This window comes from Bos mutus, chromosome 8 (genome assembly GCF_027580195.1).
Source record: "Bos mutus isolate GX-2022 chromosome 8, NWIPB_WYAK_1.1, whole genome shotgun sequence".
Lineage (NCBI taxonomy): Eukaryota > Metazoa > Chordata > Mammalia > Artiodactyla > Bovidae > Bos > Bos mutus.
The window spans coordinates 17,545,626-17,689,804 of record NC_091624.1 but is presented as its reverse complement, the minus strand read 5'-3'; the positions used below and the strand labels follow the sequence as shown (position 1 = coordinate 17,689,804).

The window sequence follows — 144,179 nt, the reverse complement described above, 5'->3', positions numbered from 1 at the left end:
TAGAACATGATTTAGATGAAACCCTGGAACTTGGTCTCTCTTGCTGCTATAAATCTTTATTTTTCTATAATATATGTATCTTCCCTCTCTCCAGCCCTTTTTATTTTATGAGGGAAGGTTTTTGCTTTCTAAAATAGAGTGTGAATAGGAAAGTGTAACTGGGGTTTTATACACCCCAGCCAAGCACAATGGCAGTCATGCCCATGGACTGAATCAAAGCAATCTGGGATGTGCAGCATATGAGATGCCCTCTTCAAAGAACTCTTCTGACATACTCATAATCAGTGTTTAAACACAGGTATCTTCATTTTTCTATTGAACTTGACAGTTTTAAAAATTAGAATTACAGTTAAACTTAAAAAATTTTTAAAGACAATGGTTCATTGCAGTGCCTGGCTGAAAGTAAGCAGAATTATTAATGCAACAAACATATATTGAATTCCATGTAGTAGATATTCCACTCCAACCTAGGGTAGACAGTATTTTGAGGTTAGTGGATTTTTTCCTCCAGCTTTCTTTTGTATGTTTTATATCCTCAGTTGACACTTCTTCCCAGTCACAAGGCTCTGATAGAATCTGATCTCAGTTATTGATATTCATTGATGATAGGTAATCATATTTTGAACTAATTTATAATAATATTAACAGAGCCAGCCTGTGCACTTCTGTTATATTATAAATATAACTAATACAGGTTTATTAGGGAATTAGGAAGTATAGATAAATGAAAATAAAAATCACCCATTATCCTGCTACCCAGAGATGACTTCTTTTAACATTTATCTGTGTGTTATATTCCAGGGTATTTTTATACATATTGTTGTTGTCAGTCGCTCAGTCGTGTCCAACTCTTTGCAACCCAATGGACTGCAGCACACCAGGCTTTCCGGGTCCTTTACTATCTCCCGGAGTTTGCTCAAACTCATGTCCGTTGACTTGGTGATGCCATCCAGCCATCTCGTCTTCTGTTGCCCCTTTCTTCTCCTGCCCTCAGTCTTTCCCAGCATCAGGATCTTTTCCAGTGAGTTGGCTATTCACATCAGGTGGCCAAAGTATTGGAGCTTCAGCTTCAGTCCTTCTAGTGAATGAATATTCAGGGTTGTTTTCCTTTAGGATTGATTGGCTTGATCTGTTTGCAGTCCAAAGGACTCTCAAGAGTATTCTCCAACACCACAGTTCCAAAGCATCATTCTTGGTACTAAGCCTTCTTTATGGTCTAACTCTCACACCCCTACCTACGTGACTAGTGGCAAAACCATAGCTTTGACTATATGGACCTTTGTCGGCAAAGTGATGTCTGCTTTTAATGCACTGTCTAGGTTTGCCATAGCTAGAAGGATTTTAAGCATTACCTTGCTAGCATGTGAGATGAGCACAATTTGAACATTGTTTGGCATTGCCTTTCTTTAGGATTGGAATGAAAACTGACCTATCCCAGTCCTGTGGCCACTGCTGAGTTTTCCAAATTTGCTGGCATATTGAGTGCAGCACTTTAACAGCATCATCTTTTAGGACTTTAAATAGCTTAGCTGGAATTCCATCACCTCCACTAGCTTTGTAGTGATGCTTCCCAAGGCCCTCTTGACTTCACATTCCAGGATGTCTGGCTCTAGGTGAGTGACCATACCATCATGGCTATCAGATCATTAAGACCTTTTTGTATAGGTCTTCTGTGTATTCTTGCCACCTCTTCTTAATAGCTTCTGCTTCTGTTAGGTTCTTGCCATTTCTGTCCTTTATTGTGCCCATCTTTGCATGAAATGTTACTTGTTCTTTTGGTATCTCCAATTTTCTTGAAGAGGTCTCTAGACTTTCCCATTCAATGTTTTCCCCTCTATTTCTTTGCATTGTTCACTTAAGAAGGCTTTTGTATCACTCCTTGCTATTCTCGGAAGTCTGCAGTCAGTTGGATATATCTTTCCCTTTCTCCTTTGCCTTTAGCTTCTCTTCTTTTCTCAGCTGTTAGTAAGGCCTCCAAGAGAGATTAAATAACTTGTTAAAATTAATAAATTAAGCAACACACATTGTAAGTGGCAGTCTGGATTCAAACCAGCTCTTCCTCACAGCCCAAGTTTTTCATTGAGACCTCTTGCCTAGCTCCTTTGCCTTTATATAGTCATATGATTAATGTCATTAAAACTTAAAATATTAACAGAAATAAACCCTATAAAGTAGGTTTTTTGGTTAAGAAACTAGTTAAGTCTAGTAAAAATAGTTGATGGAAAGTATAAAAGCGTGATTTTGGAGAAGGAAATGGCAACCCACTCCAGTGTTCTTGCCTAGAGAATCCCATGGACAGAGGAGCCTGGTGGGCTGTTGTTCATAGAATTCGCCTGATAGGATATGACTGGGCGGCTTTGCATGCATGCATGCATTGAGAAGGAAGTGGCAACTCACACCAGTATTCTTGCCTGGAGAATCCCAGGACGGAGGAGCCTGGTGGCTGCCGTCTATGGGATCACACAGAGTTGGACCGCGACTGAAATGACATAGCAGCAGCAGCATAGAACATGATTTAGATGAAACCCTGGAACTTGGTCTCTCTTGCTGCTATAAATCTTTATTTTTCTATAATATATGTATCTTCCTCTCTCCAGCCCTTTTATTTTATGAGGAAGGTTTTGCTTTCTAAAATAGAGTGTGAATAGGAAAGTGTAACTGGGGTTTTATACACCCCAGCCAAGCACAATGGCAGTCATGCCCATGGACTGAATCAAAGCAATCTGGGATGTGCAGCATATGAGATGCCCTCTTCAAAGAACTCTTCTGACATACTCATAATCAGTGTTTAAACACAGGTATCTTCATTTTTCTATTGAACTTGACAGTTTTAAAAATTAGAATTACAGTTAAACTTAAAAAATTTTTTTAAAGACAATGGTTCATTGCAGTGCCTGGCTGAAAGTAAGCAGAATTATTAATGCAACAAACATATATTGAATTCCATGTAGTAGATATTCCACTCCAACCTAGGGTAGACAGTATTTTGAGGTTAGTGGATTTTTTCCTCCAGCTTCTTTTGTATGTTTTATATCCTCAGTTGACACTTCTTCCAGTCACAAGGCTCTGATAGAATCTGATCTCAGTTATTGATATTCATTGATGATAGGTAATCATATTTTGAACTAATTTATAATAATATTAACAGAGCCAGCCTGTGCGCTTCTGTTATATTATAAATATAACTAATACAGGTTTATTAGGGAATTAGGAAGTATAGATAAATGAAAATAAAATCACCCATTATCCTGCTACCCAGAGATGACTTCTTTTAACATTTATCTGTGTGTTATATTCCAGGGTATTTTTATACATATTGTTGTTGTCCAGTAAGCTCAGTCGTGTAGCGCTCTTTGCCAATGGACTGCAGCACACCAGGCTTTCCGGGTCCTTTACTATCTCCCGGAGTTTGCTCAAACTCATGTCCGTTGACTTGGTGATGCCATCCAGCCATCTCGTCTTCTGTTGCCCCTTTCACATTCAGGATGTCTGGCTCTAGGTCAGTGATCACATCATTGTGATTATCTTGGTCGTGAAGATCTTTTTGCACAGTTCTTCTGTGTATTCTTGCCAACTCTTCTTCATATCTTCTGCTTCTGTTAGGTCCATACCATTTCTGTCCTTTATCGAACCCATCTTTGCATGAAATGTTCCCTTGGTGTATCTAATTTTCTTGAAGAGATCTCTAGTCTTTCCCATTCTGTTGTTTTCCTCTATTTCTTTGCATTGATCTCTGAGGAAGGCTTTCTTATCTCTTCTTGGTATTCTTTGGAACTCTGCATTCAGATGCTTATATCTTTCCTTTTCTCCTTTGCTTTTCGCTTCTCTTCTTTTCACAGCTATTTGTAAGGCCTCCCCAGACAGCCATTTTGCTTTTTTGCATTTCTTTTCCATGGGGATGGTCTTGATCCCTGTCTCCTGTACAATGTCACAAACCTCCGTCCATAGTTCATCAGGCACTCTTATCTATCAGATCTAGGCCCTTAAATCTATTTCTCACTTCCACTGTATAATCATAAGGGATTTGATTTAGGTCATACCTGAATGGTCTAGTGGTTTTCCCTACTTTCTTCAATTTAAGTCTGAATTTGGTAATAAGGAGTTCATGATCTGAGCCACAGTCAGCTCCCGGTCTTGTTTTTGTTGACTCTATAGAGCTTCTCCATCTTTGGCTGCAAAGACTGCTTTAAATTCTCATAACAGCTCTTATTCGTATTGCCCAGATATAGAAAATGGAACTCAAGAGAGATTAAATAACTTGTTAAAATTAATAAGAGATTAAATAACACAGTTAGCAAGTGGCAGTCTGGATTCAAACCAGCTCTTTCCTCACAGCCCAAGTTTTTTTCATTAGGACACTCTTGCCTGGCTCCTTTGCCTTTATATAGTCATATGATTAATGTCATTAAAACTTAAAATATTAACAGAAATAAACCCCTATAAAGTAGGGTTTTTTGGTTAAGAAACTAGTTAAGTCTAGTAAAAATAGTTGATGGAAAGTATAAAACGTGATTTTGGAGAAGGAAATGGCAACCCACTCCAGTGTTCTTGCCTAGAGAATCCCATGGACAGAGGAGCCTGGTGGGCTGTTGTTCATGGGGTCGCACAGAGTCGGATATGACTGAAGCGGCTTTGCATGCATGCATGCATTGGAGAAGGAAGTGGCAACTCACACCAGTATTCTTGCCTGGAGAATCCCAGGACGGAGGAGCCTGGTGGGCTGCCGCTATGGGATCACACAGAGTTGGACACGACTGAAATGACATAGCAGCAGCAGCAGCATAGAACATGATTTAGATGAAACCCTGGAACTTGGTCTCTCTTGCTGCTATAAATCTTTATTTTTCTATAATATATGTATCTTCCCTCTCTCCAGCCCTTTTTATTTTATGAGGGAAGGTTTTTGCTTTCTAAAATAGAGTGTGAATAGGAAAGTGTAACTGGGGTTTTATACACCCCAGCCAAGCACAATGGCAGTCATGCCCATGGACTGAATCAAAGCAATCTGGGATGTGCAGCATATGAGATGCCCTCTTCAAAGAACTCTTCTGACATACTCATAATCAGTGTTTAAACACAGGTATCTTCATTTTTCTATTGAACTTGACAGTTTTAAAAAATTAGAATTACAGTTAAACTTAAAAAAATTTTTAAAGACAATGGTTCATTGCAGTGCCTGGCTGAAAGTAAGCAGAATTATTAATGCAACAAACATATATTGAATTCCATGTAGTAGATATTCCACTCCAACCTAGGGTAGACAGTATTTTGAGGTTAGTGGATTTTTTCCTCCAGCTTTCTTTTTGTATGTTTTATATCCTCAGTTGACACTTCTTCCCAGTCACAAGGCTCTGATAGAATCTGATCTCAGTTATTGATATTCATTGATGATAGGTAATCATATTTTGAACTAATTTATAATAATATTAACAGAGCCAGCCTGTGCACTTCTGTTATATTATAAATATAACTAATACAGGTTTATTAGGAATTAGGAAGTATAGATAAATGAAAATAAAATCACCCATTATCCTGCTACCCAGAGATGACTTCTTTTAACTCATTTATCTGTGTGTTATATTCCAGGGTATTTTTATACATATTGTTGTTGTCAGTCGCTCAGTCGTGTCCAACTCTTTGCAACCCAATGGACTGCAGCACACCAGGCTTTCCGGGTCCTTTACTATCTCCCGGAGTTTGCTCAAACTCATGTCCGTTGACTTGGTGATGCCATCCAGCCATCTCGTCTTCTGTTGCCCCTTTCTTCTCCTGCCCTCAGTCTTTCCCAGCATCAGGATCTTTTCCAGTGAGTTGGCTATTCACATCAGGTGGCCAAAGTATTGGAGCTTCAGCTTCAGTCCTTCTAGTGAATGAATATTCAGGGTTGTTTTCCTTTAGGATTGATTGGCTTGATCTGTTTGCAGTCCAAAGGACTCTCAAGAGTATTCTCCAACACCACAGTTCCAAAGCATCATTCTTCGGTACTAAGCCTTCTTTATGGTCTAACTCTCACACCCCTACCTACGTGACTAGTGGCAAAACCATAGCTTTGACTATATGGACCTTTGTCGGCAAAGTGATGTCTGCTTTTTAATGCACTGTCTAGGTTTGCCATAGCTAGAAGGATTTTAAGCATTACCTTGCTAGCATGTGAGATGAGCACAATTTGAACATTGTTTGGCATTGCCTTTCTTTAGGATTGGAATGAAAACTGACCTATCCCAGTCCTGTGGCCACTGCTGAGTTTTCCAAATTTGCTGGCATATTGAGTGCAGCACTTTAACAGCATCATCTTTTAGGACTTTAAATAGCTTAGCTGGAATTCCATCACCTCCACTAGCTTTGTAGTGATGCTTCCCAAGGCCCTCTTGACTTCACATTCCAGGATGTCTGGCTCTAGGTGAGTGACCATACCATCATGGCTATCCAGATCATTAAGACCTTTTTTGTATAGGTCTTCTGTGTATTCTTGCCACCTCTTCTTAATAGCTTCTGCTTCTGTTAGGTTCTTGCCATTTCTGTCCTTTATTGTGCCCATCTTTGCATGAAATGTTACTTGTTCTTTTGGTATCTCCAATTTTCTTGAAGAGGTCTCTAGACTTTCCCATTCAATGTTTTCCCCTCTATTTCTTTGCATTGTTCACTTAAGAAGGCTTTTGTATCACTCCTTGCTATTCTCGGGAAGTCTGCAGTCAGTTGGATATATCTTTCCCTTTCTCCTTTGCCTTTAGCTTCTCTTCTTTTCTCAGCTGTTAGTAAGGCCTCCTCAGACAGCCATTTTGCCTTTTTGCATTTTTTCTTTGGGGATTGTTTTGATCACCTCCTCCTGTACAGTGTTGTGAACCTCGTCCATAGTTCTTCAGGCACACCTGATTAGATCTACCAGATCTAATCCCTTGAATCTATTTCTCACTTCCACTGTATAATCATAAGGGATTTGATTAAGGTCATACCTGAATGGCTTAGTTGTTTTCCCTTCTTTCTTCAACTTAAGCCTGAATTTTGTAATAAGCTGTCAAGATCTGAGTCACAGTGAGCTCCAGATCTTGTTTTTGCTGACTGTATAGAGCTTTTCCATCTTTGGCTGCAAAGAATATAATCAATCTGATTTTGGTATTGACCCTCTGGTGATGTCCATTGTAGAGTAGTCTCTTATGTTGTTGGAAGAGGGTGTTTGCTGTGACCAATGCATTCTCTTGGCAAAACTCTATTAGCCTTTGTCCTGCTTCATTTTGTACTCCAAGGCCAAACTTGCCTGTTACTCCAGGTATCTCTTGACTTGCTACTTTCGCATTCCAATCCCCTATGAGAAAAGGTTATCTTGTTTTGGTGTTAGTTCTAGAAGGTTTTGTGGGTCTTCATAGAACTGTTCAACTTCAGCCTCTTCGGGATTAGTGATTGGGGCATAGACTTGGATTATTGAATGATTTGCCTTGAAAGCAAACTGAGATCATTCTGTTGTTTTTGAGATTGCACTCAAGTACTGCATTTCGGACTCTCTTGTTGACTGTGAATATAGAAACTTAGAAAAGCTATAGTTTTATGCTGTTTATAGTAATTTATAATTTGCCTCTCACTTAATATGTGAAGTATCTTTTACCATGTTAATATTGTTCTACAGCACTTTTAATGATTCAGCAATTTTTTTTAGTATGGATGTATTAATATTACTTGATTTTTAATGAGTACCCTTTGTCATACATTTATGTTGGTCTTTTTAATATTATAAATAACACTAAGATGAACATCTTTGTTGTCAGGTCTCTACTTGTATCTTTTATTTTTCTTTTTAAATTTTATTTTATTTTTAAACTTTACAAAATACTTGTATCTTTAATTAATTAGTTCCCCTTTAACTTAGAATAAATTAATAGAAGTGGAATGTGAGTCATTGTGTATATATGCTTATATCTTTTGATGTGTATTGCCAAATCACCCTTTAGAAGGATTTTGTCAGTTTATACTGCTCCGAGCAGTACCTGAGAGTACCCCCATTCTACTTCTATCCCACCTCCCTTAATTAGATGCTGGGATTCCTGGTTTCCTTGGCTGAATGTGCACTTCCTGGATTTCACAGGATAGAACAGTCAGTTCAGAGGTCACTGAAAATGGGAGGCTTCTTCAGCCTCTGACACATTGTATTTCCTCAAATCCTTGTTGGGAGAGAATCTCTTCTTCTGCCCTGATATCTTATAATTGGGCTCAGGGTGAAAAGACAGCATTCCTCACCAGGCCTTTTATTAGATATTTTTTCTGCGGATCACCTCAGTTATATCCATATACAGAAGTGGTAATCCCAGCTGTTTCACTATAACGATACAGGGCATGGCTTCCCAGTTAGCTATTTCTGACAATCAGATTCCTCCCTGGTGGCTCAGACAGTAAAGAATCCACCTGCAATGCAGGAGGAGACCTGAGTTCGATCCTGGGGTTGGGAAGATTCTCTGGAGGAGGGCATGGCAACCCACTCTAGTATCCTTGCCTGGAGAATCCCATGTACGGAGAGGAGTCTGGCGGGCTGCAGTCCATTGGGTCACAAAGAGTTGGACATGACTGAGAGACTAAGCGTGCATGATGATCAGATTCCTGAATCCTCAACAATATATAATTCCCTTTTTTTAGCTCTTTGCACCGTGCTCACCTTTGAGCACAGTACTCTTGTCATGTGTTGCCATAGCTGTGGTCAGCTGGTAAGATTCTGTTTGTCTGACTTACCAACTGGATAGAGCATTCTGGATTTCTGCTCATTACCTAAGTCAAAGGAGGGCTCTGTGGTGTGGAGTGAAACAAGTGGCATAATCCCTGGTGGCATTAGGATATTTTCATTGATCCCTTTGCTCTGGTTCCAGGAACCCTCTGATTGTTTTTGTACAATCATCTGCAGTGTATACAGCTTAAGTGAGTGAAATCGCTCAGTCATGTCCAACTTTTTGCAACCCCATGGACAGTAGCCAACCAGGCTCCTCCGTCCATGGAATTTTCCAGGCAAGAATACTGGAGTGGGTTGCCATTTCCTTCTCCAGGGGATCTTCCCGACCCAGGGATCAAACCCAGGTCTCCTATGTTGTAGGCAGACGCTTTACCATCTGAGTCACCAGGGAAGTCTGCCAGGAAGTATACAGCTTAGAGTGGTGTAAAAGTGCAGACTCTCGAGGTAGCTTTCTGGATTTGAATTGTGACTGCCATTTGACAGCTGTGTGATCAAAGAAGCCTTTAACCTTCTCTTCAACCAGAAGATGCAAAGACTACTTTCTGTCATGGTGATTAAAAAGTAGTCCACGTTGGAAGCTTTCCTCAGTGCCTGGCATGTTGTTGCTATTTAGTTGCTGACTTGTGTCTGACTCTTTTGAGACCCCATGGACCCACCAGGCTCCTCTGTCCATGGGATTTTCCAGACAAGAATACTGAAGTGGATAGCCATTTCGTTCTCCAGGGGATCTTCCTGACCCAGGGATCAAACCCATATCTCCTGCATTGGCAAGCAGATTCTTTGCTGCTGAGCCACCAGGAAGCCCGCCTGGCACACAGTGCTTACTGAATACTAACTGAAATGCTGTAGTAATTGTTGGCCCCCTTAAATTGTAGATTGATTAGTGATATTTGCAGTGGTTCTAGGTTTGTGTGTCTCAACTGTCTGGAATATTAATGTAGAATTTGAATCAGAAATTTTCTCCTGGTCCACGCAGACCCTGGTGGGAAACCCATAGATCACAGTGTCCAGTTATCACAGTGTCCAGTCATGACCACTTGGTATTGATGCTTTTGGATTCGGAATAGCCTGAAAGCCTGGATATACTGGTGTTTTGCCACTAGTTCTAAGAATAAGAAGTTTCTGCATCAAAACTTCAGGGGCTTGTTGCCCGGGATAGTTTGCAGTTAAGTAGCCCACGTTGGCCAAGCTTTTTGTTGAATGCAGAATTAAGACATTTGAGTTTATCACATTCACATATATTAAGGTAAAGCCAGTAGAATCATGCCATTTCAAATAGTGAAGTCATCATGTTCTCAGACTTAAAAGATGATACGCCTATAGTAAGAATAGCTGTTACTGTTGCCCTTCTATTTGGCAAGATGGTGTTAGGGGAAGTACACTGACTGAAACTGCCCACACTGGCCAGGCACCATAGTAACCATCTGCATGAGTCGTTTTTTGACAGGAGGTCCTGGTAAGGAACACGGAACTAATAAGCCACCATCAACCGGAAGAGTTCAGGAAAGATCAAAAGGAGACACCACATGTTCCACCACCTCCCAGAATCCTTCTGTCTGGCATCCTTCTTGGCTGAACAAGGCGTGGGCCACAGGAAGGACTCTGAGTCAGAATGATTGGCTAAAGACAACCTGGAAGCTAATCCCATCACCATAAAACCCAAGACTTTGAGCCATGTGGCAGAGCTGTTCTCCTGGGTTCCCTTACCCTACTGGTCTCCACTCAGGTGCCCTTTCCCAATAAAATCTCTTGCTTTGTCAGCACATGTGTCTCTTCGGACAATTCATTTCTGAGTGTTAGACAAGAGCCCAGTTTCGAGCCCTGGAAGGGGTCCCCCTTCCTGTAACAAAGGTTACAACCTCTTGATCATTCTTAATTTTTTGCAGTTTTAAAGACCATCTTAAGTCCTTTCAGTGTCCTTAGATGTTCTGACCTTCTTTACATGAACCTCTGACCTTTGTTTTTAGGTAGTATAGTGTTAATTGTTAAGAGCACAGACTCACAAGGCAGACTGTTGTGATTTGAATTCTGGTTCTGCCACATACTAACTCTTGAGGTCCCGGGCAAGTTAGCTACCCACTTTATACCTCAGCTTCTGAATTGGAAAATGGGAATAACCAAGTATCCTGCCTCATAGGATTCTTGACAGGATTAAACAAATTTTTGTAAAGAGCCTAAGATAGTGCTTGGCCTTTAAGAGTATAAAGTGGTGAAGTTGCTCAGTTGTGTCCGACTCTTTGTGACCCCATGGACTGTAGCCTACCAGGCTCCTACATCCATGGAGTTTTCCAGACAAGAGTACTGGAGTGGGTTGCCATTTCCTTCTCCAGGGGATCTTCCCAACCCAGGGATCAAACCTGGGTCTCCCGCATTGCAGGCAGATGCTTTACCGTCTGAGCCACCAGGGCAGCCTGTGTTAGTTATTATTTTGCTCGTAGTCAATTGATTGTGCTTTTACTTCACATGATTTCTAGGGACTATAAGCATAACTTTAAGCTGTTCTTTGATGATGGGTGCCTCATGCCTTGTACATCCCAGGCTAGTTTGAGCCATTCCATAGCAGTAGTGCTTGGCTGGGGTGTGTACCCCCCACCCTTTTTTTGTTAGCATGGCAGTTACCTTAGCCTAATTCCATAGTCAAGTAGTTGAGAGGCTTAATTCTGAGAGTAGGTTTTTTTTTTTTTCCCCAAAATCCTGGTGCTTTTGGTGTGTGATCAAAGGATAATGGCTGAGATTACCTGTGCATACTGCCTCTGGAGACATGATGTTCTATATATTTTACTGTGACCCAGCAGAATTTGTATTTGTCAAAGCATATATTCAGACCTGTATCACCCAAAACTTTTAGTCATGGCCACTAAGATCAATTATATTCAGTATTATTTAGATAAACTTCAGATAATTTATATTGCCTTTATCCATCTTTATCACTTTATCAGTGTTTGGAGGGTAATGGGAGGCTTGAAACCTAAAATGAAGTCTGAGAGATCCTTGTCAGCATCCTGTTAGATTGAGAGAGTCCCAGCTAAAAGCTGTCTTTGCCCTTCTTCACCGTCGGGCTTTGGAAATAAATGAAGCAAGCATGTATGTATAGATACATAGAATGGGCACATTCTATGCTTTTGGAACTTGTATTAACAATAAATCATGTATATGTTTTAGAACAGTGGTTATAAGTGAAGAAGCTGATAAATGTGAGGGTTCCCAGGTGGGAAGCAAGGCCTATTAGAGACAGTCACGGCAGGCTCCTGAAGCTGGAATACAGCAATAGAGAGAAAGTGTGATGTGAATTGAAATAGGTGAAGTAGGCAATAGGGAGATCATACAGGGTCTCACGGATTATGTAAGGTCATGTTTAAGGTCATGTTAACAGCTCATGTTAAAAGATTTTAATTTTATCAAAGGACTTAGGCAAGATGATTGATCAGGAAGAGTGATGCTTAACTTACTATTCTAGCTGCAATATAGGGAACTGTTTATGGGGGAGAAAAAATGGATCAGAGGCCAGTTAAGAAATTTTGCAAAGGTATAAATCGAGGTATGATACTGACTTGTAGTAGTGATTACAGAGTTTTAGGGCCTGGAGCCCTGGGTTCGAGCCCTGGGTTGGAAAGCTCCTGTGGAGAAGGAAATAGCTACCCAGAGTTAGTTCAGAGGTAAAATCTACTGTAGTTGATGACTGCACGCAGAGCACAAATGAAAGACTGTAATGATGGCCTTGAGATACTCCTTTCCCTGTTTGGAACCAGTCTTGTTCCATGTCCAGTTCTAACTGTTGCTTCCTGACCTGCATACAGATTTCTTAAGAGGCAGGTCAGATGGTCTGGTATTCCCATCTCTTTCAGAATTTTCCACAGTTTATTGTAATCCACACAGTCAAAGCCTTTGGCATAGTCAGGAAAGCAGAAATAGATGTTTATCTGGAACTCTCTTGCTTTTTCCATGATCCAGCGGATGTTGGCAATTTGATTTCTGGTTCCTCTGCCCTTTCTAAAACCAGCTTGAACATCTGAAAGTTCACTGTTCACATATTGTTGAAGCTTGGCTTGGAGAGTTTTTAGCATTACTTTACTAGCGTGTGAGACGAGTGCAATTGTGTTGGTAGTTTCCAAATAGGGAAAGGAGTACGTCAAGGCTGTATATTGTCACCCTGCTTATTTAACTTATATGCAGAGTACATCATGAGAAACGCTGGGCTGGATGAAGCACAAGCTGGAATCAGGATTGCTGGGAGAAATATCAATAACCTCAGATACGCAGATGACACCACCCTTATGGCAGAAAGTGAAGAAGAACTAAAGAGCCTCTTGATGAAAGTGAAAGCGGAGAGTGAAAAAATGGCTTAAAACTCAACATTCAGAAAACGAAGATTATGGCATCTGGTCCCATCACTTCATGGGACATAGATGGGGAAACAGTGGGTGACTTTATTTTTCTGGGCTCCAAAATCACTGCAGATGGTGTGCAGCCATGAAATTAAAAGATGCTTGCTCCTTAGAAGAAAAGCTATGATCAACCTAGACACCATATTAAAAAGCAGAGACATCACTTTACCAACAGAGGTCCGTCTAGTCAAAGCTATGGTTTTTCTAGTAGTCATGTATGGATGTGAAATTTGGACTATAAAGAAAGCTGAGCACCGGAGAATTGATGCTGTTGAACTGTGGTGTTGGAGAAGACTCTTGAGAGTCCCTTGGACGGCAAGGAGATCCAACCGGTCCATCTTAAAGGAAATTAGTTCTGAATATTCATTGGAAGGACTGATGCTGAAGCTGAAATTCCAATACTTTGGCCACCTGATGTGAAGAACTGACTCAGTTGAAAAGACCCTGAAGCTGGGAAAGATTGAAGGCAGAAGGAGAACAGGATGACAGAGGATTAGATGGTTGGATGGCATCACCGAGTCAATGGACATGAGTTTGAGTAAACTCCGGGAGTTGGTAATGGACAAGGAGGCCTGGTGTGCTGCATCCATGGGGTCGCAAAGAGTTGGACACGACTGATTGACTAAACTAACTGACTAACTAATGATGGCCTAGGTTTCTGTGTTTTTTTCCCTTTCACTTTTATTGACACATATGGAGTATTTCCATCATAGCAGGAAATTTTATTGGACAACACTGAACTACAGAGATGAGAAAATTAAATAGAGTGTTCTATTATAATAGGAAGCATTATCAAAGTCTGAGGTATTTGCTACTGAAATTATCTGCCTTATTTATTATGGTTCTATATCATCTGTAAATATTTCCATGAATGTTGTAATTTTAAAAATGTTTTTAATTGGAGGATAGTTGCAATATTGTATTGGTAAATGTAATTTTAAATGCAAATTTATTATCTACTTTTATATTTGTAAGATTTAATTTTTATAAATGTCAAATTTCAGTGTCTCAACGTTTACTCCTATATCCTGATGTTGATTAGAAGTTTCATATATTTTTGCGTCGTTTAAGAATTTGATTTTACTCATTTGCCATGGTCTTATGACTTACAGTCTTTATATTAAATAATGCTGGTCATCTATAATATGAAAGGTATGGTGGTGACTAAATAATATTGTTCATGTGTAGTGTGAAAGGTACGGTGGTGAAAGGTATGGTTGTGCTGTAGGGATAAGAGGTTTTAAAACAACCAGTATGTATGCCATCTTTTGTAATTATAGCCTTTGAACAATGCGCAGTTTTACATTGCTCCTGTTTGTTACATAATATGCTCTGATATTCAGAGATTTTTTTAAAAGACAATTGTTGTAGTGAAGTTTATAATTCTCTTTTAATAAAATATCATAATGTTAAAAATTTTTTATCCTAGGAAGCTCTGCAAAGGATCATTTCAACTCTGGCAAATAAAAATGATGAAATTCAGAACTTTATTGATACACTAAACCAAACACTAAAAGGAGTTCAGGTATGAATCTGTTTAGAAAAATTTGTGTGAATATATCACAGTGAATGATTGTTGGGTGGAATCATAAATATAAATATATACCATTAACTCTAGATTATAAACTAATGAAGATGAGAGCAGTTTTTTTTAATGGCAGATGGAAAAAAATGCTTCATTTGCTAGTCCCAGATTCTCTATAGAAAGATCAAATATTAGGGAAGAAGAAAACTCTGGAATAGTAATTGGTAGGAATATTATAATGCTCACTTTTGTTCCTTTCCATTTCATGTTTGTATTTTCTAATCCCAAGTAAGAGCAAATCATACCTTTCCAAAAGTACTGGGAAGCTAAACATTTCTTTTACGGTAAATAATAGAAGGAAGATGTAAATAGTAAGAGGTCCACTTGCAGAACTAGATGAAAGCAAAACACAAAAGATAAAGTGCCCAATGAGAAGAGAGGGGAGTACTTACGGAAATGATCCCAGGTTTAGGTGGGTAATCCGTACTGTAAATAATCACATGTTGATTGTGGAAGGGACCTTAAGATAAGCTGGTGGTGCTTTTCTGTGAATGCACCTTAATTAATTTAAGGGTCATTTCTTTGTAAGATAAACGTATTAATAGAAGATTTCCAAGACCCTTGTAGACAGTGTATCCTTTCCTATGGTTTTTGTTTGGTTCAACCTAGTTAATTGCCAAGCTCTTTGCTTGTTAAACCTATGGTCTTATGTTTTCTTTTCTTCTGAATTTGCTGTGATTGAAGTTAGTTGATTATAATCTTTACCACTCTAACTATCTTTGTCTCAAAGTATTTTATTAGAATCCACTAATCCAGTTTCTTTAAATAAGCAAAACTAGTGGTTCTAAAACTCTTGGCCTGTGGACAAGAGAATCATATTTGAAATCTGGAAAAAGATGCCTTAAGATAGAGCTAGCTCTTACTATTTTTTCTGATTGACAAATTATTCGGACTTTACTTTAGCATCCAGAAAAAGAAATAGAGGTGAATTAAACTACACCCTTGTCATTGAAGATGGGAATGTAAGTTGTAGTGGGCAGGAGACTCTAAGGATATGCCAGTTGGTCACTGAGAGGGAAAAGAGTAGGCCAGTTCCTTTTTATAGATGGAAGAACTAAGGTCCAGGAGTTTAAGTGGCTTGTCCAATGTCACACTTTTACTGAGTCATTAGTGTGGAATTTGACTTAGTTCTTCTGCCTTCCAAACTGCACATTTCTTCCTCCAAATCATGTTCTTACTACTGTATAAAAGAGAGTAAAATGATTAACACCACTTTTGTAAGCCTCTAGTGAGATCATGTCTGGTTTTATAAACATTATAAGCAAAAATTTGGATTGTAATATTATAGTAGATTTTCTGTATTAGTTCTGTAAACCAGTGCCGGTTTCACTTCTCTTAGTTGAATGATTTGTCTATGTCGAACAGTACTTTAAGATAATTTCTTCTGCCTCATACTTGTTGCAAGTATGGATATTGCTTATCTAGAGGTTTCACAGATATTTTCTTATTTCTTCTTGAAATAGAAGCATCTTGCTTAATGAGGCAGTGAGGAACTCTGGGAGGGTGACAGTTTGAAATGCTGTATTGGTTCTGCCACTAATAAATAGGTGTGGGGCTTTGGGCAAGTCTGTATTTTCGTTTGTAAAATTTAGAAGTTTGACTATAAATTCTAGTCAGTAGATGATTTCTGAGGTTCCTTCTGGCACCAGAATTCAGTGTTTGATCTTTTTCTTCGAACCCAATAAAGATTACTTAGTCTTTTAATTCTGCTTATCTTGTGTAAATGCAGTGTTTTAGACAATCTGAGAGATTTAAAACTTTGTGCAAAACCAGCCGCAACCCTATATGCCCAAACTATTCCTCAGAGTTACAGAATCAAAGTCTTTGGAATATTTTATTAAAATCTGCTTCACTGATGATTCTCATGCACACCAAAGGTTGTAAACCACTGGCTTAGGGCCTGCCTTAGAGCCCAAAGGTCAGGACAAAGTTGACAGCCTTAAAACAACCTTTCACCTTGTCCTGTGGAAACAGTCTTATAAAAGTGAGGAGATGGTGTGGGCTAGTTCATGAAAGGCTGCATTGCTGAAGTAGAACTATCAGGATTGGTGCAGCCAGCTTCTTGGATTGATATGTTTTTAAAACCTTATGTCAAATATTAGAATTTTAATTATTTTATGATGTTAGGCTATGGTAGTTCATAGTATGAATTTATTCTCTGCTTTAATAAGCACTGTATCTTTTAGTTTTTTAGTGTTTAATAGCTCTTAAGTAAAATAATTTGTTTTATTCGTTTATTAAACAGGAAAATTCTTCTAACATACTTTCAGAATTAGATGAAGAATTTGACAGTTTATACTCCATATTGGATGAGGTAAAGGAAAGCATGATTAACAGTATTAAGCAGGAACAAGCGCGTAAATCACAAGAGTTACAGGTGAGATCATACAACGATTTAAATATGAATAAGTTTAGTCTGTATAATGCTTGGTTGATTAAAAGCAAAAATTAGTGAGTTTTTGTGTATAACTGTACTTTTATAGAAGAGTGATTAATTTCATATTGGTCATAGATACCATTTTGTTAAAATTGTGATAAAAAAACTTAAGATTTACCCTCTTAACTGTTTTAAAATATACAGTAGTATTAAGTATATTCACTTTGTTGTGTAATGTGTCTCTAGGACTTTTTCGACTTGCAGAACTGCAACTCTATACCCATTGAACAACTCTCCACGTGCCCCTTCACCCACTGCCTGGCATCCACCCTTGTGTTGTGTTTTCAGGATCCTGACTACTGTAGACGTCTCATATAAGTGGACTCGTACAGTATTTGTCCCTTTGGTGTCTGGCTTATTTCACTCAGCATAATGTCCTCAACGTTCACCCATTTTGTAGCATGTGCCAGGATTTCCTTCTCTTTTTTGACTGAATAATATTCCCTTGTATATATTTACCACATTTTCTTTATCTATATATCTGTCTGTGGACATTTGGGCTGCCTCCATCTCTTGGCTTTTGTGAGTAATGGTGCAGTAGACATGGGTATACATTGAAATTTTGATAGTGTTTGCATTGAATTTGTAGATTGCTTTGGATAATAGAATTGATCATATTAAGTCTTCCAACCCATAATCATAAGCTGTGTTTTCCCATTTATTTGTGTCTTTAATTTCTTTTAGCAACGTTTTGTAGGATTCAGTGAATAGGTCTTTTACTCCTTGATTAAGTTTATTCCAAAGAATTTCATTCTTTTTGATGCTACTATAAATGGTATTTTTTTTTAATTTCCTTCTTGGATTGTTCATCTATAGAAGTGCAACTGATTTTTGTGTATTGATTTTGGTTATGATGTCTTTGAGAATCTGAAAGCTGTGGAGAAATACAGATGTTCTCTTTGTTTTACAAACAGGCTATATACACACAACTTCCAAGGGTTAATTAAATTCCCTTTCAAGTTTGCCTGGTCTTCTTGGTTGAGATTTCTTATTTATATTTAGGAGGTAGGGGTTATATTACAGTTAACAACATGGGTTTGAACTGTGAGGATCCACTTATACGCTGATATTTTTCAGTAGGAAATCCTGCAGTATCACACAGTCTGTGGTTGGTTGACTCTGCAGATGCAGAAGAACTCCAGATGTGAAGGGTTGACTCTTCCCCACCAGGGAAGCCCATTTGTGGATTAACCTCCTTGTTATTCAAGAGCCAGCTGTACTTAAATCATTTAAGGGTAATTAGTTTAGTCATAAAGTATTCATAAATTTCAATAAGTAAGAAATTCATTCATTTAAAAAACAAGATTGGAGAAAAAAGGAAAACTCAGCATCTCCTCAAGTTTCACCCATGATTCATCTTGTGCAGGTATCTGTTTTGCCTTGAACCCAGATCCTTCTTTACAGCACCAGTTTGGAATACCTTTTAAGCATTCAATTGCTTAATCTCCGGCCTTCCTTCCTCCCTCCCATGCTTTTTCTCTGCTATTTTAATCATATGTAGTTTATCTTTAGTGTGTATTGTAAGGGAAAACGAAGTAGATTTGAATATGGAATAGATGTTAATAAATACATATAAATAAATAATCTGAAGAAGAATCTTGGATACATTTAAAAGCTTCAGTTCAGTTCAGTCGCTCAGTTGTGTCCGACTCTTTGCGACCCCATGAATCGCAGCACACCAGGCCTCCCTGTCCATCACCAACTCCTGGAGTTCACTCAGACGCACGTCCATCGAGTCAGTGATGCCATCCAGCCATCTCATCCTCTGTCGTCCCCTTCTTCTCCTGCCCCTAATCCCTCCCAGCATCAGAGTCTTTTCCAGTGAGTCAACTCTTCACATGAGGTGGCCAAAGTACTGGAGTTTCAGCTTTAGCATCATTCCTTCCAAAGAAATCCCAGGGCTGATCTCCTTCAGAATGGACTGGTTGGATCTCCTTGCAGTCCAAGGGACTCTCAAGAGTCTTCTCCAACACCACAGTTCAAAAGCATCAATTCTTTGGCACTCAGCATTCTTCACAGTCCAACTCTCACATCCATACATGACCACAGGAAAAACCATAGCCTTGACTAGACAGACCTTTGTTGACAGAGTAATGTCTCTGCTTTTGAATATGCTATCTAGGTTGGTCATAACTTTCCTTCCAAGGAGCAAGCGTCTTTTAATTTCATGGCTGCAGTCACCATCTGTAGTGATTTTGGAGCCCAAAAAGCTTAGAGATGTGTTTGTTTCTTTGTTTAAAGGTATCACTAACAATATTTTCACATAGCTTAGTTTCAAACTACAAACGGTAAAGTGAGGGAGAGAGGCTGAGAGAGAAGAGAACTGAATAAGAAAGATCGTGTTAGGTGAAATTAACACATCATTATATATACAGCACGTCACTGTAACAGTTACTACTTTTTGTTTATGTTTGACTTTTTTTTTGAAATCTAGACACTTGAATTTGTGACTTCTGTGTTATACAGTTTTGGAAGCTGTAAATTAGCCTTTACAGGAGTATGTTTTACCTGAGTAATGTGATAAATGGAGTACTGAGATTGTGTTCAACTGAATGTACCTGTAACTTGATTCATACATTTTAGCTTAGTTAAATATCTAGAAATTTAGTCTCCGTTATAGAGGATGTTGTCTACAGATAGATTATTTTGATAATTTAAATCATTGATAGTTTTCTGGCTCCCTGATTGGAAGAATCTTTAAATAAATTTGACCCCAGCTATTTATAATTGCTTTGTTTTCTTTTGTATTTTTAAATGATGAGTATACCTTTATCTGTATGCAATTAAGCTGTTCTGGATGGTTTAAGATAATTAAAATTTATTATATATATGGCTAGTGATTACCTTCAGTACCTCTCTAAAATATGTTTATTTGATTATTGCTATTAAGAGTATAACGTTCATTTAAGATTCTGATCATAGGAAATTCTGTTTTAGTGATTTATGATTATTATTATTTTTATTTTTAGAGTCAACTTAGTCAATGTAATAATGCCCTGGAGAACTCAGAAGAACTACTAGAATTTGCAACAAGATCATTAGATATAAAGGAACCTGAAGAATTTTCAAAGGTACCCAAAAAATAAGACTAATCCACTTAAAAAGGATAGTTCTGTTTAAAAGAAAATGATATTTCCCCATTTAATTTTGAATTCATTCAGTCATTTCTAATACTAGAAAAGGTTTGGAATTTGTTAAGTAAAATGCTAGCTGTTCATGTATTCCAAAGCGTATGCTTAGAAGTATGTGTCATTGGGGCCGTGAACAAATTAATTAGTTATTTAAATTTTAATGCTCAATTCAGATGAATGAAGTTACTCTTTTTTTAAGTTACATCCCCCCTTTATTTTAAAGGTATGCTTTAGCTGAATCATACCTTTGTTATAAACATTTTATGGCTAATGAAAAAAGATTGGTATTGGTAATAACATTCTTAAAAATCTATATTGTGTTCCTTTCACTGAGCTGATTGGGAAAACATCATCACTTAATGCATATGAGAGCACTGTGAAATTTCTTACTAAGTTTGTATTAAATGTCCTACTGTTTAAGAATGCTTTATTGAAATATGAAAATGTATGTCCTTATAGGGTATATTTGGAGAAGGCAATGGCACCCCACTCCAGTACTCTTTCCTGGAAAATCCCATGGACAGAGGAGCCTGGTGGGCTGCAGTCCATGGGGTCGCTAAGAGTTGGACATGACTAGGCGACTTCACTTTCACTTTTCACTTTCATGCATTGGAGAAGGAAATGGCAACCCACTCCAGTGTTCTTGCCTGGAGAATCCCAGGGACGGAGAAGCCTGGTGGGCTGCTGTCTATGGGGTCTCACAGAGTCGGACACGACTGCAGCGACTTAGCAGCACCAGCAGCATAGGGTATATTTGATACAGAGATATAAATAGTAGAGCAAGAAGACTGCTGATGTTGTAATCTGGTGTTTGATAAGAGATTCTTAATTCTAGATTCTAAGTCTTAAGTATAGTCATTTTTAAACGAGTATCAATTTATCAAATCACATCTACTCTTTTATGTAGAATAAGTATGTAGACTACACAGAAAATGATGCGAAAGAGTATGAAATTAAGTGACGTAATTAGTAAAATATGTACTGTGAAGTAGTGTTATCAAGATAAGATATTTAAGTTTAATATTTTCTTGGTCTTTGTGGACTATATAGTGAACTGTTTTATTGTTAGAAAGGTGGCTTTATAATCCACTTGTGCCCACCAGTGATTTAATTTTATGATTTTTCTATGAACTTTAAGAAAAGACTTCCTTGAGAAGATAACATTTGCTGACTTATATCTCTACATCTTGAAAATGAAATTTAAAAATTAATTCCTTTTGATAGAATGAATTAGAGTTCTTTTGCCATAAACCAGTTAACTAATTCATTCTTAAATTTGGATGTGGGTTATAAGAAAGTTCATCATAGTACTTTGTAAGACTTATGTACAGGATTTATGAGGGAATTGTATCATACTTTAAATTATTTTAAAAGTATATTTACATCACCTAGTCAGAGTGCATTTACGTGATAACTTCGAATATCTGGAACATAGCCAAAAACATGCAGAAAGCAAAAGATGTTTGAGTCAGCAGAAGCAATGTCATACAGTTCATGAGCAAGACTTAGTATCTTCTCATTGTGATGGTTTCTCAGAATCTGTTATTAATATGTACATGGTGCTACTGAGTTTTTAGGGTTTTTTTCCCCTTTTTGTTTCTTAGTTGTCAACAGATTCTCCTTCTAGTGGACTAGGGCAGCTGTTAATGATAGGCATAATCGTAGCAGCAAGAATTCACAGCTGAGTGCCGGAGAGAGAGGAAAAAGACAAGAGAACTATAAAATGTGGACATGGTACTCAAAAATAGCTTGAATCCAGTTGAGTTTAAGTAGGACCTAATGCTTAGAAACACTAATCACAGTTTGTTTCTCTCAAGTTTCTCTTTCCATTGACATTTTCAGAGTCCTTCTTTCCTCTTCCTCTCAAAAGATGCTGTTCTCTCTTGCCCTCTCCTTTGTTCTTTCCAGCTTTGTTAAAACTTGTTTCCAGTTTACTGTAAATTGGAAAGGTTTTGATAAAATAAATCACCTTGTGGTCTAAATATATTTTCTTCATGTGCTACTTTTCTTACTATTTTGGTCTTGTCTTCCAGCATTTTGCAGTACTGCCTAGTAGCTTGAACCCTTTGAAGATGTGGTGAAATGAATTATTTGTCAGTGTTTCCTTGACAGAAATCGGAGTTTATTGTTCAAGAAAAATGCTTAACTGAAAGTTGCTTGCAATTATTTTCTTAGTATATCCAAATAGTATCCAGATAATTGTTTGTTCCAAGTCAAAAACTAAATTCACTTTCCTGCCAACTGCATGGACTCATACTTGCCTCAGATTCCTAATTGCTGACAGGATAGGGAAAGATGACTTGGAAGATTAATTAATGGACTAGCAGTATGTTGTTAGATATTTGGAAACAATTCTTTTAAGGTATCTTGTTTATGAATATCTCATATTAAAGTGATGGCTGTGCTGAGTTGCTCAGTCATGTCCAACTCTTTGTGACCACATGGACTTTAGCCCACCAGACTCCTCTGTCCATGGGGATTCTCCAGGCAAGAATACTGGAGTACGTTGCCATGCCCTCCTCCAGGGTATCTTCCCAACCCAGAGATCGAACCCAGGTCTCCTTCATTGCAGGCAGATTCTTTACTATCAGAGCCACCAGGGAAGCCCAAGAGTACTGGAGTGGGTAGCCTATCCCTTCTCCAGGGGATCTTCCTGACCCAGAAATTGAACCAGGATCTCCTGCATTGCAGGCGAATTCTTTATCAGCTGAGCTCTACCAGATAAGATTAATATGAATAACTTCTGGAGACAAAAAATATTATAGGCTGAAATCCAGGCCATGATTCTTTTTAGATTTCATTATCTTCAAAAAGAGTACTTTATATGCTAATATTTAAGTGATCATGTTGCAATACACCAGTATGAGAATTGAATACAAAACTGCTATTTGCCAGCATTTGCCAGCATTAGATAGTCTGAAAGAGAACAAGTAAAACTAGCACAAATGAAAAAGGATTTTAGAACAAATTTTCACTAATTTTTTTAGTTGTTGGAAGTTTGGCTGATAATAAATGTATGCAGAAAGCTCATCAGCAATTGAGTTCTGGATGAACAAGTAGCCAAAGCCTCATCAGACTCAGTTTTTCTGCTAATAACTGGCCTGCAGAACACTGCATGGATCCCTTAGCAAAACTAGTATTCCTACCAACTCCTGCTCTCCCCTGAATTTAGAACTTGAATCCTACCTATGAAAAGAGCTGAGTTTGTGGGACAATTTCCAAGTCAGTATAACTCACCAACCACTTCATCACAATCTTGCCACACATAACTCAGTTGTCAGACGAGGAGGGAGGGAATGGTTACCTGCCCACAAATGCCTACAATGGAGAAAAAAGTACAGAATAAGGTGAAAGGGAAATAGTCTTCTGGATTTGATCGCAGGTGAAAAGGGAGAAAGGATTTTGTGTATTTCCCAGTTTTGACTTAGAGTAACTCACCTTTTGAATATTGTTCAGCAAGTGTCAGTCTCTGACCACTGGGAGGAACAAATAACGAGAGTGGTGGAAGCTCACTCAGTATTTTCAATGGAGCACAAGTAGTATTGGCAGGAGCGCCTTCTGTGAGCTGCAGTCAGGAATTCCAGGAAAGAGGACCATCAACGAAAGCATGAAGGGCACACGGGTTCAATCCCTGGTTAGTGAGTTAAGACCCTGCAAGCTGCTCAGTGTGCCCCCTCCCCCCAAAAAAGGCATGAAAGTTTCAGTTATGAAGGCAGCTTAAAAACAATTCTGAGTGTTTAAGAATAGGGACTTCCCTGGCATTCCAGGGATGCCATGTTAAGATGCCATGTTCTCAGTACAGGGGGCACAGTTTCATCCCCTGGTTGGGGAACTAAGATTTTTGCATGCCACATGGCATGGCCAAAAAAAAAACAAAACACCCTAAAATCTAAAAAAAATCCACAGAAATGTTTTTTAAGAACTGTACTTGTTAAGAACTATGCTTTTTCACCTTTACTTCTTATGTGTGTTTATAGAAATGTAATCTCCTGTTATATATATGTGTCTAATAATCATAGAGTATAGGTGCATGCAGTATGAGATGCAAAATTTATTTCAAGTTATTTACTAGGGTTTTGTGAAGGCTTTTAAATTATTATGTTTTTTTAAAATAGTGCTCTTTATAAATAGATAAATACATGTATAGAAAACATAAAACTTCTGATGTTTGGAATCCAGGAGATCTTCCCAACCCAGGGATTGAACCCAAGTCTCCCACATTGCAGGTGGATTGTTTACCAGCTGAGCCACCAGGGAAGCCCAAAAATTTGAATAGAAAATATAAAACTTCTTATGTTTGGAATCAACCATTATGCAGTTTTTTTTTTAATCTGATTTTTTTGTCTAAGGGAAAATAGTACCTTGAAACTATCTCTTATTTACTCTCTGACTGAGCTCCCGTCATTTGCCATATTATTATTTCTTAATATGGTATTTTTGGGGTGAAGGTAGAAGTCTCAATCATATAATGTAAAAAATATTAAATATTTGCCCCCTAGTCATTTTCAGATTCTCTCAATAAAACTTTATAACATTATCTGCCCCAAATCTAATAGGAAAATATGAAGTATGAAAGTGTGAATGTATAGACAAAACTTGAAAAGTTTCCTCAGTGTTGTATGGCATTAACGTTTTTACTGGGAATTCTATTGGTCTTTACTGCAAATCAAAAAAAAAGATAAATCTCTGGAAAGTGTGAAATTGACATCTAGCCTTTGCTACATTCAATGTTAGTATATTTTTCTCACAGCAGTTATGGTTCATAAACAGGTATATTTTTATTTTCTGTTGCTGTTTATCAATGCTCTGATTTTAACTAACTTTTCCCTTGCTGTCCCTTTGCATTTCAGCCTCTATTTCAGAGAATTAGATTGTTAAAATGTTTGTGTGCTTAGTTGCTAAGTTGTGTCTGACTCGTTGCGACCCCATGGATTATAGCTGGCCAGTCTCCTCTGTCTGTGGGATTCTCCAGGCAAGGATACTGGAGTGAGTTGCCATTTACTCCTTCATGGGATCTTCTTGACCCAGGGATTGAATCCATGTCTCTTGCCTTGGCAGGTGGATTCTTTACCACTGAGCCACCAGGGAAGCCTGATTAGGATACAGTGTCATGGAATTGATTACGGTAGTGCTGAAACTGTGTGATGTGCTCATCTTCTAAATTTCAGTTCTTTTTGTTTCTGACATTGTGAAATTATCTAAAATATTCCCAGGTGGCTCAGTGGTAAAGTGGTAGACAGGTATGCAGACCAGAATATTTTAGATTAGGTATAAAAATGACCAGTACCAAGTAAGAATATTAGAACTGAAGAAAAGAAGAAGCATTGCTGTATACGTCTAATTAATGTTTAATTAAATTGAGTAATTGTTAACTATTACCATGTGCCAAGCTTTATGCTAGACACTGGGGATAGAGTTTCAGGCATAACAGCCATCTTCTACATCAGATGTGTTTTTAATTATGCTGCTCAGTGTAGGGAAAAACTTTTGTTGGATCTATTATATGGTGTGTAGATTTAAAGGGGATAGCATTGCCTATATTTTTCATCATTTTTCTTAGATGTACAGTACCAAAAAATAGCTGTGCACTCTTCCTAAATTTGTGCTAGGATTCTCAAAAAAAGAAAAAAAGATATCTTAAGTAGTGTAGGTTTAAGTTGGCAGCTTTTATGAAGTCATCTGAGGGAAAGACCCATTGCTGCAAGTGTTTCTTTGGTTTCTCCTTATCTGAATTTTTGCCATTACAGCTTCATTCTTTGGGGTAAAGGGTTGTAGAACTGCAGCCTAGTTTTATATGTTAGCAGGCAAGCTCTAGGAATACAAAGTCCTTGCCCATGTGGAGGCAAATAGAGAAAGCTTGGAACAACCATTATGAAGTGGTGAAAGAGATCTCTGAAGAAAATTTGGAGAGCAGATTTGAAATATATAAGAAACCATCAGAATGCATAGAAATGTGTGCCCCATGAAGGAGATTGAGTGTTCTAGTTGAAGAGTATCAGACTGAATGAAGGTGTGAATGAAACACACTGGTGTGTGTTGATAATCTTAAGGTAAGAAAAAAAATTTACAGTCATCTGAAATTAGTTTGAAGTGTTAAATTTTCCTCCTTATTTTAAGGTGATATATCTTTATATGGGGACCAGATTTTCTATAGTTCTAACATCACATTGTGCAAGCTGACATGAACTGTACAAATTATAGGAAATTTGTTTTGGTGAAAAAGAACTAATCTGTTCCAGGGATTTTATCCTAACTTTTCTTGCATGTCACTGCCATTGAAACTTGCATGAAAAGCACTAACTGCCTTCTTTCTCTTCTCCCTGATTTGCTCCAAGGCTGCCAGACAGATCAAGGATAGGTATGATATAAAACCTACATTTTTTAAAAGTATCAACATTGAAATCAGAAATGAAATTCAAACAGTTTCTTATTAGAATCTCATTAGTTAAAATAAAAATATCTAATGGCCAAGTACAGAAAAAAAAAAACAGCATCTTCTGCCTATATTCTAGAATAAAGAACATATCAGCAAGATTTTTTAAAAATACAGTTTTGGACAATTATGTGCTTCCAGAAGAATTTCATTTCTGATATAATGTAGTTTTAGTATAGTCCTTAATTAGCTATGCTAGTAGATGGGAAACCATTTTGAATAATGTAAAAAATATTCCTGGAATGCATATTTTGTTGTTAAATTTTATAAGCATGTCTTATTTTATGAAAAGTTACAGCATTATATTGTTCCTCAAGAGCTAAAGCACTCCTCCTTCACTGCCCTCCTATCTAATATATTTGTATTCTCATTTCATCCTGTTCCTGGTGCCATCTCTTTCTGTTTCTAATGCCACTGCTGTCTAGTTGGTGGGAAGAGGAAAAAAAAAAATGGTGACAGACTTTGGCTTAAAGGTCTTTACCATTCGCAGGGCCAGGATGAGGAAGGGTAATTCAGTCCTTGTTGTAAGAATATAGCAGAGGGCTGTTGGCAGCTTTGGATTGGGTTATCACAGAAGGGATGGTTTTGATCGGCCTGGCTAGTCACTGAGCATTGACTATAGTGAGATTGTCACTTTTCAAGTTTCTTCTTTTGAGGATTATGAAATTCTCTGAAAGGCATAGCTCTTCAAAGCACCACTCTGAGTCCTAGATGAAATTATTCATCAGATAATTCGCAAAATTATTATTTATATATTGTGTGAAAACCAGTGTTGCTGTTGTTAACCTTGGCTGAAGACTTGTGTTTTTCTCGTGGCCTTTTATTTGACTAGAGGGAAGATTCACATTGACTTTCATAGCATTCTTAGCACAAATAATTTTTCTATTTTTTGTATGTTTTATTTCATTTTAAAATAAATTTTTATCATAGTTGACTTAACAGTGTTTTGTTCTGCTCTACAGCAGAGTGGATCAGTTATACTTGTACATATGTCTACTCTTTTTTTAGATTCTTTTCCCAAATAAGTCATTACACAATATTGAGTAGAGTTTCATGTGCTGCTGCTAAGTCACTTCAGTCGTGTCCAACTCTGTGCGACCCCATAGACAGCAGCCCACCAGGCTTCCCCGACCCTGGGATTCTCCAGGCAAGAACAATGGAGTGGGTTGCCATTTCCTTCTCCAGTGCGTGAAAGTGAAAAGTGAAAGTGAAGTCGCTCAGTCGTGTCTGACTCTGTGCGACCCCGTGGACTGCAGCCCACCAGGTTCCTCCGTCCATGGAATTTTCCAGGCAAGAGTACTGGAGTGGGGTGGCATTGCCTTCTCCCGTAAAGACATGGGTTATTCTTATAAATCCTGATTATGAGAGTTTAAGGTGAAAAGTATTGGCTGTATGAGGAATGGATGCTAGGTAGGTCAGTGTTTTGGATTAGCTTTGGGTTGTGTCTCCTAGACTTTGCTATAAGTAATTCATCTACTGTGGCTAGATTATTATTTTATTTTGCCACCTCCTCCATTAAATCCTCCTCTGGTCCCTGATTTTCTGGATTAGAAGTCACTTCCTAATCAGGTTTTAGGCTGCCCAAAGACTTTTGAGAAAAGCCTTGCAAAATCTTCTCTCGTTCTTGTCCTTGGAATCTAAATGGTTCTCTGCCTCCCAGATTCCTGCCCTTACCCCTGACTTATTTCTCTTTGTCCTGATTTGTCAGAATTTAATTTTATGATCAGTGTTCATGGCTGAATATTCTTCAGTGAGTCTAGATGTCTTTGCCCAAAACCAGCCTCTTGAATATATTTCATAATACCCAGAGTATCCAGGTGATCTCAAAGGAGTCAAAGTTCCTTTTTTTCTGCCAGAGCAGCTCCATTTTTTGTTGCTGTTGTTTTTCAAAGTATATGTTTTTTTTTTTGCTACCTTCAAAGTTTGTACTTCCAATGTAAGGAACATTTCTGAGTCTTGGCTTAATTTTTTTTAATTTGGCTTTTTATCTTCATAATGTTCAGGTTTCTCTGATACAGTTTTTACGTGCTCTTTCAGGAAGCAAGCTTCTAGAATTCAATATTGATATTTTTAGTACAAAAATAAACATATAGTCATAAGAAAATAATTATCTTCATTAAGGGAAGGAAGGATTACTTCCTTATAAGAGAGCAGAAGTGGTATTTAAGGAATGGATAACATAGCTGAGCAGGCAATCAAAAAATAAAGTATCTATGAGAACTCAGTACTTATTTTCTGTGATAGATATTATACAGAAGAAATGGCAGGAGTGACAGGAAAACCTAAAGAAATGATGAGAAGATAATACATAGATTTTTAGAACTTTAAAAATCACTAGTATAGGCTTCCAACTGCTTAGTCAGATTGGAAGATGATTAATTGAGGTATACTATGAAGAGTTACTAGTTCTTGAAAGAAAGGGATCATGAAAGAGAGTCAAGTTAATGTAGTAGGTAGTTTGAAGAAATTGTGTTCATTCTTACTATTTTGCAGTTTTCTCTTTGCAAAAATAAAACTAGGAAGAAGAGATCTTTGTATTTAGCTTGTACTATTAAAAATGAACCAAGAAAGGCAAGATGAATTAAAACATCGCTAACCACATGGATCTTGTAATGTAGAGACATATATGGATTTTAGATAGTTGGGCTGGGCTTTGAAGCATCATTCAGTTCAGTTCAGTTCAGTCGCCCAGTCGTGTCCGACTCTTTGCGACCCCATGAATCGCAGCACGCCAGGCCTCCCTGTCCATTACCAACTCCCGGAGTTCACCGAGACTCATGTCCATCGAGTCAGTGATGCCATCCAGCCATCTCATCCTCTGTCGTCCCCTTCTCCTCCTGCCCCCAATCCCTCCCAGCATCAGAGACTTTTCCAATGAGTCAACTCTTCTCATGAGGTGGCCAAAGTACTGGAGTTTCAGCTTTAGTATCATTCCTTTCAAAGAAATCCCAGTGCTGATCTCCTTCAGAATGGACTGGTTGGATCTCCTTGCAGTCCAAGAGACTCTCAAGAGTCTTCTCCAAGACCACAGTTCAAAAGCATGAATTCTTCAGTGCTCAGCTTTCTTCACAGTCCAACTCTCACATCCATACATGACCACAGGAAAAACCATAGCCTTGACTAGACGGACCTTTGTTGACAAAGTAATGTCTCTGCTTTTGAATATGCTATCTAGGTTGGACATAACGTTCCTTCCAAGGAGTAAACGTCTTTTAGTTTCATGGCTGCAGTCACCGTCTGCAGTGATTTTGGAGCCCCCAAAAATAAAGTCTGACACTGTTTCCACTGTTTCTCCCATCTATTTCCCATGAAATGATGGGACCGGATGCCATGATCTTCGTTTTCTGAGTGTTGAGCTTTAAGCCAACTTTTTGACTCTCCACTTTGACTTTTATCAAGAGGCTTTTTAATTCCTCTTTATTTTCTGCCATAAGGGTGGTGTCATCTGCATATCTGCATCATTATTTGTAGATATATTCAGTCTAAAAATAAGTTCAGTCTTTTAGAAAATTATTGCATAGTTGTACCTCTAACTTTATTTTTGGAGATTGAAATTTTCATTGTCTAGAAAATAACTTGTTTTTAGGCTTTGATAAGCCTTTTTAATGTGTTTTTAGAGAATGTTTTTTTCCTTTGAGGCCATAGTGATTTTATGGCCCAGATTTATCTTGAAAGGTGTATGTGCTATGCTTTTATTTATTGTTTTGTTTTTGATAGGTTTTAATTGAAGTATAGTTGATTTACAGTGTTGTGCTAATTTCTGTTGTACAGCACAGTAATTCAGTTATACATGGATATATGCATTTTTAAATATTATTTTCCATTATGATTTATTACAGGAGAGACCATTATGATTAAATCAAGTTTATAGATAAAGATTCAGGTTTCAGTTCTTTAAAATACTCTCAGATATTTTTCTCAACAGTTTTCAACGAACTTTTAAATCCCCATGTTTAGAAGCAGCCAAATTCACACCTGTTCATTGATTCAGTGGGCATTTACTAAGTACCTGTCTGAATATAGCTCTTTAAGAAATCTTTAAATCTGTGGTGGGAGGTGGAAGGGAGGTTCAAGAGGAAGGGGGACATATATATACCTATGGCTGATTCATGTTGATCTATGGCAAAACCCAACACAATATTGTAATAAAGCAATTATCCTTCAACTAAAACTAAACTTAAAAAAAGAAAAGAAGTCTTTAATTCAGAAGATACTAGAGCTGGAGAGAACACATGTAAGACTTAGCCTTTGTTCCTAACTTCCTATTGATGTAATCTGAAATTGTACATTGAGAACCAAGAGCTTAAAGTAGTAGTGTGTGAAATTCTTAGCATTACACTTGGCATTCAGTTAAGTGTGAGTTCCTTTCTCCATAAATTGTTTTTCAGTATAGCACAACCTTCTTAAGAAAAAAATTGAAGTATAGTTGATTTATAATGTGTTAATTTCTCCTGAACAGCAAAGTGACTCAGTTACACATATGTACATTCTTTTTTATATTCTATTCCATTATGGCTTAACACAGGATGTTGAATATAGTTCCTGTGCTTCACGGTGGGACCTTGTTGTTTATCCATTCTGTATATATAGTTTGCATCTTGTTCTTGCTAAATCATACCCAACTCTTTGCGATCCCATGGACGGCAGCATGCCAGACTCCTCTGTCTTCCACTGTCTCCCAAAGTTTACTCAAATTCATGTGCAAGTTAGCATCTGCTGACCCCAAATTCCTGCTCTGTCCCTCCCCAGCTTCCCCTTGCCAACCCCAAGTCTGTTCTCTATGCCTGTGTGTCATTTTTTGTTTTGTAGATAAGTTCATTTGTGTCTTTTTTTAAGTTCTACATATAGGTGATATATGGTGTTTGTCTTTTTCTTTCTGACTTCACTAAGCATCATCTCTGGTTGCATTCATGTTGCTGCAAATGGCATTATTTCATCCTTTTTCATGGCTGCATAGTATTCCATGGTGTACATGAACCACATCTTCTTTCTCCACTCACCTGTCTGTGGACTTTCAGGTTGTTTCTGTGACTTGGTTATTGTGAATGGTGCTGTTAAGAACATGGGGTATGTGTATCTTTCTGAATTACAGTTTGTCCAGATATATGCCCAGGAGTGAGATTGCTGAATCATATGGCAACTCTGTTTTTAGTTTAAAATCTGAGGAATTTCTGTACTGTTTTCCATAGTGGCTGCAACAGTTTACATTCTCACCAACAATGTAGGATGGTTCTCTTTTTCTGCACACCCTCTGCAGCATTTATTATTTGTAGACTTTTTTAATGATGGCTCTTCCATTGTGAGGTGTGTTGCCTCATTGTAGTTTTGATTTACATTTTTTTAATAATTAGTGATCTTTTCATAGCACTTTCTTCTTGATAAATAGATCAACTATTGTTCACTCTTTGTTACTACTAAAGTGATTACTTTTCTAGTTACCTAATAAAGTAACTGAATACAGCAACATGTTTAATCCCTTTCATACCATTGATCTTAAGGGTAGTTTGATAGATCTGAATGGCTAGTCCTGGTATTCCTTTTGTTCCTGCAACTCTGTTTTCTTCCTCTCCCAGATTCTGTTCTAGGAGGACAATGGTCATGAATAGTATTTTGGTGTCATTCTTTGACCAAAGATAATAAGGGTAATTACTTTGTGATATATGTAGATATCTACTATAATATGAAAAGTTGAAGTTTGAGATAAAGTAACAATAGAGTATGGGAACTTCTTTTAATCTCTAGTTTAAATTGACAGAACGATTTCTGTCTACTTTAGGTAAAATGAGCTCTGGTATGGTTTCTTTCTTTTTTGTTATGTATACTATATTCATCTAAAATATATTGAATGAGTTCCTACTATTTCCATGGCATATGGTTTCACAGGGCTGTTTCTTCTTGTCTGCTTCCATTCAGCTGATGTTAATACATCAGAGTGATAGCTTCTAGCATAGTGTTCAGAATTGTGATTTCACTTCTCTCCTTCCTCATCCATAGCCTTTCTTTAGCACCTACCAAACAATACAGTGTTTGGTCAGTGTACTTTACTTTTATTTAAGGACACGTGGGATGGCTGTGGTGACTAGGCAGAATGTTTGATTCAGGTGTATTTACCATTCATTATTTGGCATATGAAAAGGAGTGAGGCTGGCATCAGGAAGTCAGATTGAGTTTACAGAGATTCAGATGACTGTTGAGTCCGTTAAAGATGATTTGTCTCTTGAGTCTTTTGTGTTTTTATGAAGTTTTATAAAACTGACTGGAGGAAAGTTCTTTAAAGGTTATTTAAATGTCTTTAAAAACATTTTACATTTTTTAAAGTTAATTTTCAAAAGATCTAAAAGCAAATTTCTACTAGTTTTGTTATCTTTTTTAATAGCTTCAGAAACCACTAGAGTGGAGAAATAAGTTCTATCTGTTCACTTTATAAATTAAATATGATGTGATACTTCCCATTCTTTTATTTTTAAAAGAATGTTTATGTCTGTCTTTGCTATAGAGTAACAATGGCTTCAGCCTTTCGCCTTTCTTTGAAACCAAAGGTCAGTGACAACATGACTCATTTAATGGTGGATTTTTCTCAGGAAAGACAGATATTGCAAACTTTGAAGTTTTTGCCAGGTAAGTTAGTACATATATTACATATAAAGTTATGTGTAAAACCTCTTTCTTCCTTTCAAGATTTTTTTGTAATGAACATTAGAATTTGAATATTAAGGAAATATAGTGTGTTTTTCTTTTTTGTCTTCAGCTAAGGAATAACTGAATTTGCTAGTCTTTCTTTTTAGAGAATTATGTTACTGACAGTAAAAATTGCAGTTTTAGAATCCTAGTACAGGATACCTCTTACTGCTGGTTTAGCAGAGAGAAGCAATGTACTGTTATGGTTAACGCTAAGTCTTGGGGCCAGACTTGTTAGATTTGAATTCTGGCTGTGACTTACTTATTATATAGCCTCAACAAATTATTTAACTTCACCTCATTTTCTTCATCTTTAAAGTGTGATGTTATCCTTCCAGGATTTTTATGAAGATTACGTGAATTGAGACCTCTGAAGCACTTAGAGGTGTTAGCACATAGTTAACACCTAATGAATCTTGATTGTTATTATTACCATTGTTGTGGTGGCTTCTGGTTCAGGTGGAGTTAATAATGTGTCAACACCGGTTTATTAGAATATTAGTATGATGATATTCCAGCAGTTGAAACCATTTAAAATCAAGTCCCACTTTATTGTTAACTGTTCACGTGTGTGAAAGAGCCAACTAAGGGCCTTTTGATTATTCTCTTTTTACTAGCATCAAGTAGTATTAATTAAGTGGATAGCTAAAACAGTTTGAACATGGTGCTCAGGAAATCTCTGGAAAGTGAAGTGTTTTACTTACAGGCTTACAGTTTTTGGAGGTTAGCTGTTTTTGATAGAGAATGTTAATCATATGAAACCATTCTTTCCTTCTATGAGAATTTGGTCCAGGACTTTAGAATATAATTGGAAAGACAAAGTTAGTAGTCAAGAAACTATAGTAGAACTAATTATGGTAACATAAGTGAAGTATTAACTTGTATGGTATAGATCAGAAATTCTAGAGGAGTTCAGAGAAGGAAAAGATGAGAGAAAAAATCATAGTTGTAGAAGAAGAAAGTATACATACTTATCAGTGGGTGCCTGCCTGTAAATGGGCCTCTCAGAATTGCTAACCATTATATTTTCATTTCACTATTTTTCTAAATTCAGGAGAGTCAGAAGTGGTGGACTGTCAATATATGCATGAGTAGTAGTATTTTGATTAAAAAAAATACGAAAAAAGCGATCTTCTCACCATTACTTCCTTCTCGTGGATTTTCAGTGATGGCTTAATAAACCCAGGCTATATCTGCTGTACAGTCAAGTAGATTGCATGCACAGTTAGGATTTCCTCTTTTGCAAACTCTTAAGACAGTCTGAAGGAATGAGGTGTAATAAAAAGCAAGAAATCTTTTTGTGGAGGAGTTTCATCCTGAAGGAAGGTATAATAGGTTGTTAAAATTCATGAAAGGTGAACTCATACCATTAATTTTTTTATATTCTGCTGTAGCATAAAAATTTCCTATAAGATGCAGTCAGATAAACTTAAAAATGAATACCTGCATCCCTTAATAGTTCATTCTGTAAACACCACACAGATCAACTCTACACTGCATTATGTGTAGTAAGGGGTTGTGGACTTACCTGAGTCTGAAAATTGGAAGTAATACTGATGGATGATAATAATTATGAGCATTTTCTTCTACACTAAGCCATTATTCGTACATTGAAGCTTAGAGTTTGTGTCCTCCTTTCTGAGCTTCGGCAGTCAAGAAGAGAGATGTGCTTGTGGCAGTGTTCTTTTACACTGTTCAGTTCTTTTACATTCACGTGCAGAGAAGAACCTTAGTAAAATTCTTACAATGTCCACACAATTTGTTGCTTTATGGAAGTTGCTGTGAATTGCTTTCCATTCTTATTTTTTTTAAGAGAGTTCTTTGTTCCCTAATATTTTTATATTACAAATTTACTACCTTTCTTCATTTCCTGAACTTTATTCCTACATTTGTTGAAATTCTTCTCTTCTATATAGGATATTGGGTGAGCTTCCCACGCATTAGATTCAAGTCACTCTTAATTTGACATGTGACTCTTTTTTCAATTTAATTTTTATTTTATATTGAAGTATAGTTTATTTACACTGTTGTGTGGCTTCAGGCATACAGCACAGTGACTCAGTTATACATATACATATATCCATTTTTTCAGGCTCTTTTCCCATGTAGGTTATAGAATAGTTGACATACCACTCTTCAGTTAATTCAGTCGCTCAGTCCTGTCTGACCCTTTGTGACCCCATAGACAGCAGCACACCAGGCCTCCCTGTCCATCACCAACTCCCGGAGCTTGCTCAAACTCAAGTCCATTGAGTCGGTGATGCTATCCAACCATCTCATCCTTGTCATTCCCTTTTCCTCCCGCCTTCAATCTTTCCCAGGATTAGTATCTTTTCAAATGAGTCAGTTCTTCACATCAGGTGGCCAAAGTATTGCAGTTTCAGCTTCAGCATCAGTCCTTCCAATGAATATTCAGTACTGATTTCCTTTAGGACGGACTGGTTGGATCTCCTTGCTTTCCAAGGGACTCTCAAGAGTCTTTTCGAACACCACAGTTCAAAAGCATCAATTCTTTGGTGCTCAGCTTTCTGTATAGTTCAACTCTCACATCCATACATGACTACTGGAAAAGCCATAGCTTTGACTAGATGGACCTTTGTTGGCAAAGTAATGTCTCTGCTTTTAATAATACCACTCTTAAATTTAAATAAATAAATCAATAATTTATTAATAATGTTAATTAAATATTTCATTAGATAAATATAAATAAAATACAAATGTGTTTATATATAAATATAAAATATAAATGTATTAATATTTATGAAAATAATAAATAAATAAAATGTAAAATAAAATATCTAGATTTTCTTTTTACCTGCCAAGTTTGCTTTCTTTGGGGGCCATTATTCATAAGAAGGAAGAATCTTCTTGCCAGTACATTCTTACTGCAGTGATATTAATAGCTGAATTTGAGACATGGATTTGTGGAGAGTTAGCTGGACCAACTTACAGATTAAGTGGTATTTTATTTATACAAGCCTTTTAGGACTTCAATACAGGTTTTAACTCAGCAAAATTACAAAATTACTACATGCCACAGGCCTTTACACTTCCTCATATGTAGGCAGGGCACAGCATATTAAATTTATGAATGCCCGTGATGTCTTCCCATAGAAATGAATAGTAGTCTGTATTGCTTATGTTCCAGTAATAGACTAACATCTATAATGTATTATTAATAAATGAAGTTCACTCTGTTATTAGAGTTCACTCTGTTATACAGTTCCGTGGGTTTGGTAAATGTGTAATGTCATGTCTCCACCACTACATTACTTACAGAGTAATTTTACTGCCCTAAAATTCCCCTACACTCTGCCTGTTCATCCATTCAATCCTGCAGCCTTGCTATGAGCTTGTTATTTCCAGGAATTTTTCTTTTGATTCTTTGGGATTTTCTACATAGACAGACATGTCATCAGCAGACAAAGACAGTCTTATTTCATCTTTCCTAATTTGCATATCTTTTACTACTTTTCCTTGTGTTAAAGCATTAGCTGGAACTTCCAGTACAGTGTTGAATAGGAGTGGAGAGAGGGGACGTCATTGCCTTAGGGGAAAGGTGTCTAGTTTCTCAACCCTGATGTTACCTGTAGGGGTTTTTTTTTGTAGATATTCTTTATCAGGTAAAGTTCCCTAGTTTACTGAGAGCTTTTGTCATGAATAAATGTTGGATTTTGTAAAGTATTTTTTCCTCTGTTGATTCACATCATATAATTTTTCTTCTGATCATTTGAATTTTCTTCTACTGATATAATAAATTAGTTAATTTAGAATGTTGAACCAGCCTTACATGCTTGGAGTAAATCTTTCAAAGTTTTTTTTAGCAACAAGTGTTTAAATACAATATGGCACAGTTTGACACATTTCAGACACATCTGTATCACTGGAGGACCATGTTCCCCAGTTAGCCTACTGTTTAAATGGAACATCTGTTAATGTTGAGGAGCTATGTAAAACCTCTTTTATGGAAAAGAAATTGATTAATTTTCATACATGTTAACTGTGACTCATTCGCTGCATTTTGTTCTAATGAATCATGGAACTCTGGAGAAACATGTAAAAATTCTTAAATATTTAACAGGGTTGCAGATTTCATTTTTGTTCAATGTTGAGGAATCACGGTTAGTCTATAAACAAGATTTTTAAAATACATTGCAAATATTTTGAATTATTTTAATCATTGGATTCAAAGCAAGTTATTTTATTTTGTCAGCAGTAATTTAATTTATGGTCTCCAGCTGTTTGAAATAGCAGATTAGACGTAAGTGTTGAGAAGTAGCAAATAATTCCCGATTCTTTATTCTTAGCCTGTTTGAATTGCTTTTTGCCAACTGTGTTTTTAATGTACTTTGAATGCGTCTGTGAAAAACTTTGAAATATGAATTTTAAAACAGCTTTGAAAAATGATTATTTTGCATTTATAAGATATCCCTTCTCTTAGCCTGATTCAGTTTAACAGTTCAAAAGCAACATGAAAAAGCATAATTTGAATGACAGACACAAATATTGGATTAGTACTATAGTGAAAAATGAGCTTTTTTTTTTTTTTGCTTCAGTTCCCAAAGCTCCAGAGATAGATCCAGTAGAATGTTTGGTGGCTGACAACTCTGTGACAGTAGCTTGGAGAATGCCGGAAGAAGATAACAAGATTGATCATTTTATACTGGAATATAGGAAAACGAATTTTGATGGACTTCCACGTGTAAAGGATGAACGATGCTGGGAGATAGTTGATAATATTAAGGGTACTGAATATACACTATCAGGTAAGATGACTGCATTTCGTGAATCTCATTCTCGGAAAACAGATATAATTGATGAATTTTTGATTTATATTAAAAGATCAAGTTATTCAGTTTCTTTAGCCAAGATGACATTTTTGTATATTTGTTATAGAAATGAATTTTTCTTAAAATATCAAGAAAACCTTCATTTTAGTTAGTTCTGGATATTTGCACTCTGGTAAAACAATATGTGAAGGGATATTGTAAACACTGTCTCAATAAAATTTAATTTTTTCTTTAGTTTTCTAACAATAAAAAAGCTGTCAATTTTCTAGATGTATGCACTGTGCCTCATTTCAATGATACTGTAAATATTTGCCTTTACCTTTTTATTATTACCTTTATGGTAATACTTAAAGTTGAGCTGTGACTTGATAGTAGAAATTTGTGTGTTGGCTTTTGATAGTCTTTAAAAACATACCTCTGTATATAGGGGAGTTTGGGTATTTGAATGGGCTGACTGTTGCCTGAGATTTTTAATGTTTGTTTTACGTGAGCAGTAACATTGGTATTGTTATCATTACTGAGAACCTAACATTTGTCAGAATCTGGGCTGAAGTTCACAGGACATCTGGTTTTATAAGTACAGTGCATTTCAGTTAGTCCTTACAGTTGTGAGGTTGATTTTTCCTTTTCCATGTTACAGATATCCAACTGTGGCTCTATGAAGTTGTTGAATGCCCCATAGCTAGTAATTTTTGGATTGAGATGTTAATCTGGTCCTGACTAACTTTAGAATTTTGCTATTAATCCTTACGCTTTACTTTGTCTTTAAATTCATTTTTTACTTGAGAAACAAATATAAAAATTCTTTGGCTACTTTCCAGAAATTGAGTATGTTGTTTTAAATCATAGCATCTCTCCATGAATGAAACCTTACTTATAATGAGGCTTGAGAATATTTTTTTATTGCTAAATTTAAAAAGCCCAGTGATAAACTGCATAATTCATTTGTTTTGAAGAAAATAATAGGTAAATCATGATTCCTTTATTTCAGGCATTATCACTCTGTTAACATAAATTTGTACTCTTTCTGAGTAAAAAGATAGTTCCAAGGAGGGAAAAAAGTCTGTTTGAAGGTTCATACTCATACTTTTGGAGTAGAGTCCTTTACTTTTCATATCTCAAGGCTGTTTTTCATTTTTTTCAGGTTTAAAGTTTGATTCAAAGTACATGAATTTCAGAGTGCGAGCTTGTAACAAGGCTGTGGCTGGAGAGTATTCTGATCCAGTGACTCTAGAGACCAAAGGTAAGATCAATAGCTGTTGTTCACCATGAAATAGGACTTAACATGTGAAGTTGTTCAACACTTTGTAATAGGAAACATTTCATGTATAGTTGCCTTCCTTCCCCACCTTCATACCCATGCCATCCTGCACGCCCCCCCCCACAGAATTCTCATCAGGAGGTATTTTAAGATGGGAAAATTAGGACTACAGTAGTGGATTTCATTGGTTTCTCTTTTACCCTAGTATTCAGATGAGTCAGGGGCTTCCCTGGTAGCTCAGACAGTAAAGCTTTTGCCTGCAGTGCAGGAGACCCAGGTTTGATTTCTGGGTCAGGAAGATCCCTTGGAGAAGGAAATGGCAACCCTCTCCAGTATTCTTGCCTTGGAAATCCCGTGGACAGGGGAGCCTAGTAGGCTACAGTCCATGGGGCTGCAAATAGTTGGACACGACTGAGTGACTTTCACTTTTAGATACGTGATATAGACCAGTGATGGTATTATGTTCTCCCATGGATACTTAGTTTACAAATTTCAGTCTAGTATAATTACATTCCCATTGCTGAGGTTTTCCCAGAGAATGGATTGTGTCTCAATAATAGGAAAGTATGTATTCAGTTTAGTTCAAGTTCTTTTTGTTTTCATAAATCTTATTGTAGAAATTATTATTTATACAGTTAGTGTTTACAAAGCCCTCTCACAAGTCTTTTATTTGATCATTGAAACCATCTTGAGGGATCAGTAGAACAGATGGTATTGATACCCATTTTGTAGGTGAAGAAAGGGATGTTCAAATATGTTAAATAACTTACCCATGATCCCGAAAACTAGCTTGGAAAGGTGTGAACAAGAATCTTATTTACAAATTCTCTGCCTGCCTTTATTGTGGGCCAGGAATGTAAGTAAGTGCTTGTAGTCTCTGAGAACAATTTGAATTTATTAGAACTCAATGTACATGAATTTGAACAAACTCCAGGAGATAGTGAACGGTAGGGGAGCCTGGTGTGCTGCAGTCTGTGGGTTGCAAAGAGTCAGACATGACTTAGTAACTGAACAGCAACAACAAAGAGTAACATATTTAAACACAGAAGATTTTTCAGGTGTTTACCAATTTGAAGGCCATAATGTTATAGATCTTTCCAGTCATGAAATGATAATTCACTCAGTTTACTTCCAGAATCAGTATCTACCTGTTGTTAGATAGTTGGGCCTTTGAGTGTTTCACTGACCTCCAGTTCACATAGCATTTGAATAGGTTTGAATGCTAGAAGTTTGATATGACTTAGAGGCTGGTATAAAAATATCGTTTTAGAATAAAACAAGAAATTCATAAGTTATTGACAGGTCAAACTCCTAAGAATATGATTGTATTAGATTTAAAAAGCAAAACAAAACTAAGTCAAAGTAATTTGGATTAGCAAATGTTTTTATTTGAGAACTACAGATAACTTAGCCAAGAAATGCAGTTACCTAGAATTACTTGTTAACAAATTGAAATTGTGGTTTCTTTTTTTTACCATTTCAAAATAAAGTCATATTTACAGGTAGATAATCTTTTCTATATAACATGAACTGTTTTCAGCCCTTGTGAGGTAAAATTGCATTATTGTTAATATCCTCCTCCAAGAATATTTTATCTTTTTTTATTTCTTTTGTTCCTTTTCCTTTAATATTGAGTGACCAAACTTGGGCCTAAATGTGGTGAGTTGTACATTTCCATGCAAATTCTGTAGATTCAGGAAAATAGAATATCTGGCTTGTAATTTCTTTGGAGCTGGACTGTCTGCTCCCATTAGCAATGTCTAGATCTTAACTAGTCAAATTCTTGGTCTTAGGGTTTGCAGGGAAAGACTAAGTTGATTCTAGTCCTTTTGAGCTGTTCTCACTATGGGGTAAACCCCTTGGGGTTGGGGTAGACTGATACTCAACCCTGAGGCCCACTGAACCTTCTAGGACCTTCTGGGAGACTCAGTAAAATTATCTCTTAAGAAGCTGTGGGTCACAGGTTTTCTAAGGTTATTCCATACCACTGGAGTGGCTACTAACGACAGCAGGAGCTCCAGAGAAAAGTCAGGTTTTTTAAAGTACCATGGTAAACAGTTGTTTACTAATTTTTTGACTTGCTGTAGCCCTTTTTGACCAACCATTAGAAGTAAATATATGAGCAGAGAATTGCAGGGAAGGGGAGAGAGAGACAGAGATTAAATAGTTGAGTCCTACCAAAACTTCATATCCTGCCACTTGTGGTGCCTGGTGTAGAAGGTAGTGAACCCTGTTAATATCTGTCTCTCCAGTGTATGTAATTTCTTCTTTTATTGAAATTACCAAAAGTGATGAATAATATGATTTCTTATGACCAGAATTTTTAAAGTATCTCTTCCTTGTAAAGGTAAATGATGTGATACTAATCACCAGTTGCTTTCTAGCCTCAAATGTTAGTATCTATGATATAATTTTACAGTACGGAAAAGTAGCCACCAACCCAAAGTAAACACATAAAACATATCTGTGCCTTATTTTTTTTTGGTACTTTGTTTACACAGACTTTTAAAGATAAGGAAACTATTATCTGGCTTCATTACAGGCTTAGTAACAGTTGAGGCTTCCCTTTTGAGGCCAATCTTTTTTTTAAACTTCATGGTGAAATATTATCCTTGTTACTTAGAGAGCCTCAGTGATTTAGTTGAGGCTTCATGAAGGGACAGTGTCCAAAAAGGAAGAGAGAAAAGATTGCACCCCTGAGTTTGAAACCTATACCTGTCTGTTTGGGTGTTATGGTATTTGATAAGTCTGGTCTCAAGTAGCTTGAGGGATAATACCTGTTTTTGCCACCCTTGACTCTACTCTTATCTTCATCATCAAACATAGGGAATAGCTTTCTGATTTTTTTTCTTTCCTTAGGATTTTAACAAGCAGCTGAGTGTTGATGGCACCTTGAGTTATATCCACTGTTTCTCTCAAAAATTCAGAAGCCCTCACATGTATTAACTAATAACTAATGTAGAGGTTAACTCTGTTCTCTTAAAACAGTTCATTCTTAGTAATACAGGGTCTCAGTTTTGGATAATCCTAACTTTCCAGTCACCTCCCTCTTGATGAATTCTATTTCCACTTTTACTGGAACTGTGTTATTCTTCTTTCAGTAAGTTCATTTCTGTTTACATGCGTGTTTTGAAAGCTATTAACTCTTTTGCATATTGTATGACATTTTCTGGAAGTGGTTATGGTGAGTCAATTTGTATTTAGAATGTTTTAAAATACAGTGAACAATAGGTCAGCTGAATAGGTGAAATTAAAGTGGTCTTTACAAAACAGTAGAGTATAAAAGGATTCTTCATGCACTAGATAAGCATTAGGTTTTCTATATGAATATTTTGTTGTTTGATGATGAATATTTCACAGACACACTGAACCTTTAGCTAAATCACGTATTATCCTTAAGTGAAATGGGGTATTGTAAAGCAATATTTCTTCAGTGAATACTTATAAGAAATTTAAACTTTTGGAGGGAAATATAACTAATAAGCAGATTTATTGGTAACTGTGTAGTAGATGATACTTTGCTTAAAACGCAAATTCCAGAAATTGCATATTAAATTGATACATTTCAATGATTAACCCTCAGTATCCAAAAGGAACAAGTGATACTATGTTAAACTGATTTCCTAAATTAGCAGTTCTAAGTAAGTTTTATGAATAGTACAGATAGTTCCCTGATACCAAATAATTTGAAAAGCGTAGTTTTGTGTTGTATTTTCTTAATTTGTTAAGTAACCCTTTTCCCCCATCTATTCTTTGCCTTGTAAATGCTCTTAGCTCTATCAGCTGAGTTATTTCCCTTGCTTCTGCCATCATGGCCTATTTCTCCCTGATTGCCTTATTTTTGAAACTACTGAGAGTTTAAATATGAAATTATTAAATGTTAGAGCAAAAGAGAAAATATGTGTGTGCCAGCGTCTATAACTTTTTACACCACATCACTTTCTCCTCATCCTTGATTCTACTAGCTCCTCTTTCTGTTTAGTCGTAACAATCAGCTGATTCTCTTATAATAGGAAATTGAAGCTATTGTGCTAATGGAGAGTCCAGCAGAAGGAAAAACAGAAAGACCAGTGACCATGCAAGTACATTGTATTTGGTTGGAGTATAGGATAGCTATATAGAGGAGAATAATGGGAAATAGAGTAGAAATTAGTAGATTATGGCTTTATCATTACAGACTTTAAATCTCAAGGTTAAGAATTGAACCTTTATATACAGTATTGAAATCTGTTGAGTTTGAAAATAATATGATGGCTGTGCTTCAGAAACTAGAAATATGCTACATTAAAAATGAAATATTGTTTTGGTTAGCACTTAATTTCAATTTGGATAACTCATCCTCCCATTTGAACCTGAGAGTTGAAGATACCTGTGTAGAGTGGGATCCTACTGGAGGAAAAGGTCAAGATAGTAAAAGTAAAGGAAAAGAGAACAAGGGCAGGTAAGCTCACTTATTAAGTTTGTGATTTGGATTAAATGCTTGTACATTGATTCTTATTTGACAACAACTAGAAATGAAATGCTTATTATTAACACCAAAGTGAAAAATACAATATTGTTTGCCAGTACTTGAATTTGTCATTAACATTTTTCATTATTTTTTCTTAGTTTTTTCCCTAATCCTCTTCTTACTTATGTCTTTTATTTCAGTATTCCATTTCTTTTCAGGTTATATCTACAGCAATGTGAACTGCTTAGAGAGAAGTTCCTAGCATAGTTCCTGAATGTTAGACTTACAGATGACCTCTTTTAGCTGAAGGTCTGCGTTGAATGACAACTTTTAGCATGTACAACCCCAGTGTCGGGCCCCTGGTCAGCAACCTTGTGAACCAAAGAGACAGGCTTGGGACCTTGTGTTATTGTCAGACTGACTTAGGTAGTCTTAAAGTATGGAGGCCTCTTTTAACAGAGATGAATTGTACTCAAACTGAAATAAAGTGTAATCACTGTTAAACAGTGAATCAAAAGAAATCCCTCAGCTGATGTTTCATCTGATTTTATTATATAAACTGTTAAATTTAAGTTGTAAAGCAGTCTCTTAACAGTTGCCTATTTTTATCTGACAGTGTCCATGTTACTTCACTGAAGAAACATTCAAGGTGATGATCTATGTCTGTCTAGTTCTAGGATCTAGTATATCTAGCTTGGCTGAATAACTTAAATTTTTCTTTAACCAATAAGCAGAACCCATTGCAGCAGCCTTCATAAGCTAAAATATTGCTTTGTGTAGACTGTCTGTGTTGGTAGCTTATGTTTTGGATTTACAGCATTATATAGCATTATGCTTCATATTATTTAGAGTATACTGTCTATGATAACAAAACAATAAGCTCTGCTTTAAGTCTTTCTTGAATTGATTTCGTTTATATGATTTTTTTCTGCATTTACTTATACCTGGCATCTTTCTTGTTGTGCTGTATTCAATATATCTAACATTACAGCTTTGCTTTTACAAATATTTGACATGAAGCAAGTTTAAAGTGTTCTATGTTTTATAATAATCATACAATTTTAAAAGTATCAAAGATTTAAAAAAAAAAGGTCATTACTGAAATTATTAGAACAGTGCCAGAAAGATGAATCATTTCAAATTGCACAAGTAATAATGTACTGATTTGAAGATACCCCATATCTTTCCCGGAAACCAGAATGTGTTCTCTTTTCAAAATTATTGTCTTCTCTTTTTTCCAGTTTATTTGCTTCTTATTGGTGAAAGTGATTCATAGTTGGTGTATTAGAAATTGTAAAATGCTGCTGGATTTGATAGGATCATTGAAGTTTGGTCATTTGGATATTTTTAGACTACTTATAATTTCATCATGCTGTTTCTCTTTCTCTCGTCTCTTTAAGTGTATTTTGTATGTGGGCTACTTCTGGAATGTTACATACATTTATTCTTTCCATAAATATTTATTTACTGTAGGATGTCAGCTGGATATTGTGGGGTTCCTGCCTTCAAGGAATTTGCCCTAACTTATGTAGACAAGCTATCTCTCTCTCTATAAATAATAATAATATGAGATAGAGATTGTGTTTAGTAGTATGTGTGAATCAGGGAGTTTCGAGGGAGAAAGATTTCCTGAGCTGCCAGATGCTGAAGTGGTCAATTAGGACAGTGAGCCAAACCGAAAGTAACAGTGCACACTTTGTTCACTTACTGTGATAGTGTAAGAGGCCCAGAGGAAGGGGTGCCGGGTCGCCCAGTGTTCCGTTTTCACAGCAGAATGGCACAGGGTGAGGGTTAGGTAAACCAGAGCAGAGGGCAGATGGTAAGTATCTGAGGACCATCTCGCTGCCCAGGGAGACCCAAACAAAAGCCTTCTCCTGTTTTGTGGACCTGAGGCCAAGGAAATTGGAAGGGTTAGGAGTAGGAAAGTGTTGAGACAAGAGTGGAGAAAAGTGTCTTCAGACTGCTCCTCAACCCCTTCCCCCTATAAGGAGGTCTCTGAAGAGGCAGCTGGAAAGGGTCTCAGCTGAGGGCCCTCTCCCATAATGGTACCTCTGAATATAGGTATCTAATCTAGGAATGCAGACATGCATAGGAGCATGGAGTTGCAAGGGGGATTGCAACTCCCTCCAAAACCTGCAGTGAACTTGCAGTGCACCAAGTCTGGTGAGGAGAAGGCAAGCATTTATAATTACTTCTTGTTAGGCCTCAAGGGTCATACACAGAATTTTGGCCTAGAGGTGGACTCCTCAGAAAGGTTACTTAGCCTGGTAGGATCTGGGAGACCTTCATTAGTGGATTAGTATTTAAGTTGGTTCTCAAGTAAGTGGAAGAATGTGTAGCATTTGGACTTGGCAGTGAGAGAACGAGTGCCGGAAGGGAAAGGCACTGAAGCAGATTGCCTGCGTTTAAGGAACGCTTGAGCTGCTCCTTTCAGCTGGATAGTGCTGTCCAGAGATGAGAAGGCTGGAAAAGCAATGCTGTGTGCTTAGTCGCCGGGCTCTTTTGTCCATGGGGATTCTGCAGGCAAGAATACTGGAGTGGGTTGCCATGCCCTCTTCCAGGGGATTTTCCCAACCCAGGGATCAAACCCAGGTCTTCCACATTGCAGGCAGATTCTTTACCGTCTGAGCCATCAGGGAAGTCCATGAATACTGGAGTGGGTAGCCTGTCCCTTCTCCAGGGGATCTTCTGACCCAGGGCTCTCCTGCATTGCAGGCAGATTCTTTACCAGCTGAGCTACCCGAAAAAGCAGAGTGGAACCAAATCAAGAAGAACCTGAAATGCCATGCTAAGTTCTTTGTGGGTAGTAAGGAAGTACTTAAAGATTTTAGAGTAGGAGAATCAGAGTTAGGTTTATCTTGTAACAGTGAACAAATGACTTAGGTAACAAAGAGATCATCTGGGAAGCTGATAAAACAGTCCAGATTAGAGATAACAAAGAGCCTTAGTTGAGACAGTTGAGTGACTGAGGTATCTTTAAAGGGTGGAATCATGTTTGCTTTAAGACAATAATAACTGTTGTACTTCTTGCAAAAATGTATTCAGGGTTGGAATTCTAGAGTGCTTCAATGGAAGACTTTTCCTTATTTAACTTTTCTTTGAAATTTAAATTGCCATTCTCAATATTTACATCTGTTTTTCTTTTTGCCATGCTTTCCCTTTATTTCTTTACTGCTGGTAAGTTATAAATTTTTTGTTTTATGAATGCAGCAGTTTGATATAATTGAAATGTTAATTTTTAAACATCTTTTGAGGTTTGGTCTGTTTTGAGTTTTGGGGAGTTAGTGAAAGGCCTTAATGCTGTCCAGTTTACTATGTCATATAATTTGAAAAAGAGAAGTCAAGTTGTATCTTGTCTATTTTAGTAGGAGAAATGCTTTATAATACCTGATATTACTCTGTGCGTGGATTTGGGTAATTGCTATTTTTTTTTAAGAAGAAAAGATACAAAACAAAAATACCTACTGCTTATGAAAATAAAAAAAGTTATTTGGTTTGATTATGAAAACTCTTAAAAAGAAAAATAGCAATTAACCAAATCCATGCATAGAATAATATCAAGTATTATAAATCATTTCTCTTCCTAAAATAAGACTTGCTTTTAATTTAAATTTAACTGCAAGAAATGTAAGTTATGTAATCCATTATCTTTCTGCAGGTCTTTTTCTCCCCCTTGGGTTCTTTTTCCCCTTTTGTCATGTCCCATTTTGGCATTGTCTCTTATTCCAGCTGTGTATTATTTGTACAAGCCTTGCTCTGTCTGCATGGTATTAGTGTTTTTAGCTTGCTTTATGTTGATGATTTCTTACACGTAAGTGTTATAATTGACAACTCTGTTTAATAGTAAATAATTCAAATAAAATTAAATTTTGCTTTTTGTGCAGCATGATTAGAAAGCTCTTCAAAGTTTCCTTTTATCTGTAATTTTAGTTTGTGAAACATGTACAACATAGAATATTTGTTTTTCTTTTTGTTCCTGTTTATATAGAAGTGGTACCCCATCCCCTAAACGGACATCTGTAGGCTCCAGGCCACCAGCAGTAAGAGGCAGCAGAGATCGTTTTACGGGGGAATCGTACACAGTGTTGGGTAGGATATTATTAAACATAATAATTCTTCATTATCTCAGATTAAAAGCATCACAGTCACATGGGTGGACTTTCTACTCAGGGGTGGCGTGGCTGCCTGTGTATTGAATGAATATTTGCCAAATTTCTCCCCCTTGAAGCCTAGTTGCTTTGGTAGGTTTTCAAATTATCTTGTTATTGATATGTTTTAAATTCTATTTCAGTTTGTGTAGTGCTCCACATTTATAACTCTTAAGGGGATAATAAGGAAGAAAAGTTCTGAAGCCTTTTATATTCAGAGAAGTTAGTAAACATACAAGTCATTATAGCAGACACTCTGCATTTAGTGTCTGTGTTAACATGATTATTCTCCTGAATCAGACTTTTTGGTGCCATTTTGTGCGACCAAATATAGGTAAAACTCTGTAAGTCATAAGAAACAGGTAAGAGTTAAATTTACCTTCTAATCTTTTGTAGGAGACACAGCTATTGAAAGTGGACAACATTATTGGGAGGTCAAGGCCCAGAAGGACTGTAAATCCTACAGTGTGGGAGTGGCGTACAAGACTTTGGGGAAATTTGACCAATTGGGAAAGACAAACACTAGTTGGTGTATCCATGTGAACAACTGGCTACAGAACACATTTGCAGCAAAGCATAATAATAAGGTCAAAGCCTTGGATGTTGCTGTTCCTGAAAGAATAGGTGTATTTTGTGATTTTGATGGGGGTAAGTTTGCTGATTTTCTCCTAAGTCATTTCACCATCATTGTTTGTATTTCATTACTCTGCATTGTGCTTAGTTGCTCAGTCATGTCTGACTCTTTACAACCCCATGGACTGTAGCTTGACAGACACCTCTGTCCATGGGATTCTCCAGGCAAGAATACTGGAATGGGTTGCCATGCCCTCCTCCAGGGGATCTTCGCAACCCAGGGATCGAGCCCAGGTCTCCTATCGTAGGCGGATTCTTTACCATCTGAGCCACCAGAGAAGCCCATGCTTTCCTCTAGTAATAATCTGTATGGAATTTCCACTAGTATTGTGGCAAGGATGTTTTGACCTACTAGGATGTGATCACAAACATAACATAACTTCAGGTCTATGGTTGACAGAAAGGGCATGTGATGTCTGCTTGCAGGCCTATAAAAGCTCTCGTCTATAATATACTAAGTAAGTCTGAAAAAAAAAGATGTTGCTAATTTTAGTTATGAGCATTAAAATTTCTTATACCCATTTTAATTCCTCCCTTACCTTGTTTTGATAACTGATAAGAGTGGTAGGGTCAGATTTTTTTGAGTCAAAATAGACCTTAGAAATTACCCAGTCCTTTTGCCACGTAGTATGATTTCCTTATTACATTGTCTCTGTGAGTAGTTGCCACTCCTGTGCTCGAACTTTTCTGTGTGAAGCTAATGGTCTTAGAAGGCAGCCTGTTTCACTGTAGGATAAGATTTGATTAGAAGGTTTTTCTTAAGTCAACTCATTTTGTCTCTCAGTAACTTCTGAGACTCTTGCTATTAAGTCTTGTCATTTGAAGAAACACAGAATTATGTTCCCTAATTCATATTTACATTATAATCCTTATTTGTTTAAAAACTAACGTTGCTTCTCTTTCCCTATTACTAACATTGCTTCTCTTTCCCTATTTTTCCAGACCGTACATTCTCTGTAACATTAGCTGTTCCTTTTAATTTCATTTTTTCCAAACCTTTATTATCACCTGTGGTTGTATACTATGTCTATGTACATTTTAAAGATTGATTCTCAAAGTAGAACACACAACTTTTGACCACCGTAGATGAGTGATTTGGCAGCACGATTTCTAGTAATACGACTTAACAGCATTGTAGATCAATATTGAGCTGGTAGCCACCTAATCCACTAATCTGGCAGATTATCTTTTTCCTCTGATATTAGGCAGTGTAGAGGGGTTTCTTTGCTATTTGTAACTCAAATGAAGAACACTGTATTTGTCCTTAAGTTTCATCTTAATAGATTTTGCCAATCTTCCCTCCTCTTAAGATCATCTAAAAATTAACTTGGTGTTTATCTTTAAGCTTTTTGAGTTAGGTATTTGATAAGTGTCTTGTCTGCTGTCATCTAAATATAAAACTTTTGTAGATGAAGTAGGGAACAAAATTAATTTCCTAAATGCCTCACTCCAAGTTGATACTTAAAGCTAATAAAACCAAGTTTTATGATTTTAAGTAATGTTATATCCAAAGAGTTCCATGAAGTATCAACCTAGTTATTCAAAAAGGAAAAAAAATTGACTTTAGATTGATTTATTTTTTGTGATGACATGTCAGTTTTGCTGCATTTTAAAAAATTTACTTAGACTCATAAATAATTTTCCTCAGGATAAATAGTAAATTTATTGGCATATCAATACATTCTTTCTTTTTAAACTACCAAGATAGCATTTGCTTATCTTCTTTTGTCTCTTTTCCCATACTTTGATTCCTTAAAGATAAGTATAATTAAAGATACTTAAATATTAAGTATAATTAAAGATTCCTTAAGGATAGTGAGAAGTATAATTGTTAACCTAAAGCATAGGGTATAGAAATAAATTGTAATGTAGGATAGGATCAAATTCTGAGGGCCTTGAAAAATAATAACAAGCTAGTCTTTTTTTACTAGTTGAAGGGGGACTTCTGTTTATTTTAGAAAACTGTAGCTATATGATGGTAATATAGTTTTAGACATATTAGAGAATAAATGGTTAAATGTGGAACAGGTTGCAAAATACTGAGAGAGGAAGACTTTTCAAGGTGGTCTTTAAGTAATATAGACAGGACCATGTCTGTTTTGTTAAGTATTATGTCCTTATTGCTTGGCAAGTGCTTTATATCAGTTCAGTTCAGTTCAGTTGCTCAGTCGTGTCCGATTCTTTGCGACCCCATAGACTGCAGCACACCAGGCATCCCTGTCCATCACCAATTCCTGAAGCTTACTCAAATTCATGTCCATGAAGTCGGTGATGCCATCCAACCATCTCATCCTCTGTCATCCCCTTCTCCTCCCACCTTCAATCTTCCCTAGCATCAGGGTCTTTTCAAATGAGTTGATTCTTCGCATCAGGTGGCCAAATTATTGGAGTTTCAGCTTCAGTGTCAGTCCTTCCAATGAATATTCAGGACTGATTTCCTTTAGGATTGACTGGTTGGATCTCTGTGCAGTCCAAGGGACTCTCTTTTGAACACCACAGTTCAAAAGCATCAATTCTTTGGCACTCAGCTTTCTTTATAGTCCAACTCTCACATCCATACATGACTACTGGAAAAACCATCTCTTTGACTAGATGGACCTTTGTTGGCAAAGTAATGTCTCTGCTTTTTAATATGCTGTCTAGGTTGGTCATAACTTTTTTTCAAGGAGTAAGTGTCTTTTAATTTTATGGCTGCAGTCACCATCTGCAGTGATTTTGGAATGCCCAAAAATAAAGTCTGCCACTGTTTCCCATCTATTTGCCATGAAATTATGGGACCAGATGCCATGATCTTAGTTTTCTGGATGTTGAGTTTTAAGCCAACTTTTTCACTCTCCTCTTTCACTCTCATTAAGAGGCTCTTTAGTTCTTCTTCGCTTTCTTCCATAAAGATGGTGTCATCTGCATATCTGAGGTTATTGATATTTCTCCCAGCAATCTTGATTCCAGCTTGTGCTTCTTCCAGCGCAGCGTTTTTCATGATGTACTCTGCATATAAGTTAAATAAGCAGGGTTACAATATACAGACCTGACGTACTCCTTTTCCTATTTGGAACCAGTCTGTTGTTCCATGTCCAGTTCTAACTGTTGCTTCCTGATCTGCATACAGATTTCTCAAGAGGCAGGTCAGGTGGTCTGATATTCCCATCTCTTTCAGAATTTTCCATAGTTTGTTGCGATCCACACAGTCAAAGGCTTTAGATAGTCAATAAAGCAGAAATAGATGTTTTTCTGGAACTCTCTTGCTTTTTCGATGATCCAGTGTATGTTGGCAATTTGATCTCTGGTTCCTCTGCCTTTTCTTTACCAGCTGAGCCACAAGGAGGGTATTCTCTGCCTTTTCTAAATCCAGCTTGAACATCTGGAAGTTCACAGTTCACATACTGTTGAAGCCTGGTTGGAGAATTTTGAGCATTACTAGCATGTAAGATGAGTGTAATTGTGTGGTAGTTTTAACATTCTTTCGCCTTGCCTTTCTTTACATAGTAAACCCTTAATAAGTACTGGTTGAGTAATTAGTGGTGAGAGAGGCCTGAGCAGTGGGGAATCAAGAAAAATGGATTTGATGGTGTGAAAGTAGAATTCATAGGACTTGACTACTAAAAATATGGATTGGAAGAAGAGACAGAGAAGAACTGAAGATGACTGAGGTTCCATCCAGTGTGATCAGAAGTATGATCATACCATCAACACGGTAGAGAGCATAGAGCATCCCGGGGAAAGATGAGATACCAGCAGGACAGCCACGTGGCATTACTTAGCTGAAGCTAAATATTAGTTATGGCATCACAGAACGGCCACTGAATATTGCACAGAGCCGTTAAGTGTTATTGCTCTTCTGTACACTAACTTTGTGACCACATATAGGTTGCTTGGTATTTTGAAGTAGTTTATATAAACAGTAGACATAATGTTAGTTTCTTTTCTAGTAGACATAATGTTAGTTCTTTTCTTCTTTGTTTAGTGGCTGCTGATTTATTATGGGAATCTTGTAGAGAGAAAAGATCCTGGACAAGCATCTACATTTAGAATAGAAGGAAAAGAAACAGAAGATATCCTCAGGATTAAGAAACAAACCAAGAAAATAGTCATGAGAGAAAAGTTTGAAGAAATGATAACAGTTGCAAGTGTGTCATCAGGTTGGACAGTTAGGTGGTCAGAAGGACAATGATTTAGTTACATGATCATTGTTGAAAGAGAGACTGTCAGGAGACCTTAAAAAAGAACTAAAACTGAAGCAGTGATAATTATACCATGATTTTAGAGACTAGGGTATGAGTATGGCTTTAAGTAATTAGAGGACAAAGTCTAATAGAGTAAACCTTAAATGGTGATAGGATTGAGTGGAAAGGCTGGTTATAGTTAAAAAAAAAAAGGTGGGGGGCGGGGAGGAAGAAATAACCGTGGTTTTTACTGGGCTAAGGGAACCATTTGTTAAATAATGGTAAAAAAGAGAAGTCTATAGTTGAATAATTGGATAGTACCAGATTATGAAAGCACTATGGAGATCTTAAAAACCAGGGAAAGAAAAGTGGTTTTGGGCTTTTTCTTAAACATATTTACTACCGATTTTCAAGTGAGAATTCCTAAGTCCAGTCCTCAAAGTGACAAATATTCATTTGGTTATTACTTTTATGCATGATTATATGTTAGACTTAATTAGATGTTAAATTTTTTTTTTCCAGTAATAAATGTGACTTTTTTTTCTCCTTCCCTCTAGGTCAGCTTTCTTTCTATGATGCAAACTCAAAACAGTTGTTGTATTCCTTTAAGGCAAAATTTACTCAGCCAGTACTACCTGGTTTCATGGTTAGTACCTAATTTATATTTGGTTTGGCAACTTTAAGGAGAATATCTATGCTATCTATTTGGGGAAACACAATATCTTATTTTTTTCTTATATTCCTCTTCCTTTCCCTAGTCTACCTCTCCTACGTCTGTGATTGTATGTTTTGTGATTGTATGTATATTTTACTGAAGTAAGTGTTAAGACCTAAAAGTCTGCAAATCACAAGCATGTAGTTTGATCAGTGTTTTCATAGGACTGCACTCATTTTTGTAATCAGCATCTTGGTCAGGAAGTGGAACATTGTACCCATTTCCAGCCTCTAATGGCCCTCCTCCAAAGTGATTACTGTCTTGAGTTTTAATACCATAAATTCATTTGCCTCCTTTTCAACTTTGTATAAATGGAATCGTACAATATCTTTTGGGCTCAACATACATATGTGAGATTTATGCATGTTTTTCCACGGTGTGCTAGTTCACATAGTTCTATATGTATATGTATAGTTTTTCATTGTATGACTATATCAGGATTTATTTACACATTCTAATTTAGTTGACCACTTGAGTGCTTTCCCACTGGAGACATTTACAAATAGAACTTCTATAAATATTCTTGTTAATGTCATGCTTTGCCCAGCTCAAGGTCACAGAGATATTTTCTTTTGTTTTTTTCTTGTAACTTTATAATTAAAAAGTTTTACATTTAGGTCTTGGATCCATTTTGAGTTAATTTTTGTATGTGATGCAGAGTATAGTCTAAGATCTGTTTTTTGCACATGGATACCCACGTGTTCCAGTGCCACTTTCTGAAAAAGACTAACCTTTCTCCACGGATGTGCTCTTCCACTTTGGTGCCAGATACTTTGAGTAAATATTTCTGTAAATCACTTAATTTTCAGTTAAATAATATGATAGTTTCATAATCAGAGTAGCTTTTGTATTTCTAAAATTTATTTTTTATTGAAATACAGTTGATTTACAATGTTGTATTAATTTCTTCTGTACAACACAGTGACTCAGGTGTACACACATAAACTTTTTTTTTTCCTTGACTAAGCTGTTTGCAGGCTCTTAGTTCCCTGACCAGGGGTTGCATCTGGGCTCTGGCAGTGAAAGCGCTGAGTCCTAACCACTGGATCACCAGGGAATTCCTCTTTACACTCTTTTTTATATTCTTCTCCATTATGGTTATCCCAGGATATTGGATATAGTTCCTGTCTATACTGTAGGATCTTGTTGTTTATGTATTCTCTATGTAATAGTTTGCATCTGTTAACCCCAGACTCCCAGTCTACCCTTCCCTAACCACATCCCCCTTGGCAGCCATGAGTCTGTTCTCTGTATCGGTGACTCTGCTTCTGTCTCATAAATAGGTTCATTTGTACCATATTTTCTTGTATTTTAAGAACAATGTACTGAACCTTAAAGTTTAAAAATTTTGGAATGTTAATTATATAGCCATGCATTTCACAGTCTGCAAATTCTTTGTAACTATACTATGGTTACTGAGTAAATATTGAATACTTAGATATAGTTGAAGGTGGGAATACATAAAAAATTTCTAGAATCTCCCTTGCTTTAAGCTTGTCTGCTATATACATGGCAGTTGATGATAGTTTAAATGATTCATATTTTCACATTTTAATTCTCTTGACTCTATTCCATATCAGTTATCATTTACTTTACTGAATGATAGCTGCTTTGTTCAACACAAGTGAAGCAGTTTTATCTTTCATAAACTCATTCACATTTATGATAATAGAATATGGCAAGTGTATTTGGATATTGCCATTTGTGTTTTTCTCAGATTATCTTAGAGAATTATAAAAGGGTTCTTATTGTTAACAAGTTAGGGAAGAAGCCAATGGGATTACTCTGTTAACAGAGGGGTGTTAGATTCCTATAGTTTCAGGCCACAACCCATTATCAAAATCCAAGGCTGCAATTGGGATGAGAAAGATGAATCTTTGTGTACTTCTCTTGGTTGTGAACTTTAGTATCAGTAATGATAGTATCTTTTTGGCTAAATTAATCCAATTTAGTCTCTAAATTTCTACAGCCCTTATTTCCCTCTCATGTGTAGCTCCAGTGAGTTCTGCTGTCATAAGATTTCCTTTGGCCAGTATGGTTCTAAAAGACCCTTGAGTTAGCTTTTCTACTCCCCCTCAGTTCACATACGAAGGTTTTCAGTTTGAAATTGAATGATGTTCACTTGTGGTCACTTATTTTTGCCTTTCAGATGGAAAAGTGTCAGGATCCTTTAAGTTTTCACTTGGTTTGGAGTCTGACTGCAGCTTTGTTTCTGTCCTTTCTTAGGTTTGGTGTGGTGGACTTTCTTTGAGTACTGGGATGCAGGTTCCAAGTGCTGTGAGGACTCTTCAGAAAAATGAAAATGGAATGACTGGCTCCACTAGCAGCTTAAACAATATTACTCAGTGATGCCTACTCAGAATTTGTTTATCTTCCCCCACTCCTTTTTGATTGGGTGGCCTTTTCCGTGCAGTTACTAATCGCAGCAGTTTACAAGTGGTGGAAGTCAGGTTTGCTACCTTCTGCTCTAAGGTCTGGAGTCTGTTCTCATCAGGCATCTAGTAGGAAGCATTCACAGGAGCCTGCTGTGGGGCATCAGAGAAGCAAGCAGACGTCTAGCAAGAAACTGATGTTCTGAAGAGTAAATGAGAAAAAAAGGCAGTGTTAAGTAGTTACATAGAAACTCATTTTTGTGTTTCTTGGATTACTTTGACTATTCTAAAATGTTTAGTTACGTATGGTAGCCCTAGGACCTGAGGGAAAAGCATTTAAATCGTCTTTCCCCTATACGTTCCCTTTTTTTTAATGTCATCACTACCTATTATTTAATTCTTACACTGAAGCTTTAAAACTGTACAGTCTTCCATGGTTTTCTAAAAACTGAAAAAAATTGATTGGGCGTGCTAGAAAGGTTTTCTTACAGTAGTTTATTTTTCCCCTTTTATAAATAAGTTGAGGTTTGCTAAATTGTTATCTCTTGTTTTTCAACTAGATTGTATATTATTTTCTTCTTTCCAAATATTGTGATATTTCTCTCACGGTTTATAACTCAAAATAGAGAGTGGACAGGAAGTGTTTCTAGATACAATAGCTTTAAATTGCCCAAATTTCAGTTTTTTACCTGCTGCAAAGAGATATTCTTTATACGTTACCTTGTTTAATTAGACCTCTTTCCATTATTTTGAATGATGGGTAAGATTTTTTTAAAGCGCTATATTTTCGGATTTTTTTGTCTAGTTTAATAGAAACTTTAATAGTTTTGGTAAAATTCCCACTTGAATTTGGTGTAATTGGTAGTAATTATGCTTATTTTTAATATTTTTAGTAAGGTGAAAGATCATTAAAGCTATATAGAAAGTAGAAAAAGCTACCTATTCAAGTTTTATCTATAAAGAAAAGGTTATAAAGGGAGGTGCCTAAAACTATTCTTTACTGAAGTCATCTATATCTGCTTTTTAGTAAGATGGAATGCTTAAAAACAAAGAGTTTTGAAAAAACTATGTATCTCTGACTTATTTGGCACATGAATTTTTCAGACATACCTATTCAGAGGTTATTTTTCTCTCAGTCTTTTTACTACTTCATTTGCTTTCTAAAGGATCATAATTCTTCAAAAAAAAATCAACATAGAGTGATCTTTACCATACATAGGGAAGATGTGTTAAACCATGAGTAACACCCATGATTATTGAGCAAAGCATTTATATTTTTAAAGTTGATTAAAATTTGTAACAAGTTCTTTGAGCCAAATTGAAAGTTGTCATTACAGTATTTAAGAATTCCTTGAGCATTTTCAAGAGGTCTGGGTTTGTATTTTCCTTAATTTTCGAAGCTGTTACTTTCTCCTGTTGACCTTTCTTCCATTCATATTTTAAGTATATTGTCTTATGATACCTTTCTCCCTAGAAGTGACCATTGCTGTGTACATTTGAGTTACTATCTATAGAAAGACTTGTGGGATAGGAACAGCTCAGTCTCTCTTAAAGTTTATTGCTTACTGATGAGATGTTTTGTTCTTTGTAAAACAAATCTAATGAGGAATTTTATTCAAACTGGGTATTCATTTTTCCAGAGGACAGTCATATCTATACTGTTGTCTGATAACGTATTTTAAAAACCATAAGGCAGTTTAGAGTATGATATTGTCAGTAGATATTGTTTTGATTCTCCAAATAAATATAATTTTGATTTTTGTTTTTCCTAGAGATTTTAAAAGAAATTTTTGGATGTCCTGTTCTCTGCAGCAGGGTTATTGCAGGACCTAAGGAAACAGGAAGTTATAATTCTCTTTCATAGAGTTAAACCTGAAAGCAGTAAGTTAGTGGCGGAGCTGCTTTATGTGAAGTCATGTATATTTTAACAAAAATGACACTGAAAAAGCCAGAAGTTCTTATATAAAAACTTTTACTATTATGTCTGTATAATTATATCCTGTTTTTAATTTTAAGTGCCTTCTTCCTCTTAAGCATGCTCTCACTCCATGCCCCATGCATTGTCAACTGATATTTAAACCAGAGACCATTACGTAATACTGGTGAGGAGTTCTATTGCAGGGGCATGAGGAAAGGAAAATACTAGTCAGGGGCTGGAGGAGTGCATATGATTCTTGTGTGTGCTCATCCCATCATTTGAAACCCTTCATATAAAATATTCTAGTATCATTTGGAAAAATTCATTTGAAGTAATACTTTTATACTTCAAAATAAGAATCTGGGGTTTCCCTCTTACTATGCTTCTTCTTAAAGGTCCGCCCCCCTCCTTCCCAGAAATACAAAAAAAAAAATGTGTGGGCTTTTAGCTTAATTCATTTAAGTTTATTTGTGTTAAGTTAAACTGAGGAAGTTTGTCATTCTCATTTTCAAACTAGAAAATAATCAACTGTAGTGCCTATTTACATAGTCTTAAATTAAGGTAACTGTTAACTTGACACAATATATAACATTCTCATTAACATTGGAATTAAAAAATATTGAGATTTTTTCCTCAATTGAAGACATGGAAAGTTGGTATACTCTTTAAAATTTTTTTTTTTTTAATCTTTGTTTTGACAGGTCAAACATGATTGCTTTCTACAAAAGAAATGCATGAGAGGTTGATGGTAGTGGATATACCACAAGTGTAAAAAATTATGTTTTATAAAAATATACACTTAGTATTGCCTTTCTCTTTTAGCAGTTGAATCTCAAACCAGTTGTAGTAAACTGGATAAAAAATGAAGGAGTTGCCTTAAGCACTTTAGAAAAAAGAATTTTTTTACATTTCATTTTGACTCTTTGGACTGACTGTCACATACATCTTTAACTTTTCGTAAATATGTACATACCAAATATTTACTAAGTGCACATAGAAATTTAATATACAGTAATTCTTTGAATGTTCCAGGTGTAGGTAGACAATTTGAAAGTATTAAAGGTGTGCCTGTCTGTACAGGGGTTTAACTGGTGGAATCTGTACTATTTTGACAAACCATGAACTGCTGCTGTACAGCTGGACTTCACCTAATTTGTTCTGCAATCATTTTCCCCCGTATTGTCATCTGAAGAGACATACTGGCTTGGTTTTATTTGCTCACTTACGAAATTAAAGTATGTGCAGTATTATGTATAATTTGAATTTTTGTGCTGATCTTCAGTGATATAAAGAAGAAAATGATTTAGTTAGGCTAAGATACTCTTATTTCATGACTTACCCAAAATGATTAATTTTCCTACATATACTTTAAATCACATAAAATTATTGAGTTACTTAGTGTCTTTTGGAAACATATGGGGAAAATTAGAAAAGGATATATATGAAAATCTGCACCCCACTCCAGGACTCTTGCCTGGAAAATCCCATGGATGGAGGAGCCTGGAAGGCTGCAGTCCATGGGGTCGCTAAGGGACAGACACGACTGAGCAACTTCACTTTCACTTTTCACTTTCATGCATTGGAGAAGGAAATGGCAACCCACTCCAGTGTTATTGCCTGGAGAATCCCAGGGACGGGGGAGCCTGATGGGCTGCCGTCTATAGGGTCGCACAGAGTCAGACACGACTGAAGTGACTTAGCAGATACATGAAAAATGATTATTTCAAAGTATTCATTTTAGAAGGGACAGTGTAGACTTCCATAAAATATGTGAATCTAAGCTAAACAGACTAAGGACTGTATTTAAAAATCATCATGATAATTCTTTTGGAGAAAACTCCATATTTGTAAGATCATTATTCATTTAATGGTTAATTCGTGTAACAAATATTTAAGTCTGGGATGGCAGTCATACTTGCTATTCAGATTTCCTAACTTTGTGAAGTTTGATTTTCTGTGTGTACAGTACTTTTGCTGCTTTTGAAAGGTATGACAAAGTTTGCATCTTAAAAACAATGTTTTTGCTAATCAAGTCAGAAATTTTAAAAAGTAAATGTTAAGAGTTTATAAAAAATTATAATTAACTGCATGTAAAATGGTTCACCTATATGTAGTCATGTAAGATGTTTCTGAAAAAGTTTCTTCCCTTGATTTTATTTTTACACTGAATATATTATTTTAGGGAAGTAAATGGTCAGCATAAATTTACTCGGCATCCAAATAACCATAAAGTTATTTGTTATTTTAAATTTATATTTCTTAACACCAGTGCTGGAGCATTTATAAGTGATCATGAATTTTCCTTAATCATTGCAGAAAGATTACCTCGTAGTCAGTATAGTTTTAGTTTTGTGTGTATCTTACAGTATTCATATTATGCAAATACTTGTGATCCTAATGTCACATATGATAGCTTTGTTACCTGGAATATTTGATTAATGTAAATAAGCTTTTTGAGTAATTTGGAGGTTAACTGGATCACACATGGTATATGTTTTTGTTGAAAATATATTGTTGGGTATGCCATATAAAGGTTAGTATTGACTTATAAAATTAATATCAGAGATCACCATAGTACTTTTCTCCTACTCACATTCAAGTTAAAACAGTATTTGTTATTTCCGAGTCAGTATAAGGTACTGACTTTTGATTTGTAATCATTTGAGCTGTGTTAGTTTAAATTGGTATATTTTCTTAACGGTACCCAATCAATATAAGTTGGTTCCTGGGGATGAACATGCAGAGGATTTCACAGTCTGTAGCACAGCCCGTAGGTGAATGTGTTTGCTTTGCCTTGGAGCTACTTAAGTTTATTGTAAGTGATTGGTAAAAGATATTTTTGTTAGTGTTAGAACTTTTTGGAGAGCTTAAGGGTTATGAGAATGCTTTTTTTTTTTTTTTTAACATTTCCAAAATCTCTAAGATACCAAAGCATTGCATCTAATTTACCTTTTAGGGGAGACTCTTTAAAATCAAATTTATAACTAATTCATACAATAAGATACATAATAGCTAAAGTTTTGAAATGATTTGTATTAAAAACCACTTGTCTTTAAATTTTATAGATATAATAAAAATATTTTGGCTTAATCTCTTTTAAAGTATTTAAAATTAATCACCTTAGCTCTACCATATACTATATCTGTGATCTCTACATCATCACTTATCATCTTTGGGCTTCCACTGCCTTACATAAAGGCAATGTAACTTGCCTTTACAACAGTGTAACTTGTTCAGCCTACCTCACAGGGCTGTTGTGAGGAATAAAATCAAATGGAGTATATGAAATAGATTCAACCACAGTAAAATGCTATGTAAATGTGAAGTATTACTTTTAGTTAATAATGGACTTAAGTGTTTGGATACCTCTAGATGCCATTTACTTTGATAAAGCATGTGCTTAAAGTGGTATCACCAGGACATGAAACCTGAATTTTTTTTAAAAGCCTGATTAAAATATCCTTTAACATTTTTAGTTTATGCATGACTTGTGGCCTTTTTGTATTTTATCATCAAGGTGTACTCTATATCAAGACTTCTAGAATTGTAAAATTTCTCCCATAGCATTAACGTGTGTCAGAGTAGAATAGTAGCATAAATAAATGATTTAAGCTGTGTTTCCATCCAGGCATTTGCACTTTCATGACTGCCCAATGCCACATGGAAAGACTGAATTTGGCCTAAATAATTCTTTGCAAAATACCAGCTTTGGAATGGTTCAACAGTTTGTTCTCATTGGATAGATGATATAAGGTGTACGTGACCATTTAAAACATTTGATAACTTTTGTTGCGTTATCGTTTTTAAAAACACAATGACACATTTCAAAACTCTGTTAACCTGGATATCATTTATTATCTCTCCTAACACAACTTGTTTTGCTTTAAACTGAATTAAGTGGCTTACAAATTATCTTGATCCACAGATTATTTGGTTTTTCTATCATCTGGACATGATTTTGCTATGCAGTTCTGATAATAAAAACTCTAATTCCTCAGGTTTAACATTTAAGTTAAAGATGAACATTAATGAACTACTTACAATGTACGCAGTGCTGAAAACTAGTGTTTTATAATAAGCATTTTGCCTCATTTTTTTGGAAACAAGACAAAGCTTTTAAAATGGTTTCTGAAATTTCAAAATAGAGTATTCAAGATAGAGTACCTTGTATGTTGAAATAATTGTATGTTCTGTATAGAATAACCAAATTCTTAAAAAAGCACCTGGAATATCTCATCTAAAAATTAAACTTTTTTTTCTTGCTTTCTTTTGCTTCAGTTCTTGCATTTTATCCACTCTTATTAAGTATCTACAGTGTGCTGTTGAGCATGAGAGATAAAATAGCCATTAGGAATTTTGCTTCCAAAGGTTTTTTTTATTTTAGAGCAGTGCTATTCAACGCAGTTGTTTGCGATGATGGAACGTTCTGTAACCTGGGCTGTCCAACACAGTAAGCCACTAGCCACAGCCAGCTGTTGAGCACTTTCAATGTGTATAGCTAGTTCAACTAGGGAACTAAAATTTTCATTGTAACTTAAATGTAAAGAGCCACATCTTGCTAGTATTAATAGCTGCTGCCTGTACAGTGCAGCTATAGATGCTGTGAGTAACTATATAAACCAGGAACTTGGTTTCTGTCTTTGGAAGTTGTCACATCTTGGATTACATTTTGGTAGCTAAGACAGAATCAGAAGCTAAGATTTTTTAAATTTATATTCTAACTTGAAACCAGTTTGGGAGATAAAAGAAAACCAGTCAACGACCAAACAAGGCTGGAGTTCTTGTAACTAAGATCATTTGTACCGAGAGAAGAATGAAGACATGATAGTTTTGAGTCACAGAGGGAAGAGTGTGACAAAGACACTGAGAAACAAATACCTTCATACAGAAGGTGGAGTGTGAATGGGTTCAGCATTTCTGGTGAACAGGTAATACCAAGGTATTCAGTTCAGTCACTCAGTCGTGTCCAACTCTTTGTGACCCCATGAATCGCAGCACACCAGGCCTCCCTGTCCATCACCAACTCCCGGAGTTCATCCAGACTCAGTGCATCGAGTTGCTGATGCCATCCAGCCATCTCATCCTCTGTCGTCCCCTTCTCCTGCCCCCAATCCATCCCAGCATCAGGGTCTTTTTCAATGAGTCAACTCTTCCATGAGGTGGCCACAGTATTGGAGTTTCAGCTTCAGCATCAGTCCTTCCAATGAACAACCAGGACTGGTCTCCTTTAGGATGGACTGGTTGGATCTCCTTGCAGTCCAAGGGACCCACAAGAGTCTTTTCCAACACCACAGTTCAAAAGCATCAATTCTTTGGCGCTCAGCTTTCTTCACAGTCCAACTCTCACATCCCTACATGACCACTGGAAAAACCATAGCCTTGATTAGACGGACCTTTGTTGGCAAAGTAGTACCGCTTTTGAATATGCTATCTAGGTTGGTCATAACTTTCCTTCCAAGGGGTAAACGTCTTTTAATTTCATGGCTGCAGTCACCATCCACAGTGATTTTGGAGCCCAAAGAAATAAAGTCTGACACTGTTTCCCATCTATTTGCCATGAAGTGATAGGACCAGATGCCATGATCTTAGTTTTCTGAATGCTGAGCTTTAAGCCAAGTTTTCACTCTCCTCTTTCACTTTCATCAAGAGGCTTTTTAGTTCCTTTCTGCCATAAGGGTGGTGTCATCTGCATATCTGAGGTTATTGATATTTCTCCCGGCAATCTTGATAGCAGCTTGTGCTTCCTTCAGCCCAGCGTTTCTCATGATGTACTCTGCATGTAAGTTAAATAAGCAGGGTGACAATATACAACTTTGACGTATTCCTTCTCCTATTTGGAACCAGTCTGTTGTTCATGTCCAGTTCTAACTGTTGCTTCCTGACCTGCATACAGGTGTCTCAAGAGGCAGGTCAGGTGATCTGGTATTCCCATCTCTTTCAGGATTTTCCACAGTTTATTGTGATCCACACAGTCAAAGGCTTTGGCATAGTCAATAAAGCAGAAATAGATGTTTTTCTGGAACTCTCTTGCTTTTTTGATGATCCAGCGGATGTTGGCAATTTGATCTCTGGTTCCTCTGCCTTTTCTAAAACCAGCTTGAACATCTGGAAGTTCACGCTTCACGTATTGCTGAAGCATAGGAACCTGGGATGTTAGGTCCGTGAATCAAGGCAAATTGGAAGTGGTCAAACCGGAGATGGCAAGAGTGAACGTCGACATTCTAGCAATCAGCGAACTAAAATGGACTGGAATGGGTGAATTTAACTCAGATGACCATTCTATCTACTACTGCAGGCAGGAATCCCTTAGAAGAAATGGAGTAGCCATCATGGTCAACAAAAGAGACCCCAAATGCAGTACTTGGATGCAATCTCAACAGAATGATCTCTGTTCATTTCCAAGGCAAACCAGTCAATATCGCAGTGATCCAAGCCTATGCCCCAACCAATAACGCTGAAGAAGCTGAAGTTGAACGGTTCTATGAAGACCTACAAGACCTTTAGAACTAACACCCCCCCAACCCCCCCCCCCAAAAAAAAAGATCAAGGTATTAAATACATATATAAGGAGTCTTCCTGCAATGGTAAGGAAACTGCCTTCAATGCAAGAGACCTGGGTTTGATCCCTGGGTTGGGAAGATCCCTTGGAGAAGGAAATGGCAACCCACTGCAGGATTCTTGCCTGGAAAATCCCATGGATAGAAGAGCTTGGCAGGCTACAGTCCATGGGGTTGCAAAGAGTTGGACAAGACTGAGCTACTTCGCTTTCACTTGAAACATTTATTTCTAGGTTTTTCTGTTACATATACGGTCACAAATAATAATGCTAGTGGTAAAGAACCTGCCTGCCATGCAGGAGACTTAAGAGATGTGGGTTCAATCCCTGGGTCAGGAAGATCCCCTGGAGGAAGGCATGGCAACCCACTCCAGAATCCCAAGAATCCATAGGATTCTTGCTTGGAGAATCCTATGAACAGAGGAGCCTGGAAGGCTAAGGTTCATGCGGTGACAAAGAGTTGGACATGACTGAAGTCAGCATGCATGCACGCACACACATTGCAGCATTATGATAGCAAAACACAACCTAATTGTTAACAGTGCACTACCATGGTTCTGAAGGCTTCCCTTTTCTATGTTGCTGCACAAGTTGTATACTGTGCAGCAATATATAGATATATTCTGCATGCCCCCCTCTCAAAATGTTATATAAACCATTTTTGGAATTGGCTTCCTTAATTAGAGAACCATTTCGTTGATATACCAGTCCTAATGTGCCTGACTGGATCGCTGGGACAAGAACTCAGGAAATTGTGTACATTCCACTTTTTTATCCAACTGTCCTTATTACACCTCATTTTACTTTTACACTGCATGGTACCAGTAGTATGTTTACGCCCATTTTCCACAAGGTCGTGGGATTAGATAGTACCTCCAGGTAACCCTACACAGCTGATACTGTTGTAAATGGGAGGGTTTTCATGATAACCATGAAATAGAGCAAGCGCAACAGTATATATAGCATGATACCATAGGGATTGGCATGTATACTGACACTTGGGCAAGAAAGGGGTTCCTGCCCTGATCCTCAATCTCAGGCTGTACCTTACCACAGAATGAACAAGTGAAGCTGGTGAGGAATTGTGTCTACTCCTAGTCTATGTTCCATTACCCACTATAAACTCGACAGCCAGGATCCCATAATTCCCTGTCCCACCAGCCCAAAGCTGGCTTCCATAACACATGCAGGCCTCTTGCCCAATCCATCCTGAAGACATTCTGCACTACAGACATATACCGCTAGAAACATTTATTTCTAGGTATTTCTGTTAGATATACGGTCACAAATAATACTGCTAGTGGTAAAGAACCTGCCTGCCATGCAGGAGACTTAAGAGATGTGCAGACTTAAGACTCCCTTCAAGGGGAGGCAGTTCAGGAGTTTGGATGTGCAGAATGGGGTGTATACTTTCACGCTACCAGGACCCTTGGGCAAGCTGCAGCTAGAGGCTTAAGAGAAACAGTCCCAGGGGACTTCAGGGAGAACAGGCTGACCTGGTTCTCCTGTTGTCGCTTTCCAGCACATGTCTGAGAATTCAATCTTGAACCTAGATTTCTGTTCCTTGAGAAGAAATGTTTATCAAGATAGAAGTCTATATGTTATGTGTATATGATCGACTCTGAGGTATTTAGACACTTAAATCGAGGTTGGCCTCCATTTCTACCCTTTTGCCCCAGACCCCACCGTCTTAATAGTGGGCCAGGATGTGTATGTGCTACTGCGTCTGGATGATTTTTAAAAGATGGATATCTGCTAATAATAGGGACTGTTTTTACCAATCCTTGTACCCCTCCCCTACTGGACTGGCTAACCAGGTTATAGTACACTGACTGTGATTCACAGTGAGTTGAAGGCTCACAGCTGGGCTCCCCTCTGGTATACTAGAGAAGTGCTGCTCCTGCCAGTTGAATGGTCTGTATACCTCTAATTAGCTGTTTGTTCCCCAACTTACTTGTGCCAATGGCATTGTTTTAATTGTGTAATTTAAATATTACATAAACCAATGGAATTCAAGTATGAAAAGTTACTTATAAGGAAGGTGGGGGGAACTTCAGTGATGAAGATTAAGTTGCTGACGAGTTAGCTGTATCCAAGAAAATTGTAAATTATAGAGGATTACAAAAAAGAAAAATACAAATCTAGGACTCTGAATTGAGATTCCTTCACTTATATCTTTAAGTTCCTGGTCCACTTTAAAGAAACATACCAGAAACTATAGATGATCCATTAAATTGTCTCTGGTTTATGTAAGAAAAGCTAATCAGTTGGTCCACATTTATAAAGACCGTAGTTTAAATCAAAAGAGTGGCCAGTGTTGGGAATTCCCTGCAAGTCCAGTGGTTAGGACTTCGTGCTTCCACTGCAGTGGACATAGTTTAGATCCCTGGTCAGAGAACCAGGTCTCCTGAATGCCTGAGGTGTGGCTACAAAAAAAAAAATATTGACTAATGTAATCCTCTATTATAACTGTCTTTTTAAAGCTTTACATGGATCAAGTCTTTTTATGCACTTTACATTTATGAACCTCGTAACTTTCCCCTTTTGTTTATTACGACAGTTTTCAAACATGCATGCATGCATCTGACTCTACAGCCCAGTGGATTAACCCGCCAGGCTCCTCTGTCCATGGAATTTTCTAGGCAAGAATACTGGAATCGGTTGCCATTTCCTTCTTCAGGGGAACTTCAAGACCCAAAGATTGAATCCGCATCTCCTGCATTGGCAGGCAGATTATTTACCACTGAGCCACCTGGCAGAAGAGTAGAGAGGCTATTTATAATGAACACGTTTATGTTCATCATCTAGATTTATCAATTGTTAACATTTTGCCATGTTTGTCATTTTTAGAGTTCTAAAAAATTTCACCCATAAGTACTGCAGTATACATCAATGATGACACAGCCACATTCTATTAACATTCTTAGCAAAATTAACTGCAATCCGTTAGTATCATCTAATGGCTCAGTCCGTATTAAAATTTCAGTTGTCTCAAAAATGTGTTTTTATGGTTGCTTTTTTAAAGTCAGGGTCCAGACAAGGTCCAAACATTGCATTTGGGCATGTCTCTTAAGTCTGATTTTGCATTAGTTCTCTCCACCACCTTTTAAATACCATTGATCACATTCTGAGCGATTCTCTATAGCCTCTGTTAAGTCGAGAGTTACGGTTAAATGTGGGTTCAATTTTTAGGCAAGAATCTTTCACAGGTAGTGCTGTGTACTTTCTGTTGCATCACATCTGAAAGTGCATGGTGTGATGTTGTCCCAGGGTTAATGATAAGATTGATCAGTGGGTTCAGGGGGTTCCAGCCTAATCCACCTATTAGGAAATTCCCCATCAACATTTCAACTTAATTTTAGCCTCTGCTGATGAGGGTTGTTGTTCTTATTTCACTAGGAGTAGCAATAATTGTTCTATCATTCATTCTTTATTAGTTGGAATTCTTATTAGCATTTTGATTACACTGAAATCCTGTTCTAATAAGAAAGGCTGGATAAATGCTCAATGATTTTATCAAGTTTCAGGGTAGTGAGTTCATGCCCTGGCAGTCTTCAGTCTTAACTAATGAGTTTCACTTGTAAGGAACCATGAAGTCAAGAATTTTTATGTATGTTCTGTATTTCAATTAATAGCAGTTGCTGGGAGGGATTGGGGGCAGGAGGAGAAGGGGATGACAGAGGATGAGATGGCTGGATGGCATCACTGACTCGATGGACGTGAGTCTGAGTGAACTCCGGGAGCTGGTGATGGACAGGGAGGCCTGGCGTGCTGCGATTCATGGGGTCGCAAAGAGTCGGACACGACTGAGCAGCTGAACTGAACTGAAGTTATTTTAACAGGAAGCTGGCCCCCACCTGATGAAAACTGCTGACCTTAAGCACATAGACCACACACTGGTTGAAAACAGATTGGTGATGCTGGAAACTTCCAAGAACGACATACAAGCTGGTCACGCACCCTGCTCCCTCCCTCACACTGCCTTTACAATATTTTTCTCCTAACTAGCAACTTGGAGATAGCCTTAGGACAGCAGTCCACCGTCTTCCCAGGTTGCAGGGCTCCTGAATAAAGCAAATTTTCCTTTTCCACTAACACTGGTCTTGAGTACTGGCCTTTTGAGCAGCAAGCAATGGAACTGGGGTTCAGTACTGGTGTTGTCTGGTTACATACAAAATAAATCAGTATGTACACAAAACTTCTGCAAGGAAAAGTAAGAAACTGATAAGGAACATAACCCTGGGAGGTGAGAAAGAAAAACACTTTTAATTTTATCCTTTTCAAAAAACAGTTCAGATTCCATGTGCATTATTGAGCATTTCATAATAGTAGTATTCTAGAATGCACAAAAATGTATATATCATGCATCAAGTTGGAAACCAAGTTAACCGACTAAAAATAACTCAGGGTGTAAGAAAATGTATATACAGTATTAGGTATTAATACAAAAATTGTTATACATACCAGCAGTACTACTATTATAAAATGCTGATTTCAAAATGAAAAAAAAAAAAGTTTAGCAAACTACTCAGATATATGAGGAGAGTATTTTCAGTTTTCATCCTGGGCTGATCATAGAAATTTTTGTAGAAAGAACTTAAAATTACAGTGATTAGTGCTTTTAGTTTTCAAAATTATGTCAAAACTGATTCATCTGTGTTCCTTTACAGTAATTCTTTGGATTACAGTTAAAAGTTCGTCCAGTCCGGCACTGAATGTGTATTTGCAGAATTTAACAGGAGTGTAACAGTTCGCTGGAGCTCGGATGTTCCCCAGGCACCTTAATAGCAATATTAACTCAGTTGTTTTCCACGTGGATCAGTGGTAAAGAATCCGCCAGAAGACTCAGGAGAGACGGGTTTGACCCTTGGGTGGCAAAGATACCCTGGAGGAGGAAATGGCAACCTACTCTAATATTCTCGCGGGAAATCCCACGGACAGAGGCGCCTGGCGGGCTACAATCCATGGGGTCGCAAAACAGTCGTACCAGAATTAGCGACTACACAGCTTAGCGACTGAGCACGACGATCGTTTCCCACTCCATCCCCCGTCTCACCCGACGGTACCGAAACCAGAATCTGGAGTTATTCTGAATCCCTCTGCAGAGCATACACACTAAAAAATTATTCGTTGCTTATCTGAAATTCATATTTAACTGGCGTCCTATATTTTATCTGGCAAACCCACACACTTTGGGGAACACAGCTCAGCGGGTGCCTCTCCAATTCTTGGACCACTTCCTAAAATCTCAGATCGCCTCTGTGCGCTGCTGTAGTAGTTACCTAGGCAAAAGATATTATAAAAAGAAAAAAAAAGCCTGGCTACGTAGCTTAATCCCCCAAACCAGAAAACTTCCGGGTTCAGTAACCTTCGGCCAGTGAGGAAGCGCCGGGAGTCTAGACCTGCCGGTGGCCAGTCTCCAGAACGTGCTTTACGCCTCAGGCACCAACCAGACCAGTGCGCACGACTCCGCGCTTGAAGGCCCCTTTTGCAGCAGTTGCTGTGAGTGCCGTAAAGCGGAGTTGCCGCCGCTGTTGGCTGAGGTAAGGTGTGAGAGGCGCTGCTTGGTCTCCAGGGATGGGCGGGCATCTCAGGAGGGTGTCGCCAGTGGCTCGGCTGCCGTCACTGGGCATTCGCCCAGCTCTCTGGGCACCTGCCCTGGCCAGGCAGGCCACAGGTTGAGCGCCCTCCGGGCTGGGAATACTCTGCGAGGCAGTCCACGAGCACCTCAGGGAGGTGTGCTCGGGCTCCTCCCCTCGCTGCCACGCTTCTAGTCGTGTTAGCCACTAAAATCCTCCTCCCGGGATAGGATCGGATTTGGACTCCATCGAGACCCTTGTAGGACCCAGTTGAGGTCGTGACGTTTGAGTAGGGTCGTGAGAGCCGTCTCCGGGTTTGGAAAAGGATCTAGGGGGAGGAGGAGAGCGTTGCACGTTATGGGGCCAATGTGTGTAAAAGTGTAGAAGCATGAAAGGAGCTCCCAAGTTTGGGCAGCTCTGCGTATTAGGGGAATGGCTGGAGGGATGGGTGCGGAGACGGGAAGCCAGGAACGTGGCGGGAGCTAACGCCGGGGCTCAACTGGCAAGGGCCTTGATGCCCATGAGGGAGTGTGGGGTGCTTCCGTGGGCAATGGGGGAGCTACGATAGCTTTCTAGAGAGGGGTATTTGAATTAGTCATCCCTTTCTCTCTTGCTTTCCCTCTGGGTTCAGCTTTCAGTTCAGTTGGAGCAGTGTTTACTGACGTGTCCATTTTGTGTGCTTGATAATGGGATGGACACTGCTGGCCGTGTAAATAAAGTTTCATATGGCACTGACATATGCCTTTTGTTTGCATTATCAACCGGGGGTGTCGGGAAAGATTGACCCGTAGAGAGCTGACGCAAGCTTTGGATAGGAATCTGGGGGATTGTGTTCAGATTTTGTCACCATCACCAGTTCTCAAGTAACACAAGAGAAGTCACTTCTCTCTGGGCCTCAGATTTCTCAGATTAAAAAGAGAACCTCGATGATATCAGGTTCTTTTTACTTTTGAAGATAGTAGGTTTCCAAAGAATAAGCTTCAGCCAAAATCACTGCAGATGGTGATTGCAGCCATGAAATTAAAAGACGCTTACTCCTTGGAAGGAAAGTTATGACCAACCTAGATAGCATATTGAAAAGCAGAGACATTACTTTGCCAACAAAGGTCCGTCTAGTCAAGGCGATGGTTTTTCCAGTGGTCATGTATGGATGTGAGAGTTGGACTATAAAGAAAGCTGAACACTGAAGAATTGATGCTTTTGAACTGTGGTATTGGAGAAGACTCTTGAGAGTCCCTTGGACTGCAGGGAGATCCAACTAGTCCATCCTAAAGGAAATCAGTTCTCAATATTCATGGAAGGACTGATGTTGAATCTGAAACTCCAATACTTTGGCCACCTGATGCAAAGAGCTGACTCATTTGAAAAGACCCTGATACTGGGAAAGATTGGGGGCAGGAGGAGAAGGGGACTACAGAGGATGAGATGGTTGGATGGCATCACCAACACAATGGACATGAGTTTGGGTGAACTCCAGGAGTTGGTGATGGACAGGGAGGCCTGGCGTGCTGCAATTCATGGGGTCACAAAGAGTCGGAGCGATTGTACTGAACTGAACTGTGAACAAATACAAAAGTGAGTGATGGAGCAGTGCATTAGAAATTGGGGAAAAAGAAGTCTGGGATTGGGCTGTACTTTGAGGATGGGTAGAGTTTGAGTCATCCAGAACTGTCTCTATCAAGCACCATAGATAAAGGTAGAGGCAGCAGGAATAAGCCTCTGGGAGGATAGAGGATTTGGGGAGGATGGCACTACATGTTGAAGGAACCTCAACTGAAAAGGAAGTGCAATGTGTTCTAAAAAGGAAGAAAAAGGGAGTGAGAGAAATGTCAACAATACATAGAACTTGATTTCTTGGGTCTAGGTGATTGATATTTTGAACCTGTGTTTCTAAAAAGTGAATTTAAGTGCTGTTGATAAAAATGAGAATTCTATCAAAATTCTAGGATGTGATAATGTATTGGGAGTACAGTGGTGCAGACTGTAGTTTTGTGTTGCTAATAACTAGCCTCTTGGGCTGTCATTTAATTCTAGATCCTATTCTCTTCTGTAAAATAATGTTGTTAGACTTAGTGGTCTCTCTTCTCTAAAACTTGTAAAATGTGAGTCTGTGACAATGGAGAACTGTTCTCCAGAATGGGGCAGAGAGATAGTTGATGGAGAATAAAAGGGTTAAATTTGAGGTGTAGGACATACAGTTAAATATTTAGATAGCTGGAGTTTAAGAAAGTTAAGTAGTAAGGTTTCCCTCTAGATTGAAAATGAGTTTGCTTTGAGGGAGAGACTGTAAAGAGTCACTATAGGATGTATGTGTAGATAGGAGACTAGAGAAATGATTGAAAGAGATGTATAGATCTCTATAAGCAAGGACTCCTTTTCAAAAAGGATTACATTTTGGGGGTCAACATTTTACTAAAATAATTTAACAGTATTTATAGTAAATATTAAGCAACCATTTCTGGGAACTCTGGTAGAAAATAAATAATTCAGATAGATACAGTCTCCACTGTCATTCTGATGTCTATTCAGAAGTAACATCATTTACATACTTATTTATTCAACAAATACTTATGTTTCATGCCTGCAATGTATAATGAAGGCAGATGTTGTTCCTGTTGTCCCTGCATGTAAAGGCTATCGTGTTCTAAATCAGTGCTTTTCAAATTTGAATGCACATATGAACCACCCGAGGATCTTAAAGTGTGGATTAAATATAGATTCTGAATCACTGGGTCTGCAGTAGGGCCTAAGAATTTTTGACACGCTCCAACGTGATGTTGATTTGTTGGTCTGAGGACCATACTTTTAAGTAGCAAAGATTTATTAATAATTTTGTTGTCTTTATGAAAATAATATGTGTTCATTATAAAAATATCAGGACAGTGTAGAAAAGCATAAAGAACAATGTAAAAATCACACTAATGTCCATACTTAGAAATGAGAATTATTGATATATTGGTGAACATACATCCAGATTTTATGTATGTACATGTATTCACACTTATATATTGTACTAAGTACTTGATGCATGCTGAGTCATGTGTTTGATCCTGTTAGCTTTATAGTTTTACTGAGATCAGTACCCAAACATCCTCAACCAAGCAGCTAAGTACTTGCATTTTTGGGGGAAAGACTTTACCCAGTTACAAATAACTTGGTTTAATGCTATTCTGTTACTCCAAAAATTGGGAGATATTAAAATAATGAAAGCTTGTGGTGTTGTAGGGGCTGTAATATTTGTTAACTGAGCCATAGAATGAGAGAACTTTTTTAAGTTTTTTTGAAAACTTAGTCATTTTTTTCTTCCCATTACAAAACCAATTGATATTCACATAGGATAAATAAAAAGGAAAAAGAAAAACACCTACAGTCCTCCCATCCCAAAGACAACCACTGTTCTTACTCTGGTGTGTATGCTACTAAGATAGCTCTTAAATGACCCATGAAAATGATGTATGTAAACTATGTTTGGGTCAAAAGAAATCCTTGGTTCCTCAACTTTCTGCTGCCTTTGCATAATCTTTCGTTTATACTATAGAGTCTTATAACAGGGAACAGCTTACAGGTTGCCTGGTGTCTGTAGGATGTACATAGGACCCAGTAATATTTGTGAACTTAATGGAAAAAAAGAATGAGGGAACAAACCAAACTGATCTGTGTGACATAAACTCTGGCTGTCACTCTTCACCTGCTGGTACTTGCATTCACCACTTATCTCAAATACTTTTGTACTGTTCTGGGGACACAGCTTTTCTAGGGTAATGGAAATCCATCATAAATCTTTTACAATCTATGTGTTTGAATTCTATTGTGGAAGAATATAGAATATGAAATACTGAGGAATATGGAAACATGACAGCCTCCTGTCTCAAGGAACTGTAACTGATTAAGACTGACTGCAGAAATAGTACAACTACAAGTGCTGTGTGGATGTAAATGAGGGGACCTTTAGTTATCGGACAGCAAAGGGAATTACTAGTAGACTAAAGGTCTCTAGTTTTTTGTCTACTAATTTTATTGCTAGCATTTATCATGTTAGAATTTGTCATGTTCTAGGTACTCTTCTGGAGAAGGCAATGGCACCCCACTCCAGTACTCTTGCCTGGAAAATCCCGTGGATGGAGGAGCCTGGAAGGCTGCAGTCCATGGGGTTGCTGAGGGACGGACATGACTGAGCAACTTCACTTTCACTTTTCACTTTCATGCATTGGAGAAGGAAATGGCAACCCACTCCAGTACTCCTGCCTGGAGAATCCCAGGGACGGCGGAGCCTGGTGGGCTGCCGTCTATGGGTTGCACAGGGTCGGACACAACTGAAGTGACTTAGCAGTAGCAGCAGCAGGTACTCTTCAGTGCTTTACATATCTTAATCTGACAGAACAGCCCTGTGAATTAAGTAAATTTATAGATCCATACTTTTTAAGATGGAGGCACAGAGAGATTAAATAACCTGCCTGCTGCTGCTGCTAAGTTGCTTCAGTCCATGGGGTCGCTAAGAGTCGGACACGACTGAGCGACTTCACTTTCACTTTTCACTTTGATGCATTGGAGAAGGAAATGGCAACCCACTCCAGTGTTCTTGCCTAGAGAATCCCAGGGACGGGGGAGCCTGGTGCGCTGCCGTCTATGGGGTCGCACAGAGTCAGACATGACTGAAGCAACTTAGCAGCAGCAGCAGCAGCAGTCTGTCTTCAGAGCCTATGGTCTTAACTACTCAAAAGACAGTGAGAGAGGCAGGGTGTGGGGGAGAAACTGTTACGCACAGAAGGAATAGCATAGACAAATGCACCAAGGTAAGAAGGCACTGTATCAGTGGGTTCACTTAGGGGATTAGTACTCAGTTAGCCGTGGAAGTCCTTAAAGCAGGGGAAAGTGACACAAAGTGTCACTGTAGAAATGACTGCACTTTGGTCCCTGAGATAAGTATATCAAGGAAAACCTAGTAGTAGAGTACAGATCTTCCTCAGTTTGATAAACTCATCATAAATTGAAAATGCATTTAATGTACCTAGCCTGCTGAACATCATAGCCTAGCCTAGCTTACTTTAAATGTCTTGGGGACACATATGTTAGCCTACACAGATGGGCATAATCATCTAATATGAAGCCTATTTTATAATAAAGTATTAAATATTTCAGATAATTTATTGAATACTACAAATGAAAAGCAGAATGGTCTGAAGTGTCAGTTGTTTACCTTGTGATCACATGGTTAGTTGGGAATTGTGCCTCACACTGCCACTGTCCAGCATCATGAGAGATTATGTGGGACCTATTGCTAGCTGCAGGAAAAAAATCAAAATTCAAACACCGTTTCTACTGAATGCTTGTCACTTTTGCCCCACTGTAAAGTCAAAAACTATAAGTCAAACTGTAAGTCAGGGACTATCTGTATTCATGTAGGAGGCTTTCTATTTAGGCAGAGTTAATAAGGCCTTGACAGTTGGCTAACTATACTGGAAATGGGAAAGAAATGACAGCTTTTAGAGGCACTGAGAAGAATGTATAGTTTGTTGACTCATTAAATAAGGAGTTAGAACTGTAAAAACTGTTTTGAACATAAATAATTGAGAAAATAGGGATACCATTAACAGAATAGAGGGGCAAGTCATGAAAAAAATCTGGCTTGAAGGTGGACAGTGCTGTTTAAGAGGACATCACCAGCAGTCTGGTAAAATATTTGTAGGCAATAGTCAGTAGACACGGGAAGTAAATCTAATTAAATGATTAGGAACAAGCAAATGTAAAGAGAACGTCCGTCCAGATTTCATATCAAACACAGAACAGCACACTTTGTAGGCAGTGCCACTTCCTTCACCCTTTTACTTTGCCCCCATAAATCAGTCCCCTCCTGTCTTCATTTTCTTTCTTATCTAGGTCTTTCATTTCAGACATTCTCTAAAAGCTCACTACTCCATAGTCATTCAGAAGGAGTTGCTGTGTATTTTGGATTTTTCTGGAGCATCAAATGGAGAAACTAATTTTTTAATCTTCCAGTGTCAGCATTTTGAGAGAGGTTATATTGCAAAGGGTTAAGAAGTGAATGAGTGGTAAGCAGATGAAGAGACTTCGTAAACCCTTACAGTCTAACCTTTGCTTCCGGGTTACTGACCATCTTGCAAAGTTAGCAATGAAAGAAAAAGAAGAGTATATTAGGACCAGCCGGTATTTAAGTAAGATGGATAGCATCTGTTGATACTGGTGTGTTTTTGGCTTAGAACAGCTGAAAATGTTGACTTTTTTCCCCATCTTCTCTCTAAATACATCTTAGAAGCATTTTCTCTTTATGTCTTCCAGTTTGCTACCTTATTTCAAAACAATGGCTTTGACTGTTTACACTACCCTCTTTCTTCTCTAATTTAGCCTCCTGTTTTATTTTGCAGTGCCGGATGTATTTGAATCTCAATTCTGTCACCACTATGCCTTCCTTGCATTTCTTAGTGTTTCTGAGTAAATTGGGTCTAGCAGCACTGAGGGCACCAGGCTAACATACGTCATCTACGAACCTAACTTCACTGCTAGGGCTGGTCATTTCTTGTTCAAGGGCCTCTGATATCAAGAGAGGTGATCCAGAAGGCACAAGTGGGGAGAAGTGGAATAAGAAAGTCAGACAGTATGACATTCTTTCAAACAGATCCCTATCAAAATAATCCTCAAAAGAGTAGTGGGGGACGGGTGTCAGGTTAAGGCAGATTCCAAAATTTTTCGTGCTATTACCATCAAAGAACAAGTGATAATGTGAAATGGCAATGGGAAGCTGAAAGAATATGAAATGCTGCTCTTGGTTGTAGTAAGAGCCTGAGAACTATCTTGAGCTTCCTATCCTATACATTTTTCCTTCAAATTTGTGTGCGACTGTCATCTACCACTAGTTTTTTCCAGCCTTTCTTGTGCCTTGATACAAATTGATAATAAAGAACAAAAGAAAGGGTAAAAGAATATGTTTGTTCTTGGCTGGAGGTGACAGTCTTGGTCTCTAGTTACCCAGGCTCAAAGACTGATAGGATTGATAACTCTGACACCTATAACCCATTAAAGGTTCAGTTGGGAAGCTGATCTGCCCATTCCTTTCTTCTTAATTGCCAAATCCTAGTTCATGCACTAGTTAGAGCCTGTTTCCAAGTCATCTAAGACTAATTCTGTGCTGTAGTATGAAAGTTGCTTAGTCATGTTTGACTCTTTGCGACCTCATGGACTATATAGTCTCCAGGCCAGAATACTGGAGTGGGTCACCTTTCCCTTCTCTGGGGGAACCTTTCCAATCCAGGGATCAAACCCAGGTCTCCCTCATTGCAGGTGGATTCTTTACCAGCTGAGCCACAGGGGAAGCCCAAGAATACTGGAGTGGGTAGCCTATCCCTTCTCCAGCGGATCTTCCAGAACTAGGAGTCGAACCGGGGTATCCTGCATTGCAGGTGGTTACTTACATATTAGCCTTCTCATATTTGCATTAGAACTGGAAGATACTTAGGTACTTAAACCTCATAACTTCCCTTAAAGTCCCCATTACATCTTCTTTTTTTTTTTTTTAAACATTTTCTGTCTCCTCCACCATCCCATCATTTAAATTTACTATCTGTGTAGTGTTCTTCTTTTCCATTAGACATGATATACTGCTTTCTTTATGAAGCTTTACCTAAGTATAAGTGAAAATACATTACTTGTCCTCCTCAGCATTTTTAATAGCTAAAATGTCACATGTAAAGAGAAATGTATACACAAATAATATTTTTCTTTTGGTTCTATGCTGTATTTCTCCATATGTTATTTTTAAATGTTTACTGTTCGGGAGTTAGAACTAAGTATGGGCATTAAACTCTAAAAATTCACTTTTTCATATTTCATATTCTGTTTTATTATAGAAGTTCCTGTAGGACAGAGAACTTTTTAAAATAAAACTTAAAAAAAATAGTTTTGTGTTCTCTTGAACATTGTGCAGTTGAGTATATTTAGATAGATATAAATAAAAAAAAGTATGCTAAAAGCATAAAGTATGCTAATACTTTTTTTATTTATAAGTATACTGCTACTGCTGCTGCTGCTGCTAAGTCGCTTCAGTCGTGTCCGACTCTGTGTGACCCCATAGATGGCAGCCCACCAGGCTCTGCCGTCCCTGGGATTCTCCAGGCAAGAACACTGGAGTGGGTTTCCATTTCCTTCTCCAATGCATGAAAGTGAAAAGTGAAAGTGAAATCTCTCAGTCATGTCCAACTCTTCGCAACCCCATGGACTACAGTCTACCAGGCTCCTCCACCCATAGGATTTTCCAGGCAAGAGTATTGGAGTGGGGTGCCATTGCCTTCTCAATAAGTATGCTAAATATACTCAAATAACTGCACAATGTTCAAAAGAACACAAAACTATTTTTTTTAAGTTTTATTATTTCTGGATATTAATTCAGTCATTTTTAGTGTGATAAGGGAGATGATTCATGTATTCTAATAACTGTAATGGAACAACAGACTGGTTCTAAATAGGAAAAGGAATACGTCAAGGCTGTATATTGTCACCCTGCTTATTTAACTTATATGCAGAGTACATCATGAGAAATGCTGGGCTGGAAGAAGCACAAGCTGGAATCAAGATTGCCGGGAGAAATATCAATAACCTCAGATATGCAGATGACACCACCCTTATGGCTGAAAGAGAATAGGAACTAAAAAGCCTCTTGATGAAAGTGAAAGAGGAGAGTGGAAAAAGTTGGCTTAAAGCTCAACATTCCGAAAACGAAGATCATGGCATCTGGTCCCATCACTTCATGGGAAATAGATGGGGAAACAGTGGAAACAGTGTCAGACTTTATTTTTTGGGGCTCCAAAATCACTGCAGGTGGTGACTGTAGCCATGAAATTAAAAGACGTTTCCTCCTTGGAAGAAAAGTTATGACCAACCTGGATAGCATATTGAAAAGCAGAGGCATTACTTTGCCAACAAAGGTCCGTCTAGTCAAGGCTATGGTTTTTCCTGTGGTCATGTATGGATGTGAGAGTTGGACTGTGAAGAAAGCTGAGCACCGAAGAATTGGTCATGTATGGATATGAGAGTTGGACTGTGAAGAAAGCTGAGCACCGAAGAATTGATGCTTTTGAACTGTGGTGTTGGAGAAGGCTCTTGAGAGTCCCTCGGACTGCAAGGAGATCCAACCAGTCCATTCTGAAGGAGATCAGCCCTGGGTGTTCTTTGGAGGGAATGACGCTAAAGCTGAAGCTCCAGTACCTTGGACACCTCATGCGAAGTGTTGACTCATTGGAAAAGACTCTGATGCTGGGAGGGATTGGGGGCAGGAGGAAAAGGGGATGACAGAGGATGAGATGGCTGGATGGCATCACCGACTTGATGGACATGAGTTTGAGTGAACTCCAGGAGTTGGTGATGGACAGGCAGGCCTGGCATGCTGTGATTCATGGGGTTGCAAAGAGTCGGACACGACTTAGCGACTGAACTGAACTGAACTGAATAACTGTATTTCAAAACAGAAAATAGTAAAAGCCTTAAGGTTAGTTTCCTCTCTTTGTGCTCCATAGTAGCCTGTACTTACTCCTTCATAACCATTACACCGTGATAGTGTCTCTATATTTATCTCTAATACAGTCTAGCACAAACCAGAATAGTGTTTCTTAATAGATGTGAAGGTGGTAAGGATGGTGGTTGTGTGTTTTGGAAAATACTTCCCATGCTGTTCTTTAGGACTTCTTACCCTTCACCACCATCAATTACCATTCTTTTAAAAACTCTTATATACTCATCTCTAAAATCTTTGAAGATAGAGAACGCTATTTTACTTATTTTATCTTCAGGGCTTAGCATTTTGTTGGCATCTCTCCCTTTTAAGGTAGACAGTAAATATTTATTCCTTGAAAGAAGGTAAGACTAGGAATTTATAGCTGGAAGAGATTGCTTCTGACTTGGAAGAGCATGAAAGACTTCATAAAGGAAGGTCATTGAGAGGAGTTGTGTAAAGAGGTATAGAACTGGTTCTCTGGAAATAGGTGAGAATACTTCAGACAAGAGGAAATGAACAAAAGCAAAGAGATAGTAAAGTGTCGTGTGTATTCCAGGAATACTTGGGCAGAGACCATAGACTGTGTGAAGTGGGAGAAAGTCTAAAAAATTTGTCTTATGTTCAGTTAGATTGTGAATGGCCTTGAATGCTTCTGTATTTGATCCTTGAACAGTACAGTCAGGGGTGCCAAACGTCTGTCAACTGAAATAAAAACACACATCGTGAGAGCTGTGAGTTTCAGTTTTATGTGGGAGATGGTCTCAGATAGTTGTGAGTCATTTCTTAGAAGAGGAAGTAGATAGGGGAGGTCAATAGATACATAATTTTGCAAAGAGGTATGTGCACTCGTGCACACATCTCTGTAGAAGTTTACTCCTAGTCACAAGGAACATGTATCTCAGTTAATGATTTTAGTGCTTTTCTAAATATGGGAAGATGTAAGAGTCCAGGTTCATAAACTGTTCTCCTGAAATATTTCCAACTATCTAAAGGCCTGTTTTCCCAGAGGACAGAGTGCTTCATCCTGCCCTTCAGCCTGAATTCCTTTCACATATATTATAGGTTAGCAACTGCATTGGCTAAAGACTTGATTCTTGTAGAACTGGATGGTAGGCACCATCCTTTACACTGTCAAAAATCTACATGTAATAGAGTCAGCCCTCCATGTCTGCAGTTCCATATCTACAAATTAAGTCAACAGCAGATCGTGTAATACTGTAGTGTTTATTATTGAAAAAAAAATCTATGTGTAAGTGGGCTTGTGTAGTTCAAATCTGTGTTGTTCATGGGTCAAATTTATGTGAAACTTGAGCTTTACTTGTAGATGTTAAGGAACCATTGAAAAATTTTGATGATGTAATTTGATTCATTTATCAGCAGCTTTGTATGTCTGTCAGTGTAAGATTATGAGTAGGCAGAAAGTGGAACCTGGGACATCAATTAGAATTAAGACATTTGTACAATTAGAGTTTAAATTAGAATGGCAGTGAAGAAAGAAGAGGAAGTTGGTGCAAGAGATATTTTAGAGGTAAACTCAATAAGCCTTGGCCTCTTAAGTATAACATTACTCATTTTAAAGTGGTAATTCCATTCCTAATGATGAGATGGTTCTAGCAAAAAGGAATGTTTTGATGGGCTAATATTCTTATCTTGGCAGTTAGTTAAATTGGTTTGGCATTTACAGAAAATAAATAATGAAATAAAGTTAATTGGGTATCATCTTGATAATAAAAATGTAGTTGTGATTGATGATATATTTTGGAGATTTAGTTCATGTAAGAATTAATAGTAGGTTAGAGTTATGTCCAAAAAGAGAACAAGATATTAATTCTGACTTTATTTTTCTGTAGTGGTTTATATAGGTCTTTTATATTTTCTTCCCATTTTTTAATTCAAGCACAGGAAAGACTGGACTATAGCACACTCCAAGTGTTACTTTAGATTTTAGGAATCAGAGTACAATACATTGATGTACTTTTTAACACAGTTACAAAAAGCTGAGCTGAAATACTGAAAATAAAGACTGTTCCTTTTATTATCTTGTGAGCTATCCTTATCACAGTACATATTTGACTGTCTTATTTTAGGAGGTTTTAGCTGACAGCAGGACTGATACCATTATTAATATTGTTTGATGTTGCTAATCTTTAGTTTTAGGAGATAGAATATGATCATGATTTCTTCAGTTATCTGCTTGATGCATTATCTGTAAATCAAGTAGATTACTCACATCACTGGTGATATTTCTCTTAAGTAGTTTGTTGACTTTATGTAACATCATTGGATGTTTGCTATATATAGGCTTTCACTCTGGAAGCCCATTTGAATTGTTTCAAAATCCTACGAATTCTGATTTAAAGATGGCAGAGTAAAAACATTTGCCCTCTTCTATCTGAAATTACCCTGAAATAGCAAGGAAAATGAGAGACAGAGATGTATAGTTGACCTTTGAACAACACAAGTTTGAACTACAACGTGTGGATTTTTTTCAGTAGTAAATACTACAGTATTATATGACCCCTGGATAGTTGAATCCACAGATGCAAACCACATATATGAAGGAAATGCAGATACAAAGGAACTACGTATATATATATATATATATATATATATATATGGAGGGCCAACTATAAGTTATATGCAGATTTTTAGCTGCATAAAATGTTGGCGCCCCTAACCCTGCATTGTTCAAGGGTCAGTTATAGTTACATCTTCAGTAGGACTAGAGTCCTGTATCCCAAATTGAAATATTTGAGAACTGTATGTCAAATGTAAGCAGGAAGAGATTAAAAGAGCATTCTGACAGAAAGAGATCTCAGGTAGAACTGACAGAGCAGTGAAAGATAGATCTGTTTACAGTGGTGTCGGCTGCATAGAAAGGCAGTAGGAGAAGCTTCCTTGGAATGTCTGGCAACATATTCTAGCAGGAAAGGAAGAACAAATGAGAAAGCACACAGATACACGACCTTTGCAGGAAGCGCTCTTTTGATGAGGCAAGAAATAATGGCTAAACATCTTTCTCTTCCTTGTTCTCACATACATTGTCTCTCTCGCACACACACATGCACAGGACACCCTGTGTCATAAAGAGCTCTCTTGTAGGCTAGAGAGACTATCTTCTAGTCCAGAACACAGGCTTAATTCTTCCTCCTACAATCCTCTTGCAAATAATTGGCCTGGGTGAAGCTCATTTCATTCAAAGATAAACAGTGATAAAAAGAAAACGAGTACAGTATCTACACAAGTGTTACAGAAAGAAAAGCAAAAAGAAATGGAAAAACATGTGATGAAGACCCACGAGAAAACTGTAGTGGCATAACAAATTTAAGGAGACAACCACTTCTTTAAGGGCTTCCCTGGTAGCTCAGCTGGTAAAGAATCTGCTTGCAATGTGGGAGACCTGGGTTTGATCCCTGGGTTGGGAAGATCCCCTGGAGGAGGGCATGGCAACCCACTCCAGTATTCTTACCTGGAGAATCCCATGGGCAGAGGAGCCTGGCAGGCTACAGTCCAGGGGGTTGCAAAGAGTTGGACACGACTTGAGTGACTAAGCACAACACAGCCACTTCTTTAAAATAATAGAGAAAGCTAACTGGCTAGGAAGAAATAGTAAGACAGTGGTAAATAATGAGTCATAATTTGGCAGAACTCAAGAAAGAAAAATAAAATCAGGAATAAAAAGCCGCATAGGAAACAGAAAAGAGAATTAATATTGTTGAAAACTCAGTAAGGGATATGACGACAGGCTTTTGAAAGTTGAGCAAAGTGAAATGGGAATGAAAGGAGATGAAACAAATGCTTAATTGTAGTTCTGGAAATAGAAATTCAACATTAGAACAGAAAAGTATTTAAAACACATAAGAAAACCTGTTGCAGAGAAAGAAATCTTGATTCTACAGATTGGAAGAGCACATAATGAAGAAAAACTAATAACAATCATTAATATCATTATATAACCTAGTTTTTAAAAAATTGTTTTTCAAAACTAAGGAATGTGTTCTTTGCTCATGCATTAAAAAGATCATCTTGCCTGTAGTGCCAGGGAAAGGATCACATATTGTGAAGGGAGTATTTAGTATTGCAGGACAGTGGTACAAATCCTGTAAGTCATCAGAGGAAAGAGGGTGTGACCTCAAAGCCAAACTATTAGTTGACACCTGTTTTTGAACAACGCAAGAACTCAAGGTAAATAATGCCCATATTTTAAGGAGAAGATAAATATCAGCCATCTAATAGATGAACAGAGATGATACAGTGAAAGGACTGGCAGGGAAACATAGTAGGAATAAGATTTTAAAAACAGAGATTGGTATTTGAGAGTAAAAAAGAACTATAGCAAAGTGAGCTAATAAAAGTCAGGATTAAAAGGAGAGATGTAGAAGAGAACTAAAGCTGGAGAACTAAAGACAAAGTTTATGCATGAAGTAATAGAGGTATTAGTATACAGTTAACGGAGAAGGCAGTGGCACCCCTCTCCAGTACTGTTGCCTGGAAAATCGCATGGGCTGAGGAGCCTGGTAGGCTGCAGTCCATAGGGTCGCTAAGAGTCAGACACGACTGAGCGACTTCACTTTCACTTTTTACTTTCATGCATTGGAGAAGGAAATGGCAACCCACTCCAGTGTTCTTGCCTGGAGAATCCCAGGGACGGGGAAGCCTGGTGGGCTGCCGTCTATGGGGTTGCACAGAGTCGGACACGACTGAAGCGACTTAGCAGCAGCAGCAGCAGTATATAGTTAAAGGAATAAAGATAAACATTTGAAGAACCAAATGTTGTGTGTATGACCAAAAGCAAACAGTGAAGAGGAGGTAAGAAGAAATAGAACTGTATTAAATTACTTGTTCTAAGGGAATAGTCAGATGGGACCAAAGATGAACAGAAACTTTGAGGAATTCCCTGGTGACGCAGGGGACGTGGGTTCAGTCCCTGATCCACAAAGATTCCACATGCCACGGAGCAGCTAAGCCTGTGCACCACGACTGCTGAGGTCCCATTCTGGAACCTGCAAGCCACAACGAATGAGTCCCTGTGCCACAACTACTGAAGCCTGCACACCCTAGAGTCAGCAAGTCAAAACTACCGAGCCCATGCACCTAGAGCCTGTACTGCACGAGAGAAGCCACTGCACAGGAGAAGCCCACACATCGCAGCTAGAGAGTAGGCCCTGCCCTCCGCAACTAGAGAAAGCCCGTGTGCAGCAATGAAGACCCAGTGCAGCCAAAAACAAATAAAGTAGTGTGTACATGTTAAAGAACAAAATTTTTTATCATGGCTTTTTTTACACTTGCCAAAAACTGAAAATGTGTATGGGATATTTATAAAAACTGACCACAACCTACATCACATTAGACAACAGAGCTGTTACACAGGTGATGTTCCTTGACCAAAAGTTTATTTTTTCTTTGGCAGTGGCCTTAGTATGTGCATCAGCATCACCTGAGAATGTATCAGAATTGCAAACTCAGAGGCCTCACCCCGGTTCTACTAAATCAGAAACCCTGGGGGAGAATCCCTCCCATCTCTGTTGGTCAGTTTTTATGGATATCCCACTTAAGTTTATTTTTTGCAATTGTAAAGAATGCCATGATAAACATTTTTGTTCTTCCAGGTTTGGTCTTATATCTGATGATTTCTTTAGGATAGGACATTACCAAATCAAAGAATGTTCTGTTGAACTTTAGGTAACTTTTTCATGGTTAATAAAGTTGAAAAATTAAATATAGGCTTTTTTTTTTTTTTTTGCTCTTCAGAAATATTTTTCACAGAAAACAAGATTATCTTTTTACTCCAAAAGATGAAACCAACTGGGTTACTTTCAAAAGACAACCAAGTGAGCACTGCAAACTGATGAGTAGAATCAGTAAGAACGTGATTTTGGTGGTTTTAACTTTGACAAGTTCTGCATTTCTGCTATTTCAGTTGTACTACTACAAGCACTATTTATCAGCAAAGGTAACATTTTTTTCCTTCTTTCTCATTATTAAACTTCATTATAGCTGTATATCTTCCTAACATACTTTACTTTTGCAGTACCTAAAATCAATCAGTTTTTAAAATCCTTGCAGAAATATTTCTTTGAAATTCTCCTCTTCATGGGCATGATAAGGAGCAATTCAGAATTGCAGTTAAAAATTATTATAATAACACACTAAAAGTCAGAGGTGCAAAGTTTCAGTGATGTTGAAATTTTCTGATAGAATTGTGTGAAAATTGTTATTTTTCCAAACATTTCATCACTCATTGGAAAGAGTTCAGTGATAAATAATTTTGATAAAATGTTAGACTTAGTTTAGTACAAAGTTGATTTTTAATATAGTGCCTAACAGGGAAGTATAGTGTTATAACTTACCTTTATTATAAACCTTTAGGCATAAAGATAAAGAGACAATGATTTAGAATCTAGTAGCTTCTGAAGATCTTATAAATATACTAATTCTAAAGAGATAGCAAAGAGTTTACTATTATTTGATGGAAGTTAATAGATTCTGAGATGTTGACGATATATGCCTGTTTAATAAATTAGAGCAGTCTCAATGTTGTCCATCTTGGGTAGTTATATAATTGTAGAATTCTTAGCTCATGACTGTATGTATTTAGATTATGCATTTTAATGATTATTAGCCAGTTACATAAGTTGAACCTCATACCTGCCCTAAATGTAATGTTAAGTGCTGGGCTTTGCATTTACTAACTTTTATTTTTGTTATCTTCTTAGAATGGATCTGGTTTATCAAAATCCAAAGGAAGCCGAATTGGATTTGATGGCATGCAGTGGGTATGTATGACAGTCGAAAAATTCTTCAATTGCCAAGTTCATTTAGTTCATTCACTTATATACTTAATAAGTATTTGTTGAATTATGACAGTTTTAATAGCTAGCTTGGTGGGAAGTGGGAGTAGGTGACAGAGGGCAAGGGGAAGACACTGTGCCACATGCTTTTATGGAGTATCACGTTTAGTCCTTATAGACTTGATGCTGCTAATACATGTTTGTCCTCAGTTCACTTCAAAAGATTAAGGTTGGTTGGCTAATAAGTGATTCCAGATTCTAACTGCTTGCTTCCAAAATCCTATTCATTGAGTTGTGGTGCTTCCCCAAATGAATAAATATGTGAAGAGCAGAACTGAACCAAGAAAATACAAAGAATATTTGCAAAACATGTGTCTGACAAAAGGTTGATAATCAAGGATAAATAAAGAACTCCTGCAACTCAGTAATAGATTTTTTTGTTCATATTCTATCAAATTGAACAAGTGTCCTATTCCTGGTTTGCTGAGAGGTTTTTATCATGAAATAGGAATTGAATTTTGTCAAATTTTTTTTTGTTGAAATTCTCATAGAGGTTTCCTCCCTTTATTCTATTAATATGATTGATTAATTTTCAAATGCTGCCTTTCATTCGTGGGATAACGTATACTTGGTCATAGTATTTTCTTTTTTTTTAACTACAGGAATTAATTTTTTAGTATCCTGTTAAATGTCACTGCATCTGTGTTTATGAGGGACAGTGGTATATACTTTTATTTCTTTTTCTGTAATGTCTTTGTTAGGTTTTGCTATTAGGATTATACCGACCTCAAAATGAGTTTGAAGTATTTTCTCCTGCTCAGTTCGGAAACAGTTTTTGTATAATTGGCATTATTTCTTCCTTAAATCTTTGAATTCCCAGAATTCGCCAGGGAACCATCTTAGAGTTTTTTCTTGTTTTGATGGCAAGACTTTTTTTATACAACAAATTCAATTTTGTTAATAGTTATAAGGCAAGTCAGATTTCCTGTTTCATCTTCTGGTAGTTTTGTTAATTGTGTTTTTAAAGAAATTTATCCATTTCCTCTAAGTTACTGAATTTCACGGCATAGCATTGTTTATTCTAACTTTTTACTTAGTTGTCTCTCCCACTAAGAGGTAATAAACTCCTCTGGAGCAGAGATTATTACCTCTGGAGCAGAGATTATTATATTCTTGGTATTTGCATAATCAGTTCAGTTCAGTTCAATCTCTCAGTCGTGTCTAACTCTTTGCAACTCCATGAATCGCAGCACTCCAGACCTCCCTGTCCATCACCAACTCCCGGAGTTCACTCAGACTCATGTCCATCGAGTCAGTGATGCCATCCAGCCATCTCATCCTCTGTCGTCCCCTTCTCCTCCTGCCCCCAATCCCTCCCAGCATCAGAGTCTTTTCCAATGAGTCAACTCTTCACATGAGGTGGCCAAAGTACTGGAGTTTCAGCTTTAGCATCATTCCTTCCAAAGAAATCCCAGGGCTGATCTCCTTCAGAATGGACTGGTTGGATCTCCTTGCAGTCCAAGGGACTCTCAAGAATCTTCTCCAACATCACAGTTCAAAAGCATCAATTCTTCGGTGCTCAGCTTTCTTCACAGTCCAACACTCATACCATACATGACCACTGGAAAAACCATAGCCTTGACTAGACGGACCTTTGTTGGCAAAGTAATGTCTCTGCTTTTGAATATGCTATCTAGATTGGTCATAACTTTTCTTCCAAGGAGTAAGCGTCTTTTAATTTCATGGCTGCAGTCACCATCTGCAGTGATTTTGGAGCCCCCAAAAATAAAGTCTGACACTGTTTCCACTGTTTTCCCATCTATTTCCCATGAAGTGATGGGACCAGATGCCATGATCTTCGAATGTTGAGCTTTAAGCCAACTTTTTCACTCTCCATTTTCACTTTCATCAAGAGGCTTTTGAGTTCCTCTTCACTTTCTGCCATAGGGGTGGTGTCATCTGCAATCTGAGGTTATTGATATTTCTCCTGGCAATCTTGATACCAGCTTGTGTTTTTTCCAGCCTAGCGTTTCTCATGATGTACTCTGCATAAAAGTTAAATAAGCAGGGTGACAATATACAGCCTTGACGTACTCCTTTTCCTATTTGGAACTAGTCTGTTGTTCCATGTCCAGTTCTAACTGCTGCTTCCTGACCTGCATACAGGTTTCTCAAGAGGCAGGTCAGGTGGTGTGGTATTCCCATCTCTTGAAGAATTTTCCACAGATTTTTGTGATACACACAGTCAAAGGCTTTGGCATAGTCAGTAAAGCAAAAATAGATGTTTTTCTGGAACTCTCTTGCTTTTTCTATGATCCAGCAGATGTTGGCAGTTTGATCTCTGGTTCCTCTGCCTTTTCTAAAACCAGCTTGAACAACTGGAAGTTCACAGTTCACGTATTGCTGAAACCTGGCTTGGAGAATTTTGAGCATTACTTTACTAGTGTGTGAGATGAGTGCAATTGTGCAGTAGTTTGAGCATTCTTTGGCATTGCCTTTCTTTGGGATTGGAATGAAAACTGACCTTTTCCAGTCCTGTGGCCACTGCTGAGTTTTCCAAATTTGCTGGCATATTGAGTGCAGCACTTTTACAGCATCAGCTTTCAAGATTTGAAATAGCTCAACTGGAATTCCATCGCCTCTACTAGCTTTGTTCGTAGTGATGCTTTCTAAGGCCCACTTGACTTCACATTCCAGGATGTCTGGCTCTAGGTGAGTGATCACACCATCGTGATTATCTGGGTCGTGAAGATCTTTTTTGTACAGTTCTTCTGTGTATTCCTGCCACCTCTTCTTATGTCTTCTGCTTCTGTTAGGTCAAAACAACAGAATGATCTCTGTTCGTTTCCAAGGCAAACCATTCAGTATTACAGTAATCGAAGTCTATGCCCCAACCAGTAATGCTGAAGAAGCTGAAGTTGAACTGTTCTTTGAAGACCTACAAGACCTTTTAGAACTAACACCCAAAGAAGATGTCCTTTTCATTATAGGGGACTGGAATGCAAAAGTAGGAAGTCAAGAAACACCTAGAGTAACAGGCAAATTTGGCCTTGGAATACGGAATGAAGCAGGGTGAAGACTAATAGAGTTTTGCCAAGAAAATGCACTGGTCATGGCAAACACTGTCTTCCAACAACACAAGAGAAGACTCTACATATGGACATCACCAGATGGTCAACACCGAAATCAGATTGATTATATTCTTTGCAGCCAAAGATGGAGAAGCTCTATACAATCAACAAAAACAAGACCAGGAGCTGACTGTGGCTCAGATCATGAACTCCGTATTGCCAAATTCAGACTTAAACTGAAGAAAGTAGGGAAAACCACTAGACCATTCAGGTATGACCTAAATCAAATCCCTTATGATTATACAGTGGAAGTGAGAAATAGATTTAAGGGCCTAGATCTGATAGATAGAATGCCTGATGAACTATGGAATGAGGTTCATGACATTGTACAGGGACAGGGATCAAGACCATCCCCATGGAAAAGCAATGCAAAAAAGCAAAATGGCTGTCTGGGGAGGCCTTACAAATAGCTGTGAAAAGAGAAGCGAAAAGCAAAGGAGAAAAGGAAAGATATAAGCATCTGAATGCAGAGTTCCAAAGAATAGCAAGAAGAGATAAGAAAGCCTTCCTCAGCGATCAATGCAAAGAAATAGAGGAAAACAACAGAATGGGAAAGACTAGAGATCTCTTCAAGAAAATTAGAGATACCAAGGAAACATTTCATGCAAAGATGGTATTTGCATAATACCCTACAGTAAAAACAAAGGATAAGAGACTGATTTCATACATTTTCTCACTTTTTTATCTTTATAATTCCTGATATTCTAATCTGTTTATTATCTTGTATATGTTTTTACAAGTATTTTCAGGTTTTTGTGAGTAATCATTCATCCTTAATTCCATGAAGCATCTTTTTTGATGGGCATACATCCCATTGAAGTCATTATTGCTTTCATTAACGTAGGCTTTTAAGCAACAATGTATGCTATTTATTTTGTTTTCTTGGCTACTCTTAGATATTGTTTACTCCTAAGTGTGATTATTTGGTTTCCATTCTGATTTCAAAATTTATTTTTTGCAGTAGAATGTTCTGCTTATTGCTCAGCAGAATCGTATTTTAAAATATCAGTATTACAGTATTATTAGAAAGTCAAACTGTGTACAGGAATGGTCAAGCAGACAGTGTATTTTAGTTTGTCTTTTGCTTGGCAAGATTATTAAGCAGTATTTCAAATATGAAGAAAAGTTCCACATACAATTGATTTTTGGTTTTGAAAATGTTGACATGACTAATATTTTAAAATTGAAAGACCTGGTATTTCCTCTCCAACTTTTGCTTGAAAAGATTTAGCTACTACCAAGGGAATAATTTGTAAGTCCAGAGTTGTCATCTCAGATACTGCTTCCTCTGTGAAGTTTTCGATATCCTTTTGATGTGCAGTTAATTAGTTGATTGCTGTTCTGTACTTATCTTATATTGTAAATATTTGTACGTTGTCCTCAGTAGACCATGAGCTTCTTGAGAGCAGGTACAGTGTATTATTTATTTGTGGGTTTTTTAATGTTAGCAAAGTAGTAAGCCTGGTATGTATTGAATAAGCACTCTATATGTATTCTTATAAAATTAATGAATAAAACTTAATGAGATAGATTATTGTATTGGTTTAGAAAAATTAAGGGAATTCTTTTCCTCTCAAACAGCGTGCAGTTAAAAAATTTATTATGCTAACATCCAGTCAAAATGTACCCGTGTTCCTTATTGATCCTTTGATTCTGGAATTGATTAATAAAAACTTTGAACAAGTCAAGAATACTTCTCATGCCTCCTCCACTTCAGAATGCAAGGTTTTCTGTGTTCCAAGAGACTTTACTACATTTGCACTACAGTATCAACTATGGAAGAATGAGGTAAGATGATTTGCTTTCAGGTAATGGAATGTGTCTTTTGTAAAACAATATAAGATTAAACCAATTTCAACTGTATTTAAAATTTTTTATAAAGACATAAATTATATCAGGAATATTTTCAGCTATAAATAACAAAACACAAGGCTGCTCTGTCTATGAGATTTCCCAGGCAAGAATACTAGAGTGGGTTGCCATTTCCTTCCCCAGGGAATCTTACTGACCCCAGTTATTGAATCCACATTTGCAATGGCAGGTGGATTCTTTACCACTCAGCCACCTGGGAAGCCCACAACTGGAAGTAGATTTGTGCAGTACAGCCTTTAGTTAGGCCTTTGCTGTGTTTGATGAGAGCAACTTCTTTGTTCTTGACTCTCCTCTGTCATGATTATGAAAAGGCAAGCCATTTCATAGTTCTTGCTGTTTTGTCTATCTCCTCACACTCGAGGTCTGATTCCTTTTCAAGTTCTGTCTGGCCTTTTAAATTTTTCCTAAATTTACCAATTTATAATGTTTTTATTTCATCCTGTACAGTAGATTTGTGCTCTGAATGGGCCACTCTTAGACTCAATCAGTACTTTCCACCTCTTAGGTTTATGAAGAAAGGAAATCCTACAGCAGTTAATTCTAATATAAGGAGAACCAAGGTAAAATTGTATTAGACAGGGTCAATTTAGTTTAGTCGCTCAGTCATGTCCGACTCTTTGCAACCCCAGGAAGCGCAGCACGCCAGGCCTCCCTGTCCATCACCAACTCCCGGAGTTCACCCAAACCCATGTCCATCGTGTCAGTGATGCCATCTACCATCTCATCCTCTGTCATCCCATTCTCCTGCCCTCAATCTTTCCCAGCATCAGGGTCTTTTTAAATAAGACAGCCCTTCGTATCAGGTGGCCAAAGTAATGGAGTTTCAGCTTCAACATCAGTCCTTCCAATGAACACCCAGGACTGATCTCCTTTAGGATGGACTGTTTGGATCTCCTTGCAGTCCAAGGGACTCTCAAGAGTCTTCTCCAACACCACAGTTCAAAAGCATCAATTCTTCGGCGCTCAGCTTTCTTTATAGTCAAACTCTCACATCCATACATGACTACTGGAAAAACCATAGCCTTGACTAGACGGACCTTTATTGGCAAAGTAATGTCTCTGCTTTTGAATATGCTCTCTAGGTTGGTCATAACTTTCCTTCCAAGGAGTAAGCGTCTTTTAATTTCATGGCTGCAGTCACCATCTGCAGTGATTTTGGAGCCCAGAAAACTAAAGTCAGCCACTGTTTCCACTGTTTTCCCATCTATTTCCCATGAAGTGATGGGACCAGATGCCATGATCTTCGTTTTCTGAATGTTGAGCTTTAAGCCAACTTTTTTACTCTCCTCTTCCACTTTCATCAAGAGGCTTTTTAGTTCCTCTTCACTTTCTCCCATAAGGGTGGTGTTATCTGCATATCTGAGGTTATTGATATTTCTCCCGGCAATCTTGATTCCAGCTTGTGCTTCTTCCAGCCCAGCGTTTCTCATGATGTACTCTGCATATAAGGTAAATAAGCAGGATGACAATATACAGCCTTGACGTACTCCTTTTCCTATTTGGAACCAGTCTGTTGTTCCATGTCCAGTTCTAACTGTTGCTTCCTGACCTGCATATAGGTTTCTCAAGAGGCAGGTCAGGTGGTCTGGTATTCCCATCTCTTTCAGAATTTTCCACAGTTTAGACAGGGTAAGTTACATTAATTGCTGCTAAAAACAACCCTAAAATCTCATTGACTTAGTGCAAAAAAGGAGTAATTTTCTCTTGACAAAATCCAGTGTGAATATTCTTAGTCAAGGGTATTCCTGGATGACTTTCCTATAAGCAGTGCCCCAGGATGCAGGATGTTTCATTTGTGTGGCCTCCTATCCCATAGTTCTTTGTTTCTCTACATGCAGATAAAAGAGAAAAAGCAGAGATCTTATGGGACATTGTAAGGCCAGGCCTAGAAGTGGTATCTGATGTTTCCATCCACATTTCCTTTGACCAAAACACAATTTCACTCTATATCCAGAAAGGGGAAGGCAATTGTAATTGATACTGGTTAGCATTCTGTACCAGAATGATCACTTTTTAGACATAGTTCCAACCTTTAATAACTTTAATGCCTGGTATTAACACTTAGAACTTTATTTTCCTTAACTGTAGATTAGGTGTAATGTCTTCCCTGTTGACCTCCCATAGTTTCTATGGACATTAGATGAAATAATTAATGTGAATAAGCTTCATACACATTATATAAATATAGACTTAAAGAGGTGGTGGTGTAGAGTAGAAAGAACTTTGTATTTGGTTACATAAGACCTAAATGCTGGCAGTAGCTTTGCCTCTTGTTAATTTTGTCTCTTTGGACTTATGTAAGTCTTTTTCTTTATGTACAATATCTGTGCTACTTACTCTTTAAGATCGATGTCATGAATTCAACCAGTCAGTGAAAGTCGCTCAGTCATGTCTGACTCTTTGCAACCCCATGGACTATACAGTCCATGGAATTCTCCAGGCCAGAATACTGGAGTGGGTAGCCTTTCTCTTCTCCGGGGGATCTTCTCAACCCAGCGATCAAACCCAGATCAAACCTGCATTGCAGGTGGATTCTTTACCACCTGAGCCATAAGGAAAGCCTAGGAATACTGGAGTGGGTAGCCTATCCTGTCAGGGGGAACTTCCTGACCCAGGAATCGAACCGGGGTCTCCTTCATTGCAGGTGGATTCTTTACCAACTGAGCTATCAGGGAAGCCATAGATGTTATATATAAATACAGTAATGTTTATAAAGGTTCTTTAAAAACTGTACATTTCTGTTCAAATGGGAGGTGTTCTTAATAATACTGTTTAACCATCCGTAGCACTGGTTGTTAGGATTAAAAATCTACCCTATAGGTTAATCTTTTTACGTGAGAGTTATACTATAACTAATAACTGTTTGAAATGTACTTTGCTTTATAGTATATCTTATTCTGTTTTCTAACGATGTATATTATGATAGACTTCTATTTTAGTAGCAGTTTGAGGCATTGGGATATAACTATGAGATGAGAAACCCTGCTCTTATGAAGCACTTTTGAAGATTATTAGAAGTTAAGTTGAGAATCACAGGTTTAATTTTAAGTCCTTACATTAGCATTTACTTTGGAGATGCTAACCAGAGAACACTATAGTGCATGGACATTCTCATTCCAAGGGAGAAATTTGTATTGATTTTCATAAAGAGAGTCTTTGAACATGTCTTCCATGCTCTTTGGTTTCTCTTTTTGATGCTTTCCTTAATTCTCTCACCACCACCTTTCCTTCTCCACCTTCATTTTTTAATCTTCAGGCAAAGAGCAGATTAGGACAATAATACAGAAGACTTAATTCAGTATTAAGAGTAACTTTAATTTTGCTACTAGTATTTATTTTAAATATTCAAACATTTAAAATATTTAAATGTTTCTTTTGTTTTAGGAAGGCTGGTTTTGGATAGCTGAAAATATGGGATTTCAGTGCCTGAAGATCGAGAGCAAAGACCCCCGGCTGGATTGGATAGACTCACTTTCTGGAACTGAAATCCCCCTGCACTACATCTGCAAATTGGCCAGTCATGCCATCCACTTGGTGGTCTTTCATGAGAGGAGTGGCAACTACCTCTGGCATGGCCATCTACGGCTGAAAGGACATGTCGACAGGAAGTTTGTTCCTTTTCGAAAGTTACAGTTTGGTCGTTATCCTGGAGCTTTTGACAGGTAAATTCGGGGTCTAAAGGGAATACGTGAAACCTACCTTGTTCAGTCATGAATTCTTATTCTCTTTTTCACATTTAGTATAAAACTTAAAATGTATTTCATACAAATAAGTTTTGAAATGTAAATATTCAACAAGAAGCAACTCATGTACATATACTCCAGGAAATATGTATCAGAATGTTCATAGCAACATTATTCTCAGTGCCCCAAACAAAATGTGGTGTGTGTACACAATGAAGAACCATGGGGCAGGGAAATGAAGAAGCTCTTAACTCATGCTCTGTGTAGCAACAAGATGAATCCTACAATGCTCAGTGACAGAAGTGAGGCATAAAAGAATACAAATCTTATTATATTTGTAAAGAGATCAGACACAGGATAAAGTATGTTTATAGATATATACTTATAAGTAAAAGTGTTCAGAATGTAAAAACTTCCAGTTATGAGATAAGTTCTTGGGATATAATATACAGTATGATGACTATAGTTAATTAACATTGCTGTATTATATATTTGACAGTTGCTAAAAGAGTAGATCTTTAAAAATGATACCTTATATGCTTGATCTTTAGCTATTTTGCTTATGTTGTATTTTTTTTTTTATGAATGTACTTTGAAGAGGCTGCCCGTTTTCTGAATTAAGTCCTTGTAATAAGTCTTAATTTTTGTTTTCAGGCCAGAGTTACAACAAATTACTGTTGATGGATTAGATGTTCTCATTCCAAAAGATCCAATGCACTTTCTAGAAGAAATACCACACTCTAGATTTATTGAGTGTAGGTATAAAGAAGCTCGAGCATTCTTTCAGGTTAGAGTTAACCAAATATTGTACTTTACAATTTAAAGGAAATATGTTTATTTTTAGTATTTACCAGTTGAGGTGGGGGGAGGGTAAAAAGAGACTTAGGTAAGAAAACGTCTTTTCTGATTTGTCTGTTTCCTTCTAGATTGTTTAAATTTTTTAAGTAGATTAAACATTAACCTTAAGGAACAATTTATTCCCCAGTTGAATGGTTTGATATTTACGGAGACCTTATTTTATTTGGATAGACATTGACAGGTTCAGCACTGGCCTCTGCTTTTAGTTAGGATTGCCCACAAACTTTATAAAGATGGTACATTCTGTTCTTAAAGCAATCCAAGTAGGATCAAACCATGTAAAATACATACTTCATAGAAAATACAGTTTTTCTCAGAGGGTTGGCACTGAATATGAATTTTTTGTGTTTATGAAGGTCTTTCAAGATAAATGCTACACAAAGACCAAGTGCTTTTGAACTTTACTTTATTCTGTTGTTTTAACTTTCAGTTCAATAAACATTTATTAAAAGCCGGCTTCCCAGGAACTCTCCAGACCCTGGGGATATAAAGATGATTTTAAAGGACGTGAAAGTTCAGCTCTAGGAAATGACATGAAACAGAGATACAGTGAAAGCAATCAGATCTGTGGTGGGGTTTTGGTACTCTAGTTTTTCCTCGTGCCCTTTATTTTTCTGGGCAAACTTTTATTTTATTTTATTTTCTGGGTTCCCTTCCAAGAAAGCTGTGTATCCAAGGACTGGAGGGGAATAAGAAAAAGAAGTACCAGCTGTATTGTCACCAGCCAAATGCCCAGAACCCAAAAATGCAAGGGTTTTTTTTCTGATAGGTTGTGCTGGCACCCAACGTTTAGACATGACAGCCAGAGTAGGCCTTCCTAGCCCTGTTCCTTTAAATCTTTAGATTTGTGGCTGAAGCCTCATGAATGAGAAGCTGGAAAACTGCATGTGTAGCTGGGCCAGTGTCAGTGGGCAAGTGCTGCCCTTCACATCCCTACCACAGTGTATGAGGAAGCGGAAGAGAAGCAGACTGGTGCTTGAATTTCACCATCCATTCACTGTTCCTGTCTCAAAGAGTTTGTTCTGATTGCCACCTGTGTCCTAGCAATTATCACAATTAATTGTGAATGTCTGTCCTGTCCACCTATAAGATGATGTGAACTTTTTGATAGCAGGCATCTTATTTTACTCTCCTCTGTAGCCCCAGCATCTAGCACAATACCTGACACAAAGAAAAGATCCTATAGTGGTGGGAAAATGCATAAAGAATAAGGTGCTCAGAATCATGGTTTTTTCTTTTTTTTTCCAGAACACTTATTGGGGCTGCTCCATTTACTTGGCAAGCATTTGCCCATACTCATTTTATTGATCTTTGTTAGAAGGCAGTGTAAAATGTAAAATGTTTCAAAATATTGAGAAATCATGAGAATCAGTTCAGTTTAGTCACTCAGTCGTGTCCGACTCTTTGCGACCCCATAGACTGCAGCATGCCAGGCTTCCCTGTCAACTCCCGGAGCCTACTCAAACTTATGTCTATCGCATTGGTGATGCCATCCAACCATCTCATCATTTGTCGTCCCCTTCTCCTACCGCCTCTAGTCTTTCCCAGCATTAGGGTCTTTTCAAATGAGTTGGTTCTTTGTATCAGGTAGCCGAAGTATTGGAGTTTCAGCTTCAGCATCAGTCCTTCCAGTGAATATTCAGGGTTGATTTCCTTTAGAATTGACTTAATTTCTTATGTTAGAACCAGGAAGGTCAGTTTTCAAATTAAAGTGAACATACCTAACTTTGAACACTTGATGGCGCCAAACAGTCTTAAATACAATGCCTGGTGTTTAAAAAAAAAAATTGATGAGCTAATCTACTAGATCTCATAGAGCAGCCTTCTAACTTTCCTTTTTTAAAATAGATTTTTGGAAACGTTTTCAAACCTTCAGAAAAGTTACAGATGCAATACAAATAATTCCTTTTCCTTAACCATTTGGGAGTTATTTGTTGATATCTACTGCACAACCTCAAGTAATTTAATATTTCTTAAAAACAAGAACATTCTCATAATATCTTAATACAAAAAATCAGAAAATAACATAAAGATTATTACCATTTAATCCTCATTCAAGTTTTGCTAATTATCCTAATAATGACCATTATAATCAAAGGATCTAGTTCAGAATCACATGTTGCTTTTATTTTCTGTCTCTTTAGTTTCCTTAAATCTGGAACAGTTTCACAATCACTTTTTAACATTTATGACTTTGATACTTTTGAAGATTACAGGCTAGATATTTTGTAAACTGTCCCTTGTTTGGGGTTTGTGTGGTTTTTCCTCATGTTACATTGATATTATACACCTTTAGTAAGACTAACACAGAAGTGATTCTGTGCTTTCACTTTATCCTGTCAGATGCTGCTTGATTTTGATTTGCCCCATGTGGATGCCCACATCACCTGCTCAGGCCCCGATACCCTTGCCAGGCCACCACTGTTCACTTTCTTGCTCTGCCTCATGTAATGGTTCTAGTTTAGAAGAGTCCAGGAAGGGAAGGAGAACAGAGGGAAGTGTCTCCTGACTTCCTTTTTTACTTCAACTATTTTCTCAATCTACCAAAGCATAGGATAATACATATTTTTCTGCACTTGATTTTGTCTCAGCAGCAGCCATCAAAGAATAATTGGTGCTCTCCAGTGTGTTGAGTTCCAGTAAAAAAAACCATAGAGGATATGGAAATATCTGGATCCCTAGTTCAGGAATATCTAGAAAGCTATATTCATATCCTCTTCTACTACATTGCTCTGAGACCTGGGGAAAATTTCTGACTCTTAGTTTCCTCATCTATGAATGTGTGGGCACCTTCTGTTATCTTGTTATTTTTAATCTATATTTTGGGGAAAGATTTGGGCAAAAGTTGCCTGAACAGAAAAGATCAAATATGATGTGATATTTAAATTAGGATTCAGTCTTTTTCTAAACGCATGATAATCCCAAGATTTATATGAGACATTTTAAATGAAAAAAAAAAAAAGTATGTTTGCTCAGTTGTGTCAAACTCTTTGTGACATGGTCCATAGCCCGCCAGACTCCTCTGTCCATGAGATAGATTCTTCAGGCAAGAATACTGGAGTGGGTTGCCATTCCCTTCTCCAGGAGATCTTCCCAGCCCAGGGATCAAACCCAGGTCTCCTGCATTGTAGGCAGACTTCTTACCGTCTGAGCCACCAGGAAAGCCCTATGTATAACTATAATTTTTAAAGTCCATAACACATGTAAAGAGTGTATAGGTATATACATGTTTATATTTGAACACATATGAGGGTCAGTTCTAACAAATGGAATTTCTGGGTGTGTCATGTTATTAAAGGTATGTCAACTGGACATAACTATCAGAGTAATATTTTTGTAGAACATAAAGTTTTCATTTATATTATTTGATTTGATCCTTTCATTTACTCTGTGAAATAAGCCAAGATTCACCATTAACATTTAAGAAAACTAAGGTCTCAAAATGTAAGATGTGAGGTCTTGAGATGTAAGTCACGGTCATTATTGGCTGAGCATGGACTAAATTCTGAGTCTCTAAACTCCTAGCTCTAGACTTTTCTCCCTGCAGCAGGGATAAGAGCATGCATCTCTCATTCCAGTCATATGTCCTAACAGCATTATGGCTCTGAGGATGTTTTCATATTAAAGAGATCCCATATATGTATTCTGGAGAAAGTAACTTATCTTCAGGAATCCCTCTTTTTTCCTAGCAATACTTTTTGCTTGAAATATATGGTCCTTGTAGGAACTGTATTTCCTCCTATTGTAAAAGAATGCCTGATATTTTAGGATATTGTTGGCATGGGAGGGGCTTAATCAATCATTTATTCATTTACCCATTTATCAGTATGTGTTAGTCACATATTATATGCTAGGTACCATTTGAAATTTGCATATACACTGATGGAGAGATTCAGTACCTGCCCTCAAGGAATCATCTTTACAGCCTAGTGGAGGAAATATAAATAGAATCAGCAGTTAGAATGAAATATGATAAGCGAGAATGGGCAAAATAGGTGAAGGGGATTAAGAGATATAAACTTCCAGTCATGGGTATGTAATGTACAAAATAGGGAATATAGTCAGTAATATTGTAATAGCTCTGTATGGTGACAGATGGAAGCTAGAATTATCATGGTGATCATTTTGTAATGTATGAAAATATTGAATCACTGTCTTCTACACCTCTATGAAAATTTAAAATCACTGTGTTCTATACCTGAAGCTAATATAATATTGTATATAAATTATAATTCATTTAATAAAGAAGCTCTTGATGTTTTGTACATCAAAAAATCAAAAAAGAATAAAATATAATAATTATAGTAAAAGTATATAAAAATAGTAACTTATGAGCTCATTGAACAGAGTTTTTCATTAGTCTGTGTCTGCATATCTAGTAGCAAACATAATTTTTTGCTCTCTAATGTTGAACTGAAGAGGAGTCCTGGAAGAATAAATATATATGTATTCCTAGGAAAATCAGAGATTGTTTTTCAGAGGGTGGAACTGAAACATTCAAGATTTTATTAGTCAAGGGCATTTCAGACAAAGGAAGCATGTTATGAAGACACAGAGGCTTGAAAAATTGTGACATATTTGGTGAGTGAAATCTGAGGAGGGTGGAGATAAAGGCCAGACCAGTAGTCTAGACCTAAACACAGTGACCTTGTCTGTCACGCCAAGAAGTTTAGACTTTGTCCTGTAGGTAGTGAAGCAATAGTGAAGAACTTATAATTCTTCTTCAGTTCCCGAACCCCCTAAAATGAAGAAAAGTGAAGAGACTATAGATAAATGACTAGTATTTGTATAGAATTTAAAAATTTGTGAGACATTTGTCTGTCATCCATTAGCTCATTAAATTCTCACAGCTGTCTTGCAGACTATAATTATTATCCTTTAATTACTGATGAGAAAATTATATCTGAGAGAGATTTGTTCTTTCATTCTCTTATTCATTCAGGCACTGTTTTAGACATTGGAGATACAGTGATAAACAAAATGAAGTCCCTTTCCTCATAGAGCTTATTTTCTTCTGAAGTGATATGCCCAGGGTCACAGCTAAAATGAAGTGAGATTAGACTTGAACACAGTCTGCTTCAAAAATCCTATGTTCTTTCTACTATACTATTCAGTCCTAAAGAGCATTTATACTAGTGAATGATGAAAATATCATTGAATGCATTGTAGTTCAGATATGCATGTAACTGTCTTAATTAGCCTTTTCCTGTAAAACTAGAATGTATAAAACTCACCCCTGGGAATCCTGATTATATTCCTTCTTTAACTTGGCTCTCCTAGAATCTGCTCTTTATAGTCTTATTTTAATGTGTGACTAACAAAGAATTCTGAAACCTGATTTTTATACTAGAAAAATTATAATATGGATTAGTTTTCAAGTTTAATTTGGATGTCACAGAAATATTTCTGGTAACTTAGAAATGGCTATAGTATGCTGCTGCTGCTAAGTCGCTTCAGTCGTGTCCGACTCTGTGCGACCCCATAGACAGCAGCCTATCAGGCTCTACCATCCCTGGGATTCTCCAGGCAAGAACACTGGAGTGGGTTGCCATTTCCTTCTCCAATGCATGAAAGTGAAAAGTGAAAGGGAAGTCGCTTAGTCCTGCCCAACTCTTCGAGACCCCATGGACTGCAGCCTACCAGGCTTCTCCGTCCATGGGATTTTCCAGGCAAGAGAACTGGAGTGGGGTGCCATTGCTATAGTATAGTAGCTTACTATTTGTTATATCTGTAGCAATACCTTGATGATAACACTGTGGAAGCTATGACCTTTCAGAAGCGTGCAAAGGAATTGTTGCAACTAGCAGCCAAAACATTAAAGAAGTTGGGAGTGCGGTTCTGGCTGAGCAGTGGAACTTGTCTAGGTAAAATTCTTGCTTTTCATTTGTCTTTTTGACATTTCATCCTCTTTGGCTTTAGGGATGACTGCTTGAGATGACAAAACATCAGTGGTATTTGAAGTGTCATATTTATAGACAGAATAAACATAGTGCATGGAGCAAGGATTTATTGATTTTTTAAAAAAGAAATAACTTCAAAATCATAAAACAGAATTAGGAAGGCCATGTTGTGGTTCCCAAAATAATGTGTGTAAAATTTATATCAGAACATGCAGACTACATGTGATCCTCAGGTAATCTTTAGATTAGCATTTTATTATTTCTACCCATAGGTGGTTATTCTCTTTGAAAAGAAACTGTATTCTGTTTCTTTACATACAAACAATACAGACAACTTGCATTGCATCAAAAGTTTCTAAGATCAAGTGTTTTTAAGAGAAACAATGAAGGGAATGTTATAAGGTCTTTCCCAAATCTTTTCCACATCATGATGGTATCACTGATGGGACATCATTGTCTTATCATATTCTGCTTATTCTGAGATGGGAAAGTTTAGAATCCAAGAGAGATTTCCAAATCTGTTTCCACTATTCATTAGATCAGACTTCTTTGAAATGTAAACTTATTAAGAATCGTAAATTTTTTAAAATTCTTTCTTGTTTATAATGATAACTGATTATAGCTATTTTTGTTCCCTCTTAGTTATAACTATTTGTACAAAAGTTAATTCTGTTCTGCTTTTAGAGGGTTACCATATAATTTATTTAATTTGAATGAATGAAAGGAGTGCTGTTAGTAATTATGGTACAACAGGTATAAACAGGGATATATGGTTATCTTGTCATTTAAGCTTTGTGGAAAATTTACATGATTCTTGATTCTTCGTGTCAAGGAGTTTACAGCTAGAGTAAGCCACCTCCGCCTCTTGCCCTGCACAAAAAAGAGTACATCTCGTTTATGTGATATATGCTCTAAGGTTTAACTTTTTGAAGCAAGATTGTTTTGTGGACTGTTACCAAAATTCTTCTTAATCATTTCTCATGCTGTCTTTTGAGTTCTTAGCCCTTTAAGGGCATTTATAAAATGAGAGAAGTTGGATTAGGTGATATTTAAAGTGCCTTCCATTTTTTTCTTTTTTAATAATTTGTGATTTTTTGATAGATGTGGATTATAGATTTTTCTTAAACTGGATGTGAGATCCTCCTGTTCTTGGTTTCTAAAGATCTGTGTTAAAACTGAAATTAAAGTTTAGAATTCCAAACAGTATTTCCCAAAGGTAATTGTAGACATTTGTTTACTTTTTGAATACTTTGAATGAAAGGAGTAGAAGGATATTAAGGGAAAACCCAGAGCCCTTAGTAATATTAAGGTATAAAGCTTTTTCCTTTTAGAAAGTACAGTAGCACCTAACTTAGATACATAGTAAATATGTAGACATATCTTTGGATGATATGTGAAAATGGAGGTTGATACTGCTCTTCTTTTTTATATGACCCATCACACATTCAGAGCTGTTAAGTTCTACAAATTACTGCTTAGGAAAGGAATATTGATTAAGCAAAAGAATTAAATTATGTTTTTAGCATATTTTCAAAGCAACTTTCACCATAGATTTATGAGTAAACATTTTAAGAAGTAACAGTGTTTTAAATGAATGGCTCAGTTAACATTATTAAAGCTAATAATTTATTCAGAAATTAAAGGACATCATGAAAAGTCTTGAGGTTTCTGAGTGCTCAGAGCAGGTGAAGGAAGGGAGGAATAAAAGAAATACTCTTCAACAATTGGCTCCTATGATCATAAATATTAAGTTGGGATCTAATTTAAAAATTCTGATAAAGCACACTAAATCTAATCCTGTGAAATAAAATACATTGTTATAAAGACTGTCCATTCTAATAATTACTAATTATTTCCAAACTTAAGTTTTTAAAAAAGTTTTCTTATTCCTTTTTTTTTTTTTCTTTTTTTTTAGGATGGTTTCGGCAATGCAGCATTATTCCATATAGTAAAGATGTTGACCTAGGAATTTTTATACAGGATTACAAATCTGATATTATTTCAGCATTTCAAGATGCAGGACTCCCACTCAAACACAAATTTGGGAAGGTCAGTAATAAAAATGCTTCACTTCAGTAGTAACATGTTTCAAAAGTAAAGTTTATATTAAGCAACTCAGAGATGTTTCATATAGCATTTTATCATTCAGTATTGGCCAGAATGAGTTCAACAGAAAATTATTACCACTTGTGCCTTCTGCACTATTTAAGGAAAACTAGAAAACCTGGCTTTTTATTGACCACAAGAAAGTGAAAAGGATCTTGGACTCTTGAAGAAGAATTTATTGCCATTACATTAGGGAACAACATAACATAATAATTAATTAATATAAGAAGTAAGAATCCCACCTACCCTACCTGAAATGTCATTTATTTTTTTGTTCACATAGACATCATATTATTATCACCTCAAAACATTCCATTGATTTGCTTAGGACTCAAAATACAGAATCATTTCAAACATTACTTGGGTTTCTTATTTATTTCACATGTCCTAGGTCATAGTAATTTTCTCACAGGTCATTGTGGCTTAGATGAAATCTCCTTTTAGATAATTTAATTCATATAGCCTAAGCCTATGATCCCTGGCCATCACCTTACTCGTAATGTGCTTGTTCCCAGGGAGGTGTTGTCCTAGAAAGCAAGAAGCATGTTCTGTTTGTGGAAAATTACTTCCCTCATCATAATCATTCTAGTTTATTTAAAAATTTAATAAAGTATCTTCCTGAGGTCAAAGTCAAAGCAACAGAACTCTAATCATTCAGCAAATGACGTAACTGTTCCTTAACACCCAGTCTCTGCCTGGCACTGTGCTCTGCACGGATGGCAAAGGTGAATAAGGTACAGTCCTTATCCTTGAGGAGCCCACTGTCTAACTGAGAGAAAACAAATGCATGAACAGTTAAGTGGTTAGTGCTACAACAGACAAGTGTACCAAGTCCAATGGGAACTTGGAGGATAAGTTTGTAGGATAAGTTTCTTAGGGAAATGCTCTCAGAATTCTTTGTACTTTTATTTCTTCTTTTTTCATATATATAATGTAATGATATATGGGTTTCTATACTACATTTACATAAGTACTTAGTTATTGATTATAATGACTTCCTGATAGTTTTACTTGGTTATTAAAGGGAATAATTTTTATTTGATTACTTTTCTTTTTTAGTCAGAAAGAAACTCTGGAACAGGATGTTTTGCAGAGTGATCCTGTAACTACTATAAGTCATTTATTCTGAGTTGTCTTCAGTTGTAAAAAGCAACATTATTTTATATACATTTAAGAAAGAAATCTAATGATTGTGTGCTACTGATGCATCCCAATTTCAGAGATGTTCCAGCTTGAAAAACAGTTATCTTGAAACCTATACTCTCTCCATATAAAACATAAGAATCTTTTTTTCTTTTGATTTAAAAAAATGTTAATTCCTTTGTTTCAGTCTGTAAAGGTTTTCATCTTCTCCCTAGGTAGAAGACAGCTTGGAATTGTCTTTCCAAGGAAAAGATGATGTAAAACTTGACATTTTTTTCTTCTATGAAGAGACTGACCATATGTGGAATGGAGGCACTCAGGCCAAAACAGGAAAAAAGTTTAAGTATGAATCAGATAAGCTCTTACAAAGGGGGCTTTAGAAATAACTGCAGAAGGTAGAAGTAAGGAAGTAACTGAAAAAGGGGTGGGATGGGGAATGACCATCAAGGCTCCACTGTTAGCTGATACTTCCCAGCTTCCCAAAGAGTTTCCCAGTTATGCCTGAGAAGTGAGGATACCTATCAGGACTGAGGGAGTGCCCCTGGGTTTGTCACTCCAAAAAGTCATTATGATTGGAAGCCCTTGAGTCATCAGAAAGGGAAAGGCAAAATAAGGAACAGAAAATTAGGCCCAGATTCTGAGCCAAAAAACCAATTGGCTGTTAGAGCTGTTGGAACTTAATAATTTGATGAGAATTGGTAAGGATCAATAAGAAGGAGATGGTTAAGGTGAAGTGAAGTTTAAGTGAGGAAATTGGGATTGGCTGGAACTGAGGTCATGAATGCTGGGCAAGCTCTGGAATGTGCCTTTAGCATAGACTGAGGCCCATTCTTTAAAGGATACTTTAAAAGATACATTTAAAGGATAATATGGTAGTTAACAGCTACCACATTTTGTCAAATGTAAGGTGATATGCATTGTAAGATGTACCATTATTGTATGTGCTAACAAGAAAGGAAAGACACTGCTAATTATAATCTTTTTTAAGACACCTGATTCAGATAGAAAATTGTAGGGGGAAAGTATCTCAATTCTAAATTAATTGATGGACTATAATATATTAGACTGGCATTTTGAGCATTTTTTTTTAATGCTGCCTTAGTCAAACTTTTTGATTATAAAAGACAAAAATGTAGAGTAACTGTGTATAATACCCTTTATGATGCAGTTGGCCTGTTGACAGTTCTGAGAGAGAGAGAATGAATGTGAACCTGAACCCAAAGAATGTGGGCTCTGGAGTCAGGCAGACCTGGAAAATGTCAGCTTCACCCTAACTAATTGTAGCCTTTAGCTTTTTTGAACATTAATCTCCTCATACTACTGTGGATCAGGCACTGATGGGAACGTTTTTCGTGTATTAACACATCTAATCCTCATAACAACCATAGATAGTCTGTGAGGCACTGAGAATTTAAGTCATTTGTTCAACATCACAGCAGATAGGTCAGGCAGCAGCCTGTCTCTGGAGTTCATACTTTTAATCAGTACCCTCTACTGCCTCCCTGATACAGTATGAGGCAGTATGAGGCACTTAGTGGGATACTTAGCCCTTACTATCAGTAAGTGGTGGTTACCTTTGTTATAATTATTTAGTGTTATTAATATTATGATTGCTAGTGTGACTGCTGTCATTGTTGTCATTCTTACTGGTTCTTATGACCAGGAGCATAGATTTGCCTCACCAACTAGCTGAGATTAGGGCTTCTATCACTGAATAAACTTGAGCCATTGGGCACATTGGAGAATGTTCTGTGGCACAGAAGAATAATTCCAAACTCAGACTGGTTTCTCCTGGATACATAGACATTACATACTTTATTTGAATCTTTATTTAAAGGCAAGGAGTCTCCATGTAATATTAACCTTGTTCTGGAGATTTGAGAATAATCCAAACCTTTTTTCTCGAAGTCATAAAGTATCCCCAAATTGACGTGATCCTGGAGTGTGTTCCTGAAGCTCATATATTATAAAATATTATTTTGCTTTATGACAACAAACACCTTCATGCTAAATAAACTCTGATTATAAGACAGAAATACTTAGTAAGCTAATAAATATGTAGTTGACACTCTCACTGTGGCTAGGTGAATAGGGAAGTGTTTTTTGACATTTAGCTAGTTTGTTTATTAAAATATAATAAAGATGCCAAACTTAATGTATAATTTCCAGACTTTAAAAAAAACAACAACTGTGAGATAGTATAGCATAGAAATTAAAGGCGTGGAGCCAGTCTGTTTGCTTTTGAATCCCAGCTATCCATTTTTACAGCTAATTATTTAACCTCCCTGGTCCTAAATTTCCTCAAATGTAAAATGAGAATAATAACAGAAATTGCTACATAGAATGGTTTTAAGAACTGAGTTAATCCACAAAAATGGTTTTGAAGAGAATTAAACATATCTTGAGTGCTAAGAAGTTATTAGTTGCTATTATTAATACTCTCAGCAGTAAAGAAAACTATTCTTCTTCTTAGACTTATAAGAAATTTATAAATCAGAAACCTGTATAATTATCTCAATATTAAACTGCCACATCTGTTCTTAGAGACCTCATGAGAATGTCACCTTTTGTTTCTGGAGCTTGTATTATAATCCTGTTATTCTTAATTTTTCTTCTAAAGCTTGGATTTCTTTCTTCCCACTGGCATGATCCCATGTCAAACCTCAAAAGAACTGTGCATTTCTAACCACTACATCTCTGGCTAGAAAAAGCTTCTTTCATTCTGCTTTAACTGCTCTTTATGGTAGCAGTGTTTGGGAAGTGTGAAGTGTTCTGATTATTTAATGAGAGAAATGAACAGTGATAGAACTGCCTGGACAGATGGTTTGAGTCCCAGATTTTCTATCATGTTACTGTGACCTTAAAAGGCAGAGAAAAGAACAGGGGATGGTTGTGAAGAGTAGTTTCTTTGGAAGATTCCCCCAGCCATATGCCATTTTCATTCTTTTCAGCACTATTTACTGTAAGAAACTGTAGAATTATCACCACTACTATTCCTAGAGTGAAAAATCTTTAAAGCTAGTCTAAGGGTCTTTTTATCTTTATAATATTCTACTTTACTCATGTGTAGTTTATTCTGAGAAAAAACTTAATGATACTATAGAATACTTACCATTTTTTAATGGCTCAGATGGTTAAGAATCTGCCTGCAATACAGGAGACCTGGGTCGGGAAGATCCCCTGAAGAAGAGAATGGCTACCCACTCCAGTATTCTTGCCTAGAGAATTCCATGCACAGAGGAGCCTGGCGGGCTACAATCCATGGGGTTGCAAAGAATCAGACGTGACTGAACACCTAACACTTTGACTTTCACTGTTTTGTGTAAAGCCGAAGAGGAACTCAGGAAGGAAGCAAAAGGTTCCCCCTTTTAAAACTTTGCTCTGCATGCCTTCAGAATGATGTTTTGGTCATAAGATTGAATTATGATTACAATATTGATAGCAAATGATAAAGTTATAGCTACCAGGGTATCTAACTATATATAAGGCATGATGATAGGTGTTTTGTGATTTACTGTCAGATCATCCTCACATGTTCCCTGTGGGTTAGATATCTCACTCCCAGTTAGATATGAGGAATCTAAAGCTCAGAAAAGTGAAGTAACTTGCTCAAGGTTCTCTGGCCATTAGTGATAGGGCCAAGATTTAACTTAAGACCTGTTGGATTCTTAAGCCCAAATGCTTCCGTCTAAGAGTTAATAGGTTAAATGAGTTAATACATGTAGTAATGCATTTAGAACAGTACCTGGCACATAGTAAGTACTGTATAAGTGTTAGCCACAGCTGCAACTGTCATTACCATATTATTATTCTTTTATTATTACTACTCGTGTTGCACTGGTAAAAGCATAGGACATTCTACCAGTGTTAACTTGTATTAGTTACTCTGGGTAAGCATTTTTTTTCCCAGGTCTCATATTTCTTCCATCTTTAGTTCTTAGTCTAAGGCTGTACTTTACCTAAAATCTAAATTCTCTTCTTAAATATTGTCTAGATTTTTAATATTTATTTTTCTTCTCCAAGTTCCAATCACCTGTGATAAAAGGTGATGAATAAATATATTAACCTTGCCTCCAGCTGTGAAATTTTCATTCTACAGCTTTACAGTTCTTATAGATGCTGCCCAGTTTCCTCTGGATTATTTCTTTCCTTCACATCTGAATCAACTAATGTAAGTGGAGGCCAGAAGTTTAAGAGGCAGTAATAATGGTAATAACAAAAATTAACTTCTATTGAATATTTACTGTGTTCTAAGCACCATGCCAAGTTTTTATATGCATCATCTCATTTAACCCTCACCACAAATTTATAAGGGAGGTTTACTGTCATCTTCATTTTATGGGTGAGGAAATAAAGGCAGAGCTAAGACTTAGACTTGGGCCATATCACTTCAGAGCCTGTATTCCAACCCGCATACAATACACTGTCAGCACAATCTCAGTCGTATTGTTAATACTCCCTCCATGAAAAGAGCCCTTCTGTTTTTGACATTGTCAGAATATTACAGCTACCTCTGTATCCGCTGATAGAAAATTTACTACCCTGGGGCTAGTTGTGGGTTCCTTAGACCTTCTGTTATATGCAGCTTCTGCTTATTGTATAGATCTTCAACAAAATTGGATTTGTCCTCTGTGGGACTAGACTTATCCAAGTGTGACTCCTATATAATTTAACATTTCATTTCTGAAGAATTTATTTGCTAACTGCTATGTGCCAAGGATTCTGATGTGAATATAACTTAGTTTCTGCTCTCAAGAATCTCATAATCTAGACCATGAAACAGATATTAAAGTACTATCGGCAGAACATGATTTAAATAGGTGTCATGTATAGTTGAGATACAGATCAACTCTATCTAGAATTAATGACAAGGAAGTATGGCATAAAATATAGAGAGAAGTTTGTTAGATAAACTTGGGAGGAATATAAAGAAGGGTCTAATAATAGGTTTATTTAACTATTTTTATATTTAGATTGTTTCCATTTTTTATTACTAAAAAATTCCTTGAGCATCTTTATACATTAAGTGAAAGTTTTACTGGGGATTGTTTCTTTGAATAGATCCCCAGAAGTGGAATTATTATTATCGTTTGATTGTGCTGTTTGAGAAATAGAGGGGTAATTGGGCAATCTTCTGATAACAGTAAAAGTACAAGATTTTACCCTCAGTGTTTTGTTTTATCCTTTGACATTTTTAAGGCACTTTGCAGATCTACAGGCCTCCTCAGTCATCTTTGTCAGCATGGTTTATTCTCCCTGCCTTTTTTCCCCCTATTGTTTTAAAAATAGACAGCTAATTTTGTGATAATTTTAGATTCACAGAAAAGAAAATAATATATTGAGTTTCTGGATACAGTCACGCAGTTTACCTTAATGTTAACATATTGTTACCATGCTATTTTTGTCAAAACCATGAAACCAGTCTTGGTGCGTTACAGTTAACTAAACATTATCTGTTCTTCACCAGTTTTTCTACTAATGTCCTTTTTCTGCTCTGGGATCTAATCCAAGATCCCACATTGCATTTAGACCCCAGCGTTTTGAAACTTGATTTTGGTCCAAGATTTTAAGTATATCACTAGTAGTACCAGCTTATTAGACATCATTCCATGTCCCAGTTCTGCTATGTGAGGGTATTGAGTTGCCTCCATTTAGAAGTTGCTCCTCATTTCCTCTAAATGGAAATAAATCTCCTCTTCCTCTGAATTTCCATAGATTTTTCTTTTCTGTTTACCTCTCTTACGCTGTATTTGGGTACTTTTGCTGATTTATCTGTCCTTTCTGAGTTATAGGTAAAATCAGTCCTGATAAATCTATCAAGCTGAGTGAGACCTGAGCATTACTGGAAACTAATATCAGGTCCTCTCAAACAGTCTGTATTGTTTCCTTAAGATGTAAGGGTGACCTTAGATTGATGACTTGATCCAACCTAACACCTTTGGAGAATCAGCCATGAAGTTGTTACTTCAGTTATTTTCAGTCACAGCTTCAAAAGCTGTAAAGTGGTATTGGTTGTTGAGTCCCCACTCATAGGCTCTCTCAGCTCCATAGATTGATAACTATGCTTGCATAGTTTTAGCTCTCAAAAAACACATTTGTCTTTTGAGTACTTACATCTGTGAAGCTAAAAAGACAGATTTGAATAATTTCTTTAAATGAGTGTATTTAAAACATTAGCTTTACTAAAAATGATGTCATATTTCCTACTCTGTTTATACCTTCATATTTTACAACATTTAGACTATATTTAGCCCTCTTTAATTAACCTCCAAACCATAAAGGGGGGGACACTGAATGCACATTATACGGTAATTGTATTCTTATACACTATATAGAAGTGGCAGTTCTTCATTTGTTTGTTTTTTTTTTAAGAGAAGATTACCTCGTAATGAATAAATAGTCAGCTTTTTACTTATGTGAAATAAATTTTAAGACATATTTTGTTGTTTGAATATGTAAGAGACTCTATAAGGTAGTATTCTGAGAGAAATGAAAACGAATTTTCATTAAAATTTTAAAGTGTTCATAGCAGTTTTATTCGTGGTAGCCAAAAAATGAAAACAACCCAAATGCCCATCTTTTGGTGACCAAATAAACAAGTTATGGTATGTTCAAACAATGGAATTCTGCTTAGCAACAGAGAGGAACCAACTATTGATACATGCAGTAACATGGATGAATCTCCAAAACCTTATGTTAAGTGGAAGAAGTCAGATAGGCAGAATATGTACTATGTACCTGCATTTATCTGAGATTGTAAAGCAGGCAAAAATCAGGCAAAAGCAGTCAAGAATATAAAAAGATCATTGATCACCAGGGGCCAGGGTGGATTGACTGTATGCCTGCCACAGAAGCACAGAGAGCTTTAGGGAAGCAGGGTGGTAGAAATGTTTTATATCTTGATTATTTTAGTGATAACCCAGGTATATATATATCTGTCAAAACTTGAAATGGGTGCTTTTCATTATGTGTAAATTGCACCTTGAAAAACTGATTAAAAACGTTGAAAAAGAAAAACAAAAAAATCTATAACTTAGAAAATTGATGCTAAGAGAAAAGAGCCCAAGATCACAGTTTGAAACAAGGGGATATCTGGGACCAGAAATCATGAATTTGATCAAGGCAGACCTAATGGCAATGATAAACTTGGAGCCTTTTGCATCTGATTGGACAAATTGAATAATCTGAGATCAAAATAAAAGAAGCCTTTTATATGTTTAGAATGAAATTTGAAATCATAACTTAATCTCCTTTTTTCATTATCTATTATATCGAAAAGGAATACTATACTAATTGTCTGAGACAAAGCAAGCACAGCTGGAGTCTAATTACTTGTTAATGAGCTAAAGGTATAGTTTTTGAAAGTTATGCAGTAGAAATAAAAGTGTCCAGAGGCTTTGTCCTGTGACCTTAAAGAAAACTTTTGTGCATGCTTTAGATGAATAGTTTTTGATATGGTCGTTATGCATGCACATTCAGGTGTTAAATGATACAAGCTTTAATTTGTCTACTCATTGGTGATATAAATTTCTTCTAGTTCTCTAGTTTAGTTCTGTCCTATGGAGATTGCATAGGAGAGTTTGCCAATAGAATAGATGGAATCACTCAATTCACAGTGGAAGTCAGTGGAATACACAAGGTTCAATGGGTAGAATTTTATCTTATAAATATGTATATGCTATATATATATTCATTATATGTTAGAAGTTTGGGACAGGATTGGTGTATGGGATCAATAAAAACCTCAGAAAGACTATATTCTAGCCCAGTCTCTGAAAAGTTTGTTAGCCATATCTCTGTTATGTCTTTTGCTTCTGTATTATCTGTGGCAGGATTGTGAGGAGTTTAGTAGAAGAGATGGTTCAAAAAATACTAGTCAGCATGATGTAACTTTGGTTTTCAAGAGTTGATTCTTAGAAATGTTTAGAAAACTATGGGCAGAATCGATGCTAATGACATGATTAATGTGACAGAGTAATTCTCACTTTGTCATATTCCCTTTGCTCTAAATATTACTGATGGATGTATCTAAAACACATAGCTGAGCTAAAAGAGAATGGAGTAAATAATGAAAAAGCAGTATTTAAAGAGAATTTCTAAATTAAAGACAGATAAGCAGGATAAATTGAAGAAAGTGGGGAAAACCACTAGACCATTCAGGTATGACCTAAATCATATCCCTTATGATTATAGAGTGGAAGTGACAAATAGACTTAAGGGACTAGATCTAAACAACAGAGTGCCTGATGAACTATGAACGGAGGTCTGTGACACTGTACAGGAGACATGGAACAAGACCATCCCCAAGAAAAAGAAATGCAAAGAAGCAAAATGGCTGTCTGAGGAGGCCTTACAAATAGCTGTGAAAAGAATGGAAGAGAAAAGCAAAGGAGAAAAGGAAAGATATACCTATTTGAATGCACAGTTCCAAAGAAAAGCAAGGAGAGATAAGAAAGCCTTCCTTAGTGATGAGTACAAAGAAATAGAGGAAAATAATAGAATGGGAAAGACTAGAGATCTCTTCCAGAAAATTAGAGATAAGATGGGCTCAATAAAGGACAGAAATGGACCTAACAGAAGCAGAAGATAATAAGAAGAGGTGGCAAGAATACACAGAGGAACTGTACAAAAAAGATCTTCACAACCCAGATAATCACGATGGTGTGGTCACTCACCTAGAGCCAGATATCCTGGAATGTGAAGTCAAGAGGGCCTTAGGAAGCATCACTATGAACAAATCTAGTGGAGGTGATGGAATTCCAGTTGAGCTGTTTCAGATCCTAAAAGATGATGCTGTGAAAGTGCTGCACTTAATATGCCAGCAAATTTGGAAAACTCAGCAGTGGCCACAGGACTGGAAAAGGTCAGTTTTCATTCCAATCCCAAAGAAAGGCAATGCCAAAGAATGCTCAAACTACCACACATTTGCACTCATCTCACACGCTAGTAAAGTAATGCTCAAAATTCTCCGAGCCAGGCTTCAGCAATACGTGAACCGTGAACTTCCAGATGTTCAAGCTGGTTTTAGAAAAGGCAGAGGAACCAGAAATCAAACTGCCAACACCCGCTGGATCATCGAAAAAGCAAGAGAGTTTCAGAAAAATACCTATTTCTGCTTTATTGACTATGCCAAATCCTTTGGCTGTGTGTATCACAAAAAACTGTGGAAAATTCTGAAAGAGATGAGACTACCAGACCACCTGACCTGCCTCTTGAGAAATCTGTATGCAGGTCAGGATCAAATAGTTATAACTGGACATGGAACAACAGACTGGTTCCAAATAGGAAAAGGAGTACATTAAGGCTGTATATTGTCACCCTGCTTATTTAACTTATATGCAGAGTACATCATGAGAAACACTGGGCTGGAAGAAGCACAAGCTGGAATCAAGACTGCTGGGAGAAATATCAATAACCTGAGATATGCAGATGACACCACCCTTATGGCAGAAAGTGAAGAGGAACTAAAGAGCGTCTTGATGAAAGTGAAAGAGGAGAGAGGAAAAAGTTGGCTTAAAGCTCAACATTCAGAAAACTAAGATCATGGCATCCGGTCCCATCACTTCATGGCAAATAGATGGAGAAACAGTGACAGACTTTATTTTTCTGGGCTCCAAAATCACTGCAGATGGTGACTGCAGCCATGAAATTAAAAGACACTTACTCCTTGGAAGGAAAGTTATGACCAACCTAGACAGCACATTAAGAAGTGGAGACATTACTTTGCCAGCAGAGGTCCATCTAGTCAGTTCAGTTCAGTCGCTCAGTCTTATCCGAGTCTTTGCGATTCCATGAACTGCAGCCCGCCAGGCCTCCCTGTCCATCACCAACTCACAGAGTCCACCCAAACCCATGTCCATCAAGTTGGTGATGCCATCCAACCATCTCATCCTCTGTCATGCCCTTCTCCTCCTGCCCGCAATCTTTCCCAGCATCAGGGTCTTTTCCAATGAGTCAGCTCTTCTCATCAGGTGGCCAAAGTATTGGACTTTCAGCTTCAATATCAGTCCTTCCAATGAACACCCAGGACTGATCTCCCTTGAGATGGACTGCTTGGATTTCCTTGCAGTCCAAAGGACTCTCAAGAGTCTTCTCCATTATCACAGTTCAAAAGCATCAATTCTTCTGCACTCAACTTTCTTTATAGTCCAACTCTCACATCCATACATGACCACCTTGGACTGCATGGAGATCCAACCAGTCCATCCTAAAGGAGATGAGTCCTGGGTGTTCATTGGAAGGACTGATGATAAAGCTGAAACTCCAGTACTTTGGTCACCTGATTCGAAGAGCTGACTCATTGGAAAAGATCCACTATAAATGGAGCATTTACACAAGTTAATTAATGTAACTACATATGAAAACTTGTAGAATTCAGTTAGAAGGATAGAGGTAAACTTGTAGCCTTGAAAACATTTAAGTATGAAAGAATAGATTTTAAAAAGTAAAGTTACCAACTGAAGAAATTAAAAGAACAGCACAGTCAGCCCAAGGAAAGTAAAAAAAGGAAACCTAGAGAAATTAATGAAATGAAAATACTGTATCAAAGACCAACAAATCAAAATGCTAGTTCTTAAATTATAAAAGGTAAAATCAAAGACAATATTCAATACTCAAACCCTGCATGTTTGGCTTTAGAATTTATGCTCTCAGCTTTGTTACACTGACTGAAAAGAAAATCTGTGGACTACTAAGACAAGTTTCAAGTGTGATAATCAGGTAAAATGTGGAAAATGATAAAATTTTCTGGAAATAATATCAATATCAACTCAAGAACACCTAAAGAACTTATACTCATGAATGAAATTGAATTACTAATTAAAAATCCTCCTTTTCTTTTCTTTTCCCTACCAAAGACTTAGAAAATCTATAGGTAACTTTTACAATGCCTTCATAGTATAGATTATTCCCTATATTATATAATTTATTTTGGGGAAAAAAAAAAACCTTATTTTAATGCATTCATTTTGACTAATAGCAAAACTGAACTTGAGCAGTACCAAAAAAAATTTTATGGGAAATTACTGTCTTAGTGAACACAGAGGAAAATATCCTAAATGAAATGCGAAAGAATAGAATTTTTTAGTGTATGTGTATTAGTGTAATTCTCAACACTTGAAGATTCAAGGAATAAAAAAGTACATGATTATTTCAATAGATGACATTAAAGACATTTGATATATTTCATAATTAACAATAACAAAAGACCTTTTAGTAAACTTGTAAAAGGGATCTGAAATTTCTTTAAACCTGGTAAAGGGAATATACCAAAGACCTATTGAGCAATCGTATTTAATGGTAAAACTTCAGAAGTGCTTGTCTCTTTTCTTAATCATTAATTAATTTTTAATTAAATTTATTTTTTAATTGAAGGGAAATTACTTTACAATATTGTGTTGGTTTCTGTCATACAACAATGTGAATTAGCCATAATTATACATATATCCCCTCCCTCTTGAGCCTCCCTGCTCCCATCACCCCACCCCTCTAGGTCATCATAGAGTGCCAGGCTGGGCTCCCTGTGTTACATAACAACTTCTCACCAGCTATCTAGTTTACATGATAGTGTGTATATATATATGCCTTTGGCTACTTCCTCCATTCATCCCACCCTCTCCTTCCCCCGTTGTGTCCTCAAGTCTATTCTCTACATCTGTGTCTCCATTCCTTCCCTCCAAATAGGTTCATCAGTACGATTTTTCTAGATTCTATATATATGCATTAATACACAATATTTGTTTCTTTCTGACTTACTTCACTTTGTATAACAGGCTCTAGGTTTTTTCTGATTTTAAGAGAAGGGCTCCCTTCTCTTAAAATCAGAAGGAAAAACGTAATAATGTGCGCTGTCTCTGCTTTTATTAAGCAGTATGCTAGAGGGCTTAGGCACTGCAGTTACACAAGAAAAAGACATTAAGAGTTAAAAGTGAAGACAGAATTGGTAATGAGAATAAACTAGCGTTGTTTTGCAAGAAATTCTTGTTTTAAAAAATGGCTTTCCTATTCCAACTCTAGAGTTTAATGCAAACTTAAGTTTAAAAAGTTCAGATTCGGTTGTAATAGATGCTGTCTCTGTCTCACTTAGACTAGCTAACTAACAACAGTAAAAACAGTGTTTGTCACTTAGCTATTATGTTTATAGGTTGTACAATTGATGAAATTAGTTTATCCAGCCACCAATAAGTAGTTTTACAGATTTTAAGGATGTCTGTGAGGGAAAATCTATTCCAACTAAATTCTACTGTTTTTTGCAAAACTAAAATGAAGTAAAAGCGGTATGAAATAGAAAATAAATGGATTTTTTGTGTGTGATAAGATCCCTTGAACTTACATTCTGATTGGGGCTTGCTTCAGTTCAGTTCAGTTCAGTTCAGTCGCTCAGTCGTGTCCGACTCTTTGCGACCCCATGAATTGCAGCACGCCAGGCCTCCCTGTCCATCACCAACTCCCAGAGTTCACTCAGACTCATGTCCATCCAGTCAGTGATGCCATCCAGCCATCTCATCCTCTGTCGTCCCCTTCTCCTCCTGCCCCCAATCCCTCCCAGCATCACAGTCTTTTCCAATGAGTCAACTCTTCGCATGAGGTGGCCAAAGTACTGGAGTTTCAGCTTTAGCATCATTCCTTCCAAAGAAATCCCAGGGCTGATCTCCTTCAGAATGGACTGGTTGGATCTCCTTGCAGTCCAAGGGACTCTCAAGAGTCTTCTCCAACACTACACTTCAAAAGCATCAATTCTTCAGCACTCAGCTTTCTTTATAGTCCAACTCTCACATCCATACATGACCACAGGAAAAATCATAGCCTTGACTAGATGGACCTTTGTTGGCTTGCTTAGTCTGAATTAAATCTGTGCACGTTTTTGATCCTATCTCAGAACTTTAAAGTAAAAACTGCTTAGGAGAACTTAATCTGGGCTTTAAAAGCTAACATAACATCGACTATATTATAGTCTTAGTTATTATTCACTGGTAACTTGGACAGAGCGTGGTGTTCTGAGTCACTTAACACCCTACCCCCACAACTTCCTCTCCACAATCCCATTTTACAGTCAGTTTTTACATTTTATGGTTTGTTTACCTTCCCTCTTTTCCTAGGAAGCTGGAGTTTTCTTTTTGCTGAAAGGCTTAAAAATTATCTGGCGAAAAGAAGACCACAGTTTTAGGGATATTTCTATTTAGGAACAAAAATTAACATTTGAGTTAAATTGTCTTTGAGTAATTTTAAGATTCTTTATATATTTTAAATGTTTTGTTTTTGTTTGTAAATCTTTCATTGTTCAGTGAAAGCTTTGAACATTTTATTTTATGAAAGCTTTGATAAAACTTGTAGTAGTCTCACCCACCCCGTCATCCTGGTTTTTCATTCTTTTCAGTTCAGTTCAGGTCAGTCACTCAGTCATGTCCGACTCTTTGTGACCCGTGTGGACTGCAGCACGCCAGGGATCTAAATGGGACGTTTTTTCATTCTTTTCATTCTTGTACCTCTTTCCTAAAACTGTAGAGGATAAAATTTGAGAGAGAAGTTTCCTGGCCTATTTTACTAGATAGACCATGATTTCTGTCTCATTTCAACTTCAGTGTGTCAACTTGATAAGATGCAACAGGTGGACATTCTGCTGACCAGCATCTGATTGCGGATGGTAGAGGCTGATGAGGGATGGTTATATCTCATGGCAAAATAAGCAATTCCATGAATATGAGTGTGCAGAGTAAAATTGGGACCAGCAGATGGTGGAACTATGCTGTATCCTATTTCTTCCTCAGCATTGAAATTTGCTGTGGCCTTCTTTTCATAGAAGCCAGCTGGGATTGTCTATTAACTGCCAGCACCTATTGGTTTGGGTAGAAGGGACTTGTTGCTTTCTTTAGGATTGTTCAGCCTGTCATTTTCATCTGTGGCTTTAAGTTCATCTGGTAGTAAAACATGATATTGAGAAGCAAAATGCATGAGAACTGACCTTTCCTTGAAGAACATCCCCGTTAGATCCCTTTTTCTATAATATGATTACACTTTGAATCTGTTTTTTCTCTGTTCCTTTCTTATTTAATCCTCTGATAGTTTACATTTCTTTCATCTCTGGTATTGCTACTTCAAATCTTGTTACTAAAGGTTCTTACCATGTTGTGAAGGAAAGAAATATTTCTCAGAAAGCAACAACACAGAAATATTTCTCCGAAAGCAACAACACAGTCTATAATATAAACTATATAAACTTAAATCTAACAAACCTGCTGGTTTCCTTTGTAAATATAGAGCTTTTTACTGATCCAAAATACCTTTAAGAAACGTGTTTTAGTAACAAAACTTAACTAATTGAAATAATTCTGCTATGAGTTGAGTTAAATTCATTATAACATATTCCTTGGGCTAGCTTAGAGAGATTCTTTTGCATTTGAGATGAAAGAAAGAAAGGAAAAAAAGGGGAGGGGGGAGGGGGGGTTCTTGTGAGGAATGGAAGCCAGGAAGAATCCTGGGAGAGCATCTTAGAGTCATGCCTGTCTTTTTCCCTGAAAAGTCCATGCTGTGAAGGAAGCATCACCTTACACACATGCTGCTTATTTTAGTGTTCTTTAGTTAGGTTCTTTTAGTAGCAGTTTGAATTTGATAGAGATTTAATGATGTGCAACCTATTAAAAATAGGAAAGAAAAAAGTTTGAGACTAAGAATAGAAATTAAAAAGGGAAGGTGATAAAAGAGCAGGAAGAAGGTGGTTTGTATAACTGTTTTTTCAGAGAATTATTGTTGAAATCCAGAACATCCAAGCATAGGATCTCTATTCCTGCATCTGAGGAGGGGGTGGGGTGAAGCTTTGCTTAAAAAGCCAATGTATATTGGGTCTTACCGTGTTCACATATTGTGGTATGAAATTCTCACTACTGTACAAGTTAGAAAAAGAGTCTAAGAAATACTCTGACTGAGACTGGGAATTTCTTCTTTAGCTATCTAGCATTATCAAAAGCCATTTAGGACCACAGTGAAACCCAGGACAGAGAAATTAACTTGACCTGTCACAAAGACACAGTATTTGTGACGCTCTTGTTAGAAAATGTCATATATTTCCAGGATTGATTTAGGTTCTCTGGCTAACTAGGAAGGTTGTGTTTCCTCTCTCACTTGCTATACGTGCCTCCCTCGATGTATACGAATTTCAAATACTAGAAATGTATTAAAAAAGAATATTTATATATTTAAGGAATTGTCACGGCCAAACCCAAACACTTCCCCAGGGTTTTCCAGACTCTTATCATTTACCTCCATCTTTTGGCAACTTTTTGCTTTAACCGCAGTCTCAGACAGGCTCTCCCTGCTAACAGCAAAGATGGCCACCAGCAGTTCTCAGCTTCCATCCCACAGCTTAGAAACCTCTGCACAAGAACACTTCTTCCCCCGGTAGTTCCAACAGAAATTCCAAGAATGACTTCCATTTGCCTAATTTTTATAAATTCCCTTCCCTGACGTAGTGACTATAATTTACTGGTTAGGTCTGAGTCTTTTTTACCCGTCTCTGGAGCCTAGGACTGGAGTGTGCTGTTTTTGGACCGTAGGGACTGGGACTAGGGGAGTGAAATTGGGATACAGTTAACATTAGAAAAGGAAGGAGATGCTGGACAACTAACAACAAACTGTCCCCTGTATCTGCTCCCCAAAGCTGTTCAGTGGAAGGGGACTGTCCTTTGGCCCAGAGTACACTAGCTGTGGGTTCCTTAGCCAAACTTACGCTGTTGGAGCCTAACTCCTCTCCACATTGCCTGTTTTGCCACAGATACCTGTTTCCCAAGTTTACACTGTGCTGGACTGAGTTTGTAGACACAAAGTTTCGTGTGCCCTGTGAAACCGTCGAATATATCGAAGCCAACTATGGTAAGACCTGGAAGATTCCTGTAAAGACATGGGACTGGAAGCGTTCTCCCCCCAACGTGCAGCCCAATGGAGTCTGGCCTGTTTCTGAGTGGGATGAAGTTATCCAGTTGTACTGAGACAGTAGGTCAAAATGGTATTAATAGAATTCCCCTCCTGCACAAAAGGGAGATGACTGTTTAAAAAGATACATGTCAAACGTAAGTAGGAACCAAAGAAATATGAGAAGTTTGAAGATACAGAGAGTCCTAACTCCTGAGCCATCTGATATAATTCTCTCATCTGACATTTATTAGAGTCTCCATGTGCCAGGTGCAATCCTAGGTTACCATGGCGAGGCAGACATGAGTGAGACAGATGCTGCCTCTTTTCACCCTCCGTTTATTAAGCAACCCAGTTCCTTTGAGGGAAACCCCCTCACCCTTTGAAGAATATTCCTTATATAGAATATGATATGTTCTACAAGTGCTTTCAGAATGTTAAATAATGTTTGTACTGGAAGGTGGGCTTACCAGGTGCAATTAAGGAAGGGTATATACCAGTAAAAAGGAATAAGTCCTTTAAGCCTGTATGTTAGGGCTACTTTTAAGGTTGTGGAGGCTGAGTTAATAATCAAGTGCTCAGATTTCAAGTGATGTCAAGAAAAGATGTGAGGCGATTCCTTTTACAAGCAACCTGGTGTGGAATTGATTTAGAGCACAGGGCATCATCTAAGAAAATGACAGTTTATTTCTAGTCTTGTCAAAGATATGTAAATTTCCATACACCTTCTATTTTCATATTTGAAGTGAAAAGAAAGCTTGTGTGTGTGTGTGTGATGCTTCAATTTCCAGCTGTTGTGAGAATATTTTCATTGACCTGATAATACTCGTTTGACCAATTATTCAAGTGAGATTATGCTACCAGACATGATTTCAAAAGGGCTGTGATTTCATAAAACTTATTTTCCTTATTTCATTCTCAATCAATAGGTAAAATATGAGCGATTCATGGTCACTTAATATTTTATGAATTTATAATCCTTATAAATCCCAATTTTAATGTTAACACTAAAATATTAATAGACATATCTCTACTTTTTCTAAATGTACTTCTCATTGTATTTATTCATCAATTATAGTTCCATATCTTTCACTCATGGCCTAGGAACCAATTTCCATGGTATGTAAACCTGCCTGTTTCCTCTCCTCTTCCAACACTACATCAGGACTCTGAAATGCACATAAGTGGTAAACCTGGCAGCTGTTCCCCACCTGAGATCATCATGTTTGTAAAGTTTTTATCCATTCCCAGTTGTCCTATCTATTAAATATGGGGGGGGCAAGAACTGAGACATCCCTGCTTTATCAAGTACCGCCCAGTCTGAAACCCCTGGTTTCCTTTCTCCCTTTAAGATACATCTCTGTGTGGGTTGGAATGGCTGTGTCTCCCCATCTCTTCATGAATCACTTTGATTGTGTATTCTAAGTGACAGGTAAAGGGATATCAGGCACAGGAAGCATGCTATTTTTTTCTTTGTCTAGGATAGGAAGCCATGTTACATTTTATCTAGGCTGCTTAGGACTACTTTCTGGACCAAACTGGCAGATTTTCCTCTAAAACTAGAGAATAATAGTAATATCATAGATGGAAACCAGAAGAGAGAATGGGCTGAAAGTTTTCCCAAAGCAAGGTTGGGAAAAGGTACAACCTATGACCATACCACTCCAAATTAAAAAATAACAAAAACTTTTTTTGATACATAATAACCAATGACCTTCCTCTCTTAGGATGAACTTTCAGTGCATTGTCATTGGGTCTACTCATAAATAACATAATTAAGTTTTTAGGGTTACCAGTAAACTTGTCCCCAAATGACAGGTCATTGTAATCAACTTTCTCTTTGCTATAAAATCAGCCCATAGAAATTTTACCCAAATTCTAAATAGCTGAACCTTAACTTTTTCTTTTTCATGATCGAAAAAATTTAACAGGTAATTTTAGTGTTCCTGGGCAAAATCCAGCTTGTTTAGTGAGAAATGTTTGCACAAACTTAACATCTAGAAGTACATACACTACACATTTCTACCCATTTCAGGTTGGGTTTCCCACTGTTCGCCAGGGTGGGAGGGTCTTACCCTCTCTGTTTAGGTTATTTCTTTTTATCTGTCCCTGAGGGTTCAGAATCTAAACTATCTTGTCCACACTGATAGAGGTTCCATATCTATCCCCCTGTACACAACTGGCTGCTCAAATACCTTATTTTGGACTGTCTTCTGGTTTCACAGGCTTCAGATCTGGGATTCTACCCTAAGCTGGCAGAATGAAAGCCCTTCCCTAAACTCTGAAGGCCAGGCTTGCTCTGATACAGATTCAGTTATACTTCATTCTGTGCCTCTTAACCATTGCACTCTGCTAAGTGACCAGAGACCTTGGATCCACTAATCAGCACCTCATCAGATCACTTTTCTTTCCTCACCTGTGTATTCCAACAGTAATTTTCCTAATCTGACCATTTCCATGTACAGTTTGCCTGCCTTCGCAGGAGAAAACCTCTTATGTTAACTTGGTAGAAGTTATACATCCATGGATGTCCCCAGAGAGCTCCTGGGAGTCAAGATTGACAGTCTCTCACTTGACAACCAGGTGGCCACTCATTCCTTCTCTAAGCAGGGAGCTCTTGTCCTTCTCGCCTCTGCTGCAACTGCTGACATCTGGATCCTGGAATAAAATCTCAATTCTCCAAATGGAGCCATCCTGAGAAGCTGAGCAGTGGGACAAACCCTGAAATATGACCACTAGATGGCAGAATGTGTGCCACCATTTCCCCAAACACATTAGCACTCATGTGAAAATCAGCTTGCACTTGAATTTTCAGAGCCAGAGGGAGCCTCACTGCAACTTTTGTTTTAACCCTTTTATTTTATAGCTGAATAAATAATTTTATTTTATAGCTGAATAAATAAGCACAGAAAGAAGTGAGCTGAGCAAGAAACAGTTGGGTCTCTTAACTCAAGAGTGCCATGACTTCCAGTACATGCCTGTTTCACTGATCACAGCACAGTGTCTTTTTTTTAATTAAAAAATTGTTTTTGGTTGTGTAGATCCACTGGAGAAGGGAATGTCTACCCACTTCACTATTTCTGCCTGGAGAATTCCATGGACAAAGGAGCCTGGCGAGCTACAGTCCATGGGATCTCAAGGAGTCAGACATGAATGAGCCACTAACGCTTATACTCAGCATGTGGGACCTTTGTTCCCCAACCAGGGATCAAATCTGTGTCCTCTGCATAGGAAGCACCAAGTCTTAACCACTGGACCACCAGGGAAGTCCCACAGCACAGAATCTTTATGCCTGCTTAACATGCTTGACCGAGAAGTTTACAGGATGTTTTTGCCATTCCCCACTTAATATCTTTCTTCTCAGATTGAGAGCCTGAGGTGATAAAGGGAAGTGTTTCTTTCTTGTCCAAAATGCTTACACTGTCTTCATACCTTTATCTAAAACATAACTTATCTCCAAACGGTGAAATAGTTCATGTTTGGAGGCATTAGCCTTTGGTCATGATATTCTTAATATCCAGGAGCACCTGATTCCCTTAGGCTCAAGATGTATCCCATTTCTACTTGTTCCTTCCACTTCTCCAGGAAACCATTAGCACCAGTCCACGAAGTGCCAGTTTCTGCAGACTCCTTTCTCTTCCTCTTTATTGATACTCTCTTATGGATGCAAGTAATTGAGAATAGAATGTGCTCATTTCTTTTTTCTTTGTGACCCTAAACCATGGATTCTAGCCTTATAGGCTATAAAACTTCAAATGGCACATAGGACAGCAAGAAATTACATAGGAAAGCAGGGGGTTATAGATTGGGGACCAGAGCTGTATCTAGGAAACACACTTACAGTGAGTTCCCTCACTCCGTAAACCCTTACCCACTGTCACAAGGCTAAGGCTGCCAGTGTCTGTAAGTCCCTAATTCTATCTTCTGGAAACTGAACAGTTTTTTTTTCTCCATGTTATAAATCCTCAGGGGACATTTCTCCCTCAAAACCTGGTCAGAGAAAGTGCCACATTCCCACCTTCTAACACATAGTCATAATTTGTAACAGCTTTAAAGCCTGGGAAAAATTCTAGTTTTTGATCAATCAAGAGGATTTCTCTGAAGAAATGTCCCAACAGCTATTTCTCTTTCTTCCTCCTCTTCCTCTGTCACTAAGACCCAGGCTCAGTTCAGTTCAGTTCAGTCGCTCAGTCGTGTTCGACTCTTTGTGACCCCATGGACCGCAGCACGCCAGGCCTCCCTCCAACCATCTCATCCTCTGTCATGCCCTTCTCCTACTCTCAGTCTTTCCCAGCATCAGGGTCTTTTCAAATGAGTCAGCTCTTTGCATCAGGTGGCCAAATTATTGGAGTTTCAGCTTCAACATCAGTCCTTCCAATGAACACACAGGACTGATCTCCTTTAGGATGGACTGGTTTGATCTCCTTGCAGTCCAAGGGACTCTCAGGAGTCTTCTCCAACACCACAGTTCAAAAGCAGCAATTCTTCTGCATTCAGCTTTCTTTATAGTCCAACTCTCATATCCATACATGACCACTGGAAAAACCATAGCCTTGACTAGATGGACCTTTGTTGGCAAAGTAATGTCTCTGCTTTTTAATATGCTATCTAGGTTGATCATAACTTTCCTTCCAAGGAGTTAGCATCTTTTAATTTCATGGCTGCAATCACCATCTGCAGTGATTTTGGAGCCCAGAAAAATAAAGTCTGACGCTGTTTCCACTGTTTCCCCATCTATTTGCCATGAAGTGATGGGACCAGATGTCATGATCTTCGTTTTCTGAATGTTGAGCTTTAAGCCAACTTTTTCAACTCTCTTTAATTTTCATCAAGAGGCTCTTTAGTTCTTCTTCACTTTCTGCCATAAGGGTGGTGTCATCTGCATATCTGTCTGAGGTTATTAGTATTTCTCCCGTCAATCTTGATTTCAGCTTGTGCTTTCTCCAGCCCAGCGTTTCTCATGATGTACTCTGCATAGAAGTTAAATAAGCAGGGTGACAATATACAGCCTTAATGTACTCCTTTTCCTATTTAGACCCAGTCTGTTGTTCCATGTCCAGTTCTAACTGTTGCTTCCTGACCTGCAACCCAGGCTGCTGCTGCTGCTGCTGCTAAGTTGCTTCAGTCGTGTCTGACCCTGTGCGACCCCATAGATGGCAGCCCATCAGGCTCCCCCATCCCTGGGATTCTCCAGGCAAGAACACTGGAGTGGGTTGCCATTTCCTTCTCCAATGCATGAAAGTGAAAAGTGAAAGTGAAGTCACTCAGTCAGGTCCGACTCTTAGCGACCTCATGGAGTGCAGCCTACCAGGCTCCTCCATCCATGGGATTTTCCAGGCAAGAGTACTGGAGTGGGGTGCCATAGGTCACCTCTAACATGTCACTTACGGAAAGTTGCATATTAGCATAAAAGGGCACAAACTTTTAAATTAGGTGGGAGTTTGAGTCCCAGCTTCATTATGTGGGATTTTTGGTAGGGAACCTCATAGCTTCAGTTTCCATATGAGTGAATTGGTGAAATGATGGATATTTCTGACTTTTTAAAGTTAGGATTAAATGAAGTGTACCTAGTATCAACCTAGAATTAGGTAAATACTCAAGAAATGTTCTGTTTCTTACTTGAAATCCTTTTCTAATTATTCTTCAAGTGGGATGGGAGAAACTGGGGTAGGACATAGTCCCTACTCCGAAGATTGCATGACTAAGTTTGCTTAGGGAAAAAAAGAATGTTTCATTATAACAAGGCATTGAATTGTATGGTTTATGAATTCAAAGATATTACCATGGTGCTTCCTTCTCTAAATAGAACAGGTATTTTCATTTTATTGGTCAAGTGCTTCTCTTCTAGGGTCTCCTTATGCTATTCCATATGCCACCTCATTCCTAGGTCCCAAGCAGATCACTCTCTGTACTTCCCTATATTTGGTTCTTGCTCTGCCCTGAACTTCTGTCTCAATATTATAGCTTTTCCTGGAAGTAAACCCTCACCTCCTTGTTAGTAAATCTCTGCCCAGCCAAAATCAGGTATAAGTGATTTGGAGAGGGAGAGAATTTGGAATACTTACTTTACTTAATTTTCTGTGCCCATGAATACCTATATCAGTATTATTAAAGGGGAATTGATAATCATTTCCACCTTCTTCACCCAAATTTATGTTTCTGTTTCAACTAGGCAAGAATCAACAGGGTCTGTGATGCTATTTTAAGCTGTTCCACATCAGACTAAAATCTTAATTATAGCTTATAACTCAGAGCAATTCAGTGGTAATACTTTTTGTATGGGACCTGTGCTTATAAAGGAGACAAGTATAAATTTTCTTGAGGGAAATCTCCGTTTCTTTATTCTCAGAACTTATATCTTAGAATGCCTTCCTTGCCATCTCCCAACCCAGCCCAATGCAGAGATTGTGTTGGAACTCAGGAGCTGCCCAAGCTGCTATGCTTTTATGCACAGCTCTCACCGTGGAGTTGAAAGGCAGTATGAGCAGAATTAGAAGTGTTGTATTTTGTTCTATAAAACAATATAAACTGTCTCAAGTACCATTTAAAAAATTACAAGATTTTATAGACTTATGATGACTCATTCGGAGCATGGGGAATGGTTCATGTGTTTGTTAAATAAAAATCAAAGTAGCTATTTGTGTGTCCTACACCATAACCAGAAAAATGTTAATTTTTCTAAACAAAGTGATATTTCAAATGTGAGTAAATTTCAGTGTATACTTTGTTTAGTTGCTAAGTCGTGCCCAACACTTTGCGACCCCATGGACTGTAGCCTGCTAGGCTCCTCTGTCCTGGGATTCTCCAGGCAAGAATACTGGCGTGGGTTGCCATTTAGTTTACTATTTGACTTTATCTTCAGGTACAGATAGTTTGTGGTACTGCTGAAAACACCTTTAATATTATTTTGATCAGAATTTGTAATATATAATCCTGTTTGGGATGATGAATAAAACTTTTCTAATTACTTGAGATATTTTGTGTTTATTTTTAAAGCTTGCAGTAGAAATAATAGCCACTAACATTCATAAGCAATCTAGTAAAATAGTAATCTTGCCACCAGTACAGTACTTCTCAAATTAAGGTGAGATAGGTGTTATGGTTGGACCCTAATTCGATATGAATGGTATCTTTATAAGAAAAGATTAGGATTCAGACAAGCACAGAGGGAAGATCAGGTGAAGATTTAGGAGAGGATGGCCATCTACAAGTCAAGGAGAGAGGCCCTCAGAAGAAACCAGTCCTGCCAACAGCTTGATCTAGCCTCCAGAACTGTGAGAAAATAAATTTCTATTTTAAGCCACCTGGTCTGTCACACTTTGTTAGGCAGCCCTAGCAAACTAATGCAGTAATCAAGGCAGAATGGTGTTGGTAAAGCGATAGACACATAGATCAATGGAGCAGAAAAAAGGAAATTAGAGACTGACATAAAAATATGATCAACTGGAGAACAAGATGGCAGAGGAGTAGGTGGACATGGAGTACATCTCTCTCCATGGATACATCAGGAATACACCCTCAGACACAGAAGTGCACGCAGAACACCGGCTGAGAGCAGACAGGAGTACCTGACCAGCGGAAAAGAACAGGTAGACCCATGCAAAACTCCGTAGGACGAAGGAAGTAGGGGGAGAAACAGAAGTGTTATTAGGATTGGACCTGACCTTGGCGAATGGGGAAACAGAAGCAGGGGTCCAATGCCCACATCAGGGCAATTGTCTGAGTCAGAGGAGAAACATTTAAGGCTGAGAATGAAACAGCTGATCTGTGGCAGCTTAAATGGAATGAGAATCAGACAGTCCTGGCCACAGCCATATATACCCTGGACAGGGACATAGATCTCCTGGAAGGCGCAGCAGCTGGAGCTGGGGTTTAGGGATTGTGGAGCAATCCCAAGGTGAGGGCTGCTGTTGACTATGGAGAGACGGATTGAGGGGATGTGAGGGAAAAGATTGTGGAAGGAAATGCCTATGGAGGAAAGCTGGGTGCCCGTGGAAGGCGAAACTGCTGAGTCACGCATAGGGGTGGCGCCATCAGCATAGCCTCTCTCCCCCAACACGCCAGCACTGGCAGCTGAACAACAGAAAGGCTGGCCCATCAAACGCCTGATGCACTGAACTACAGAGTAGGACCCCAGCCAGGGGGGGCCCCCTCTATGTGCCTGACATGCTGAATAACAGGACCCTAGGCAAGGGAGCTCTCTAAGTGCCTGAATGGACAGAGCTACAGAGAAAGACTGGCCAAAGAGGCCTTCTGATCGCTAGCTACAAGAGGCTTGAAAAAAGACTCTGATAGGGTCATAACTCCTGCAGCCGAGGCAGTCTGTGTCCCTGCACATTTAGCACAGCCAGGGTCCCCACAAGCCAAGCAGCTGCGCCAACTTCATGCTCAACTCTCACTGGGGCAGAGCTGTCACAGGCAAAAAAGCCTTGCATCAATGCAACCAGGGTTGCTTTGGGAGTGTCTGACTGAGACCCTATAGAGTGTGGCCTTCCAGGCTTTTCTGTCAGGGAGAAGGATTCTCTGGGCAAGAATACTGGAGTGTATTGGCCAATACTGGTTGCCATACCTTTCTAAAGCACTATATCTCCTGCTGCCCTACCTGCCAACTACCCTAAGTACCTGGTGCTGCCAGAACCCCTGCAACCCAAGCAGCTGCACCACCTCCACACCTGGCCCTCAGAAGGGTAAACCCAAGTCCTTCAGGGCAGCCTCAGGAGCAAACCCCAGTGGACAACCCACACACAGAGGTGGAAATAAAACCACAATTGAAATCCAGGGGCAGTGTGACTAAAGAAGAAGACCCAAAACCTTCCTACGAGCTGTACAAGCTGCAGATTAAATCCACATGATCAACTAGGCAGACTCTGTGTCTATAGAATATATAAAAGGTCATTTAGAGCTCCCACAAAAGAAAACGCACTAGTTCTGATAGCTGTGGACATTGGAGACAAAACATAGAGGAGTAGGACCAGATTAGAATTTGAGCTGTCCCCACAACAGGTCCAGAGATCAGCACAGTGTTGGAGGGCATCCTAGGGAGGTGAGGTGGACTGTGACTCCCAGCAAGTGAAAGAACTCTTGACAGCAGTGACTCAAGAAAAACATTTATTATTTTTATGTTTTGGCTTGTTCTGTAGATTCTTTTGGAGTTTTTTCCTTTTCTCCGCCCCTCTGTTGTAGTTGTTGATTTTATTGGTACTGCTGCTGCTGGTAAGTCGCTTTAGTCATGTCCAACTCTGTGCGACCCCATAGACGGCAGCCCACCAGGCTCCCCCGTCCCTTGGATTCTCCAGGCAAGAACACTGGAGTGGGTTGCCTTTTCCTTCTCCAATGCATGAAAGTGAAAAGTGAAAGTGAAGTCGCTCAGTCGTGTCCGACACCTAGCGACCCCATGAACTGCAGCCTACCAGGCTCCTCCATCCATGGGATTTGCCAGGCAAGAATACTGGAGTGGGTCGCCATTGCCCTCTCCTTTATTGGCACTATGAAATCTAATTAAGCTTTTGAACTTTTCTCTTTTTACTTTATTTTTCTCAGTCACATTTTTCCTTTTGTTGTAAACATCTGCCTCTATGTTGGGCTTTTGCAAATCTGGGGAGTTTTCCTTTTTATTTTTCTTTTCTCTTTTTTTTTTAATTTTTAAACCTATTATTATTTTTTCTACATTTATTCCTTTGTTTGCGTTTCCTACTGTTCTTTCCCCTTGCAGTTAATCCTTAATATATATAAATCTTCTTTATCTACCTCTATTTAGCTTTGCATATCTATTCTTTCTTTCTTTTCTTTCTTTCTTTTCCTCTCAACATATTTGTTAGTTTTTTTTTTTCATTGCTTTATTCCCCAATTGGCACCTTGCTTTACTTTTGTTTTCCAGTTTGTGCTTTAGTTAGTTTGTTCTGGTAGATATAATTTTTGGTTTCCTTTGTTTGTCAGGTCAATCTATTGTACTTTATTTTTGTTGGACTGTTTTGATTTTGCTTATGGGTGTATATGTATATCTGTATATTCAGTCACATTTTTATTGTTGTTCTAAACCTCTGCATCTACATTGGGCTTTTTGCGTTCTGTGGTGTTTTCCTTTTTTTTTTTTTTTCTTCTTCTTTTTTTTTTTTTTTTTTTCTTTTTTTTATATATTTTTAACTTTTAATTATTTTAAACCTATTATATTTTTTCTACATTTATTCCTTAGCTTGCCTTTCCTCCTGTTCTTTTCCCCTTGCAGTTAATCTTTACTGTATATAAATCTTCTTCATCTACCTCTATTTAACTTTCCTTATCTATTCTTTCTTTCGTTCCTTTCCTCTCAACATATGTGTTATTTTTGTTTTCATTGCTTTATTCCCCACTTGGTACTTTGCTTTGGTTTTGTTTTCCACTTTGTACTTTAGTTAGTTTTGTTCTTAACTGGTAAATACAATTTTTTATTTCCTTTGTTTGCCAGGTCAATCTATTGTACTTTATTTTTGTTGGATTGTTTTGACTTTGGTCATGGGTGGATATGTATATGTGTATATTCCATTATTATTATTTGCCTGATTTTGTAACTGTTATTTGTCTGGGGTTCATCTTTGGTTTCTCACTTTTGGATATTTGTTTTAATCTCACTTAATGCCATAAAAAAAACCACCTCTGAAATCTTCGTTCCTGACCAGAGATCAAGCCCTGTGCCTTTGGAGTGGGAGCACTGACTCCAAGACCCTAGACTACTAGAGAATTAGCCCTGCTAAGCTGCTAAGCCACTTCAGTCGTGTCCGACTCTGTGCGACCCCGTAGAGAGCAGCCCACCAGGCTCCCTCGTCCCTGGGACCTCCCAGGCAAGAACACTGGAGTGGGTTGCCATTTCCTTCTCCATTAGCCCTAGGGAGTATCAAATAGTGAGAACTCACACAAAGGAAACCACATGAATACAAGACCTGGCATCACCCAACCACCAGTAGCACCCTGTGCAGGATGCCTCATGTAAACAATAAAAACAAAAATACAAACCAAATAATCAGCAGACAGAATTACCACCTCATTCAGCCTTGCCCATCAGAGGAAAAACAAACAAACAAACAGAAACTCAGCACAAATCTCACCCTATACGAAGCTTACACAAACCACTGGACCAACCTTAGGAGGGCAGAAACCAAAAGGAAGAAAGAATTCAACCTTGAAGGCTGAGAAAAGGAGACCTCAAACAAAATAAGTTTAAAAAAATAAGTTTAAAAAATTTCTTTGACTTTAAAAAAGTCAAAGAAACACTACACAAATGAAGGCTCAAACTAGAAACACAAAAGTCTAAATAAATGAGGAAATAGGCAAACTCCCTGAAAAAGAATTAAGAATAATGATAGTAAAGAATATCAAAACCCTTGAAAACAAAACGGAGAAAATGCAAGAATTAATCAACAAAGACCTAGAAGAATTAAAGAATAAACATACAGAGACAAACAACACAATTACTGAAATTAAAAATACTCTAGAAGGAATTAATAGCAGAATATCTGAAGCAGAAGAACGAATCAGTGAACTGGAAGATAAAATGGTAGAAATAACTTCTGAAGAGCAGAATAAAGTAAAAAGAATGAAAAGAACTGAGGATGCTCTTAAGAGACCTCTGGGACAATATCAAACACACCAACATTAGAATTATAGGGGTCCCAGAAGAAGAAGTGAAAAAGAAAGGGTATGAGAAAATTTTTAAAGAGATTATAGTTGAAAATTTCCCCAATATGGAAAAGGAAATAGTCAATCAAGTCCAAGAGGCACAAAGAGTCCAATACAGGATAAACCTAAGGAGAAACACAACGAGACATAAACTAATCAAACAAAGACTAAATATAAAGAATATTAAAAGCAGCAAGGGAGTAACATACAAGGGAAACCCTATATGCTTAACAGCTGATCTTTCAGCAGAAATGCTGCAGGCCAGAAGGGAATGGCAGGATATATTTAAAGGACTGAAAGGGAAAAATCTACAACAAAGATTACTGTACCCAGCAAGGATCTCATTCAAAATTGATAGAGAAATAAAAAGCTTTTCAGACAAGCAAAAGTTCAGAGAATTCAGTACCACAAACCAGCTTTACCACAAATGTTAAAGGGACTTAAATAGTCAAGAAATACAAGAGAAGAAAAAGGATCTACAAAATCAACCCCAAACAATTAAGAAAGTAACAATAGGAACATATATATCAATGATTATTTTAAATGTAAATGGACTAAATGCTCCAACCAAAAGACACAGACTGGGCAAATGGATACAAAAACAAGACCCATATATATGCTGTCTACAAGAAACCCACTTCAGACTCTAGACACATATAGACTGAAAGTGAGAGGATGGAAAAATATATTCCATGCAAATGGGAAGCAAAAGAATGCTGTAGAAATCCTCATATCAGACAAAATAGATCTTAAAATAAAGAAGATTACAAGAGATAAAGAAGGACACTACATAACAGTCAAGGGATCAATCCAAGAGGAAGACAAAACAATTGTAAATATCTATGCAGTCAACATAGGAGCACCTCAATACATAAGACAAACACCAACAGACGTAAAGGGAGAAATTGACAGTAACACAAAAATAGTAGGAGACTTTAACACTCCATTCACACCAGTGGACAGATCATCAAAACAGAAAATTAATAAGGAAACACAAGTCTTAAATGATACATTAGATGAGATGGGTCTCATTGATAATGTCAGAACATTCCATCCAAATGCAGAATAATACATCTTCTTCTCAAGTGCACATGGAACATTCTCCAGGATAGACCACTTCTTGGGTCACAAATCAAACCTCAGTACATTTAAGAAAATTGAAATCATATCAAGCATCTTCTCTGACCACAATGCTATGAGACTAGATACCAACTACAAGAAAAAAAGCTGTAAGAAACACAAACACATGGAGATTAAACAACACATTTTAAATAACCAACAGGTTACTGAAGAAACCAAAAGGGAAATAAAAAAAATTTCTAGAAACAAATGACAATGAAAGCATGACAACTCAAAACCTATGGGATGCAGCAAAAGAAGTCCCAAGAGGGAAGTTTATAGCAATACAATCCTACCTCAAGAAACAAGAAAAACATTGAATAGACAACCTAACTTCACACCTAAAATGACTAGAAAATGAAGAATAAAAAAAAAAAAATTAGTAGAAGGAAAGAAATCATAAAGATCTGAGCAGAATAAATGAAAAAGAAATGAAAGAAACAGTAGTAAAGATTAATAAAACTAAAAGCTGGTTCTTTGAGAAGATAAAATTGACAAACGTTTAGCCAGACTCATCAAGAAAAGAATAAAATCCACAAAACTAGAAATGAAAAAGGAGAGGTTACAACAGACAATGCAGAAATATAAAGGATTATAAGAGACTATTATCAACAACTATACGGCAATAAAATGGATAACCTGGAAGAAATGGACAGATTCTTAGAAAAGTTGTCTTCCAAGACTGAACCAGAAAGAAATAGAAATTATGAAGAACCCAATTACAAGCACTGAAATTGAAGCTGTGATAAAAAAAAAAAAAAGTCTCCCCAAAAACAAAAGCCCAGGACCAGATGGCTTCATAGGAGAATTCTATCAAGCATTTAATGAAGAGCTAATGCCTATCCTTCTAAAACTCTTTCCAAAAAATTTCCGAGGAAGGAACACTTCCAAACTCATTCTACGAGGCCACCATCACCCTGATACCAAAACCAGAAAAGGACAACACAAAAAAAGAAAACCTCAGGCCACTATCACTGATGAGCATAGATGCGAAAATCCTCAACAAAATTTTAGCAAACAGAATTCAGCAACACATCGAAAAGCTCATATACCATGATCAAGTTGGGTTTATTCCAGGAATGCAAGGATTCTTCAATATATGCAAATCAATCAATGTGATACACCATATTAACAAATTGAAAGATAAAAAACATATGGTCATCTCAATAGATGCAGAAAAAGCCTTTGACAAAATTCAGCACCCATTTATAATTAAAACTCTTTAAAAAATGGGCATAAAAGGAACCTACCTCAACATAGTAAAGGCCATATATGATAAGCCTACAGCAAACATTATTCTCATTGGTAAAAAACAGAAGTATTTCCCCTAAGATCAGGAACAAGAAAAGTGTGTACACTTTCACCACTATTATTCAACATAGTTCTGGAAGTCCTCGCTACAGCAATCAGAGAAAAAAAAGAAAAGGAATCCACATCGGAAAAGAAGAAGTAAAAAGCTCTCACTGTTTGCAGATGACATGATACTGTACATAGAAAGTCCTAAAGATAGTATCAGAAAATTACTAGAGCTAATCAGTGAATTTAGCAAAGTTGCAGGATACAAATCAATACACAGAAATCACTTGCATTTCTATATACTAACAATGAAAAATCAGAAAGCAAAATTAAGGAATCAATCCCATTCACCACTGCAACAAAAAGAGTTAAATATCTAGGAATAAACTTACCTAAGGAGACAAAAGAACTGTACACAGAAAATTATTAGACGCTAATGAAAGAAATCAAAGACATAAACAGATGAAGAGATATTCCATGTTCCTGGTCAGTCAGTCAGTCAGTTCAGTCACTCAGTCGTGTCTGACACTTTGCGACCTCATAAATCGCAGCATGCCAGGCCACCCTGTCCATCACCAACTTCCGGAGTTTACCCAAACTCATGTCCATTGAGTCAGTGATGCCATCCAGCCATCTCATCCTCTGTCATCCCCTTCTCCTCCTGCCCCCAATCCCTCCCAGCATCAGGGTCTTTCCCAATGAGTCAGCTCTTTGCATGAGGTGACCAAAGTATTGGAGTTTCAGCTTTATCATCAGTCCTTCCAAAGAACACCCAGGACTGATCTTCTTTAGGATGGACTGGTTGGATCTCCTTGCAGTCCAAGGGACTCTCAAGAGTCTTCTCCAACACCACAGTTCAAAAGCATCCATTCTTCAGAGCTCAGCTTTCTTCACAGTCCAACTCTCACATCCATACATGACCAATGGAAAAACCATAGCCTTGACTAGATGGACCTTTGTTGGCCCCAACCAGTAACGCTGAATAAGCTGAAGTTGAACAGTTCTATAAAGACCTACAAGACCTTTTAGAACTAACACCCAAAAAGATGTCCTTTTCATTATAGGGGACTGGAATGCAAAAGTAGGAAGTCAAGAAACACCTGGAGTAACAGGCAAAGTTGGCCTTGGTGTACAGAATGAAGCAGGGCAAAGGCTAATAGAGTTTTGCCAAGAGAACGCATTGGTCATAGCAAATACCCTCTTCCAACAACACAAGAGAAGGCTCTACACATGGACATTACCAGATGGTCAACACGAAATGAGATTGATTATATTCTTTGCAGCCAAAGATGGAGAAGCTCTATACAGTCAGCAAAAACAAGACTGGGAGCTGACTGTGGCTCAGATCATGAACTCCTTATTGCCAAATTCAGACTTAGATTGAAGAAAGTGGGGAAAACCACTAGACCATTCAGGTATGACCTAAATCAAATCCCTTATGATTATACAGTGGAAGCGAGAAGTAGATTTAAGGGACTAGATCTGATAGACAGAGTGCCTGATGAACTATGCACGGAGGTTCATGACATCGTACAGGAGACAGGGATCAAGACCATCCCCATGGAAAAGAAATGCAGGAAAAAAAAAAAAAATGTTCCTGGTAGGAAGAATCAATATTGTGAAAATGACTATACTACCACATGCGATCTACAGATTCAATGCAATCCCTATCAAATTACCAATGGCATTTTTCACAGAACTAGAACAAAAAAATTTCACAATTCATATGGAAATACAAAAGACCCCGAATAGCCAAAGCAGTCTTGAGAAAGAAGAATGGAGCTGGAGGAATCAACCTTCCTGAGTTCAGATTATATTACAAAGCTACATTCATAAAGACAGTATGGTACTGGCACAAAAACAGAAATATAGTACAATGGAACAAGATAGAAAGCCCAGAAATAAACCCATACACGTATGGGTACCTTATTTTTGACACAAGAGGCAAGAGTATACAATGGAGCAAAGTCAGCCTCTTCAATTAATGGTGCTGGGAAAACTGGACAACTACATATAAAATAATGAGATTAGAACACCATATACAAAGATAAACTCAAAATGGATTAAAGACCTAAATGTAAGACCTGAAACTATAAAATTCTTAGAGGAAAACATAGGCATAACACTCGATGACATAAATCAAAACAAGATCGTCTATGACCCACCTCCAAGAGTAACTGAAAGAAAAACAAAAGTAAACAAGTGGGACCTGAGTAAACTTAAAATCTTTTGCACAGCAAAGGAAACTATAAGCAAGGTGAAAAGACAACCCTCAGAATGGAAGGAAATAATATCAAATGAAAAAACTGACAAAGGATTAATTTCCAAAATATACAAGCAGCTCATACAACTCAATGCCAGAAAAACAAACAACACAATCAAAAAGTAGGAAAAAAACCTAAACAGACATTTCTACAAAGAAGACCTACAGATGGCTAACAAACACATGAAAAGATGCTCAACACCTCTCATTATTAGAGATATGCAAATCAAAACCACAATGAGATATCACCTCACACCAGTCAGAATGGCCATCATCAAAAAGTCTACAAATAATAAATGCTGGAGAGGGTATGGAGAAAAGGGAATCCTCTTGCACTTTTGGTGGGAATGTAAATTGATAGAGCCACTATGGAAGACAGTGTGCAGATTCCTTTAAAAAACTAGGAATTAAACCAACATATGACCCAGCAATCCCACTCGTAGACATATACCCCGAGGAAACGAAAACTGAAAAAGACACATGTATCCCATTGTTCTTTGCAGCACTATTTACAATAACTACAACATGGAAGCAACCTAGATGTCCATCGACAGATGAATGGTTAAAGACGTTTTGATACATACACACAATGGAATAGTACTCAGCCTTAAAAAGGAACACATTTGAGTCAGTTCTGATGAGGTGGATGAACCTAGAATCTATTATACAGAGTGAAGTGAGTCAGAAAGATAAATATTGTATTCTAATGCACATATACAGAATCTAGGAAAATGGTACTGAAGAATTTATTTACAGGGCAGCAGTGGAGAAACAGACATAGAGAATAGGCTTATGGACATGGGGAGAGGGGAGGAGAGGGTGAGATGTGAGGAAAGAGTAACATGGGAACTTTCATTACCATATGTAAAATAGATAGCCAATGGGAATTTGCTGTATGGCTCAGGAAACTCAAACAGGGGCTCTGTGTCAACCTATCGGGGTGGGATGGGGAGGGAGATGGGAAGGAGGTTCAAAAGGGAGGGGATATATGTATACCTATGGCTGATTCACATTGAGGTTTGGCAGAAAACAAAATTCTGTAAAGCAGTTATCCTTCAATTTAAAAAAAATGCTCAACTGACTTTTGACAAAGATGCAAAATCTACTCAATAAAGGAAGGGTAGCCCTTTGAACAATTGGTGCTAGAGCATTTGGACAGCCATAGGTCAAAAAAAAGAAAGAAGCTCATCCTTTGTATAAAAATGAACTCAGGGAATTCCCTGGCAGTCCAGTGGTTAGGACTCCACACGTTTACTGCTGAGAGCCTGGGCTCAATCCCTGGTTAGGGAACTAAGATCCCACAGGCCACACAGTGCTCTGTAGAAGCTTAGAAGATGAGGATGAAAAGTCAAGATACAGTCTTAAGAGGAAATGTTTGAAGATGACATAGGTGATAGAAGACTAGTATCTAGAATGTATTAAAGAACTGAACACTCAACAGTTAAAAAATGCAATTAGAAAATGAGCAAGAAACACAGATATTTCACTGGAGAAGGTATATAGAGCATATTAAAAAGATGTTCAGCATCATTAGCGAAATAGCCAAAAGCAATAGCCAAAGTAATCCTGAGAAAGAAGAACAAAGCTGGAAGCATCACCCTTCCTGATTTCAAACTAATTACAATGCTGTAGTAATCAAAACAGTATGGTATTGACATTAAAAAGACATATAGACCAGTGAAATAGAAATAAACACATGCATATACAATTAACATATTTCACAAGGGAGCCAAGAATAATTGATAGAGAAAATAGAATCTTCAGTAAATGGGGATGAGAAAATTTGGATGGTCACATGCAAAAGAATGAAAGTAGACCCTATATCATGCCAGTCACAAAAATTAACCTGGATTGAAAACTTAAATATGAGACCTGAAACCATAACATTCTTAGAAGAACACAAAGGGAAAAATCCTTGACATTGATCTTGTCAGTGATATAACGTCAAAAGTATAGTCAACAAAAGCAAATATAAACAAGAGATTCTACATCAGATTAAAAAGCTTCTGGGCAGCAAACAACAAAATGAAAGGGCAACTGCCGGGGACCAGCCCCGGCTGATCCAGGGTACTCGAAGGAGAGACGGCGTCGGCGAGGGTCAGGATACGATAGCTTCAATTAGATATTAATTAGAGATATAAAGAGTAATAGAATAAGGATAGCTCAGTAGGAAAATTCAGTGGAGAAAAGAGGCTGAGTAGCTTGGTTTACGCGGGGGACCAATAAAACTTCAAGACAAGAAGCTTGCACCACTTACGTAGGCCGCAGGCGTCCTTCCGTTCTCCCGAAGGAGAGGAGACACTGAGGCCTCCCCGGTCGGATCTTAGAAGCCCAGGCAAAATTAGTAAGCATGGTGGGTTCCGCGCTCCAGATGGAGACTCAGCCAGAGGGAGAGAGCGACATGGGGAGACCAGTATTTCGAGAAACTGATCCCAATTCTTTATTTTCCAGAGTCTGTTTTTATACACTGAGATGTTATACAAAAGTCACGTGGGGACAGCAGTCCTGACTTTTATTAAAGTCAGGTGCTTCACACAAATGTATACAGAGGTCTTAGGGGTGTTACATCATCTTCTGGCCAGGGGGGCCTGCTGACAATTTACGACCCTCTCCTTGTGATAGCGGTCAGTCAGTCAGGACACTTATTTCTCCAGGGCTGATTAGTCTCAAAACAGATGCCACCCAAATAAAGTTACATTCCTACAGGGTGAGGGTGTAGTGGGTTTTAGTTAAGGAAAGAATTTACTTAGCCTAAGGTCTAACGTGATTAATATCAAAGGTTAATACTTATTCCTTCTATATATTCATTAATGTGTGTAAGGGCAGGGGATATGGAGACTTAGCAACAAATGTTGGCTCAACAAATGAAAAACCCTTCACCAACACAATTTCTAATTAGCCCACTATACTTATAGTTTTCTAACTTTTCTAAAGAACCTGTTTTTAGAGGGTTTAAAGCATCTCGTGCCTCTCACGGTTGGGAGGCTGTGAGCAATCACATGTGGCCCAACGAGCCTATCAGGCAGGCTAGAGAACCTTCAGAGGAGTTTGTAGGTTAAAACACTCTTATCATGCCCAGGAATTATTATTAACTGGAGCTCTAGATTAACTCCTTCTCCGAAAGAGGTGGTGGGGGACAGCCCCCCGTAAAGTCAGAGATGTAGGTAAGAGCACAAAGTAGTAAAGTAGGCAGGCTCTGGTTATGGGGGTAGACGCTCGAGGAGTTCCAGGGGGACTCCTGAGGCTCGATCCCGCCTTTGCGTATGTCGAGCCTCCTTCCTCATGACCGTTGTCACGGGCGGAGTACCTCACTCTGGCCCCCAACAGGCAACCTATGAGCTGGAAATAAATATTTGCAAAGTATATGTATAATAAGGAGTTAATATCCAAAATATATAAGGAACTCATACAACTCAATAACAAAACAAAATCCAATTTTTTAAGTGGGCAAAGGAACTGAAACATTTTTTCAAAGAAGATATTTTAATGGCCAGCAGACACATGAAAAATTGCTCACCATCATTAATCGTCAGGAAAATGCAAATCAAAGCCACAATGGGATATCACTTTTCACTCATTAGACTGGGTATTATCAAAGAAGAGAAGAGCTAACAAGTGCAGGTGAAGGGAAAATTTTGTATACTGTTGGTGGGACTGTAAATTGATATAGTCACTCTGGAAAACAGTATGGAGTTTCCTCAAAAAATTAAAAATATATCAAGCTACCAATGGTATTCTTCACAGAGCTAGAACAAATAATTTCACAATTTGTATGGAAATACAAAAAACCTCGAATAGCCAAAGCTATCTTGAGAAAGAATAATGGAACTGGAGGAATCAACCTACCTGACTTCAGGCTCTACTACAAAGCCACAGTTATCAAGACAGTGTGGTACTGGCACAAAGACAGAAATATTGATCAATGGAACAAAATAGAAAGCCCAGAGATAAATCCACGCACATATGGACACCTTATCTTTGACAAAGGAGGCAAGAATATACAATGGATTAAAGACAATCTCTTTAACAAGTGGTGCTGGGAAATCTGGTCAACCACTTGTAAAAGAATGAAACTAGACCACTTTCTAACACCATACACAAAAATAAACTCAAAATGGATTAAAGATCTCAACGTAAGACCAGAAACTATAAAACTCCTAGAGGAGAACATAGGCAAAACACTCTCCGACATACATCACAGCAGGATCCTCTATGACCCACGTCCCAGAATATTGGAAATAAAAGCAAAAATAAACAAATGGGACCTAATTAAACTTACAAGCTTCTGCACAACAAAGGAAACTATTAGCAAGGTGAAAAGGCAGCCTTCAGAATGGGAGAAAATAATAGCAAATGAAGCAACTGACAAACAACTAATCTCAAAAATATACAAGCAACTCCTACAGCTCAACTCCAGAAAAATAAATGACCCAATCAAAAAATGGGCCAAAGAACTAAATAGACATTTCTCCAAAGAAGACATACAGATGGCTAACAAACACATGAAAAGATGCTCAACATCACTCATTATCAGAGAAATGCAAATCAAAACCACTATGAGGTACCATTTCACACCAGTCAGAATGGCTGCCATCCAAAAGTCTACAAGCAATAAATGCTGGAGAGGGTGTGGAGAAAAGGGAACTCTCTTACACTGTTGGTGGGAATGCAAACTAGTACAGCCACTATGGAGAACAGTGTGGAGAATACTTAAAAAACTGGAAATAGAACTGCCTTATGATCCAGCAATCCCACTGCTGGGCATACACACTGAGGAAACCAGAAGGGAAAGAGACACGTGTACCTCAATGTTCATCGCAGCACTGTTTATAATAGCCAGGACATGGAAGCAACCTAGATGTCCATCAGCAGATGAATGGATAAGCAAGCTGTGGTACATATACACAATGGAGTATTACTCAGCCATTAAAAAGGATACATTTGAATCAGTTCTAATGAGATGGATGAAACTGGAACCTATTATACAGAGTGAAGTAAGCCAGAAAGAAAAACACCAGGACAGTATACTAACGCATATATATGGAATTTAGAAAGATGGTAACAATAACCCTGTGTATGAGACAGCAAAAGAGACACTGATGTATAGATCAGTCTTATGGACTCTGTGGGAGAGGGAGAGGGTTGGGAGATCTGGGAGAATAGCAGTGAAACATGTATACTATCATGTATGAAACAAGTCGCCAGTCCAGGTTCGATGCACGATGCTGGATGCTTGGGGCTGGTGCACTGGGACGACCCAGAGGGAGGGTATGGGGAGGGAGGAGGGTTCAGGATGGGGAATATAGGTATACCTGTGGCGGATTCATTTCGATATTTGGCAAAACTAATACAATATTGTAAAGTTTAAAAATAAAATAATATTTTAAAAAATTAAAAATAGAACCATATGATCCAATGATTACACTTCTGTGTAAGTATAAAGGAAATGACATTACTCTTCTGAAGGAATATCTATACCCCCTGTTCACTGCCACTTTATTTATAATAGCCAAGCTATGAAGATAACCTAAATGTCCATTGACAAATGAATGGATAAGAAGTGGTATGCTTACAGAATGGAATAGTATACAGCCACAAGAAGAGGAAATCCTGCCATTTGTGACAACATAGGTGGACCTTGAGGGAATTATGTTAAGGGAAATAAAAGACAGAAAGACATATTGTATGATTGTATATGTAGAATCTAAGAAGAAACAAGCTCAGAACAGATTGGTGGTTGCCAGGAGCAGGTGGTATGGGATGGGGTAATTGGATAAAGGTGGTCAAAAGGTTCAAACTTACAGGCATAAGATAAGTTCTGAGGAGGTAATGCATAGCATGGTAACTCTAGTTAGCAATACTGTATTGTATACTTGAAAGTCGTTAGGGAGTAGGTCTTAAAATTTCTCATCACAGGAAAACAAAAATGTCTTACTATGTGAGATAATGGATGTTAACTAAACTTGCTAGTAAACATTTCACAGTATGTACATATATCAAATGATTCTGCTGTACCCCTTATATAATGCTAGATGTCAATTTATATCTCAGTAAAACAAGGGGATAGAGAGAGAAATTACCTTTTTTTTTTCAAAATTTCTCCCATCAATATACCATGTGATCTTCCTGCAATAAATATGAATAAACCAGATCTTGTTCAGCTGATAATTAGAAACCGTTTTCTGTGTTGTCACTGGTATGAGGAGTGACTCTGTAGTCAGAGCTTCCAAGTGTTCTGTCAGCTCTGCCTCATCATATTTTGTATTTTGGGCTTTTATTTTTTTTCCTTTGAACACAAAAATATAAAATCTGCTGAATTTCAGCATATTCCTCTTCCTTAATATATCATTTTCTAAAAATGTTGTGAAAACGTCTGCCTTGATACTAATCCTTTTGTTTTTTGTTTTTAGCTGAGCTACATGACTCACAAGATCTTAGTTCCTCCACCAGGGACTGAACCCGGGTCCCAGCAGTGAAAGCGCCAAGTCCTAACCACCGAATCACCAGGGAGTTCCCTACTCCTTTTATTTCTAACCTAACTTGATATCTTCCGCTGTTCCTAGAATGCGTCCCTGACTAGTCCCCTATGTAACAAATACCAAAACTCTATATAAACTGCTAAGTAAGGGTGTTAAGTGTAAAAACATCTTCTGGAAGGAGTTAAAGTTGTCATTAATAATAGAAAAGTAAAGTAGAGGACTACAGAATTGATAGTTAATAACTTAAAAAATGTTCAGCATCATTAACTATCAGGGAAATGCAAATTACAACCACCATGAGCTATCCCAGCACAGCAGTTAGGATGGCTAAAATTTTAAATAGTGAAAACACCATCTTTAGTTGTCTGTTTTATAGTTTACTTTTTGAATGTGTTCTATGCACCGTTTATTTGATTATATTTTTTTAGTATCCTTATATATTTTACAAATATTTATAATATATAACATTTCATAATAAAATCAAAAGAAATAATCTTGTTCAGTTTTTGGAGGACAGATTTTTCCTTTTGGAGTTAT

General features: G+C 37.5%; 2 protein-coding genes across 6 annotated transcripts in view; both read left to right on the top strand.

The window, feature by feature from the left end:
- Positions 1-62,076, top strand: part of FSD1L (fibronectin type III and SPRY domain containing 1 like) — a 69,009-nt gene extending 6,933 nt beyond the window's left edge. The window contains exons 2-14 of one of the 2 annotated variants that reach the window (XM_070375172.1): positions 14,525-14,620; positions 16,926-17,057; positions 20,087-20,188; positions 26,584-26,606; positions 33,178-33,299; positions 37,916-38,125; positions 39,294-39,392; positions 43,722-43,851; positions 44,477-44,509; positions 47,849-47,949; positions 48,405-48,656; positions 53,362-53,450; positions 55,746-62,076. In XM_070375172.1, the coding sequence (XP_070231273.1) occupies positions 14,525-14,620; positions 16,926-17,057; positions 20,087-20,188; positions 26,584-26,606; positions 33,178-33,299; positions 37,916-38,125; positions 39,294-39,392; positions 43,722-43,851; positions 44,477-44,509; positions 47,849-47,949; positions 48,405-48,656; positions 53,362-53,450; positions 55,746-55,868 (1,512 nt within the window). In that variant the 3' untranslated portion in view covers positions 55,869-62,076. The remainder of the gene's footprint in view (positions 1-14,524; positions 14,621-16,925; positions 17,058-20,086; positions 20,189-26,583; positions 26,607-33,177; positions 33,300-37,915; positions 38,126-39,293; positions 39,393-43,721; positions 43,852-44,476; positions 44,510-47,848; positions 47,950-48,404; positions 48,657-53,361; positions 53,451-55,745) is intronic. The other variant, XM_070375174.1, reaches the window with a different exon arrangement.
- Positions 62,077-69,790: 7,714 nt separating this feature from the next.
- On the top strand, positions 69,791-143,814 carry FKTN (fukutin). 4 transcript variants are annotated; one of them, XM_070375170.1, is made up of 11 exons: positions 69,791-69,908; positions 85,198-85,399; positions 86,163-86,222; positions 90,950-91,156; positions 94,625-94,902; positions 95,578-95,710; positions 101,516-101,645; positions 103,597-103,730; positions 105,146-105,273; positions 120,697-120,794; positions 143,574-143,814. In XM_070375170.1, the coding sequence occupies exons 2-11, from the start codon at positions 85,295-85,297 to the stop codon at positions 143,618-143,620; spliced, it is 1,320 nt and encodes a 439-aa protein (XP_070231271.1). In that variant the 5' UTR covers positions 69,791-69,908; positions 85,198-85,294; the 3' UTR covers positions 143,621-143,814. The 4 variants fall into 4 exon arrangements, 3 of the variants coding, with proteins under 3 accessions (XP_070231271.1, XP_005909356.2, XP_070231272.1); XR_011465055.1 differs by lacking the exon at positions 143,574-143,814 and having other exon boundaries at positions 105,150-105,273; XM_005909294.3 differs by lacking the exon at positions 143,574-143,814 and having other exon boundaries at positions 120,697-127,805.
- The last annotated feature ends 365 nt before the right edge of the window (positions 143,815-144,179 follow it).

What these genes read in the sequence shown, in the direction of transcription:
- FKTN (XM_005909294.3), top strand. Translation starts at nt 85,295, where the DNA reads ATGAGTAGAATCAGTAAGAACGTGATTTTGGTGGTTTTAACTTTGACA. An exon ending in AGCACTATTTATCAGCAAAG is followed by an intron (nt 85,400 to 86,162) that starts GTAACATTTTTT and finishes TTATCTTCTTAG; the next exon opens with AATGGATCTGGTTTATCAAA. An exon ending in GAGCAGTGGAACTTGTCTAG is followed by an intron (nt 101,646 to 103,596) that starts GTAAAATTCTTG and finishes CTTTTTTTTTAG; the next exon opens with GATGGTTTCGGCAATGCAGC.